At 50.7% G+C, this 112,999-nt stretch overlaps 8 protein-coding genes across 11 annotated transcripts; 4 read left to right on the top strand and 4 right to left on the bottom strand.

Moving 5' to 3' along the window:
* Window positions 1–13,159: 13,159 nt before the first annotated feature.
* NFATC4 (nuclear factor of activated T cells 4) lies at window positions 13,160–22,885 on the bottom strand (the record flags this gene model as incomplete). Of its 3 annotated transcripts, none has more annotated exons than XM_080707605.1 (10): window positions 13,160–13,227; window positions 13,964–14,545; window positions 14,721–14,847; window positions 15,163–15,218; window positions 16,798–16,938; window positions 17,717–17,889; window positions 18,179–18,378; window positions 18,968–19,130; window positions 20,631–21,728; window positions 22,782–22,885. In XM_080707605.1, the coding sequence occupies 10 exons, from the start codon at window positions 22,883–22,885 to the stop codon at window positions 13,160–13,162; spliced, it is 2,712 nt and encodes a 903-aa protein (XP_080563731.1). The 3 variants fall into 3 exon arrangements, with proteins under 3 accessions (XP_080563731.1, XP_080563732.1, XP_080563733.1); XM_080707606.1 differs by having other exon boundaries at window positions 20,631–21,726; window positions 22,786–22,885; XM_080707607.1 differs by having other exon boundaries at window positions 14,285–14,545; window positions 20,631–21,726; window positions 22,786–22,885.
* A 10,923-nt stretch (window positions 22,886–33,808) lies between these two features.
* RIPK3 (receptor interacting serine/threonine kinase 3) lies at window positions 33,809–40,113 on the top strand (the record flags this gene model as incomplete). The annotated part of the gene is given in 8 exon segments (XM_080707110.1): window positions 33,809–33,876; window positions 38,021–38,062; window positions 38,064–38,166; window positions 38,301–38,394; window positions 38,397–38,563; window positions 39,214–39,254; window positions 39,739–39,747; window positions 39,996–40,113. Coding segments are annotated over 8 exon segments (642 nt in total).
* Window positions 40,114–42,741: 2,628 nt separating this feature from the next.
* Window positions 42,742–60,852, top strand: ADCY4 (adenylate cyclase 4; the record flags this gene model as incomplete). Its single annotated transcript, XM_080707109.1, has 25 exons — window positions 42,742–42,900; window positions 44,137–44,334; window positions 44,444–44,605; window positions 45,166–45,315; window positions 45,974–46,122; window positions 46,198–46,309; window positions 47,660–47,787; window positions 47,937–48,095; window positions 48,319–48,451; window positions 48,644–48,817; window positions 52,333–52,376; window positions 52,524–52,610; window positions 52,772–52,841; window positions 53,136–53,233; window positions 55,010–55,094; window positions 55,205–55,342; window positions 56,254–56,367; window positions 56,572–56,756; window positions 56,954–57,038; window positions 57,482–57,640; window positions 59,410–59,556; window positions 59,856–59,963; window positions 60,080–60,194; window positions 60,503–60,627; window positions 60,700–60,852. 25 exons carry the CDS (start codon window positions 42,742–42,744, stop codon window positions 60,850–60,852), a joined length of 3,237 nt encoding a protein of 1,078 aa, XP_080563235.1.
* Window positions 60,853–63,489: 2,637 nt separating this feature from the next.
* LTB4R (leukotriene B4 receptor) lies at window positions 63,490–64,557 on the bottom strand (the record flags this gene model as incomplete). The annotated part of the gene is made up of 1 exon (XM_080707108.1): window positions 63,490–64,557. The coding sequence occupies one exon, from the start codon at window positions 64,555–64,557 to the stop codon at window positions 63,490–63,492; it is 1,068 nt and encodes a 355-aa protein (XP_080563234.1).
* A 4,374-nt stretch (window positions 64,558–68,931) lies between these two features.
* On the bottom strand, window positions 68,932–70,037 carry LTB4R2 (leukotriene B4 receptor 2; the record flags this gene model as incomplete). Its single annotated transcript, XM_080708234.1, has 1 exon — window positions 68,932–70,037. The coding sequence occupies exon 1, from the start codon at window positions 70,006–70,008 to the stop codon at window positions 68,932–68,934; it is 1,077 nt and encodes a 358-aa protein (XP_080564360.1). The 5' UTR covers window positions 70,009–70,037.
* Window positions 70,038–73,325: 3,288 nt separating this feature from the next.
* CIDEB (cell death inducing DFFA like effector b) lies at window positions 73,326–75,868 on the top strand (the record flags this gene model as incomplete). Of its 2 annotated transcripts, XM_080706747.1 has the most annotated exons (5): window positions 73,326–73,393; window positions 73,650–73,794; window positions 74,994–75,143; window positions 75,376–75,566; window positions 75,736–75,868. In XM_080706747.1, the coding sequence occupies 5 exons, from the start codon at window positions 73,353–73,355 to the stop codon at window positions 75,866–75,868; spliced, it is 660 nt and encodes a 219-aa protein (XP_080562873.1). The 2 variants fall into 2 exon arrangements, with proteins under 2 accessions (XP_080562873.1, XP_080562872.1); XM_080706746.1 differs by lacking the exon at window positions 74,994–75,143 and having other exon boundaries at window positions 73,353–73,393.
* Window positions 75,869–76,368: 500 nt separating this feature from the next.
* Window positions 76,369–83,387, bottom strand: NOP9 (NOP9 nucleolar protein; the record flags this gene model as incomplete). The annotated part of the gene is made up of 10 exons (XM_080708171.1): window positions 76,369–76,526; window positions 76,853–76,958; window positions 77,864–78,100; window positions 78,264–78,389; window positions 79,532–79,672; window positions 80,293–80,485; window positions 80,605–80,746; window positions 80,981–81,091; window positions 82,271–82,729; window positions 83,141–83,387. The coding sequence occupies 10 exons, from the start codon at window positions 83,385–83,387 to the stop codon at window positions 76,369–76,371; spliced, it is 1,920 nt and encodes a 639-aa protein (XP_080564297.1).
* A 759-nt stretch (window positions 83,388–84,146) lies between these two features.
* On the top strand, window positions 84,147–97,953 carry DHRS1 (dehydrogenase/reductase 1; the record flags this gene model as incomplete). Its single annotated transcript, XM_080707997.1, has 8 exons — window positions 84,147–84,296; window positions 88,642–88,785; window positions 88,931–89,007; window positions 96,053–96,185; window positions 96,477–96,620; window positions 97,216–97,285; window positions 97,595–97,675; window positions 97,817–97,953. The coding sequence occupies 8 exons, from the start codon at window positions 84,147–84,149 to the stop codon at window positions 97,951–97,953; spliced, it is 936 nt and encodes a 311-aa protein (XP_080564123.1).
* Window positions 97,954–112,999: the final 15,046 nt, after the last annotated feature.

The raw sequence follows: 112,999 nt of genomic DNA, 5'->3' as shown, positions 1-112,999 counted from the left end.
GGGTGCCTCTAAGTTGCTGAGTCTGGCCTTAAGCCTATAATCCTCCTATCTCAGCCTCTGGGATTACAGGCATGCACCACCACACCCAGCCAGGATCCATTAGACACATCCCTGCAGCTTTAGAATTACTATTTTTCTTGGCTTGCACTGACAAAGAGTCTCTGTCCCTGACATCACCCCAAATTCAATGGCTCCTGGCTTGCCTCAGTCCTGGCATGTCTCTAGCCCTTCCTAGGACAAGCTTAGAGTCACGCTCATGAGGATCTACTCCCTTGCTGCCCAGGAACACCAGAGGATCCTGCGGCCCCCGTGTTTGCTCCATATTTACTATCACAAGGCACTGGTGCACTACGGATAAGAGATGCAAAAAATATATACATATTAAGGCACCATCTGTCAGCATTCAATGAGTACTGGGCTGTGGCTTTGAGACTGGGTAGAGGGGGCTTTTAGAGTGAGAAGCTGTGAGGTCCTGAGGTCTGCAGGTGAAGGGCAGGGAGCCTGGTGCCGTGCAGGCCAAGGGCAGGAGCCACTGAGGGTAGGGAAGGGCAAAGCTCACCGGTGAGGTGAGGACGCCAGAGGTCAGAGGCCATCACAAGCCATGCAGAGTAGGATGGGAGTGGGGCGCTCTGGGGGCATCCCTAACAAAGATATGACTAATTAAAGTCACCCCGAAGCCAAGGCCCACCCCTCCCTGACTTCTCTCTTCCAACCAATCAAGTCCTGTAAGTTGATGTCTCTTTCCTTTGCAACTCATTGAGACCCTGTTTCAAAATAAAGAATAAAAGCCGGGTGTGGTGGCACACCCTTGTAATCCCCGCGCTTGGGAGGCTGAGACAGGAGGATTGCACAGATTCAAAGCCAGCCTCTGCTACTTAGTGAGGCTCTCAGCAACTTAGTGAGACCCTGTTTCCAAATAAAGTATAAAATAGGTCTGGGAGTATAGACCAGAGATAGAAAAGCTCCTGGGTTCCACCCCCCAGTACAAGAAAGAAAGAAAGAAAGAAAGAAAGAAAGAAAGAAAGAAAGAAAGAAAGAAAGAAAGAAGGAAGGAAGGAAGGAAGGAAGGAAGGAAGGAAAGAAAGAAAGAGGACTCAGGGTGTAGCTCAGAGGTAGATGCCCCTGGGTTCCATCCCTAGTACTGCAAGAAAGAAAGAAAAAAGCATTGAAACTGTAGTAAATATTAGGAAGAAAAAATAATGCTGTAAATCCTGCAGTTTAAAAGTTGGGTGGAAGCCAGGCATGGTGGCGCATGCTTGTAATCCCAGCGCTTGGGAGGCTGAGACAGGAGGATCGCACAGGTTCGAAGCCAGCCTCAGCTACTTAGTGAGGCTCTCAGAAACTTAGTGAGACCCTGTTTCCAAATAAAATATAAAAAAGGTCTGGGAATATACCCGGAGGTAGAAAGCCTCTGGATTCCACCCCAAGAACCACCAAAAAAAAATAAAAAATAAAAATAAAAATAAAATAAAAATAGATAAAAGTTGGGTGGAAAATAGAGTTCCCATATTCTTTCTACCCCCAGGGATAAATAGGTTCCCCACCATGATGACATCCTGCACCAATGTGGTACTTCTGTTACTATAGGTAAACCAACACCGACACACCATCACGAACCAAAGTCCATAGTTTACATAAGAGCCCTCTTGTTTCAAAACATAACAATGTGAGCTGGGTGTGGTGGCACACACCTGTAATCCCAGTACTTGGGAGGCATAAATTCAAAGACAGCCTCAGCAATAGTGAGGCTCAGTAGCCTAGCAAGATCCTGTTTCAAAATAAAAATAAAATAGGCTGAGGGTGTAGCTCAGAAGTAGAATGCCCCTAGACTCAATCCCCAGTACCACAAAAATAACAACACAAAAACACAAACAAAAACCAACATAGCAGTACAGAGACTCACAGGTCTTTAAAAGCCTCAACAGCCAGACATGGTGGCACATGCCTGTATTCCCAGTACTTGGGAGGCTGAGACAGGATGATTGTAGGTTTGAAGCCAGCTTCAGCAATTTAGCAAGACCCTCATCAATTTTGCAAGACCCTGTTTCATAATTTAAAAAAATTAAAAGGTCTGGGGGTATAACTGAGAGGTAGAATGCCTCTGGGTTCAATCCCCAGTATCACCTCCCCTCCTCCCTAAAAAGCCCCAAGAATGGAGTTGGGAAAAGCATTGGGGGGGGGGGGCTAAAAGCAAATCCACCCCTCATTCTCTGTATGTATACCTGCTGCATTCCTCCTCCTCACTCTAGCCTTCCAGGTGAGGCTGGGAGGTGGGACTGGGCTCCTGTATTATAGCTGGCAACCCTGAGAGGGAAAACCAACAGTAGCCAAATAGGAGCGTGGATGCCTGGACCTTTGATTCAAAGTCTGAAGTTCATCCTCGGGGCTGTCTGGCTGCCTCATTCGAAGGCCGCCCTGAATATTTACCTTTAATTGGATTTCCCTCATGTGATAAGGAATTGGCTGGCATGTCGAGGAAAAGATCACTAAAGCTGAGGTTAGGAGACAGGCCTTCAACACTCAGTCGTCCTTGGTGAACTGTGTCTCTAAACATTATGTAAAGCAGGGAGTGGTGGTGCCAGGGGCGCAGGCTCGTGGCCAGCTTCAGCAACTAAGCGAGGCCCTCTGCAATTTAGCAAGACCTTGTTTCAAAATAAAAAAAATAAATCAGGGCTACAGGTGTAGCTCATAGGTGATAAGTTGGGTCCTGCACTCATGTGACTTTGTGTCACATGACCTCTGCAGGGCAAGGGAGGGGCTGAAACCCCCACGAGAATTGGGCATTCCCGCTAGTAAACCCCCATCTCGCGAGATGCATACCTTGAAAAGGAGAGCCCGCGTCCTCAAGCTTCGGACAGGCGCGCGGGCCCCACGGTGCCTCGCCCTGATCCCCGGGAGAGCCGTGCCATTAAAACTTTACATGCCACGTGTACCGGACCTCTCGTGTTTTTCACACTCCGCCGTACTCACTTATTTTTATTTTACTTGCATTAATTTTTTATTTTACTTATCAATAGGTAGAATGCTCCTGGGTTCAATCCTTAGTGCCACAAAACAACCACCCAAATGTCACTTAAGTCCTTTGTGCCTCAGTTTCCTCGTCTGGGAAAATGAATTTCCCAGGATCACTGGGAGAAGAGTCAGTGAGTTATGGATGTAAAGGGCTTGTAGAGGTTCCTGGAGCAGAATGAGCCGTCTTTAAGTGTCATTTCCTTCTCCTGCTTTACTTTCTTGTTTATTTATTTATTTATTTATTTATTTATTATTTATTTATTTATTTATTGCAGTATTGGGGATTGAACACAGGGCACTCTACCACTGAGCTACAACACAACCCTTTTTATTTTTGTATTAGGGGACAGAATCTTGCTGAGTGCCCAGGCTCAAATTTATGATGCTCTTGCTTAAGCAGCTGGGATTACAGATGTGTGCCGCCACACCTGGCTGATGTCACCATTCTTTTGTTTTTTGGTACTGAGGATTGAACTCAGGGACATTCTACCTCCAGCCTTATTTATTTATTTATTTATTTATTTATTCATTCGTTCATTCATTCATTTATTTATAAAACAGGGTCTTGCTAAATTGCTGAAGCTGGACTCAAACCTCCTGTCTCAGCCTCTTAAATACTGAACTTACAAGTGTGCACCACCACGCTTGGCTGGCTGCCATTCTGTGTGTGAGTGTGTGTGTGTGTGGTGCTGGGAATTGAACCTAGAAGCATTCTACCTCCAAGCTCCTCCCAAACAGCCCGATTTTTTATTCTTTATTTTGAAAGAGGGTCTCACTAAGTAGCAAGGGCTGGCCGCAAACCTGGATCCTCCTGTCTCAGCCTCCCAAGTACCGGGATTACAAGCGTGCACCACCACGCCTGGTTTCTGCCATTCTTAATAAATCTCTCTGAGCCTTGGTTTAGAATTGCAGAAAACTCAGAGCTATAACATGTAAAACATTCTCCCATTATTCATCCTAACAGTGGCAGCTTTTATGATTTTCTGCACAAGAGTCATAAACCCTGTCTCTGGTCCTTACCATCTGGTAGGGGAGAGAAGGGAAGTTCCCTAAAAATACAATTACTGACGCAAATCTATGATTATTTTGGGCCCAATGACTGATGATTTTGAGAAGGAGGAAGCAGTCTGCGAGGGGTAGTCTGAAAAAACACTGAAGAGGACGAGGGTTAGGAAGTTCACACAGCACCCGGGAGCTTCCTTTCCTGGCCTCTGGATGCTCCTGGGCTCCTTGCAGCTCCTGCCGGCCGCCCCTCCTCCCCCTTGCTACTGCTGCCGCCTGGTGTCAGCCACCTTCCTAGCACTGGTGCTGATGACCTCGGGGCAGCCTAGGGAGAGGGTGTAGCACAGAGGTAGAATGCCCCTGGGTTCAAGCTCCATTTCCATAGAGAGAAAGGTGGAATGCCACAGCTACATGAATGCAGGGCCACATGTCTCCTAGCCTAGGTGTGTGGCACACACACATGCCAGTGCTGGGTCTCCAAAAGTCACAGGTCACAGGCTTTAGAATGGGTTGCCTCGAGCCGGGCGTGGTGGCGCACGCTTGTAATCCCAGCATTCGGGAGGCTGAGACCTGGAGGATCGCGGTTCGCGGACAGCCTCAGCTACTTAGTGAGGCCCTCTGCAACTCAGAGAGACCCGGTTTCAAAATAAAGAATAAAAAATAGGGCAGAGGGTGTAGCTCGGAGGTCAAATGCCCCTGGGTTCCATCCCCAGACCCGCAAAAAAAAAAAAAAAAAAAAGAATAGGTTGCCCCTCCTCCTGCCAGAGCTGCAGTTTCTCTCCCTTGCTGGCTACTTCCCATCAATATAGAAGTAAACTGATGTTTTTCCACATAACAACAACAGCAAAACTAAAATCTCAACACTTTCAAGATTCGTGGTTAAAGTATTTAGGAGAATGTCTCTGATTTGGGTTTCTCTGGTGTTTTCTCATGAATAGACTAAGGGTGTACACCGAAGGTGGGGAAGATAACATGAGAAGCAATGTGCCCTCCTTATGGCAGGACTTTTTTTTTTTTTTTTTTTTTTTTTTGCTGTACTGGGGATGGAACCCAAGGGCATTCTACCTCTGAGCTACACCCCCCAGCCCTATTTTTTTATTCTTTATTTTGAAACAGAGTCTCACTGAGTTGCAAAGGGCCTCATGAAGTAGCTGAGGCTGTCCACAAACCGCGATCCTCCAGTCTCAGCCTCCCGAATGCTGGCATTACAAGCGTGTGCTATCACGCCCAGCAGCAGGACCTCTTACTGGTAATGTCAGCCTTGCCCATTGGTTGAGGTGGTGTTTGTGAGGTTTCTGTACTGTAAAACCGCAGTTTTTGCCTTCCAATGCTCTCATTGCTAGAAGCAAGCCACTATGTCCAGACCACAATCAAAGAAAGAGAGTGGAGGAAAGAGTTATCACAGAGTTTGTGATCATGTGTTAAAACTGCCGCAGTAGTGGGGGGGAGGGCACTCGCCTATAATCCCAGTACTTGGGAGGCTGAGACAGGAGGAGTACAGATTTAGACCAGCCTCAGCAACTTAGCAAGACCTTCAGCAATTTAGGGAGACCCTATTGCAAAATTAGAAAAAAGAAATGGCTGGAGGTATAGTTTGGAGATAGACCTCCCCTGGGCCCAACCCCCAGTACCACACAAACACACAAAAAAGTAATGGGTAGATTAGGGGCAGAATCTTGAAGGTCTTGCAACTATCCTATTTTTCCTTAAAATTTTATCTACTGGTTTTAATGTTCACTAATGGATGTTGCCTATAGCAACTGCAACTGTGATGATCTGATGGTGACCTACTTCTCATTCCTTCCACATTTATTTATTTATTTATTTACTTATTTATTTATTGTGTGTATGTGTGTGTGTGTGTGTGTGTGTGTGTGTGTGTATGTGTTACTGGGCATTGAACCCAGGGACATGCTACCTCTGAGCTACACCACCAGACCAATTTTACTTTGTTATTTATTTATTTATTTATTTATTTATTTATTTATTTATTTATTTATTTTACTGTACTGGGGATGGAACCCAGGGGCATTCTACCTCTGAGATATACCTTCAGACCTATTTTATTCTTTTATTTTGAAACAGGATCTCACTAAGTTGCAGAGGGCCTCACTAAGTTGCTGAGGCTGGCCATAAACCTGTGATCCTCCTGTCTCAGCCTCCCAAGTACTAGGATTACAAGTGTACACCACCATATCCGACTCCAATTTTATTTTTTATTTGAAAACAAGGTCTCACTAAGTTGTGGAGGACTCACTAAGTTGCTGAGGCTGGCTGCGAACCTGTGATCCTCCCAAGGACTGGGATTACAGGCATATGCCACCATGTCCAGCCACATTTATTTATTAAAGTCCTTCTAGAGCCGGGCATGGTGGCACACGCTTGTAATCCCAGCATTTGGGAGGCTGAGACCAGAGGATTATGGTTTGCAGACAGCCTCAGCTACTTAATGAGGTCCTCTGCAGCTCAGTGAGACCCTGTTTCAAAATAAAGAATAAAATACAAGGCAGGAGGTATAGCTCGGAGGTCTAATGCCCTTGGGTTCCATCCCCAGAACCACAAAACAAAATAAAGTCCTTCTAGGAGGCAGATCATCGCTTCTCCCACACTTAATTTTTTTCATTTCTATATATCAATGTAGACTCATAAATTATTCATAGAGTTATAATTCACTATAATTCACACTGCTCTAATTGTTTCAGCTTTGGCTGTTGGGTCTCCTTGGGGTTGGTTGCTGGGGGTTGGCTCCTGCGTTCTATGTCCGGATGTGCTGGCCCCACCATACTTAACTACTTTCGGTGCCCCACTATATCAGGATTTGGGGCAGCCTCAGCAACTTAGCAAGACCCTGGCTGAGAGTGCAGAGAAAGCAGAGGCAGAATGCCCCTGCTTTCAATCCCCAACACCCCCATCCCCAGTGCAAAAGAGAGCCTCCATTTCCAGAAAAGTCTTCTGACGACTGCAGCCTCATGACAGACTCAAGCCAAACCTGCTCAGCCAAACGATACCCAAATTTCCAGTTCCCGGACACTGAGAGATAATTTCCCCTTGTTGATTTAAGCCGCTAAGCTTTGGAGTAGCACGTTATACAGAAGTAGATAATTAATATACTATTATCCTACAGAAAAGAGCTTAATTATAAACAAACTTTATAATTAAGTTTGGAAAGCACTGGATTAAATGGTAAAAGAATTTATTTAATGAAGGATTCATCTGTGTTTCTAATAGATGGTGGCGCATTAAGAATCACAATCTTCTTTAAAGGCTTGCTCCTTTTCATCTTGTTAACTCTTTATACCCTTTGGAAATGTGTAAAGGACCAACATCCCAAAGAAAATAACACCGAAATTGTCCAAAGACAGCAGACGTGTCTCCTTGCTCAACAGGAGAGGAAGAATCTCCTGATGACCTAGTCTGAAATTTTCTACACTTCCCTCCTTCAAAGTTGCCTTTCCCTTGGGACTCCCACAAGTCATAGTGCATCCACCACGCTGGGGTCAGAGGACGAAGCTGTCCCTCCACCACTTGGGCCCAAACATGAGCACTTTTACTTAACTTTTCATAGCGCAACTGGGATCCGAATAACTGATAAAACTTTGCAAGAAACTCAGAGTAGCCAGGTGCCGTGTTACACACCTGTAATCCCAGTAACTGGGAAGTTGAGACAGAAGGATTGCCAAGTTTGAGTTTCCGCAACTTAGGAAGACCCTTTGCAATTTAGTAAGACACGGTTTCAGAATATTAAAAAATTAGCTGGTTGTGGTGGTACATGTTTGTAATCCCAGGGAGGCTGGGATAGGAGGATTGCAGGTTCCTGGTCAGCCTCAGCTACTTTGTGAGGCCCTCTGCAATTTAGTGAGACCCTGTTTCAAAAATAAAGAATAAACTGGGCATGGCGGCTCATGCTTATAATCCCAGTACTTGGGAGGCTGAGACAGGAGGATCACAGTTTGTGGCCAAACTCAGCTACTTAGTGAGACTCTCTGCAACTTAGTGAGACCTTGTTCACTAAGAATAAAAGACCTTGTTCACTAAGAATAAAACTTAATAAAGAATAAAAAATAGGGCTGATGCCAGCCGTGGTGGCGCACGCTTGTCATCCCGCTGCTTGGGAGGCGGAGACAGGAGGATCGCGCAGGTTCGAAGCCAGCCGCGCTGGCTTAAGAGACCCTGTTTTCAAATAAAAAAGTATAAAAATAGGTCTGGGAGTGTAGCCTGGAGGTAGAAGGGTTTCCAGGAACCCCAGTACCACCACCACCACCAACAACAACAACAAAAAAAAATAGGGCTGAGGGTGTAGCTCAGAGAGAATGCCCCTGGGTTCCACTCCCAGTACTGCAAAAAAAAAAAAAAAAAAGAATAAAAAGTAGGGCTGAGAGTGCAGCTCAGAGGTAGAATGCCTCTGAGTTCAAGCCACAGTACTGCAAAATATATATATAATAATATGTATTATTTATATAAATATAAATAATATTTATAATATGTATAATATATATTCATAAATTAAAAGGGCTGAGGGTATAGCTCAGAGGTAAAATGTCCCTGGGTTCAATTGAAGAAAGAAAGAAAGAAAGAAAGAAAGAAAGAAAGAAAGAAAGAAAGAAAGAACGAACTCAGAATAGTGAACTGAATAAGATTACCAAAAAAGTTATGTTCAAGTTCTAACCTCCACTACCTGTAAAAGTGACCTTATATGGACACAGGCTATTTGCTGATGTATTCACATCAAGATGATGTCCTACTGGATTGGTGAGTCCTAAATCCAATGGCTGAGGTCTTTATAAGAAAAAGCAGAGGGAGATTCAGACACAGATGAGACACAGGGAAATGTGGTGTGTGAAATCAGAGGCAGAGATGGGAGTGATGCTTTTACGAGCTAAGGAACACTGAGGATTGCCAACAACCATCAGAAGCCAGTAGAGAGGCATGGGTCAGATTGTCCCTCAGAGCCTCCAGAAGAAACCCATCCTGCCAACAGCTTGATTTCTACTCTGGCCTCCTGAGCTATGAGACAATAAACTACTGTTGGCTTAAACCACCCAGTCTGTAGTGTTTTGTTAGAGGAGTCCTGGAATATAAAGATACTTGGGAAGGACTGAAAGAAATAACTCAAGCCGGGGCATAGTGACATATGCCTGTAATCCCAGTACTTGGGAAGCTGAGACTGTAGGATCACGGGTTCGAGGACACTCTCGGCAATTTAGAAGACCCTCAGCAAGTCAGTGAGACTTTATCGCAAAATTCAAAAGGGCAGGGGGCATAGTTTGGAAGTAGAATACCCTGGGTTCAATTTCTAGTACCAAGAGAAAAAAAAAAAGAATAACTCAAAGGAACATAAAAAACTCAAAGGAACATAAAAATGGAGTTTCTCCCAGCCACACAACGGAACTGTCACCTTGCCCAACCTTGTGCCTTGGCTTTCTGCCTAGCCAGGATTCTGCCTCACTGCGGTAGAGGCTGCCTGGATGCACTCAGGCCTGACCAGATCCTTCTGGCTCAGGCTCAAGAGGGAGAAGCGCAGGGAGATGCTCCTCCCAACCCTCCCTAAGGCCCAAGGAACGGGCCTACACGCCTGCCCCCGGGTGCTCTTGAGCTCAGGATGCTGACTTCAGAAATATCTGCTCCTGCCGGGCGAGGTGGCACACGCTTGTAATCCCAGCATTCAGGAGGCTGAGACCGGAGGATCGTGGTTTGTGGACAATGAGGCCCTCTGCAACTTAGTGAGACCCTGTTTCAGGATAAAGAATAAAAAAATAGGGCAGGGGGTATAGCTCAGAGGTCGAATGCTTCTGGGTTCCATCCCCAAACCAAAAAAAAAAAAACCTTCCCTTGCTGAAGAATAGGGTGCAATACTTGGGCATAGCCCCTCAAGAATATAACTGAGTACACCAGGTATGTTGGTGTGCACCTATAGTCCAAGTCCAAGTGCTGAGGAGGCTGAAACAGGAGGTTCTCAGGTCCTACCTAGGGAAGCCTCAGCAATTTAGTGGGACCTTCAGCAACTTAGCAAAAACCTGTTTCAAAATACAAAAATACAAAAGTTAAAAAGGGCTGGGGTGTGACTTGGAAGTAGAATGTCCCTAGGCATAATATCCAGTACCAAAAAGAAAAAAGGAAGAAAGGAAGAAAGACAGAAGACAGACAGAAAGTATGGGAAAGAAGGAAGGAAGTATTGACTGAGTGGATCAAGGTTGTCTAGGAGTCTGCATTAAAAAATAAAAATAAAAATCATCAGACCATACTTTTGAGAAAAGTCTTATCTGGCTCCAGCTGGAGACCCAGCCTCCTTCTCTTTTCCCAGCTACAACCTCAGAGAGCTGGATGTCTAGGGGAACTTAGGAAGAGACGATGGCCCTGGAGCCCCCAAATGGCAACTGGCAAAGGTCCCAGAGGGCCCATTCACATCAGAAGTCTAATGAACAGGGGTCAGACCTATACAGAGTGGGCCCGGAGGGCAGATGGAGCCCTGGGCAGGGCAGGCACAGGACAAAGATCTGAGCTCAGTGTGAGGAAGACTCTCATGGCAAGTTGATAGAGCGTCACTCCCAGCTCAATCAGGACTTGGGTCTTATAGGAGAGCTCCGGCTGTCCATGGGTAAGGAAATTTCTAGCTGGCTATGGGCCCTCCAGAATGCAAACCCTCCTTACAGCCCCCTTCCAGAACCTAACCTGCCAGTCCACCCCCAAGCCAGACCTGTCTTAGTTCTCCAAGCATCCCAGGCCCTCGGGGTGTGTTTATCTTTTTCGTTTGCCTCTTTCCTCTAGGATTTGGCCTATTTTAGTCACTCTGCCTAGCCTACCTTTCCTCTACTCATAGCCTGCTCAATTCCCAGGCATTCTCCTGATCAGTTTTGTTTTGTTTGTTTGTTATTGTGGTTTTTGTTTGATTTTGTTTTTTTAATGTTGGGGATTGAACCCAGGAGTACTCTACCTCCAAACTATACCCCCAGCCCTTTCTGTTTTTTATATTTTCACATAGTCTCGCGGTTGCTGAGGCTGGCCTCAAACCTGCAACCCTTCTGTCTCAGCCTCCCAAGAACTGGAATTCCAGGTATGCACCACTGTACCTGACTTCAGGTCACAGTTTTGAAGTCACCCCTAAAGTTCCACTTAGCCCTCACAACTGAACAGATTGTCTCTGTTCTCTGTTCCTGCTATGTCTCATTTGAAAATTGCTCACTCACCCATCCCCACACACTTCAAGGTCTGATATTCTATCCATATAAGACCAAGCATGGTGGCACACACGATCCCAGTACTTGGGAGGCTGAGACAGGAGGACCCAAGGTTCACGGCCAGCCTCAGCTACTTAGTGAGGCCCTCCACAGCTTAGGAGACCCTGTTTCAAAATGAAGAATAAAAAAAAATAGGGCAGGGGGCGTGTAGCTCAGAGGTAGAATGCCCCTGGGTTCAATCCCCAGAAAGAAATATTTACTGATTGAGCTGTTTTACTTAGAGTTATCCATGGAGCTAAGAAGTCCTCTAAGACCCCATAGGCTGGCATGTAACTGCTTACTACGTGTCTGGCAATGAGTGAACGGCAGTGTCTGGCAGAAGACAAAACACCTGGGAAGCAGGGAGCCCATCACGGCAGCTGTCATCCACATGGGGACCGCCCGCCCGCCTCAGAGCTCCTGGGGTGGAGCTGAGGAATGCCAGGTGTGACCCACCTGCCTCCTGGTCCCCTCTGACATGAAGATTGCCGGGTTGTGACTCTGGCTGGGGCCTGCAAGGGATTTTTGAAGAGCTGCCAAGGCCCCTTATGGAGATGGCTTGATGTAGTTTGCAGCAATTTGTGTTCAGGGGGACAGAGGAAATTCACTACAGAGCAGCAACAGGCCTGGGGGGTCACCTGCTTCTCTGGGCCTCCAAACCCAGGCCCAACTTCTGTCACACTCACCTCTGCACTCGCAGGACCCGCAGGATCGCCTAGACTCACTGGGCACAGAGGCCCCACCAGCCTTGAGGCGAGGCAACTTTCTCCAGGACACTTCCCTGAATGTCTCTTGGGTGCACCCCCCTGCCGCCAAACCTAGCCAATTGAGCTGGCTGTGCTCAGTGCCTACTGTGTGCCAGGCTCCAGGGGAGCAGAACAGGCTCAGTCTGACTTTCCCCAGCACTCACAGGCCATCAAGACAGGGAACAGTCCAGGTGTCCCACCTAGGCCTACCAATGTGATAGATGCACCAGCTCAGTAGAAGGGACGCGCTGTTGTGTCTGTGGGATAAGCCAGGAGCTCTTAGGATGCCCTGAGCCCCGGGGCAGGTGGCACTCAGAGCTGCTGGAGAGGTATCTGGCTTCTGTAGTCGACCTCTGACTCGACCTCTCAGTCGACCTGAGCCTCCTAGGTCAAGATGTCCCAGCCGAGGGTGAGCATTTGCAGCATTTGACAGGCTGTTGGTGAGCTATGTGATCTCAAGCAAGCCCCTTTCCCCCTCTGAGCCTCAGATTCCCCCTCTGCAAAAAAGCAAGTGACTGATTAATGTTTCCTCACCTTGGCTAGGAATCAGAACCATCTGGGTTCTGATGGTGGTAGCAAAACAAAGGAACTTGAAGAAAACAAAACAAAACAAAACAAAACAAAAACAGATTCCTGGGCCCCACCCCAAAGCTCCCAGAAGACTATGAATCCTCAGGAGGGAGAGCTTCCAGGGGCCTACTCAAGTCTTGGCCTCCCACCTCTGTCCCAGTCCGGGAGCCTCTAGAACCCTCCATTCCTCCCAGCCCCCCTTCCCTGGAGGCTCCTTGGCATGTAATGTTCCAGCCACACTTTCCAGCTTCTCAGCCTCCCTGGGCCAAGGCTGGAGTGAGCCGCACCATCCCTCCCTCCAAAGAGCCGTGGAGCCTGAAGCACAGGTCAGTGAGCAGTTTATTACCCATCAACCTCTCCCAGCACCATAGCCTGCACACATCTGGACTCTGGACATCGTCTTCATCCTGGTCTCACCCCTCCCCTATCCTCCAAACTCTTCCTCCCCCAGCCTTTCAAGGCAGCACCAGGCCTGGGGGCCACACCTCAGCAGGGGGAGGAGACACTGGGGAAAGGGAAGCCAGAGTTGGCCCCAAGTTTCTGGAGCCAGCACCCAGGAAGGAGGCAAAGTAGCAGGGCTGAGGCTGGCCCGGGCTGCCAGGCAGCGCTTCAGGCTCAGGCAGGAGGCTCTTCTCCGGGAGGCGCAGGGAAGCCACTCAGGTCTCGGCCGATGATCTCGCTCACTGTAAAGGCAATTGAGAGACTGGACTAAGGGGCAGGTTCCCTCCTTCCCCAGAGACCACTCAATCACTCGGGGCAGACCTCAGTCTAGGATCCCTTTAGGCTTCTCTTCCACTGGCTTCTCTTTCACAGGGCCTCAGTTTCCCCCAATATATCTTGACATCTACACTTAACCAAATCTTGCCCAACTCCATTTACGTGGGCTCCCCGGCCCCCAGCCCGGCCCATTCTTGCTGGCCTATCAGCGCAATGTCGGCGGGGCCAGGTGTAGGTGTAGCCAGTGGGAGAAAGAAGAGGCAAAACAGGGAGGCCCTGGTCATCAGTGCTGTTGTCTTACTGGGAGGAGGCGAGGCGAGGAGAAATATGCCTGGCCAGGGCCTCAGCGAGCCACTGCCCCTTTCTTAAGTCTCCATCTGCAAATTCAGGGAGCTAGACGGAATGACCCTGGAAGTGCTTTTCTCTAAGATTTTGTGATTTGGGGAGAGGTCAGCGGCGGGCGAAAGGCTGGGGCAGGCATTCCGTGCATCCTTCTGAATTAAATGAACTAAATTCAGGTGGCTACACACACACACACCACACACCACACACCACACACCACACCAGGAACTTGCCCCCAGGCCCTCTGACGGGTCCTGAGAGACCAAGGAGACCTGGGCTTTGAGAAGCCCAGCCCCACCCTCAGCAGATGCACAGAGGCTCACTCATCCCCACTCACTCACAGCCCAGTCCCACACCTACCTTCCTCCAGCGTGATGCCCTGGATCGGGACACTGTCTCGGAAGCCGCTGCTATAGCCACCCCTGGGTTTCTCCTGCTCCGGAGCCCCCTCCCCAGGGCCATAGCCTGGCCCCACCTCATTGTATCCCTCAGCAGGTAGGGGATGAACAGTATTCTGGGGAGGAAAGGGGCCTTCAAGTGGTGGAGATGAAGGCAGTGGAGGCCGGAAGGGGGCTGGAGGAGAGAACGGAAGCCCCAGGGGGAAAGCTGAGCCCCGTCCTCCATATGGGTCACTAGGGAAGGGGCGGGGAAGGAAGGAGACTGGAGGGGGGCGGGCACAACCGGTGGTTCCCCCAGTGTCAGGGAATATTCGAAGGCCTGGTCTGTAGGAGGGTGGGGGTCCCGTCTGGGGATACAGTGGGGGCGTGCCATAGCCGAAGCCTTCTGACAGGTAAGGAGTTTCGTATGCAGGGTCCTCATGGGGATAGGAGGGGTAGGGGGGTCTGGGAGGCGAAAAGTCCATGTCAGTGCCAAAAGGGGGGCCTGATGCCGAAGAGAAGCCCCGGAGAGATGAGTCTGGCAAGGGCTCCTCCTTGAAGACCACTGGGAAGACAGGAAGCAAGTGGATGGCATGCCGTGAATCTGTACACCTTCCAAGTACCCTCCCTTCCCAGGTGTCATGGTCCCTTTGCCCCTCGCCCTGGGCTCTGCCTCCCCCCGTCCCTGCCTCGGCTCCCCACACTCCCCCAGCCCCACCGCAGACTGCCCCAGAGCGCACCAGGCAGGAACTTGAAACTCTGGGTAGGACTGCGCTTCCTCCGCCCGTTGGAGACATAAAAGTAGACCTGGACCGGTCGGGACACTCTCTTGTTGCTGTACTCGGGGACAGTCAGGGTCAGTGTCACCTGGGCAAGAGCAGAGAATGAGGCAGGGATCCCAGCCCTTCAAGGGCTGACCTCCAAGTGTGTTGTTCTCTTTTGTTGGTGTGTGTGTGTGTGTGTGTGTGTGTGTGTGTGTGTGTGTGTGTTTTCATTTTTCCATTTGCTAAGGAGCAAAGTTCATTCTGTAAAACTGAACCTGCTCCCAGAATGGCCAGACTCCTCTGGGAAAGCCTAGGTAGCTCTGCGGTCCACTCCGTGGGCAAGGGGGCCCACCTGAGGACGTCCTGCCTTCTCCCACCTGTCTCCCTTGCCCCAGAGGCTCCCCAATGACTCTGGCACCTCGTTACTCTGCAGTCGGTTCACCGCGGCCTCCTCCTCCCATTGCAGCTTTCCATCTGTGTGGGGAGAACGAGAGCTTCAGCCCAACTCCAGGGCCCCTGCCCCCGCCCTAGGCCCTGCCGTTTCCCCTCTTGCTGGCACCAAGGCTGGATTGAGAAGGTCCTCAGGAGGTCTGGCACACACAGTCCACTGTGTGAACTGAAAATGAAAGAGGCAGGCTCTAAAACTGTCCCCAAGGTGCGGTGAAGTAAACCAAGACCAGAGGAAATGGCACCGCCAGCCGAGGGCCTAGAGGAAGTTACCGACAGAGACACTCTTGAACCCGCCCACCCAACTCCAAACACCCCTCCCATGAGAATGCTGGGAGGGAACATCGGGGTGAGAAAGGGTCCTGGCTTGAAGGAAGGCAGTGAGACCCCAAGTCCCACGACAGGACCTCAGGAGACTCCAGCAAGGTGCCAGGGCACTAAAGGTGGGTCTAGGGGCTGGGGTCTTGGTGAGCAGGACTGAGGCAGGGGCAAGGTCTCAGATTGGTGGCTGCACCATGAACCCTCAGTTTTCCCTTTCTGCACCCCTGAACTTGAGACCTCACAGACTCTCTTTAATCATGGCTGTGCTGTCCCAAAACTACGAGGAACCTGTGCAGGCATGAGTCACATTTTGGCTTCCCTATCTACATAGGGGTACATTATCTCAAAGCCTTTTGTGTGTGTATGTGGTACTGGGGATTGAATCCAGGGGCATTCTACCTCTGAGCTACACACCCAGCCCTATTTTTTTATTTTTTATTTTGAAACAGGGTCTCACTAAGTTGCTGAAGTCTTCACTAAGTAGCTGAGGCTGGCCATGAACCTGCGATCCTCTTGTCTCAGCCTCCCAAATACTGGGATTACATGCTCTTTAATAAGCAGGACATGTGTTTCTTACATCTGTTCAAAATCCTCAATATTTACTTACTTAATTTATTTTTGTGTGGTACTGAGGATTGAACCCAAGGGTGTTCTACCTCTGAGTTACACCCTCAGCCACACACACACATGCACATATGTGCATGTGTGTGTGTGTGTGTGTGTGTGTGTGTGTGTGTGTGATACTGGGGTGAAACCTTTCTACCTCCGGGCTATACTCCCAGACCAATTTTTATACTTTATTTGGAAACAGGGTCTCACTAAGTTGCTGAGAGCCTCACTAAGTAGCTGAGGCTGGCTCTGAACCTGTGCGATCCTCCTGTCTCAGCCTCCCAAGTACTGGGATGACAAGTGTGCGCCACCACGCCCGGCTCAGCCCTATTTTATTCTTTATTTTGAAACAGGGTCTCACTAAATTGCAGAGGCATGGTGTTGCTGAGGCTGGCTGCGATCCTGCAATCTTCCTATCTCAGCCTCCCAAGTACAGGGTTTACAAATGTGTGCCGCCACACTCGGCTCTCAATGCTCTAGATTGCTGTCGTACCCATCTCTCCATGGGAAACAGACAACACAACTGGGAGGTGGGGGAAGGTAGTCTGTCTGTTCCTTTTACATATAAGGAAACTGAGGCTCAACTAGCTAGTTTAATGACAGTGCCAGCGATCTTTCACCTGCCACTTCCAAGCCCTTCCTGCCTGCCCTCCCTCCCTTCGCCGTGGGTACTCACCAGGGCCCCTCTCAATGAACACGACCTTGGAGTCCGGCAGGAAGTTGGAGCCGGTCAGCACTAGTTCCTCGCCTCCTCTCACAGAGCAGGCACTGGGGCTGTAGGCCTCCACCTGGGGCAGCTCCTGGGCAGAGCGCTGGGCTGTGAAAGAGTGCAAGGAAGGGGTCTGGCTGGGCGGGGGTGGGGAGCAGCCTCCTCTGCCTCTACCCTCTTTGAAATAAATGCAGGGGTCTCCAAAGGCAGACACACAAGTAAATCAAGAGCATCCGCATGATCTCATGGACCACGAAAGGGACCACTCCTGGAGCAGATAGAGGCCAACAGGGTGGGCTAGGAAATTACCCAGACCAGTGCACAGGCCACCCCAGGGTAGGTGGGGTAGAGACAGAGTACACAGCCGGGGTAAACCAGAACACCACTGTTAGGTTCTGGACCCCCCCCCCCCAATACTGGGCAGGGGCGGGGCTGACCCGCCTCCTTACCCTGCAAGGTCCAGGATTTTCCCATGGAAAGCCACTCCCCTTTGATAAAAAGGGGGACGAGCGATCCAGAAGGAGAAGAAGCTTGCGAGCCAGAGAGATTCGGACACTCGTGGAAGGCTCTCTTCCACACATCTCCCCCACCCCCACCCCGCACCCGCGACACGGGGGTGGGGGAGGGAGCTGCCCGGGACAAGTGGGCTGGACTAATAAAAGACTTATGGCACCTGCATGGATGATCTCGCGTGTCTGTGGAACTCGCAAACCTTATAACCACCCCATCACTCCCACACCCGTGATAAAAATAAAGGCGGAGTCCTCTAAGGCCTAGCCAGTATGGACAGGGCACAGGACCCCATGCAGAGGACACAGGTGACAGACCAACACGCAGCCAGGAGAGTCACAAGAGACAGAGAGATGGCCAAGGCCTCTTTGCTCACAGCACTCGATGGGCACCGACGCTGCCTGGACCGAGACGACCTTCCCACCGCCCTGGGGCACGTGTACCCGGAACACCAGCCGCACTCGTGTGTTTTTGCGCCCGATGTCTGTCTCACCCTTCCGCAGCTCAATGTCTGAATTCCGAAGTTTGAGGATTCCAGCACAGTCAATGCTGAGGGTAAAGGATGATGGCAAGCCCTCCTAGCTGATGCCAGAGCGGTGCTCCATCCCCAGGGAGGGAAGCCTCCTGCCCTCCACAAAAGCCCCAACTCCATCTCAAGCTATCTACAGGGACTATTCTCTAACCCAGAGATGGTCCCCAGACCCAAAAGTCCTTGTGTGGGTAGATGGTGAGAAGGCCAGAAGCCAGCTCCCAAGGGTGATGTCTAGCTCTTCTGGGAAGCAGAAGTAGGTTCTACTCTAACGTCCTGAAGCCTGAGGGGAAGTCCATGGAGACTTACTTGGCAGCCATGTTGTTCTCAGGGAGCAGGGTCATCTCCAGCACTTTGGTACCGCTGACTACAGCTTCATAGCTGGCTGTGGCCACCATCTTGCCAGTTATACGGTGCACCTGATAGAAGGCATGAGGCCGCAGGTTCCTTTCATCTGCAGTGCCGATGAACAACTGTAAGGTCAGTGGCTTCTCACTGTAGCCTAGGAGCTGGCAGAGGGAGACAGAGGCAGAGGCCACCTAACTGACAGCCCCACTGTCTCATCCTTTATCCACCCCTGAATTTTCTGTCCACCAGGGGTTAGGGACTATGAAAGATAAAGGACATCCTGGAAGGGATTCCCTAGGGGAACTGGGCACCAGTTGTGGAGAAAACGTGGCCTGGAGTTCACAGTGTTATTGTTGGAGTAAGGCCCAAACTGGGCTGGGCAAAAGAGGAAGAGCTTCCAAGAGAGACCGGCTCCACTCAATATAGAGAAAACCTAACTCCCAGTGACCTCTGGCCTCAGCGGAACCCCTCCCCCACATCTGGCAAGCCACCATTTTCCAGAGTAGACACGAGGGAGGCGTCCCCTGGGAGGAGTCCAGTGAGGGTGAGAGGACAGAAGAGTAGAAAGTATATCCGGGTCCTTGAAGTGCACCCTTCCTCCCCCAACTGCAGCCCTCCCCCAGGCTGCCTGCAGGGTCAGGGCTGAGAGGGAGTGTGGGAAAGGGCAGTGCCATGGGTCTGGGCAGCTAGAGCCCATCTGCAGGGATCTGAGATGGGAGAGGAGAAAGGATGCCAGTCCTCTGCCCTTACCTTGACTACGGGGTGACCCCCAGGAGCAGCTTTGACAGCTCCTCGGCTGCCTTCAGTCTCATAGTGGGCCCGATGGTGGGCTCTAGGCTGCACCTCGATCCTCAGCTCCAGCTGCTCATACTGGCTGGGCAGAGGCCAGTCCAGGGGGGGAAGGGCCGAGGTCCTGGGGAGAAGACTAGTAATCAGTCATCTGTAGCCTCAGATCCTAGCCAGGGCCATGCTGAGTCTAGGAGGGAAGGAGGGATGGAGGGGTGGGAGAAAAGAAACCACAGCAGAAGCCCCAAAGCCCTGACGTAGGGGGAGATAAGGGACAGAGTCTCCTGGAGATGAAACTGTGGAGGGTAAAAACAGCCCCAAGTCTCCCTCCTCCCCAGCTGAGTGCAGGGTTAGACTTTGGAATGGGGAGACTTCACCTAGATGCAGAGGAACCCCAAACCCATCCCAATCCCTAGACCTAGACAAGCAGAGTAATATAAAGAAGTGCCATTCCAGACCAGAAAAGGGATCAAACATGAGTCCCCCCCATTTTACAAATAAAGAAATTGAGGCCAGCCACCACTGACAGACCCAGGCCTGACCACTTTCTCTTCTGGGGCCAGCTCATGCCTCATGAGTTGGAGCTGGGTAGGTAGAGTTCCGGAGAGCTAAGGGGTTTAAATCGAGTTATATTTCCTGTGTTGTATTCTAAGACAACTCTAGGCCAGCTTGTATTTGCCCCTCTCCAGGTAATATCTGGCAATAACTGGAGAGAGTTTGGGTTGTTACAACTCACGGAGCACCTGGGTGCAACTAGTGTCTGATGGGTAAAGGTCAGGGACCAGCATAGCCCATGTACAAATTACTCAGCTCAAAATGCCAATAGTGCTAAGGCTGAGAAGCCCTGTACTATGAGGATCCTAGAGGATCTCATGCTAAGGTCTTTTTCCTATAGAAATTTTTCTGGATGGAGCCAGCTCAGTCTGACATCTCAAGGATTAGGATTATTGAATTAGGCAAGGTTCCTTGGGAATGGAAGGGGTAGAACTGCAAGTTTCAATACTTATTCTTTGACTTTCAAATTTTTTTTTTTTTTTTTTTTTTTTGGCGGTACTGGGGATGGAACCCAGGGGCACTCTACCTCTGAGAATCACCCCCAGTCCTATTTTTATTTTTATTCTTTTATTTTTTGTTTTATTTATTTATTTATTTATTTATTTATTTATTTATTTTTGCGGGTCTGGGGATGGAACCCAGAGGCATTCTACCTCCAAGCGACACCCCCAGCCCTATTTTTATTCTTTATTTGGAAACAGGGTCTCACTGAGTTGCAAAGGGCCTCACTAAGTAGCTGAGATCCTCCTGTTTTAGCCCATAAACCGAGATCCCCCTGTTTTAGCCTCCCAAATGCTGGGATTACAAGCGTGCACCACCACGCCTGGCTTCATATGTTATTTTATTCAAACTAGCAGTGATGCTCTTAAGCCATTAAGGCAAGCCCTAGAAATTAAAGAAGGGCTAGCATGTCTCTGAAGGGCCAGGGGGAAGGCCAAAATCTATACCCAGCCACATTCCAGGGCAGAGCTGGGAGTATTAAGCATCCTGGTGGAACAATGCATCCTTTGCCCACCCCCCTCGCCCCCGGGGGATGGCTGAAGGGAGGAGTAGTGCCAGATGCAGCCCTCACCTGAAGATGGGGCTGTGTCCCCCAATTCGGGCCTTGGACCAAGCAAGGGGAGACGGCACTGCCAGGTAGTCCATGCCAGCCACCTCCTTCCGGGAGCCCCCAGGAGGAGCCACAGCTTCCTCTGCTCCAGAAGACAGCTTTCCATTGCATGGGGCAGGCTCCTCAGACCGAGGCAGGGCCACCGCCTGCTCATTTGAAGTCCGTCTGGTCTTCTGGGGGATGCTCTCCGCCGGTGGAGCCCCCACGTAGTCAAAGGGGCCAGGAGAGCCAGGGTCCCGGGCCAGAGGCAATGGAGGTGGTGGAGGTGGCTCAGGCCCCTCTTCCCCCAGGCTGCCACGGCGGGAAAGGGCCGGAGAAGCTGAAGATGGGGTTCCGGAGCTGGAATAGCGCCGCTTGCCACAGGGAGAGGCGGGCCTGGGGGAGGCTGGGGTGGGTCCCGGAGCGCTGAGGAGCAGCCAGCTCTCCTCCGGCCCCCGCCCTCCAGGGCTTGGACCATAGAGGCTCCAGGGATCCTCCGGGGTCCATGGCCTAGGGGAAGCCCGGGGCGAGGGCAGGGGCGAGCCCAGGCCAAAGCGGGAGGCTGCCTCATTCAGCTCAGACTCTACCTCATCGCAGGCTGCATACAGGGCAGCCTCGTCCGAGGCATCTGAGAAGAAGCTCCAGGAGGACAGGCTGCTGCTGCCAGGGCTCGGGCTGAAGAAGGCCCCCCCGCCCTGGCCCCCTGCCTCTCGGTAGCCACCGAAGCCTTCTGGTGGGGGATAATCTCTAGGAGAGCTGTCCCCCCAGGCATCAGGGTTGTCCTCTAGGGGGGCCGGTGGGTCAGGCGTGGGAGAGATGGAGGTGATGCGGATGCTGGGACACTCGAGAACACGGCCACCCCCAGCACCCCCAGCGCCCCCTCCTGGGCCCCCCAGCCTCACCGACCGGGCAGGCTGGCTCTCCCAGGTGCCAGGTGAGGGGGCCGGCCGAGGAGGTGGCGAGTGCATGCCAGGTCGAGGGGGTGGAGGTCGGGGAATGCCAATAGGGGCAGCGCCATAGGGAGGGGGCTCCCCCAGGGCCAAGCGGCAGCATGGTGGGGCGTCCTCTGAGTCCAGTTCTGTCAAAACGAGAGGGGTAGAGGGAGATGGGGAGAGAGAAGCCGGTGATGTCTAGCCAGGTTCCTCTAGTGGCAAGCCCCAGGTCCTGCTATTCTTCAGTTAGGAGGGGTCTCTGAACAGCCCTTCAGAGCCACAGACAAAAGCAGAGTTGGAAGGGAGATGGAAAAGTCAGATGCAAGCGTGCGGGGCCTTTTCCAACTGGCAGAACTTCACTCTCAGCCCCTGCCCCAGGAACCCAGGGTACCAGAGGGGGCGGGTCTCAAGGTGAAGGAGGTGGGTTGAGAGGGCTGGAGCCCGGCCTGGAGGCGTGTTTAGCGAGGCTCTGGGCTGGGCTGGGGGCGACTCACACATGAACCCAATTAGCAGCGGTTCCCAAACCCCCAAACGGAGCTGGCAGGAGCCCCAGTTGCCATCGCAACCATGGCCTGGGCAGGGGGGCATGGCTGTGGTGACGAGGGGAGGTGACTCCTCCCTCACTCCCCCCAACCTGGAGGCGGGGTGCAGCCGAGGGGGTGATGCGTGCCTGGTCCAGCCGGAGAAGGGGGGCAGTGGGCAGCGCGGGTTTCGTGCGAGAAGCGGCCGCCGCCCCCGGCTTGGTCCCTGCCATCTGCCTCTCATTGCGGCCAGACGGGGGAGGGGGAAGGGCGCCCTGGCGCGGCCCGAGGGCGCCCCCAGCCCCAAGCTTCCCTTCTGCTGGACCAGGGCTCGACCCACAAGGGGCAAATTCCAGAGCCAAACCTCCCCTTCCCCTGGCGGCGCCCCGGGTTCTTGGGGCCGCCATTCCCGCCCGCTCCCCCATCCCAGTGACAGTCGGCCCAGCCGGGAGGCGGCGCGCAGCCAACGGCACCCCCACCCCCACCCCAGCCACGACCTAAAAAGGAGAAAGTGTTGTCCCGGCCCCCAGCCTCACTTCCACAGATCAGCGAGCCTCCGGACTCCCCTCAACTCTGCCCCCTCGCCCCGCATCCCAGGCTCGCTGCCCCAAACTCTCCTGACTCAGACCCCCCCCCCGCCCTTCACTCACTGACCCCCAGGCCCCTTCCCAGCCCCGCACTGACCTTCCCCCGACCCCCCCGCGCCCAGCGGGGGGGCCTCCTTTTCCTCCCCGAACACCAGCTTAAACTCCAGCTCCTCATCCTCGCAGCTTGCAGCCCCCATGGATCCGGCCAGAGCCCCCAGGTCGCGGCCTGGGTGGGAGGGGGGAGCAGGAGGCTGCTGGATCTTCACGCGGGTGGCTCCCTCCCTCCCTTTCTCTGAGACGCCCCCTCCTCCGTCGCTGCCGCCTCCCTCCGGACGCCCCCTCGTTATTATAGAAACTTTTCCAAACTTTTTTCCCCCAAACTTCTTCAAAGCGGCCCCCCCAGCCTATCCCTGATTGGCTACTCGGGATGCTCCGGCCCCTCCTCCAGGGATGAGATGGGAAAACCACGCGCCCCTCGTCCTCCCCCACCCTCCCTCCCTCTGTCCTCTCTCCAGTCCCTCCCTCTGGGGGGAAAAAATAGCTGAATTGGGAAACGGTCCCTCCAAGCAAGATAGGACCCCAGTGAGGCCTATTGGCCCCTACTTGTGACAATCGTTTTCTGCAGGGAACCCAAACCGAACCGCTTGATCTCAGTTAGGGGGCTCCAGCCTGAGCGCCTTTAAAGGGGCCACAGCCTGAGGCCCCGTGTAGAGGGCCCACGTTCAGACTTGCTGGGCCAGCTTCTAGCAAGGAAAGCCCACCTTTCCTCCCCATTCCCTCCAAGCCAGGGACTCCAAGGCACAGAATGGTTTTAAGCAAGCACCTTCAAAGAGAAAAGGGCCTTTTCTTCCAAGTCTCTCAGCTGGGGCTGGGGCTGGGGCTGCTTAGCCTGGACCTTCTTGGAAGCCATAGCCCTCGCTGTTACTCCCGATCCCCTGAAGGCAAAGAACATTTAGCTGGCCTGGATGCCTCTCAGAGAAGTCTAAGCCCAAGATGCTTGAAGAACTATTCAAAGGCCCACAGATGGGCACAGATCCAGGCCGGGCTTTGCAGCTACCCTTGTCCCCGCCACCCAGAGGGGCCATTAATTAGCCTCCACGGGAAGTCGGCTCCCTCCTCCCTAGAACTATAGTCTGGAATGAATATGTGAATCGAAGGCATCCCGCTCCGGCTCCCTTAAAAACCCAAGCCAGGTTTATGAGGGGTCGGGGGGCCTCCAAACCTGGAGGGGCCCAGGGCTGGACACCTGTCACCTGAACAGAGGGAGGAAGGAAAACCCGGAGTGCTACACCAGGAAGGGCCGGCATAAAGGGTGGTGCGAGAGGGATGGGGGGTGGGGGGTTGGTCCTGGCTGGACTGGAGGTGCCGAGGGCGGAAATGCGGAGATGCGATGATCACTCCCCACTCCCCCGAGTATCACACGCTCCAAACTTTTCTGAGCCCACAGGATCATCAACCTCAAATCTCCTAGGCTCCAGCAGCGCCCCCAGCAGCGCGCCCGGCGGGCACCCGAAGGGTTAAGCGACAGCCCCCGAGTCAGACGTTTACAAACACTCGGGAGCCGGGCGGGGACCGCGCCCGCTCCTCTAATGAGAAACAGGCTCTGCGCGCCGGAGAGGGGGGCGGCCGAGCCCCACCGCGGCGGGGCGGCTCCCGCCCGCCCCCAGGCCTCCCTCGGGCCCGCCCAGGGGACCCCCCCAGCCCCCGGGGACCCCAGTGACGTGCGGAGCTGCCCCGGCTGCGAGCCCGGGCCGCTGCGAGGAGGGGCGGGCAGAAGAATGTTCCGCGGCCGCGCGGGGAGGCGGCCGGGTTTGATTTTCCTCCCCCCGCCTCTCTGGTTGGTCTTCTCAGGTTACATTTCCCTTCCAGCTTCATCACGGAAAAAGGAGAGACCTGCGGAGCGGGAGTGAGGGCACACCTCGAGACCTTGTGCCCGCCAGCACCTAAAACGGAGGGCAGGAAGCCGCAGCCAGGAGGGTGCGGGAGACCCAGACCCAGACCCCGACCCCGACCCGGACCCGACACCCCCGCCCCCACGCGCACCAGCAGACGCGCACATTCTTTTCAAATGTCATATTTCCTTTGATCCTGGGCAGCGTTTCTCCATGTGTCTGGCTCAGCTCCTGCCCAGCCAACCGCCTCCCCCTCACCCCCTTTGTTTTCCTGGAGAGCCCTCGCCCTCCCCTCGCATCTGGAAGCCCCGAGGGCTGGCGTCGACGCTCATCCCCTGGTGACTCGGGCCTCTCCTCCCAGTGACTCAATTTCCCCTCTGCGGTGTTGGGGGCTGGCGGGGGGGGGAGCGGGGGGGGGGAGCTGCTCAGCCCAAGTGTGGCACGAAAGAGCCCAGAGACTGCTCAGAGAGCCAGGCTTCTCCCCCAACTCTGAAAACCCTCCAGTCTGTCTGGGTTCCGGCAGGGGGATGGAACTTAGGACTCCTGAAATGTCCTGCTTGGCGCAGGAGCCTGAGGGACCGCGAGCTGGTACTTGTAGGTCTAGGTCGTCCCAGCCTCTGCCCCCTGGCGACCGTCGACAGGGTCCCAGACGCTCTTCTTGGGGATTGGTGGTTTCTCCCGCCGCCGTCTAGGTCTCGGCTGCCCTGCCCCCTAGCGCTCGTACCTGAGCACATCTTTTCTTAGTTTGGATTGTGCTTGGTACTGTAGCAAAAGCGTGAGTCAGCCGCCCTGGAGGTGAGCCTTGTCTTTTTTTTTTTTTTTTTTTTTTTTCGGGCCTGAGGATGGAACCCAGGGGCATTCGACCTCCGGGCTATACCCCTGCCCTATTTTTTATTCTTTATTTTGAAACAGGGTCTCACTAAGTTGCGGAGGGCCTTACTAAGTAGCTGGGGCTGTCTGCGAACCGCGATATTCTAGTCTCACCCCCCTCCCAGCACACACACAATGCTGGAATTACAAGCGTGCGCCACCACGCCCGGCTTAGCCTTGTCTTTTTTTAAGTACACAAGATGCATTCTCCTTGTGAACCACTCAAGCCATACAAAAATATATCGTAAACTGTGATAGTCCGATATATGTACACATTTACTAACATGTATGATGCACACATGCATTTTTAGGAGCGTGAAATCATGCTCAAAGCATTTTTCCTGACTTGGTTTTTCCCCTCAGATAATGAATGCAAGTACAGCTGCATCTGAAAATGATCAAAGTACTCATCTTTTTCATTGATTGGTAATAAAAAAAAAAGCTGCTTTCACAACTCAGGTTATTAATAGGTGGTGAAACCAAGCCTCCTGAGTCCTTTTCCAGTGCAATTCTTGGCACCACATTTTACATAGGAACCTGACTTGGGCTTGGCTTACCCAAAAAACAGATCCTGAGACAAGACTAAGATGGTTTAGTCTCGTCTATGCACATGGTTTATGGTAGAAAGCAACAAAAAGAATAGAAGTGGAGGACTAGAAGGAGTCAAACTGACAAGACAGAAAAGCCCACCAAGGCGTGGCACTGAACTCATCGCTGCTCTGAGCAACTGGAACACAGTCCCAGGATGGCTTCCTTGGGTCACAGAGGACTTGAAGAGTCAGAGAGGGGAATATTTATCCTCTGGATCCCATCCCCCTCGTGAAAAGCTGAGTGTTAATTCCTCACTCTCTGGGTTACCCAAGTGTCAATGTGATAGGTGTCTTATAAGAAAAAAAGCCCCTGGGCAAAAGACACAGGACAGGACCCGGAGCTGGGGCTAAGTACTGTCAGTACTTGCCATACTTGAAGCAAATGTCCTATACAAGATCATTCACTCAAATGAAAAATCTGTGTTAAAGAACCTCTATAGTCAGAGGCAGTTTGGGCACTGGGTACATGTATTTATCAGCCAAGCCCCCAAGAATTGCCAGTTTTTGTCAGGCTGGAAATATATTTCATCCTTGACATCTCCCTGTTCCTTGACCCCTACCAGTTTTACTGCTTCAGTACATTTATCTTTCCTTCCCACCAGTTTAGAACCTGAGTTTTTCTTATACACTCAATCACAATATCTAACTCCAGTGGAAGGCCTTACATAGTAGACAACGGGAACGTGTCATTTAATGCCTCTTTTATAAGACAAAAATATCAGATTAGTAACGCTATGAACCATAATAACAATGACTATAAAAGAAATGCAGGATGTTAAAGGCTTCTTTTACTGATCTCATATGTATAATAATGTCAGATCTATAAGTCTATATGTATGGATAGATATGGAAAAAGCAGTGGGTTGATCATGATAATTATATTAATATACTTTTGTTTTAGAAAAAAGAAAATGCATATCTCATAACAGTCTGCCACGGAAACGAGTAACAGCATTGCAGTTTCTATATCGAGTCTTTTCGTGGAAATTTGTCCTTCAATAGACAGAATAGATTCATTATTCCAGCTCCTAGTAGATCAAAGAAAACTTTTAAATAAGTTTAATTTTATTGCTATATCATTCACATTACTCCAACAAGGTTAATCCTTCTTCTACCTATGCCCTGAAAACCCAGTCTTACCCACTATTCCAGTCCTTACTCTGTCTTTTCTTTTTTTTCTTTCTTTCTTTTTTTTTTTTTTTTTAGTGGTACTGGGGTTCCTGAAAGCTCTTCTACCTCCAGGCTACACTCCCAGACTGAATATATATATATGTATATATGTATATTTTTTGAAACAGGATCTCTTAAGCCAGCACGGCTGACTTCCAACCTGCAGGATCCTCCTGATTCTGCCTCACAAGTGCGGGGATTACAAGCGTGCGCCACCACGCCCCGCTTACTCTGTCTTCTCCATAACCTCAAGTTATTCCTCCTAAGAAATTTTTTTTTAAAGGAAAGCTAATTCCCTTAATCCTTCTTTGTGCTTAATCAAGTAGCGTCTCCACTTTCTCTCCCTTCAGTACCAACCTTCTCAACCGTAGCGGTACTTCTGAATCTACTTCCTCAGACCTTCTCACTGGTTAACTCACTCAAAATGAAACATAAGCCGGGCATGATGGCACACGCTTGTAATCCCAGTACTTGGGAGTCTGAGCCAGGAGGATCACAGGTTTATGGCCAACCTCAGCAACTTAATGAGGCCTTCTACAACTTAGTGAAACCTGGTTCCAAAATAAAAAATAAAGCGGGGCATGGTGGTGCACGCTTGTAATCATTGCAGTACTTGGGAGGCTGAGACAGGAAAATCGCAGGTTTGAGGACAGCCTTAGCAAGTAGTGAGACTCATCAACCTAGCGAGACCCTATTTCAAAATAAAGATAAAAAATAGGGCTGGGGAATGTAGTTCAGAGGTAGAAGTCCCCTGGATTCAATCTCAGAGAGAGAGAGAGAGAGAGAGAGAGAGAGAGAGAGAGAGAGAGGAGAAACATAAAATTCCTCTTTCAATAGTCACCAAAAGTCTGTGCTACAAAGCTCTGCAGGCTGTATGAGTCCTCACCCTGTGTTTCGTCTCTAGCAGATATCCCTGTTCCACATGTCCATTTCTGAGTTCAGCCATGGCCCTGGTGGACAGGTCGATCTGAACTCAGATTCCCCTTGCCCTGCCAGCATGCGATCCCAAGTCTGCCCCTTGACTTTCACATTCTGCTCAAAGTGTATATTAGAATTATCAGAGAAACAGAGCCAATAGGAGGTGTATATAGATAGATATTTGCTGTAAGTAATTGGCCAACGTGGTGAAGGATGCTGGCAGGTGCAGAATCTGCAGTGTGGGCCCTCAGGCTCAAGACCCAAGGGCGCCGCAGGCGCAGGTGAGGTCCAAAGGCTGGCAGGTGGAGAATTCCCTCTTTGTAGGGAGGCCTGTCTTTTTTGTTCTACTTAAGCCTTTAACTGATTGGATAAGGTTCCCCACATTATGAAGGGCAATCTACTTAAAGTTCTTCAACGTCACTCATCCAAGAAAATATTCAATTATTAACAATCACAAGGTTCTTTCCCCACCCAGTGGGCGCTCGCTCACCTTCTCATCCACTCTGAAGCAAACACTGGATGCGCATGGCAGCTAGGGCCCAGGGTGATCCTCCACCAGCGAGTACATTTACTGGTGGGTAAATGTTCCAGCCTCCCATCTTTTGTGTGGACAGTTCAGCGAGGCATTCTCTAAACTGGAGTTTCTACTGGAATGGAGCTTCAAAGGCTACAACAGAAATATCAATAAGCACCTCTATATCTCCTTTTCCTCCTCCCTGCATCATGCTCTCTGTCCCCTCACTCTTGTTTCTTGGGATGCCTTTCTGGAAACATTATCACATTTAAATCCGTGCTCAGGCTCTTCTTTTGAAGAAACCCAAATTTAGATGCCTTCTCAGAAACAGTTAAGTGGGCCGATTATCCCTTGGCTAGCTGCTGTCTGCCCCTGCCTCTCTGTCCTCATTTCTCTCGCTAGTTTCTCTTCTGCTGGCCTGACCTTGAAGATGCAAAGCTCACTGTCCTTTACCTTCTTCCCTTCTCTTTAAGGCCCTCCTGGTTGATGCCATTCGTTTCAGCTTAGCTCTCACCACTCTCCTGCTCCGGACTCATGCTTTCTCCTTCCTGCTGGGGATCCCTTGAGACCACAGCGCATGGCTCTCGCTCAAGTATGTGGACATCCATATATAATCTATTCCCATGCAGTTTGTGTTCCTTCTGTGTTCCATAGCTCAGTTCATGCCACTGCCATTCTCTCGACTTCCCAAGATAGAAACATAAAATTCATTCTCTCTCTCTCCCCCTCCCCCAGATCCTTCTATTAATACTTCCGAATCTCTCTAGATGGGCTTCCTCCTCTCCATCCCCACTTGCACTAAGTTGCCGTGGTTTCTTATCATCTCTTGCTTGAATTGCTCTGTGGTCTCCGGATTCCCTTCCCTGCCTTTCAGTTCTCCCATCGCAATTCACCCTCCAAATAGCCACTGGCTTGGTCTTCCTAAATCATAGATCTGACCATATTGAAATATTACTCAGCCAGGTGTGGTGGCACACGCTTGCAATCCCAGCGCTTAGGAGGCTGAGACAGGAGGATCACACAGGTTCTAAGCCAACCTCGGCTACGTAGTGAAGCTCTCAGCAACTTAGTGAGACCCTGTTTCCAAATAAAATATAAAATAGATCTGGAATTATAGCCCGGAGATAGAAAGCCTCTGGGTTCCACCCCCAGTACCACCAAAAAAAAAAAAAAAGAAAGAAAGAAAGAAAGAAAGAAAGAAAGAAAGAAAGAAAGAAAACTCAAAACTGTTCTACAGTTTCCAGTGTTAAGCCAAAACCTTTTAAGCCTTTGTTAGAGAAGAACTCTGAAAGACATGTCTTCAGGTAAGAACAGTGTTCCTTTAAGCATCTCTGATGCTCATTTGTGTGGCTGTTCCACTCTGCTCCAAAGCTGCAGGTGTGAGGGGCACCCTCTCCCACCTAAAACCGGGCCCAAGCTACTAAGTTCCCTGTTGGCAGTTCTCCTAGAAAAAGTGAGCAAACCTAATACGTGTGTGTGTGTGTGTGTGTGTGTGTGTGTGTGTGTGTGTGTACTGGGAATTGAACCCAGAGGCATTCTTCCTCAGAGCTTCCAGCTCCTTTTTTTTTTTAAATTGAAACAGGATCTCATTAAGTTTATGAGTCTCATTACTTGCAGAAGCTGTTCTTGAACCTGTGATTAGCCCCTCTAGTACTGAGATTACAAGTGTGTGCCACCACATCTGGCTAAATCTAATGCTGTCAAACTGAAATTCTTTAAAGCTAAGAGAAAAAAGTTTAAAGAAAAATCCACAAAGTGTCTATACACACACACAGAGAGAGAGAGAGAGAGAGAGAGAGAGACTAAACAAAATATCTGAATCTTTAAAAATAAATAGATCTATTTTAAAATCTGATAGATATAAGTGTAAAGTGTAAACTCTAAAACTTGAAAGAAAGCATAAAAGGAAATCATTGTGACCTGGGATTGTGCAAAAAGTTCTTATAAATGATATCAGAAGCCGGGCGTGGTAGCAAATGCTTGTAATCCCCACGCTTAGGAGGCTAAGACAGGAGGATCCCACAGGTTAGAAGCCAGCCTCAGCTACTGAGTAAGGCTCTCAGCAACTTAGTGAGACCCTGTTTCCAAATAAAGTATAAAATAGTCGGGCATGGTGGCACACGCTTGTAATCCTCACGCTTGGGAGGCTGAGACAGGAGGATTGCACGGGTTCGAAGCCAGCCTCAGCTACTTAGTGAGGCTTTCAGCAACTTAGTGAGACCCTGTTTCCAAATAAAATATAAAAAAGGTCTGGGAGTATAGCCCGGAGGTAGAAAGCCTCTGGGTTCCACCCCCAGTACCACACACACACACACAAAATAAAACAAATAAAGTATATAATAGGTCTGGGAGTATATCCCAGAGATAGAAAAGCCCCTGGGTTACACCCCCAATACAAATAAATAAATAAATAAATAAATAACATCAGAAGCACAATCCATAAGAGAAAAAAAACTGAATTTTGTCAAAAGTAAAACATATACCTTTCAAAAATCACTATGGATAGGAATAATGTATTTTTAAGTGATATGGTTGAAAAGGAACTTCTATCCAGAATGTATAAAGAACTTTCAAAACTTGGTAGTTATATAACAAACAATCCAATACAATAAAGGAGAAAAATTTTTTTGCGGTACTGGGGATGAAACCCAGGGTCATTCTACCTCTGAGCTACACCCCCAGCCCTATTCTTTTTTTTTCTTTTTCTTTTTCTTTTTTTTTTTTTTTTTTTTGGTAGTGGTGGTACTGGGGTTCCTGGAAACCCTTCTACCTCCAGGCTACACTCCCAGACCTATTTTATATTATTTTTATTTGGAAACAGGGTCTCTTAAGCCAGCGTGGCTGGCTTTGAACCTGTGTGATCCTCCTGTCTCCACCTCCCAAGCGCGGGGATTATAAGCGTGTACCACCTGCCCGGCTTTATTCCTTATTGTGAAACAGGGTTTCACTGAGTTGCAAAGGGCAACTAAGTAGTAGCCGAGGCTGTCTGCGAACTGCGATCCTCCTGTCTCAACCTCCCAAAAGCTGGGATTACAAGCGTGTGCCACCATGCCCTGCTTTAAAGGAAAAAATTTTTGAATGAATACTTTACCTAAGAAGATAAAGGGATAGTAACTAAGCAATGAGAAAATATTCATATCATTAGTCATTACCGAAACAAATCAAAACTACAATAAGATACCTATCAGAATAGTTAACATTGAAAGAACTTGAACCTTACAAGTGTTGACAAAGGTATGGAAGAACTGGAGCACTCACATTCCTACAACACTCTGGAAAATCATTGCACACCTTTTCTCAGGGATAATGGGGATCGAATCAGCAGGTTTTCCCACTGAGCCACACCTCCAGCCCTTTTTTATGTTTTTATTTTGAAACAGGGTCTTGCCAGGCATGGTGGCGCACGCTTGTAATCCCCGCGCTTGGGAGGCTGAGGCAGGAGGATCACACAAGTTCGAAGCCAGCCTCAGCTGGCTTAAGAGACCCTGTTTCCAAATAAAATATAAAATAGGTCTGGGAGTGTAGCCCGGAGGTAGAAGGGTTCCATCCCCAGTACCTCCAAAAGAAAATGAAAGAAAGGAAAGAAGGGAGGAAGGAAGGAAGGAAGGAAGGAAGGAAGGAAGGAAGGAAGGAAGGAAGGGAAGGAAGAGGGTCTTGCTAAATTGCTGAGGCTGGCCTCAAAACTGTGATCCTCTTGTCTAAGCTGCTCAAGTACTGGGATTATTGGCCTGCACCACCATGCCTGGCTCTCTTTAGTTTTTTCATCCATAAAATCTGACTAATAATATTCAGCTTCGAAAGTCTGTTACTGGAGATTGAACCCAGGGTACTCTGCCTCTGAGTTACACCCTTGGCCCTTTTTATTTTTGAAACAGGGTCTCACAAGCTGCAGAAGGCATCACTAGCCAAAGCTGGCTGTGGACCTGCGAGCCTCCTGTCTCAGCCTCCCAAGTACTGGGTTACAAGCATGTGCCACCACGGCCGACATTATTTTTTGTCCTGAAACTGTTTTGCTGAGGCTGACTGCAAACCGTTGATCCTCCTGCCCCAGACTCCCGGTGTCGCTAAAGACTGAATGAGAGGACGGATGAGGGACTGCCTAGCACATCTCAGGCGCCAGCGTGCATCAGACCCCATCTGTGAGGTGGCTGGGTTGTTTCTGTTCCCTTCCCCTCCTTTCCTCTTCCCTTGCAGATGGGAGCCCTAGTCACAAAGACATTAAGGGAGAGACAATGAGAAGGAAACAACTGAGCTGGGTGTGTCTTGGATTGTGTTCCTTCAAAAACAGAGCCTGGACCTGGATTCGAGACTTCCTGGAGGTGGCCCCGGGATCCTGCACAGGGAGCAGAAAGTGGGAAGCAGGGAAGGAGAAATACCACTAAAAGTTTCACAACTGAGCTAGCTCAGTCCTGTGGAAGACCATCTGAAGAGCCGTAGAGCACACCTCAGAGGGGACAGGAGGCTGAGCCTGACCAGCGTTGAACCCAGGAGCATCCTACCTCTGAGTTATATCCCTAGACTTTTTAAATTGTTTTTTGTTTTGGTGTGTGTGTGTGTGTGTGTGTGTGTGTGTGTGTGTGTGTGTGTTGTGGTACTGGGGGTGGAACGCAGGGGCTTTTCTACCTCAGGGCTCTACTCCCAGACCTGTTTTTTATACTTTATTTGGAAACAGGGTCTCACTAAGTTGCTGAGAGCCTCACTCAGTACCTGAGGCTGGCTTCGAACCTGTGCGATCCTCCTGTCTCAGCCTCCCAAGCACTGGGATTACAAGCGTGCGCCACCACGCCCGACTCTAATTGTTTTGTTTTGAAACAAGGTCTCACTAAGTTGCTGAGAATCTCACTAGTTGCTGAGCCTGGTCTCAAAACTGTGACCCTCCTCCTGTGACAGCCTCTCAAGTACTGGGATTACAGGCGTGTGCCACCATGCTTGGTTTCTCCCCACATTTCTGTCATCTGAGGAAGAAAAACAGAAAAGCATGGGGCACCACTGTAGCTCAAATCCAGGACTACCCGAGGACATGGGGCACAAGGTACCCAAGCCGTTGCTCCGGGCTTGAAGCCCATCCCCGGCTCAGCAGGATGGCGTTCTGAACCTCCATGAGCACCTTTGAGCCAAGCAGGCACACAGCATCCACCCTGGGTCAAAGGTCTTTCTCCTAAGACCATGAGCAGTGACTTCCTCAGTAGCTCCTTCAGGACAGGCTTCTGGAAAGTTCAGGAGATGCCTAAGGGGTATGTCATGAAAGGGCCCCTGATCTGGAATGGTAGTGCATACCTGTAGTTTCAGAAACTCAGGAGGCCAAGGCAGGAGGATTGTAAGTTCAAGGCCAGCCTGGGCAACCTACTATCTTAATAATAATAATAATAATAATAATAATAATAATAATAAGTTTAGTACAATGGCACACACCTGTAATCAGTACTTCGGAGACTGAGACAGGAGGATCACAGGTTCAAGGCTAGTGCACAGTAACTTAGGCCCTGTTTAAAAAAAAAAAAAAAAAGATAAAAAGTACCCGGGCACAGTGAGTAGCCTGCCATTCTGACAGGGGCTGGGAGAGCCCAGAAACTAGGTCATGACGGTAACTAGACACAGGAAGCAGCGAGGACCCTGTGCCGATAAAAAGTACGTTATGGGTACATGTATGTGGACGCTTAGCACTTATGGCTGCTCAAAATCCTTGTAATCCCTCCATGCTAATGTATAATCTAGAGAAATACCCCTCCCAGCCACCCTTGCCTCGGGAGGGCACAGACAGGTGGCATAGGTTTAGCCGGTGAGACAGTGGGACACAACTCAAAGCTGTGAGGATACAGATGGGGTGCAGGGGTGCATTTTGCTGGGACAGTAGAACACAGATGAGCTGGTTACCTGGAGATGGCATGGTTCTTTGTGAAGGCTTCAGTCACTCCGCTCTGCTATAGAAACCTTGCAGGAGAAGAGCATGCCCTGGGTGATGAAAGCCACCGCAAAAAAAAAAAAAAAAAAGAAGAAAAAAGGTGGGGGAGGGAGCAGCAGCCATAGCGGGCAGGGCCTTTTCCAAATGGAAAGTTTCTCCATAATTTCTTTGCTTAAACCCCGGGGGTTTGTTTTGTGACTTTTCCAAGTTGAGTACAGCCCAGTCCCTAGCAGTGAAGGGCAGATTCATTTGGGCCCATTGGTACCCTTTCTTTCTGGTGAGGTTTGTTTTTTAATAGCTGGGGCAGAGACAAGGCTTTCCCCAAGAGCTGGAGCAGGCTCTGCCAGTGGGAGGCACCTGCACAGCAGGTGAGCCACAGCGGTCTGTTACTTTTCTCAATATGCATACATGTATGCTTTTATTTCCCAATAAAATATAACATTTACACATAGTTAAATGTTTGTTCAAATAAATTTCAAGCCAGGCGTGGTGGCACACGCTTGTAATCCCCGCACTTGGGAGGCAGAGACAGGAGGATCGCGCAGGTTTGAAGCCTGCCACGCTGGCTTAAGAGACCCTGTTTCCAAATAAAAACATATAATAGGTCTGGGAGTGTAGCCCGGAGATAGAAGGGTTCCCAGAAACCCAGTACCACCAAAATAAATAAATAAATTAATTAATTAATTTCAAGCTGAACATGGTGGTATACACTTGTAATCCCAGTACTTGGGAGGCTAAGACAGGAGGATTGCAGTTTCAATTACAGCCTCAGCAAGCAGTGAGATTCTCTGAACCTAATGAGATCGTGTTTCAAAATAAAAAATAAAATAGGGCTGGGGATATAGCTCAGAGGTAGAAGGCATGGTAGTGCATGCCTGTACTACCATGGCTATAGTTTCTGGCTATACTACCAGACCTATTTTATACTTTATTTGGAAACAGGGTCTCACTAAGTTGCCGAGAGCCTCACTCAGTAGCTGAGGCTGGCTTCGAACCCATGCGATCCTCCTGTCTCAGCCTCCCAAGCACGGGGATTACAAGCGTGCGCCACCACGCCCGGCCTCATTTGTTGTGATTTATATAGCATTTAAGTGCTCTACTATGGGAAGCTCTTGAGAATATCAGGTACAGTATCATGCTACTGGAATAAGATTTTTTTAAGCAAACAAAAATATGATATTATATGATTCATATTGTTTTATAACTTGCTTTTATTCACTGGTTATATGATAAATACCTTTCATACTAATAAATATAGGTCTACAGCATGCTTGTTTGTATATGTGTGGCACTGGGGATTAAACCTAGGGGCATTCTACCTCTGTGCTACACCCCCAGTCATTTTTCAGGGTGTTTTGTTTTGTTTTGTTTTGTTCTGAAACAGGGTCTCACTAGATTGCTGAGAGTCTCACAAAATTGTTGAGGCTAGTCTTGAGCCTGCGATCCTCCTGTCTCAGCCTCCCAAGTACTGGATTACACCATGCCTTTCTTTCATTGCATACTTTAATCACTTTATTTCCTGTCATTTGATATTTAAGGTCCCACTTTTCACCTTCATAGACAACGTTCTTCAGTGCCTGTCATTACAAATCTCTGCATGCATTATGGTCTTCTTTCCTGCTTTATTAAAGTAATATGTGCTCAATGTAAAAAAAATTTCAACACTAAGAAGAATGAACGTCTTCCACGATTCTTACCTCAAAAGTTTTGATTATTCATTTTTTCATTCAATTCAACAGATAATTATTGAGCATTTACTATGTAGTGGCTTTTTAGAAAACTGCAGTCTAATCTTACTAAACGACTCCAAAACAGCATGGCCAACCCTACCAGAATCCATGGATCCTGGATTTCCCAATTATTCTTTAAACCATGGTTAACCGCTGGTCACTTCTGTTACCATCAGCAGAACTCATGGACCTCGGGGCAGAAAAGCATTTATCAAAGTAAGCACCTTCCCCCGCCACCCCGTGGAACTGGGGATGGAACCCAAGGCCCTTCTACCTCCGGGATACACTCCCAACCTATTTTATATTTTATTTGGAATCAGGGTCTCACTAAGTAGCTGAGAACCTCACTGGGTAGCTGAGGCTGGCTTCGAACTTGCACAATCCTCCTGTCTCCGCCTCCCAAGTACTGGGACTACAAGCGTGCGCCACCACGCCTGGCAAGTGAGAACCTTTTAGCGAGAGCTGACATACAATCCATGGGGCTGTGTCTCCCCATGAAAAACTGAACAACTAAGTTTCAAAAACCCCCAGCTTTGCCCAGGCCTCGTCTACCCTCAGTCCTTAAAGCAGCCCATGCTCCTGAGTTCTCAAAAGCCCTTCAGTGCACATGTGAATTAATCAGGATATTTGCATGGAGGAGCTCCCATGTGAGGGAGAGGGCAGGTAGCACTGATGTGTCTACTGCAACATACAGCACAGCATCAGCCCCTCTGCCTGGGCCTACATACATCACCTGATCATGCTGTCCTGGGAGGGAGTCTGGGGCCTTCAAGCTCCAGGAGCTTCTTATGGACCACACAAGTCTCTACCAATGCCAGGGGCTTGCCTCAGCAAGAGCAGCTATCAGGGACCAGGCAGAAATACAGGGAGGAACCCATTGTTGGACCCTGATGGTTCAGGGATAAGGAGCCTGATGGTTCCGAGTCCTCTAAGTCTCTTATGGACTCAGGCAAGGCGCTTAAACCATCAGTGCCTCTGTTCTTCACCTATGAAAAGTTAAGTAAAAGTGGTACCTATCCCTTTCGGGTTGATATGAGATTAAATAAGTAAATATGTGGACCTGGTACATGGTAAGCTTTGTACAAGTGTTAGCCATGATCTTAGGGGCAGCTGTGGGAGAGTGAAGCCCTTGGACAATAAAACTTTGGCCAGCACCTCACCCCAATTTTGGTAGCTGGGGATCCCCGGGGGAAGGGAGAGGCATGGACTGGAGGAGAGGAGTGGCTTGATTGTGGGTTCCCAGGTGAGACTCCCTCCACTGGCACCTCCAATGCCCATCTACACCTAGGCCAGCTGGAACACTAGTAGAAGAGAAAGACACTAACATTCCTCTGTCCCACCCCAGGGAGTGCGACTGGAAATGCAAGGGTTCTGATTTGAGGAGGAATCCAGTCACTCCAAATAGGGGTAAGGACCTGGGAAGCAGAGTCGGTGCCCTGAGCTGGAGCTTTGACTCCATCCCTATCTCTGTGGAAAACCCCAGCTCCAGAATTCACTCCACCCGTGCGACTCTCGGCTTTCAGAAGTCCTCAGTCCCTGCAGCCTGATGTCTAGCGTCAATCACGGTGAGTGGGGCTTGGGATGTCGTCAGCATAACACCTCTACACAGAGGGTGCTCAGAGAGCGCCTTTGCACCCCATCAGGTGCAGAGTATAGACGCTGGGGATGGGAAAGGTGGGGTTAAAGACAAATTGGGGAATAGTACCGACGTGGAACACAGACAACTAACACACAAGACCCCTGAAGGCTTATCTGTGCCTTCGCCCCCCTGGTGTCACTCGAGGAATTGGAAAACCCCATTTGTCGGCGAAGGCGGGTTCAGTGTGGTGTTCCATATTCCCTTGTTCCAGGCACAGCACCAGGCATGGGGCTTTGATGTGGCGGTCAAGATCGTGAACTTGTGAGTGACCCTGGCAGCAAATCAGCAGGGATTTGGCTGGGGAGACCAGGACAGCGGTGCTACCAGGCCTGTATGAGGAAGGGAGGGATCTTCCCTACCTGGATGCAGCCGCAGCTCTCTCCCCAGTGCGGGAAGACAACGATATCCCTGGAGGTGAAAGCCATGGTGACTATATGGAACCACTGTGTGTTGCCCCTGCTGGGTGTCACTGAGAATCCGGAGTAGAATTAAGTGTCTGGCTGGCTCTGGTGACCTCATTCATGGAGAACGGCTCCTTGGCCTGCCTGTTGCAGGAAGTGATGCTGGGAGTGTATTACCTGCACAGCCCGAACCCGGGGCTCCTGCACTGGAACCTCTGTGTCTTACTGGACCCGGAGCTACATGCAAGGTCAGTCCCAAAGCTTGGAACAAGACCCTGCCCCAGAGCTGCAGCAGCCCCACCCATCAGACTCAAGACCTCCTACCCTCCACCTCTCCCTCTGGACCAGTCAGCTCTGGACCAGTCAGGACCTTTTCAATTTTTTTATATTTATTTATTTATTTATTTATTTATTTATTTATTTATTTATTTTTGGTGGTACTAGGGTTCCTGGAAGCCCTTCTACCTCTGGGCTACACTCCCAGACCTATTTTTACATTTTTTAATTTGGAAAGAGGGTCTCCTAAGCCAGAGTGCGCGGCTGGCTTCGAACCTGTGCGATCCTCCTGTCTCTGCCTCCCAAGCGCAGGGATTAGAAGCGTGTGCCAGGACCTTTTTAGCTTCTGCTATGCCGGGTGATACCTGAAGGGGGAGCAGTTCCATAGCCCCACCCCATCAGGCCCTCCAAAGAACCATGGCAGGGCCCAGGACACCCAGACCCAGACCCACCCACAGCAGACCTAGATCTTCTACTCAAAGCCCCGCTGGCGCTTTCTATCCTCTGACTTTCCATAACCTCTTTGCAAAGCAGGACCTGCACTTTCTGAAGGAAAGGGAGGGAGGATTCTGAAGTCGCCTGGCTCTCTCCACTCAATACCTCCTCCTTCCCTTTCTTTGCAGCTGGCAGATTTGGGCCTGTCCACACTTCAGGGAGGGACATGGTCAGAGGCAGGGTTCAGGGAGTCAAGGGGTTCCCTGGCCTACTTGGCTCCAGAACTGTTTTCAGAACTGTTTTCTTTTCTTTCTGTCTTTCTTTCTTTCTTTCTTTTTTTTTTTTTTTTTTTTTTTTTTTTTGGTGGTACTGGGGTTCCTAGAAACCCTTCTACCTCCGGGCTACACTCCCAGACCTATTTTTTTTATACTTTTTATTTGGAAACAGGGTCTCTTAAGCCAACGTGGCTGGCTTCAAACCTGCGCGATCCTCCTGTCTTCGCCTCCCAAGCGCACGGAGATTACAAGCATGCGCCACCACACCCGGCTTCCCAGAACTGTTTTCTAATGTAAACCAGTGGTGTCTACAGGTGAGGCACCCACTCCAAACACTCATCCTAGACTTCGATACCTCTCTGGGTCCTTCTAGCGGTACATATATGGGGAAGAAGTCTTGCCAGTGGTTAGCCAGGCTTATGACTCCTGCACCTTCAGGATCCTCATGTGGGCAATGCTAGCTGGAAGAGATGCTAAAGGTAAGACTCTAGGCAGACTCTGGGATCCTTAACCCCAGGTCCTCCCCCTGACAACCCCAAGCCCTTGGTTTCCTGCTCACCTACTCAGACTGCCCTCTTCTCTTCTCACCTCCCCCTTGGACAACACTCTCTGCCCCTTCCATGATAGAGCAGGAATCCCTCTCTTCCCCAAATGCCTTTTTAAATCACCCCTACCCCACCCCAGTGGTGAGCCAGAGTTCCCTGGTACATGGTACGTGAGTTGAGTACCCAGCCTCCATTAACCGAGGTGCTGATGCCCAGCCCTGAGACTCCTGGCATGGAGGCACTGAAAGAGTTAATGCAGCACTGCTGAAGCCAGGAGCCCAGGGACATTTCGATGACTGCTGGGATAGGCTTGGGTCTATCAGCAGGTTGCTTTTCCCATTTGGCTGCCTTTCAGAATGCTGAGCAAAAACCAATGATGCCTGCTCACTGGCACAGGCAAGATGGATGCTGCTGTATCCAAGGTGAGTTCCCAGCACCATCCCCCAGCCAGGAGCCCACCACATGCCCAGGCCCAACCTGACTGGGATGGCAGCTCCTGGACCCCAAAGGAACTGGGTGAGACATTGGCAAGAATAGGGATACACCAGGACTCCCGTGAATTCTGTCACCTTGCTAGAGAAAACTTGGGGCTCAAGGGGTGTGCAGTGGGGGAACCAGGCTCCAGGACAAGAGGCCTCAGAGCTTTGTTTTATTTGTAGGGGGATGAGCTACGTGGCACCAACTGATCCTCCAGGGACCCAGGGCTAAATCCAATAACAGGCACCCAGACTCCATCTCTTCCTTTTCCCTGCTCAAGTTGTCTACTACCTTGTTCCTCAGCACCGATGTATAGATCCAGGGTAGTTTGAGGCTGGGGAAAAAGAGCTAGAGATCATCTAACTCAATCTTCTCATTTCATAAATGAAGAAATTAACACTCACTGGGAGAGAATTCTGTTGAGGTCCCACGACAAAGCCAGATTTGTTCCTGGACCTTCTGACGTCCCTGGCATCGGCTCTGTAGTCCCCTAAGTGATGTCATTGCCATGACAGGCCAGTGGGCCTCCCAGAAAAGCACCCAATGCCAGTTGCTGCTTCTCCTGAGCATCAGCTCAATTCTAGAGAGGCAACCTCAAAGGAAGGCACAGGACACACCTGGCCCTAGCCACTAGTGGGCTCCGAGACCCCATATTTGCATTTCCCCAGGCTGAACACGAGGTGCCGCTGCCCCTCTGTCCCGGGAGCCCTCTAACCTCATCTTTCTGGCCACTAATCCCTCCCGCCACCTCTCTTCCTTTGGGGCTACTGGTTATCTTAAACAGCTGCTCCATGGTGCAGATTGGAAGCAACAACTCCTTGACTGTACAGCAGGGCCCGATGCCCTCCAGCATGGGTTACGGGCCCTCCACAAGTGGGCTCCTTAGAAGGCCTGACAGAACCAGAAGCCTGGCCTGGGCCACAGGGCCAGTATAATCACAAAGGGAGTTCAAGCGGCTTCTAAGCTGCCTACAAGAGTTGAGCATCCCCCCTCCCCCGTGGCCCTCAACTTTCTTCTTCTGTGCAACCTCCACCCAAACTGACTTTGTGATCTGCCCTCAGGAGCCAATAAACATAATGGAATGTTAGCCAAGCCGGATGAGGGAGTCTGAGGCGTGGGTCAAGGCAGGAGGGCTGGGGCTGCCAACCAGGGAGGAGGAGGCCGGAAGGGTGATGCTGGGGCTGGGGCTGGCGACCTGTGGCACACGAGGTCAGGGCACAGCCAGTGTGGCAGGAAGGAATCCAGGAGGCTCTAATCTCAGGGCGGAGCGCTTCCTCTAGAGCTCAGGACTGACGCTGCCCTAGGCCCATACTCAGGGGACAGAGGCTGAGTCCCACAGTCCCCTTTTTCTTCTGAACTTTGGAGACTTCTGAACTTTCCTTTGGGGCCCTGAGGAGTGGAGAGAGGGTCTCCCTGGGGGTTCACAGGTGCCAGCCCTTCTGCCCCTCAGGAGGTCCCCACTGCTCTCCAAGGTCAGCCAGCCCCAGCATGCAAGCGTGTGCGCACACACACACACACACACACACACACACACACACACACACACACACCTTGCTTCCTGAGCCTGGGGGGCTCTTTCGGTTCTCAATTGGTGTCCAGGAATGGACAGATAGTTCTAAGAAGCTCCACACAGAAGGCCCCTCCCCTAGTGCTGGAGATGGCTGGGAGCTTGGACATTTCAAACTCTGTCTCGACTGCTGCCAGTGGGCAGGGAGTGGAGGGGAATGTGCCCGGTTCTGACCTAGAGCCCAACCCCCATCTGGCACCAGGACCACCTCCTCCCTGCATGCTCCACGCTTCTCTCCAGCAATCCCTCAGCCGCCCCCTATCCAAACATCCGCCCCCATTTTGAAACGTCCCAGTAGGCACACCCGACCCCCTCGGGTCTCTCCCACGGTCCTGATTCCCTGTCCCTGAGAGGCGGAGGGGAGAAGCCAATGGTTGGGAGACACAATCCGACTGGGGGAGGAGGCCAGGGAGTCTGGCTACTACGGCACGGGAAGGGGCCGGGCTGTCCGTCGGGGAAGTGGGAGGGGGCCGTGGCGCCTGGAGGGAAGCGCCTGTCGCCCGGGGCTCAGAGCCACCGGGGTAGCACAGCGAGAACCAGCTCCACAGCTGCGGGAGCGTCGCGCTGTGAATTAGGGTCGAAAGGGGACCTGGAGCCCCTTCGCCTCAGCTCAAGTCCTGTTCGCCCTTCCACAGTCTGGGTTTGAGGAGCCGGTGGGAAGGATTCAGAGTCCAGTCGCCGCCCGCTGAAAGCGGCCGCAGAGAGTTTCTGGAAGGAGAAAGGGTCGCCGCCAGGTTGGGCACAGGGTGGGAGGGCTTTGGGGCAGGTGAGAAAGGCCCGGTGGGCCCCCTGGGCTGCTGGAAGTGACCTGGCGCCCGGCCCTGGCCGGCCTGGGGCTGGGCAGGGGACAGCATGGCGCGCCTCTTCAGCCCCCGGCCACCCCCCAGCGAAGACCTCTTCTACGAGACCTACTACAGCCTGAGCCAGCAGTACCCGCTGCTGCTGCTGCTGCTGCTGACCGTGCTCTCGGCGCTGCTGGCACTGCTCGTCGTGGCCTGGGCCAGCGGCAGGGTGAGAGGGCCCCGGGACGCTGCTGCTGCGGGTGGGGGAGGCTCGCCACCTCGGTGGTATTGGGGGTGGGTTTTATGGGGTCTTCTTTTCAGCGTTGCCTTCACTGGGATCCAGGAAGGAAGCGTTGAACCACGCGTGGAATTGCATTGAGCCTGGACAGGTCACTAAACCCTCTGGGTCTCCGCCTCTGGGTTTGCCCTGGAAAGTAGCTGGGTCCTGGATACTTATTTTCCTCTGGGTCCCAATAAACCTTATGAGCTTCTGTGGCCTACTAGTTCTAGAAACCGGATTTTCCGATTTTCCAGAAGGGAAATTCTACTCAAGCCCCTGGAGGAATTCATTTCCTGGATTTCTCTTTGGGAATGTGGGGCAATCGTACCCATACCTTCCGAAGGAATCGTCTATCCTGCTCTCATTATGTCCCAATATAAACCCGTTTCCAGTTTCTCTTTGGGGAAGAAGGGGGTCTTCAATTCCATATTGGGAAATATCCTTCTCCAAGTTTTCTTTTCACTCCTTGGAGGCAAGGTGGGAAAACTACTGGGCGCGGCCAATCCATGCTGATTCACCCCAAAGTCAGGAAAGAGGTGGGGACCAAGGGCGGGGCAGCATGGGACTTGGAGCCTGAGCTGAGGCAGGTGGCAAGATCTCAGCCCAGTGGGACAGGGAGGGGCAGGGCAGGGCGGACTGGGCGCCCCCTGCTGCTTAATCTCTGTTTGGCATCATCCTCAGAGCTTCCAGCCACAGGCTCCAGAGTTGGGGATTCTCTGGAGCAAATTAGCCCAATTTGGAGACCTTCGTTTCTTAGTGCCATCTGGGGAGCTAAGAGAGTTCACTTGCTTCTGGATGCCAGGAGTGTGCTATAATTCCCTTTGCCGGATAAGAAAATTGAGGTGCAGAGAGATGAGTGAACTTAACCACTAGCCGAGGGAGGCTGGAGCCCATTCTTCTGGATAGAACTCCCAGGCTTCCAGGCAGCCTGCAAGTGAGATTCAAGGTTGATCCCTATAAGGCTGCCTGCTCTGTCGATAAACAGCAGGATATCAGCAATTCCTTATAGCTCAACTTGCCATGAGAGAAAAGCAGCGGTGCCAGGCTTCCTTTTTTTTACTTGGCTTTGAGACACTTTACAGAACTGTTCTGCCGGGTGCCTCCTCTATCTAGTTCATTTCTCACCTTGGGCGAGCTCCCCGAGCTTCCCCTCCTAGCCCTGCCTCGTGTGCCCTTTCCCCACAGGAGCTGACCTCAGACCCAAGCTTCCTGACCACCGTGCTGTGCGCTTTGGGTGGCTTCTTGCTGCTGTTGGGCCTCGCTTCCCGTGAGCAGCGGCTGCAGCGCTGGACGCATCTCCTGTCGGGCCTCGTGTGGGCCGCGCTGCTGGCTACAGGCCATGGTTTCCTGTTCACTGGGGGCATAGTGAACGCCTGGGACCAGGTGAGAGGATGGCAGGCAAATCGGAATGGAGGTGCAACCTGGCCCGGAACCTGCACCCAGGCCTTGTGCGATGCACAGCAGGCCTTCAGCTTCCCTCATCCTGCCCCAGGTGTCCTTCTTCCTCTTCATCATCTTCACTGTGTATGCCATGCTGCCCTTGGGCATGCGGGAGGCTGCTGCTGCAGGCCTCACCTCCTCAGTCTCACACCTGCTGGTCCTCGGGCTGTACCTCGGGCCACAGCCAGACTCCCGGCCTCCCCTGCTGCCGCAGGTAAGCACGCAAGTAGCACGGGCAGTGCCCAGGTTCGGCTCTTTTGCACACTAGCAGGTCCCCTGAACTGTGACTTCAAGGTAGGGTGCAACAGTAGGTACAAGATACAAACCCAGATAGACCCTGACAGTGGAGCCGCACAGTGCAGTGCAGTGTCTACTGATACCAGAAGAGGGCTCCGGGCCCACAGGGAAAGGACTCATGGTTCCCCAGGAAGGAGGAGTGGGGACTGAAGTAGATGATGGAAATTTCACTTGGGTAGTTTTTTGCAACCAGAGTAGGGGCAGGGGATGAGGTGATGGGGTGGCATTGCATGCATGCAAAGGTGTTTAGACCTAAGAGGCCAGCTTGATCCAGCAGCCAAGAATCCAGAGCAGGGAGCCTATGAGAGGGGAACTACCCCCACAGACCTGAAAATATGGCACCACTTGTCCTGAGATACTTAGGACACTAACCATAGAGCCAGATCCTCGCTGTGCTTAGACCCACTCAAGCCCTACACATAGACACCCTATCCTCACCTGGGTCCTGCTCCCTCTGAGGCCAGCCTTCACCTATAGTTGGCAGCAAATGCAGTGTTGTTCCTGTGTGGGAACGTGGTAGGAGCGTACCACAAGGCGCTGATGGAGCGAGCGCTGCGAGCCACGTTCCGGGAGGCACTCAGCTCCCTGTATTCTCGCCGGAGGTTGGACACGGAGAAAAAACACCAGGTCAGCTGGGCCTAGAAGGTGGGGTGGGACTGGTCTGAGAGAGATGAGTTGCTTAGGTTATACAGGTGGGCTCCTTCACAAGCTGGGTAGCTTTGGACAGGTCATTTGACCTTCTATAATATTTCCTCCTTTGTGTAAAGTGTGCCTCCTATCCGCCTTGGAAGGACATTTCTAGGTTTAAACAAGTTGAGAATTATGAAAGCACTTAAGAATGCTTTGAGGCCAGGCGTGGTGGCGCATGCTTGTAATCCCAGCATTTGGGAGGCTGACATAGGAGGATTGCAGTTCGCGGACAACCTCAGCTACTTACTGAGGCCCTTTGCAACTCAGTGAGACCCTATTTCAAAATAAAGAATAAAAAATAGGACTGGGCCTGTACCTTGGAGGTAGAATGCCCGTGGGTTCCATCCCCAGTACCGCAAAAAAAAAAAAAAAAAAAGAAATGTTTTGATATGAAGTGAAGATGCTGGTGCTGAGAGTTTGGTCCCTAAAGGTGGTCATTCAGCATGGGATGCTGGAGCACAGCTGTGTGCACTGGCAGGACCTGGAGGAGTCGTGGCTGGGCTGGGGCTCTGTGTGGGCTCCTAGAGGACTCGGGGAACTGGGGCCCCTGGCTTTCGGGTCAAGAGGACTGGTGCTCAGAGTGACCCTCCTCCAGGAACACCTTCTCTTGTCCATCCTTCCTGCCTACCTGGCCCGAGAGATGAAGGCAGAGATCATGGCACGGCTGCAGGCTGTACAGGGGTCACGGCCAGAGAGCACCAACAACTTCCACAGCCTGTATGTCAAGAGGCACCAGGGAGTCAGGTATGAGGAAGGATGGCAGAGGGGAGGGGTCCATGGCTGAGACCCTCGCCCGCTGACCCAGTCTACCCTGAACAGTGTGCTGTACGCGGACATCGTGGGCTTCACGCGCCTGGCCAGTGAGTGCTCCCCTAAGGAGTTGGTGCTCATGCTCAACGAACTCTTCGGCAAGTTTGACCAGATTGCCAAGGTCAGAGGGGTCTCCCTCCCCACCCAGGGTTCTCAAACACCCCGTCCTGGGAAGCCCCTTGTAAGGGAAGCTCCTGCCTTCTGAGATCCGCAGTCCCAGCTCAGAGCCCAAGCAGGCTCCCAAATACTCCAGTGCAATTCAGAAACCCTTTCAAACATTTCCAAGCAGGGCGTGGTGGCGCACCCCTGAAATCCCAGTACTAGGGAGGCTGAGACAGGAGGATCGCAGCTACTTATCTCCACAATTTAGTGGGGGGAAAAAGAATAAAACATAGAGGTCGGGTTATAGATGGAAGGTAAAATACCCCTGGGTTCAATCCCAGTGCATAAAAAAAAGGAAGGAAAGAAAAAAGAAACAAACAAACAAAAAACCCACTTCCAGTCATGAAGCTACTTGCCATGCATCTCAAACCTCAAACCAGGAGCAGCCTCTCAACATCTCTACAGATGTCCTTACCTCAAAATCTCCAAATGTGCTCAGAGCTTCAGAGGAGGTGTTTCTGGACAGTATATGCAAAATCTAGATTTTTTCAGGTTCTCTAACTTGCAAGAATTTAGAAAAAGAGAAAGTTCTGTCCTCTCCAACTTCAGCTCAGAACGTGCTTAGACTCTCGGTATTCAATCTATTTGCCTTCCCCCTTCCCCACTCTCTCAATCCTGAGATTATTTCCATCCAAATCTGGGTACACCCTACACATGCCAAAATGGGGGAAAGCCTCCAGGCATGGTGGTGCACGCTTATAGTCCCCGTGCTTGGGAGGCTGAGATAGGAGGATCGCACAGGTTCGAAGCCAGCTTCAGCTACTTAGTGAGGCTCTCAGCAACTTCGTGAGACCCTGTTTCCAAAGAAAACATAAAATAGGTCTGGGGGTATAGCCCGGAGGTAGAAAAACCCCTGGGTTCCACCCCCAGTACCACCAATAAATAAATAAATAAATAAATAAATAAATAAATAAATAAATAAAATAGGGCTGAGGGTGTGGCCCAGAGGTAGAAAAGTCCCTGGGTTCCACCCCCAGTACCACAATAAATAAATAAATAAATAAATAAATAAATAAATAAATAGGGCCGGGGGTGTGGCCCAGAGGTAGAATGCCCCTGGGTTCAGTTCCCAGCACCAAAAAAAAAAGAGGGGGGGAGCACTGCAGACACTTTATCCCTTCTGAGAAAGACATTTGTAGGGTAGACCTCAGCCCCAAACCAAGTGAAAGGAGTCCCTAGCTAGGACCTGGATCCTCCCAACCTCAGAATTCTTAGGAAACCCCACACTCGCTCCCCACTTTTCCCAACTCCCTCTTGCCCCTCTGGCTTCTAACCAGGTTCCTCTGCACACCCCCACGCACACTCCCAGGAGCACGAATGCATGCGGATCAAGATTCTGGGGGACTGCTACTACTGCGTCTCTGGGCTGCCACTCTCGCTGCCGGACCACGCCATCAACTGCGTGCGCATGGGGCTGGACATGTGCCGGGCCATCAGGTCAGCCCCGAGGGCTGGGAGGAGGAATACCAAGGGGTGGGAATGAGCAGGGGCAGGCTGGGCGGTGGGGTTCTCCATGAGAGGAAGAGGAGTGTGGAGTGGGCAGGGCCGAAGGCAGGATTCAGACTGTCTCCTCGCACTGTGCTCAGGAAACTGCGGGCGGCCACTGGTGTGGATGTCAACATGCGTGTGGGTGTGCACTCGGGCAGCGTGCTCTGCGGAGTCATTGGGCTGCAGAAGTGGCAGTACGACGTCTGGTCCCATGATGTCACACTGGCCAACCACATGGAGGCAGGCGGAGTGCCCGGGTGAGACCAGGGCTCCCACCCCAGCAGCCACAGCAAGAGGCCACCTTTTCCTGAGAAGAGCACAACCTCATCTGGGGCTGGGGAGATTCCAGGGTGCGGGGAGGGGAACTGGGAGGCGCTTCCTGTAACACAGGACCCTGCTTGAAGACAGAGTTCCAGAATGATCTTTGGAAGAAATGAAGGGTTTGCAGACCCCGGTGACTCCCGCTGCCTCTCCCTCCAGGCGCGTGCACATCACTGGAGCCACCCTGGCCCTGTTGGCGGGGGCTTATGCCGTGGAGGTTGCAACCATGGAACCCCGGGACCCATATCTTCGGGAGCTGGGGGAGCCCACATACCTGGTCATTGATCCTCGGGTAAAAGCCCAGCCCGGACCCCATGAGCTGGACCATGCAAACCACCTGGCAGGCACCAGGCCTGCTCTCCCACACCACAGACCGAATTCCTGGGTTCTGGAGGGGCGTGCAGGAGGGGAGGCAAGCCTCTAAGGGGAGTGGGGAGGAAGGAGAAATGCCTGTGATTTTTTACTCTGTCTTCCCGTGCCCTAGGCTGAGGAGGAGGACGAGAAGGGCACGGCAGGAGGGTTACTGTCCTCCCTAGAGGGCCACAAGATGCGCCCATCACTTCTCATGACCCGCTACCTAGAGTCCTGGGGAGCAGCCAAGCCTTTTGCCCACCTGAGTCACGTGGACAGTCCCGTGTCCACCTCCACCCCTCTCCCGGTACGTACACCCCCATCTTGAGCTGAGCACTCAAGGTACACCAGCCCCTGCTGCCCTCGCCTTCAGACCCCACTCCCAGCCCCCTCCCCGTCCCCTGTCCAGTGAGTCACTGATGATTTGCGACATCCCAAGGTTCTGAACTGTCTGGTCACCCCCAGTCACTGGTTCGGTGACTTGCCCTTCCTTCTAGAGGAAGAGCAGAGATAGATCACTGCCGTCTAAGCCCACCTCAGAGAAGATGCAAGATGCCCATAGATGCCATTTCCATTGCCCTCGACCTCCCCTTCCCTGACACCCCAGAGATGGTGGACCCCATGTGCTTCTGACTCTGACTCCAGTGCTGCACACCCACAGCCCGGGGAAATGTCCTGTTTAACTCAGTTCCTACAACTACATGCCTTCAACCCCTAGTAGAATCAGGAAGGTGAGACCAGACTGGCTGATGCCTTCATTCATTCCTCAGCACGTGTGTGTGGATCGAATGAGGGGGAAGTGAAAGTCAAACATGATCTTGAAACCAGAAGCGTCCCCTGAGTAGGCAGGGTGGCGGGGCGGGGAGGGAGTGGGCCTACCTCTTCTCTAGGTGGAGCCAGGGCAGGGCCCACTACTGGCTGACTCCATGGGTAGCACCTTGCAGTAACCACTGACCCAGCAGCCAGAGAAGGAGAAGGCGCTGAATCTTGGGGTCAGTCGGTGCTCAGTTGCAAAACCCCCTCACGCAGGGAACCAGGTCATGTTCCTAAAGTTGAACACCAGGGATGAGGTCCCTGTCCCTTCCGACCACTCTCCTTCAGTCTTCCCCAAAGCTGTTCTGCATTCCTGTCACCTTCTGCTGACCTCTCTGGAATCATCTGTGCTGGATAGACCTGGTTGCATTTATGGGGTTTCTTTAGAGCACCCTTTCTGTGTTTCATCCCACCTCATCTCCCATCCAACAGGAAAGAAGGCCAAAGGTCAGTGGGCTCTGGGGAGTAAAGGGACATTGGCAGCAGTGATGGGGCATGGGGAGAGAGGTCAGGAAGGAAAGGATGCTGGCAGGAGGGAGGGCAAGGGAGAACCCTGAGTCCTGCTGGCTGTTGCAGTTAAGGCCTCCGGGGTGGGTGTGGAGTGCTGTGCGGGGTTTGCTGCAGGCACAGGAAATGTTTTGATGACCTTTGTGCAATTTCTGTGGTAGGAATGCCCACCGGAGCCCATAAACACCCTGCCATTCTTTGCTTGTGTGCAGCCTAGGAAGTGTTAGGGTGGAGGAGCAGGCAGCCCAGGTCAAGGGCAGGACCTCACTAGCCCAGAAATTCCACTTCTCAGCCCTGGAAGTTCCAGGGACTCCATCAAATGTTAGAAGTCCTGACAGTCACCACCAACTGTGTGTGTGTGTGTGTGTGTGTGTGTGTGTGTGTGTGTGTGTGTGTTACTAAACCCAAGGATATTCTACTTCCCAGTTGCACCCCCAGCCCCTTTTTCATTTTTTATTTTGAAGTAGTATCTCACTAAGTTTCTGAGGCTGGTGTCAAACCTGCAAACCTCCTGTCTCAGCCTTCCAAGTACTAGGATTACAGGTGTGCACCACCACTCCTGGCACCAGTTTACTCTTAAACAACATGAAACTTTGGAGTGGCAAGGAAATATTTGTGCTGCTGTGTGTCATTTATCCATCCATTCCGTGTGTGTGTGTGTGTGTGTGTGTGTGTGTGTGTGTGTGTAGTGCTAGGAATCAAACTCCGAGCCTCATGCATGCCAGGCAAGTACTCCACTACTGAACTATATCCTCAGGTCACATTTTTTTGAGATTTACTCTGTGGCAGGTACTATGCTACCTCTTGAGACCAACATTAAAAAGATGATTTTCCCTGCCTTCAAATAACTTACATGCATTGGGAGATACATAGGTGGTTTTTTTTAAAAAAGTTAGGCCCATGGTGGTGGCGTGTACTTGTAATCCCATTATTTGGGAGCTGAGACAGGAGGATCATAGGTTTGCAACCAGCGTTAGCTACTTAGTAAGGCCCTCCACAACTTGGTGAAACCTTGTCTAAAAATAAAGAATCAAAAAATAGGGCTGGGAAGCCGGGCATAATGGCACACGTTTGTAATCCCAGCATTTGGGAGGCTGAAACTGGAAGATTGTGGTTCGCAGACAGCCTCAGCTACTTAGTGAAGCCTTTTGCAACTCAGTGAGATTCTGTTCCAAAATAAAGAAGAAAAAAAATAGGGCTGGGGGTATAGGTTGGAGGTAGAATGCCCCTGGGTTCCATCCTCAGTACCAAAAAAAAAAAAAAAAAAAAAAGTTAGGCCTATTCATAGATGAGATGCAGAGATTGGCCTATAGCTAGAACCTACCATTCCCTCCAAATATCTCACTCCCTCTCCTCCCTCTCCTCCTTCTCCCATACACCAAGCTTTGGTTTGGGGGATGATGTAACCCTGTGACCCTTCTCCCTTCACGTGAACCAGTGGTCCCCACACTTACTGTGTGCACCATGACCCACAGACTTCACTTCCGTCCTCATCGGTTGATTCCTTTGCCAGCTCATTTTCATATCTCTGCATACACTGTGCATTTCTTTGATAAGACAGAACAGCTGTAGTCAGGTTAATTCCCCTTTCTCGTCTCCTTTCTTCTCCGTCCTTATTATCTATCCCCATCACCTCTTACTCAGCCTGACTGAGCTCACAAAATTTTGATCAGAGAGAAGTCAGAATATTCCTCACTGTCACTTGAACTTACACCAACAAAGAAGCTGAGTTTAGTACACACCTGTAATCCCAGTACTCGGGCGGCCGAGACGGGAGGACTACAGGTTCCAGGCCAGCTCAACAATTTAGCAAGGCCCTCAGCAACTTAGCAAGACCCTGCTTCAAAATAAATAATAGGATTGGAGCAGGTACATGCCTGAAATCCCAGTACATGGATGGATGGGGCAGGAGGATCGGATTGGAGGTTCAAGGCTAGCCTCAGTGACTTCGTGAGGCTCTCAGCAACTTAGGAGACCATGTTTCAAAATTACAAATAAATAAATAAATAAATAAATAAGGCTCGGAGTGCAGTCCAGAGGTAGAATGCCTGGGTTCAATCCTCAGTACCACTAAATAAATAAACAAATGAATAACCAACAATGATATTTTTGGCGTCCGAAGGTGGGAAAGTCTCTGCTCTTGGAATTTGTGTAGTTTTTAGGGAAAATGGAATGCAGAATGAACAGCCCCTCGAGCACAAGATAGTAAAGGGGTGCTGCCCGGGACCAAACAGATAAAAAAAGGAAAAGATCCTATTTTGTCCTTTATAGGACGAAATATTAAAGAGAAAATGGGGTTTGAACTGCCCCTTCAAGGGTAGATGTAACTTGAGAGAGAAAAAGAGAGAGGGAGAGGGGGAGAGAGAGAGAGATCATTAGAAACAGAAGAAACAGCCAGCCAGATGTAAGATGCGCTAGGTCGCTAATGTATGCAGATCATAAAGTGCAATTCGTGGCCCACACTCACCGTTTCTCCCCTGCCTCCATGTGTCCACCCAACAGGAGAAAGTCCTGACTTCCTTCACCCCGCAGTGGAGCCTGGACCGGTGAGGAAACTGAGCATCTTTGACAGTGGGGTTGCCTGGGTCACCTATCTCCATCCTCCCGGGAGGGGGAGGGGGAGTAGGGGGCTGCTCTGTTCCCTGATGTTTCTGAGAGTCGCCATGGTGACAGGCTCGTTTGTCACTGTGCAGGAGCCGGACCCTCCGGGGACTGGATGATGAGCTGGACACTGGGGATGCCAAGTTCTTCCAAGTCATCGAACAGCTCAACTCTCAGAAGTATGGAGAGCAAAGAGGATCGGGAGGGTGGGAGATGGCGTGGTGGAGGAAGGGCGACACCTCCCTGAGGGCCTGCAGGGAGGTGTCTACTTGTCTGCCTTCTCCTGTCCTCTCCCGGCCCTGCCTGGTCCTCTCTGGGATCCACCATCCCTACCTTCCAGACAGTGGAAGCAGTCGAAGGACTTCAACCTGCTGACACTGTATTTCCGAGAGAAGGAGATGGAGAAACAGGTGGGCTGGGATGTGTGTGTGTGGGGGGGGGGGTACCAAAAGACTTCCCTAGTTCCTTGGCCCTGGGGAGATGCCCTGCTTGGTTTTTGACTCTGGGTGAGGGGTGTATGTCTTTCTTGGGAAGAGGAAAGTTATTGGGTGGTGGAGGGAAGAAGTGGTAGGAGCTACATGGAACTGAACTGGAGGGCAGGGCAGGGTGGTGAGGCTGGGAACCCACAGCATGCTTGGGACCAATTGACACCTTCACAGAATTAGCAGCATCAATGCCTGTCCCCACCCACCCTTCCCTTCTAGTATCGGTTCTCTGCACTTCCCGCCTTCAAATACTATGTAGCCTGCACCTTCCTGGTTTTTCTGTCCAACTTCATCATTCAAATGCTGGTGACAAACAGGTGAGACAGCAAGGGAGATGCTGGCTGCCATACATCGATCCCTGTCCGCCCTCACCCCCAGCCCACAGGTTCTTCCTTTATGCCCTTCTCCTTAGCTTCACGCAGGTTCTGGAAAATCAGGGGTAAACACAGCTCTGGCACCTCTGTGAGGTTTTTTGGGGTTTTTTTTTTGTGTGTGTGTGTGTGATACTGGGGGTGGAACCCAGAGGCTTTCTACCTCCGGGCTATACTCCCAGACCTTTTTTATATTTTATTTGGAAACAGGGTCTCACTAAGTTGCTGAGAGCCTCACTAAGTAGCTGAGGCTGTGCGATCCTCCTGTCTCAGCCTCCCAAGCGCTGGGATTACAAGCGTGCGCCACCACGCCCGGCCTAACCTCTGTGGGTTCTAACAACATCCCCATCATAGAGGTTGTGCTGCCTTGGAGAAGCCCAATTCCCCCAGCAAAGGAATGACCTTAGAAAGCAGGTCCCCAAGTGCCAGATATGGTGGCATATGCCTGAATCTCAGTACTTGGGAGGCTGAGATAGGAGTATCATAAGTTTGAGGCCAGCCTCGGCAACTTAGTGAAATTCTCAGCAACCTAACAAGACCCTGTTTCAAAATAAAAAATTAGCCGGGCATGGTGGCACACACTTGTAATCCCCATGCTTGGGAGGCGGAGACAGGAGGATGGCACAGGTTCGAAGTCAGCCTCGCTGGCTTAAGAGACCCTGTTTCCAAATAAAAATAATATAAAAAATGGGTCTGGGAGTGTAGCCCGGAGGTAGAAGGGTTTCCAGGAACCCCAATACCACCAAAATATAAAAAAATTTAAAATTAAATAATTAAAAGGGGTATAGCTTGGAGGTAGATTGCCTCTAGATTTAATCCCCAATACTGCACACACACATAAATAAATAAATAAATAAATAAATAAATAAATAAATAAAGTGAGTGAGAGAGAAAGAGGAGGGGAGGAGGTCCTCAGCCTGATGTATTGGTGCAAGCCTATAATCCCAGTACTTGGGAGGATGAGACGAGAGGATCACAGATTCAAGACCAGCCTCAGCAACTTAGTAAGATCCTATTCAAAATAAAAATAAAAGCACTGGGGGTGTAGCTTGGAGGTAGAACATCCCTGAGTTTAATCCCCCGTACCCCCCAAAAAAAAGAAATTAAAAAAGCAAATTAAAAAAAGAAATTTAAAAAAAGAAATTTAAAAATTTTAAAAAAGAAATTAAAAAAAAGCAAATTAAAAATTTCTAGTCTACTGCTAGGAGAGGTAAGGTCTTATTCAAAATTCAGCCAGAGCCAGGTATGGTGGCACATGCCTGTAAATCCTCGCTACTTGGGAGAATGAAACAAGAGGATCCCAAGCTGGAGGCCAGCCTGGACAGCATAGACTCTATCTCAAAATTTAAAAAAAAAATTTTTTTTTAAAGGGCTGGCTCAGTGGCAGAGCGCTTGCCCAACATGTCCAAGGCCCTGGGTTTGTCCCAGGAAAATGAACACAAAAGCCCTCAGCCAGGTTAAAGAGCATTGGCCCAGAGGTGGGTCTGATAACAGCCTCAGCCATCCCCCTGCCCCCTGCTCCATCCAACACTGTCCCAGGCCTTCAGCTTTCCCAAGACATCAGGACATGATGTCTGGACCCCATCAGTAGCTAATCTGGATCCCCAGTACCACCAGCCACCCGCCTCCACCGCTCCCCACCCACCAGACGGATGGCACAGCACCCTCAGAGCACAGAGGACTATGCTGGCACTTTACAGCCTCCCTCTTGTTTTCCCATAGACCCCCAGCTCTGGCCATCACCTACAGCATCACCTTCCTCGTCTTCCTTCTCCTCCTCTTCATCTGTTTCTCAGAGCACCTAACGGTAAGGCAGGCTGGGGCCTGGGGGTGTCAAGGGGAGCTGTGGCCATGACTGGACCCAAAGAAGGTAGGTGCCCCAGCCCCATGGCTAAGATACCCGCGCTCCCTCCACAGCGGTGTGTCCGGAAAGGCCCCAAGATGCTGCACTGGCTGCCGGCACTCTCTAATTTGGTGGCCACACAGCCCGGACTGCGAGTGGCCCTGAGCACTGCCTCCATCTTCCTGGTCTTCACCATGGCCGTTGCCAGCCTGGTGAGGACAAAGGGGGCCCCATCAGGACCCGCTGGACCTGCGGGGGACTGAAAGACGATCCCTGGCCGGGTGTGGTGGCACATGCTTGTAATCCCAGCATTTGAGAGGCTGAGACAAGAGGATCACGGTTCGCAGCCAGCCTCAAGCTACTTAGTGAGGCCCTCTGTAACCTAGTGAGACCCTGTTTCAAGATAAAGAATAAAAAAAAAAAAATAGGGCTGAGGGTGTAGCCCAGAGGTAGAATGCCCCTGTACTGAAAAAAAAAAAAAAAAAAAAAAAAAAAAGATTCCTGGGTCTGGGCATGATCACCGCTAAGGATTTTTTTTTTTCTTGGCAGTACTGGAGATGGAAGCCAGGAGCATTCTACCTCCAAGCTACAACCTCAGCCCTATTTATTATTCTTTATTTTTTGAAACAGAGTCTCACTGAGTTGCAGAGGGCCTCCCTAAGTAGCTGAGGCTGTCCGCAAACCATGATCCTCCTGTCTCAGCCTCCCAAATGCTGGATTACAATCATGCACCACCATGCCCAGCCACTAAGGTCATTCTGACCCATATCCTTCCTATCTTTTTCTGATGTCGTCAGATATTTACTACTTAGCTTACTTGGCTAATTGTTACAGAGTTTACAATGCTGTTCCTGCCAGGCACCTAGGAATCGTTCTCCCAACTCAGTTATAGAAGAGGAAGCTAAGGCCCACAGAGGCTGCATTGTTGGCAAAAGCTGACAAAGTACGTCCACACAAGACGCATCCTCTCAGTGAGGACCCCAGGCCGAGGTTCCCTTACCTGTCAGAAACAGCAGGATCCACCCTTCTGAAGGAGTCTGGCCCCAACTCATCCCTAGGTCAGCTGAAGCCACCCTGGAGCCTGAGGAGCTGCCCGCCCTCAGCTTCTCATCTCCTTCCGCAGTTCTGCATACCGGCCTCGTCCGACTGCCCTTTCCAGGCTCAAAACGTGTCATCCTCCATGGCCCTCAACCTCTCCTGGGAGCTGCCCGGGTCCCTACCTCTCATCAGCGTCCCAGTGAGTGCCCCTTCCCCGCGGCCAGGGTCTCCCTCCCCAGACCCTCCATGGCACCCCAACCCCTAAATTGAGGGGTTCCATGGTTTGGAATAGACCTAAGTCACACCCAGTGTCCTTGTGTGGATGACAGCCCTGACCCCAGATAAGACCCGCCCCGCCTCCGGGGTACACGCCCTCCTGACCACCTGGCCACCGGTTCCGCAGTACTCCATGCATTGCTGCGTGCTGGGCTTCCTCTCCTGCTCCCTCTTTCTGCACATGAGCTTTGAGTTGAAGCTGCTGATGCTCCTGCTGTGCCTGGCGGCCTCCTGCTCCATCTTCCTGCACTCCCATGCCTGGCTGGCCGACTGCCTCATCGCCCGCCTGTATCTCGGCCCCACGGACTCCAGGTGTGCACGGCCGCTGGACAGAGGTGCTCGTGGCCTCGGGGACGGGGTGAGAAGGGACACGGCATAGCCGTCCTGGCTCACTGAACTACCCATGGAGCGAAGGCGGAGGGGGCGGAGGGCTACAGGGGCGCAGGGGCAGGGAGGACGCCACCAGGAAGGGGCAGCGTGAGGGACGACCCTGATCTTGGCCTCCTCAGGCCAGGAGTGCTGAAGGAGCCCAAGCTGACCGGAGCCATCTCCTTCTTCATCTTCTTCTTTACCCTCCTCGTCCTGGCTCGGCAGGTGAGTGCCTCAGCTCAGCCCACAGGCTTCCCCCCCCCACCATGGATGGTGAACAGTGGTCCCCAGAGTGGTGACTTGGCCTCTCATACCTCCCGGTTGAGCCCAAGTGGTGTTACCATTGTTACTAAGTGAGCCTGCCCACCTCCTTGCTTGCTCTCCAAGGGGAGTGACCTCAAGCCCCCCCCCTTCTTCCTTCTACCCTCCAAACCTGGGAAAGGCTCTTCTTTCCCAGAGGGAACATCTGCCGCCAATTCCAAACACCCTAGTTGGAATCTAGTACCCAGGGCGGACTCCGTCCAAGGATAGCTGCACCGTAAGCCGCATCTCCAAGCCGGGGGAGGGGTGCGTCCAGGCATTCATATGGAGTGGGGCATGAACAGTCAGGAGCTGGGGCTTCCCGTGCACGGGGTCCCCTCACGTCCCCCTCTGGCCCCCACCCCCAGAACGAGTATTACTGCCGCCTGGACTTCCTGTGGAAGAAGAAGCTAAGGAAGGAGCGGGAGGAGACGGAGACCATGGAGAACCTGACCCGGCTGCTCCTGGAGAACGTGCTCCCGGCGCACGTGGCCCCCCAGTTCATTGGCCAGAACCGACGTAACGAGGTGCCTCCCGCCCCCTGGCTCCTGAGCCCCAGATGCCCTAGGGACTGAGTTTGGATGAGACTCTTGGCCCTTGGCCCGTCTTCTCTGGGCTCCCACAGTGGATCAGGCTGTCACCCAAGCTCTTGTCCCTGCCAGATGCCTCTGTTTTCATGAGATCTGAGACTCTGGTGAGAGACTTCCAGAAGGCACAGTCCACCCGTCCCTCCAGCCTTGCAATATCCAATATGGGAGCCGTTCGCCACATGTGGCCATTCACATTAAAATTAATAACAATGAAAAAAGTTTCTTGGTTGAACTCACTGTATTTTAAGTGTTCAACAACCACAATTAGCAGCCACCATATTTTTTTTTTTTTTTTTTTTTTTTTTTTTTTTTTTTTTTGTGGTGGTGGTGCTGGGGATTGAACCCGGGACATTCTACCTCTGAGCTACACCCCTAGCCTGATTTTTTTATTCTTTATTTTGAAACAGGGTCTCACTAAGTTGTGGAGGGCCTAAGTAGATGAGGCTGTCCACGAACCTGTATTCTCCTGTCTCAGTCTCCCAAGTACTAGGATTACAGGCACGCACCACCACGCCCGGCTCAGTGACCACCATTTTGACAGCACATCTACCGAATGTTTCATCCAAGGAGAAATTCCTGTTGGACGATGCTGTCCTAGACACTTAGAAATCTTGCTATAGCCAAACCATCAGAAAACTGCCCACATATTTGCACCATCTTTTCTACCACCACTGCCAAGCCTTTTTAAAAGCTGTGGAAATGCTCTTGCCTTCTACTGGGGGATGAGGAGCTATTTCACAGCATTATGTCTCCACCACCTGCTCTCTCCTCTCAAAATCAGAAGTAGCTCTACTTCTGGTTTCTTATGGATAGAGCCCATTTCTCTCTTCACATCGGCTGTTAAAAAGCTCAGAGCCATAGCCGGGCGTGGTGGCGCACGCTTGTAATCCCCACGCTTGGGAGGCGGAGACAGGAGGATCTCGCAGGTTCGAAGCCAGCCGCACGCGCTCTGGCTTAGGAGACCCTGTTTCCAAATAAAAATGTAAAAATAGGTCTGGGAGTGTAGCCCGGAGGTAGACGGGCTTCCAGGAACCCCAGTATCACAAAAAAAAAAAAAAAAAAAAAAAAGCTCAGAGCCAGGTACTTGGGAGGCTGAGACAGGAGGATCACATGTTCAAGGACAGCCTCAGCAAGTAGTGACTCCCATCAACCCAGCAAGACCTTGTTTCAAAATAAGAATGAATTAGGGCTGAGGGTGTCGCTCAGAGATAGAATACCCCTGGGTTCAATCCCCAGTTACCACAAAAAAAAAAAAGAGAGCCAAAATCTAGGATTAATAAGGACTTCATAGCATCCATTTTGTGAATCAACCTCCAATCTGATTCTCTGTTTATAGTTTTCCCTTGGTCCCACTCTCCCTATTGCTTTATGTTCTCTTCCAGATTGTAGCTATCTTTGTAAGCTGACTTAACACCATTCAGCAAAAAACTAGGATAAAAAAAATAATTCCGACTGACATGATTCCAATTCTAAGAGTGAGTCCCCTCACAGACATAGCTATGAGGGAGGGATCCTAACCCCAAACCTCTGTCTCCCGGAATCACAGTGACACCAGGTCTTTGAGCCTGGCCCTTCTCTACCTCCTTCCCAACACTTCTTAAGTAGACGGGCTAGGAGTGCGGCTCCAGGCAGGAGGACCCCATGCATACCCAGCAAGGGAAGGACTCCACATACGCCCCTCACACATCCTCCTGCCCCCACCCCAGGACCTCTACCACCAGTCCTACGAGTGTGTCTGCGTCCTCTTCGCCTCGGTCCCGGACTTTAAGGAGTTTTACTCTGAATCCAACATCAACCACGAGGGACTAGAGTGTCTGCGGCTCCTCAATGAAATAATCGCTGATTTTGATGAGGTGACAACTCCCGCTATGTCCTGGATTCTAGAATTTTCCACCATCCCTTTTCCTCTTTGCTCTCCTGGCCATAAGGCCAGTCCTGCCTGCATCCCCCTCCCCCCAGCATGCCCTCCTTCCTCTGGTGCCCCAGATCTGCCCTTTCCACCAACACTGCCCATTACCCACTCTCTCCTTCCGGTGGCCATCCCCAACTCCACAGCCTGGTCCTTCAGCCTCCAAGGGCCACTGGCTGAGCTTTGGGAGAGGGGAGGGAATGCGCGAGAGAGACTGGGGGACAAGGCCTCCTCTCCACCCAGCTGCTCTCCAAGCCCAAGTTCAGTGGAGTGGAGAAAATCAAAACTATTTGCAGCACCTACATGGCAGCCACAGGCTTGAACGCCACCTCTGGACAAGATGCACAACAGGTACAGCCCTCCCTCGCCCTTACTAACAACCCTCCCCCGGGCTCTCCGGAGGGCCCACGAGTGGGACTTACCCTGTGCCCTCACTGGCTCATCCCGGTGGGCGGGTCCATTGCCAGGACGCTGAGCGAAGCTGCAGCCACCTCGGCACCATGGTGGAATTTGCAGTGGCCATGGGGTCTAAGCTGGACGTCATCAACAAGCACTCATTCAACAACTTCCGCCTGCGTGTGGGTGAGGGCCCCCGCTGGCCGGGGCAGGGTGGCACCTCCTCGCCGTCCTAAGCTCTCCGCACTCTGGGTCCTTTGTGAGCTGCTCCACAGCTCATCCCTGGACCCTCCCCGCCCAGACTTACATAGGACAGGAAGCTGCTGGGCCAGATGCTAAGAGGCTCAGCCCCTCCTTTCCCTAAGACACGGTCCTCTAGCCCCAGAGACCCCTCCTCTCCTTTAAGGCCCCAGGCCCTTCCTCTCCCAGTTCCTTGTGCTTCCTCTTCAAAGTTCCTCCCATCAGAGCCCCTCTTTACCACATTCCTTGTTCAGGACTGAACCACGGCCCAGTCGTAGCTGGAGTGATTGGGGCCCAGAAGCCACAATATGACATCTGGGGCAACACAGTGAACGTGGCCAGTCGCATGGAGAGTACAGGAGTCCTTGGCAAGATCCAGGTGAGTGAGCCGTATTGGAGGCATGGGGTGGGGGGATAAGCCAGCCCCTCCCTTACTGCCCTCCAATTACAGGTGACTGAGGAGACGGCCCGGGCACTACAGTCCCTGGGCTACACATGCTACATCCGGGGCGTCATCAAGGTTAAAGGCAAAGGGCAGCTCTGTACCTACTTTCTGAACACAGACTTGGCACGAACTGGACCTCCCTCGGCCTCCCTAGCCTGAGACCCCCAATCTGCTCGAAGATGCTCAATAAAGACTTTGAAGCTATCTGGAGCCAATTGCTATCAGAAGATGCTGATATAGCTATGAGTCACCTTCCCCTTGCCCCTCAGCAGAACGGTTTCTTCCCAGGCCAGAGGATGTGCATGTGTGTGCACACGCAGCTAAGTGTGTCGGGAGTCATTCTTTGCACAAGCTCAGGAGAGGACTGCCTTCGCCTCTTTGCCTACATCCTACCCTGATTCCGGTATTTTATATGCTTTGGAAGCATAAGGAATTTTAACCATATAACTCAAAACAACAATGTGTCCTTTCCTGCCCTCCAGTCACAAATATTGGAAGGAATCTCCAGGGAAATGTAATTTGACTTTTATTTGACTTTTATTGTATTTAACTTTTTTATTGTATTTTACTTTTATTCAGACAGTGACACTAAATAAGCACTTATTATGTGCTTACTACATAAAATGAGCAAGAGGCCTGGGAAATAATCTATTAGGTCCTCCCTGTTTCAGCTACCATTCTCAGATTGGCCCGCCATGCTTTCTAGCAAAGACCTGTACACTGCTTGGGGGTGCCCAGATCCATCGGATGCCCACCTTGCTTGTGTCTGCATCCTTATGTGCAGATGTTGATTTATGTCTTGAAACATCAATGCTTAATTCTTACCTGCTCCTATTTTGGAGTTCACGGGATATTTGTTTGCTTGTTTTTGTGCTAGAGATTGAACCCACGGACATTCTACCTCTGAGCTACAACCACAGCCCTATTTTCTTTTTTATTGGGAAACAGAGTCTCACTAAGTTGCTGAGATCTTTGCTAAGTCACTGATGCTGGCTTTGAACCCGTAATCCTCCTGGCTCAGCCTCCAAGCGATCGGGTCACAGGCATACACCACCACGCAGAGCCACAAGAGATTGTCTTGATACCCTGTGTTTGTTGCAAATGTTGCATGTGGACTTTGGTTTTGCTCTCCTTGGTACTTTCTTTTTTATGAGAAAGATCTATAAAGTACACTGCTGCCTCTGCTCCTGTCATCTTCCTAAAATGTTGTCAAAATAAACCTGAGCCAAGGCCCTCTAAGACAACAGTCACCCTTAGGAAATAATGGCTCATCCCTCTCACGCTGGGGAGTCTTTGCTTAGTGGGGGTGACGATGGCCATGGAGGGCCCTCAGCCCCACCCGGTGCCAGGGTGTATTGTGGGAGCTGGCAGGCACAATATGCAGACTTCTGGGGCCAATATCTGATGACCTGGGTCTCAAGTGAGACCTCCTAAGGCCTCCTTGGGAGATGGAGGGAAGATGGAGGGATGGAGACTTTCTAAGTCTCCCTTAGAAAGTTCCTGGCAGGAAGATGGAGTCAAAATAACAAGCAGAGGTGTCTGGGGAGACGTTTCACAGGGTGCTGTTGAGTCTGGAGTGATGAGCCCACATGGGTGGTCTTTTCCATTTATTTATTTATTTATTTATTTACTACCAGGAATTGAATCCAGGGGCATACTACCTCCAAGCTACACCCCCGACCCTATTTTTAACTCCTTTTTTGGGGGGGGCAGAACTAGGGATGGAACCCAGGGACACTGTACCTACAAACGACACCCCAAGCCCTATTATTTAGTCTTTTTATTTTTGAAACAGGGTCTCACTGAGTTGCAAAAGGCCTCGCTAAGTAGTTGAGGCTGTCTGAGAACCACAACCCTCCGGTCTCAGCCTCCTGAATTTTGTGATTACAAGTGTGTGCCACCACACCCAGCTTAACTCTTTATTTTGAAACAGGGTCTCACTAGGTTTCGAGAGTCTCACTAACCCACAATCGTCCTGTCTCAGCCTCCCAAGTAGTGGGATTACAAGCATGCACCACCACACCCAACTAAGTGGTCTTTCCTTTTTTTAATTTATATTTATTTATTTATTTATTATTTATTTATTTATTTTTGCGGTACTGGGGTTGGAACCCAGGGGCATTCTACCTCCATCCGGGTCCTTTTTTTTTTTTTTTTTTTTTTTTTTTTTTTTTTTTTTGGTGGTACTGGGGTTTCTGGAAGCCCTTCTACCTCTGGGCTACACTCCCAGACCTATTTTATTTTTTGAAACAGGGTCTCCCTGAGTTGCAAAGGCCCTCAATAAGTAGCTGAGGCGGTTGGAGAACCCTTATGCTCCTGTCTCTGCCTCTCAAATGCTGGGATTACAAGTGTGCGCCACCATGCCTGGCCTAGGTAGTCTTCCTTGGCGACCTCTCTGCTTCTGTAAGTGGGATGCGCAGATCAACTACCCCAGAATCACCTGGGATGGGGTATCTCCCTCCCAAAATGTAAACCATAGAAACTAGAGGTTGTGATTCTTGACTATGGAGAAGGAGCCCATCAGGGCTCCCACGAACATCCCAATTCCCCATAACCACACACCCACTCACAGGGTCGGCCCAATTTCAAATTTCAGTTTTAATTCAAAAGCTGCCAGCAGGATCACGCACCCCTGCTCTGCCCTGACTTGTCCCACCCCTCCCTCTCTCCGCCTCACTGGGGCCCCCACGCCTGTTCTCCCTCCCGGGTACAGAATTGGGTCAGGCTAGCATGGGACAATCCTGGGGGGGGGGGGGGGGTGGGGAGCAGGTGCCATTCCACCACCACCAGGCCTGTTTAGTCTGCTTCACTGGAGAGGGTCGGCGGAGGGCTGAGGGCCTCGGCGGGGCCGGGCTCCGGAGGGGCGGCGGCGCCCTTCACCGTGTGGCCGACGCTGAGCCCGCGGCGGGTGCTGGACACGTCGGAGCCCGTGCCCTCCAGCAGCTTGGCCACGAAGCCCACGCCGGCCGAGCGCAGCAGCCCGCCGCCGGCGCACGCGTACAGCACGGGGTTCACGCTGCTGCTCAGGAAGGCGAGCGCGATGAGCACGTAGCGGGCCAGCAGCAGACGCTGCCCGGCCGGGCCGGCGCCCGAGGCCAGGCCGGCCAGCGCGCGGCCGGCCTCGGCCAGGTTCACCACGTGGTAGGGCAGCCAGAAAGCCGCGAAGGCCAGGACGATGAGCGCCACCAGGCGGCCCGTGCGGCGGCTCCGGCGGAAGCGCCGCGCCCGCAGCCTGCGCCCGATGTCGGAGTAGCTGGCCACCACGGCCAGGAAGGGCAGCAGGAAGCCCGTGATGGCCTCGAAGAGCAGGTGGAAGGCCCTGTGCCCTGGGCTGGGGTACTTCGGGAAGCAGACCAGGCTCCCGTTGACCGATCCCGAGCTCACCGTGCGGTACACGAGGACCGGCGTGGCCAGCACGAAGGACAGCACCCAGATGCCCGCCAGCACCCACCGCGCAATGGCCTTGGTGCGCACCTTCTGGGACACAAAGGGCCGGGCCACCGCCAGCGAGCGGTCCAGGCTCATGGCTGTGATAAGCAGGACGCTGGCGTACATGCTGACTCCACAGACGTAGTGGCACAGGCGGCAGCCGGTCAGTTTAAAACTCCAGGTTTTGCGGGACAGGGAGTGTAGGAAAAAGGGCGCAGTGAGCAACACGGCCAGGTCCGCCAGGGCCAGGTTCAGCACCATCAGGGCGGTGACCGAGCGCTTCTGCATCCTCGTCAGGATGCTCCACACCACGAAGCTGTTTCCAGGAAGCCCCACAGCCAGTGCCACCGACAGGAGGATGATAGCCAGCGTAGATATGAACAACATGACGCCTCCCGAGGAGGCCGCGGCGGGAGAGGTAGTGTTCATGGCCATCACAGGGACCTGGAGAGTGAGGGTAGACAAACGGGTGAGAGTAGGGAGCCAAGGGGTTCCTGCCACCTGGGCATGCCGGGCCTGAGTACTCTGATCTACCTGCAGCATCAGAGGCATCTCCTATAGCTGTCCATCGCTGCCAGCCGGCCTGCTTACAGGGATCTGGTTGAGTAGAGAGACTGTTTTCCTAACGGGGCTACAGGGCCTCTTCCTGCCCATAGTCTCAATTGCAAAACAAACAGCAATCGCAGCAGCAACATTTCCAGACCTTTGCAGCCTCCTTCCCTTAGGAGACACAGAAACCCAGAACCAAGCCTGACTCTCCTCGCCCTGCTGCACCCTTTGAAAACCTGGCACCTTTTGTCCCCAGCTGAGCCCCTGACCCCTCAGTCCCGTGGACTTCCTCCCATCACCTACCCACTCTCCCTGGAGATGGCGAGGGGTCTGCCAGGAACAAAGAGGATGGGGGAGGAGCCAGTGGCAGGCTGTGAGGACAAATCCTCCCAACTCCTTGTACCCTGAGCAGGCTTTCTTTGGAGATTCCTTTGCACGTTTTCTCATGGCTGCACCTGGTCCTCCCTCCCCACCGTACCATCCCCATTCCTAGGCTACTTACCTATTGACAGGTACTGGTGTCAATCCCAGGGCCAGGGCACAGTGATGTAGCTGATTTCTGGATCTGTCCCAGTGCCGGGGGCCTGGCCCCAGGTCTGGGTGCTGTCTGCTAAGTAGGCCAGAGAGGAAGTACCACAGAACAGAGGAGGGGGAAGGTGCATCTTCCTGAGGGTGGGGCTGAACCCCTCCCCGCCCCACCCTCCACTACTAGGAGGGGGGATAGTCTTGGTTCCAGCAGGGAGGAGGAGTCCTCAGGGGTGGGGCTACAGAAGAGCCCCGGGAGGGGCAAAGGGCAGTGAGAGTGGAAAGAAGGGGTGCAGGGAATGAGCTGGCTGGGGCGTGGTCTCAGGATGCAGGTCTAGACTGGAGAGCCGAACAAAATAATGGATTGTACCATAGGAGAAGGAGGAAAGGAAGCTGGAAATGGCTCAGATTGGGAGGCTAACATGCTGGTATCCAAATATCTTTTTCTTTATATTTCACATAAATTTTTTTGTGTGTGTACAATGTAGCTTTTTAGATTAATGGAAAATGTAGGTGAAGCCAGTGACTAGGTTCTGGGTCTGGGTGTGGTCTAAGTAACCATCATGATTTAAAGGGAGCATGCTGGTAAACCAAAGGGGGTAGCACCCTTTGCTTGGCTTCAGTTCAAGCGTGATCCAGGTTTCGGGAAGAAGGCCACCTTCCAGCAACTCCCTTCCCTCCCTTCACATAAAAGGATTGGTTCTATTCCATGTCAACCAATTCCCTATGCTCCATGGTAGAAACCGAAGGCTAAGTGGTCTTCTTGATACCACACAGAATGCCAATTCCTTCCCCTTGTCTCAACTACTTGCCCTGCGCTTGCCCATGAGGTTACCCTGCCAAGTCTGGATTTAAAAACTGGGTGCTAGGCCGGGAGTGGTGGCGCACATTTGTAATCCTAATACTTGGGAGGCTGAGACAGAAGGATCACAGGTTCAAAGCCAGCCTCGGCAACTTAGTGAGGCTCTCAACAACCTTGTGAGACCCTGTTTCCAAATAAAGAAATAAAATCAGGCTGGAGACGTAGCTTAGAGGTAGAATGCCTCTAGGTTCAAACCCTAGTATGAAAGAAAGAAAGAAAAGAAAGAAAGAAAGAAAGAAAGAAAGAAAGAAAGAAAGAAAGAAAGAAAGAACCGGGTGCTGATTAAAGACATTGGCCGCACCACTTCTGTCCTATGGTCCTTCAGCTTTAGGTGGTCCAGTTCCACCTGTGACAGAGAAAGTAAAGGCCGCAGGCTGGGGTGAGCACGAGGAAAAGAAGTGAGGGACACAGGGGCGGTGATGACAGCCCTGCCCGAGAGGAATCCAGGAATGTGGAAAGAGAAACCGCCCTCAACATGTCCCCTCTCCCCTTCCGTGGATAGAATAGTGTCTTCTCTCCTTGAGGTCTCCTGCAGAGGATAAGCACTAGGCATGCTTTCCTTCCATCCGCCATGAGCGCTCCTGCTTCCCTTTCAACCTGTCACTTCCCAGGAAGGTTGCCATGGGTGACGGTGGCCACCGAGGTCCCTCGCTTTTGCCAGCACCCTTGCTGGCTCTGCGTTGAGAAAAGCCAGAGCAGAGTTGACCCAGAAACTTTCAGGCAGAGGATATGATGAAAACAAATGGGGCTGAAACCACAGAAAGAACTGAAGGCAGCATTGAGGAAGGACTTTCTGACCACATTGGGTGTGTGAGATGGGGAATACGTAACAGAGGAAGTTAGGGAACCTCTGCCCCAGAGCACCAGGGCAAGAAGGAGCCTGTGTTTGGAGATAGGCACTTCCTATTTAGAGCTCCAGAGTCAACCAGAAGTCTCCTTAGACAGAACTGGGCTGTCCTTGACCCCTCTCTCAAGCTGGCCCCTCTCTGTCTCCCACAGGGTCTTTCTTACACCCATCATGGACTAGACATTCAACTCATGCTCCCTGTTGCCCTAGTTCAGAGCTCACTCCAACCTCAGTTTGGTGGCCCTGGTGTGACTGGATTTCCTTTGCTGACTTGGTTCCTGCCTGGAGGGTGTGAACAGACACTAAAGCAGAGCCTGGGATGCTGGGGTAATCACTCAGGTGACCAACCGACTCTGTTTGCTGGGTAACTGTGGGACAAGGGATTTTTCTTCTTTCTTTCTTTTTTTTTATTCTTTATTCTTTATTTTTATTTTTGGTGGTACTGGGGTTACTGGAAACCCTTCTACCTCCAGGCTACATTCCATGACCCATTTTTATATTTTTATTTGGAAACAGGGTCTCTTAAAGCCAGCGAGGCTGGCTTTGAACCTGAGTGATCCTCCTGTCTCCGCCTCCCAAGCGTGGGGATTACAAGTGTGTGCCACCTAGCCGGGCTATTCTTTATTTTGAAACAGGGTCTCACTAAGTTGCAGAGGGCCTCACTAAGTAGCTGAGGCTGTCTGCCAACAGCGATCCTCCAGTCTCGCCTCCCTAATATCGGGATTACAAGCGTGCACCACTGCGCCCGGCCTGGGACAAGGGATTTTTTTTTTAATTTATTTTTTTGGTGGTACTGAGGATGGAACCCTTCTACCTCGGGATACACTCCCAGACCTATTTTATATTTTATTTGGAAACAGGGTCTCTTAAGCCAGCAAGGCTGGCTTCGAACCTGCATGATCCTCCTGTCTCTGCCCTCCAAGCATGGTGATTACAAGCGTGCGCCACCACACCTGATGGGACAAGAGATTTATACTGCTAAAATTGAGAAAGTTCTGAGTCAAATGGGATGAACTGGCCACATGTGCCTGTGGATGTCCTCTGAAACGAATTCCATTCCACATCCCCCAAATTAAAAGTGTCAAGCTCTAGAACAGTTTTTAGGTCTAGCAATAGAGACATTACAAAAGGCGGGGGCTGAGAGGTATTGAGGGAGGGGTCAACAACACTTTGCAGAGAAAGGTGAGGTGCCCCCTCCTCAAAAATTCTTTGTTTTCCATACACGCTTGTCATGCCCCACACCCTTTCAACCCCAACCCCCAAATTTCCCCTGGTCAAGCAAGTACTGGCTCCTGGGCTCCTTTTTGGGCTCCTTTTTATGTGGGGTGGCTTTGGGGGAGGGGCGAGATGGTCAGAAAGGAAGGTCTCAGATTCCCAGGCCCAAACCACTGTCCACTCTTTATGCACCTTTCTTGCATTGCACTAACCACATGACAGGCAGGGGAACACCTTCCTTTTAGCCCCTACAGATTTACTCTCCCCTACCAGAGCCAATTACTACCCTAGGAATCCCTTTATAGATCCCCCAAATGGATCTCATCTCCAGTTCTTATCCAAACTCCCATGTTTCTTCTTCTTTTTCTCCCTTTATTTCCAGAGCAGTTCTACAGGCATGTCGAGGGGAACCGGGCCACATGAGCTGAGGTCAGGACAGGATGCCCCTGAAGGCTCGGGCTGTCCAGCCCTGGCCTCGCCCGCCCAGGAATTAAACGGCTTCAGTAGGACTCACGCATGATGAACCAGTAAAGGGAGCAGACTTCACCCATCCTCTAATGGCTTCCCGGTGTATTTTGCAATAATAGCTGCTGGCAACAAGTAAGCAATGCTGGGACATGGGTCCGTGCCAGCTGCAAGCAGGCAGAACTTATAACATGAGCCACTGCCGCCCTCACAATCCCTCGGCTTGGAGAATAATCCTGTCCAGCCAGATCCAAACTGTGGTCAAAGAAGGGTCCCCCAAGTGCTCTGAAGTGGCGAGTTTCAGGAGGGATGGAAAGCGGTGAGGACCCGGCTGTGAGGTTTGGTGTCAAGGCCCCCAGTCCCCACTGCCCCTGTTCATCCCGCCCCCTGGGTCTCCATCCCCCCCGCCATGTCCCACTACTTTTAGGCGAGGAGTAGTCCTGAGCTCCATGGTGCCCTCTCTGGAGCGGCTGCCCGCTCGGGCCTCCCCGGAGCCCTCGAAGAGTCGGGTGAGGAAACGGGGACCCGCCCTGGGCAGCAGATCCCCGGCGGTGAAGACGTAGAGCAGCGGGTTGACGCTGGAGCTGAAGAAGGCCAAGGCTGTGGTCCCCGCCCGCGCGGCCTGGCCCGCGCCCCCCAGCCTCGCCAGCGTCCCCTCGGGCGGCGCGAGTACGGCCAGCGCCTGCAGAAGGTTGACGGCGTGGTAGGGGGCCCAGAGCAAGCCGAAGGCGAGCACGATGGCGCTCACCAGCCTGCCCACGCGCGTGCCCCGCCGCCCGGAGCCGCAGCGGGCCGCCCGCAGCCGCGCCAGCGTCGCGCTGTAGCAGCCGAGCACCAGCCCGAAAGGGAGCACGAAGGCCGTCAGGGTCTCCAGGATCAGGTGGGCGGCCGCGTGGGCCGGCGACGGGTGGCACAGCTGGCACACGCGGTCCCCCCAGAGGTGGCGGTAGACGGCGGCCGGGACGGCGAGCAGCAGGGCGGCCAGCCAGACCGCCAGCAGCAGGCGGCGGGCCAGCGCGGGGCTGCGCAGCCGGGGCGCCAGGAAGGGCCGGGTGACGGCCAGGCAGCGCTGCAGGCTGAGCAGGCCGGTGAGCAGCACGCTGGCGTACATGCTGAGCGCGCACACGTAGTACACCGCCTTGCAGCCCGCCGGCCCCAGCGGCCAGGCCTGACGGGTCAGGAAGGCCACGAAGAGCGGCGTGAGCAGCAGCACCGCGCCGTCCGCCAGCGCCAGGTGCAGCACGAGCGTGGCCGCCAGCGGGCGCCCCCGTGCGGGCCGCCAGCCGGCCAAGCTCCACACCACGAAGCAGTTGCCGGGTAGCCCCAGCAGTGCGGCCAGCAGGAGAAAGGCCGTGCCGGTGGCCCGAGAGGCCTTCGAGCTCAGCAGCGTCTCGTTTCCCGGGGGACGGTAGCAGACCGGCATCCTTCTTCTCCTCCAGGGGGCTGGAAGGGGCCACAGTGGGATTTCAGGGCGGGCCAAAAGCCTGCTTTCCTGCAGATGCTAGGTGAGAAGGGGCCCTGCCTCCCTCCACTTACCTGCCTCTGCTCTGGGAGCTTTGACTTCCCACAAGACCCACAACTCAAATTTGGCTCCTTCTAGAACCCAGGTCCCCTGCTCCCAGTCCGGCGCCCACCCCGACTCCTGACACCTTCCCTAGACCCAGCGGTACCCAGGCCCCGTCCTCTGCAGATTGGCACTATCCTCCCCCCTCCTCCCCTCTAACCTGGCCCCTTTTTCCTTGTCCAACCCCATTCCTTGTACCTCAGGGCAAAGGTGGGTGGTGTGGAGGAAGAGGGCCTGGGCGGACCACTTACCCAGCCGGACGCAGGCAGGTGGGTGAGGTGCCAACGGCTGGCCTATGCCTGCCACACTTGCACAGGCTGGGGTGAGAATGGAGCGGGACAAGATGGGGCTCATCCTGGCCCTTCCTGGGGCCCCTCCCTCACCCTACTCCTTCCCATCACTAACAGGTCCAGGCTTGTGGGAGCCTGCCTCCCTAGGAAACAGGATAAAGCTGAAGGGGTGCAGATAAGGTGCCCTGGCCATGGAGGGGAGAGGGAACGCTGCTCCGCCTCACCCTGCACCCTGCTTTGTCCTCATCCCTCCCCATCTCCAGCCCCGATCCTTCCAGCCCACCTTCTGCAGTGCTTACGTCCCCGGCCTCCCGGCCTGCACTCAGCAGAGGTGACCCAAATAACTCAGTCCCCTGGCTGCTGCTCCTTCTTTGCCTATTGTCAGCCTCGCAGCCCCGCTGAGCCCCCTTTCCCTCAGCCCCCAGCCAGCTCTTGCTCTGGGGCTGGGCCCGGACCCTCTGGGGCTGCCCCTGGGTTGTCAATGACCTTTCAGTGTAAAGTGTGGTGCTAGGTCTGGGGGCGACGGGGGGGGGGGGGTACATGGAGGCATATGGTGGTTGGGGAGTCATAACACACAACCATGAGATCACTCTCTGTTTTCACCAGAATATGAGAAAAAGAAAAAGGTGCCCTGGTAGTGAGGTGGCGTGGGGGAAGTTCTTTCTGTTTTCTATCTTTCCTTGGCTTACAAATAAACTTTCGTGTGTGTGTGTGTGTGTTTGCGGGTCTGGTGATGGAACCCAGGGGCATTCGACCTTTGAGCTATACCCCCTGCCCTATTTTTTATTCTTTATTTTGAAACAGGGTCTCACTAAGTTGTGGAGGGCCTAAGTAGCTGAAGCTGTCCATGAACCACAATCCTCTGGTCTCAACCTCCTTAATGCTGGGATTGCAAGCGTGTGCCACCACACCTGGCTTATTTTTTTATTTTGAAACAAGGTCTCACTAAGTTGCAGAGAGCCTCACTAAACTGTTGAAGCTGACTATGAACCTGTGATCCTTCTGTCTCAGCCTCCCAAGTACTGGGATTACAAGCATGCACCACCATGCCTGGCTTACAAATAAACTTTCATAATTCTATACCTTCATTAATCCTTGGACTTTATTCACCTCGTATCAATAGAGATGTACTGAAAAGAAGTCGTCTCTCCTTGGAGAGGTCAGGCAAAGACTGGAAATGAAGAAATTTGAGAGGGACCTGGCAAAAAGATTGAGTGGAGGGAAGGGAAAAGAAAGGCCTCTGCCCAATCAACATGCAGAAACTCAGGTTCTCTGGAAGCAAGGACACAGGAGCATTGTCTTAATTTGGGTTCCTCCAAAGAAGAGCTTGAGATAAGAGCATGGATACGGGTAATCCTGTATTTGAGGGGTCAGTTCAGGAAGTGGGAGTGAGGGAACAGGATAAAATAGGAGAAAGGAAAGCCATCAGAGCATGTCACTGTGTTCCCGTGGCAGGCCCTGGGGCACCTCTGAGAAGGGCACAGGATGCCCAAGACAGAAGACGAGCCCATTGCTTAAGGATTGTCCTGGATGCATTAGCGCCCCACAATTGCCCTTGTACTTATAAGGGGCCAGAGTTTCTGACAAGGCTCCTTCTACCTAGGCCAGACTCACAGCTGGAGTCACCCTAAAAGTGGTGGCAGGAGAGTTCCCACACGGACCTGGCCCAAGCATCCCAAGATGGAACAAGATGGGAATTCAGAGAAAGAAGCACTAAATGCCAGGGCAACCAGTCCAGCATTCAGAGTGAGCTTGGAGAGCGGGCTCAGTGTATCCTCATGACAGGGAGAGGAAGACAAGTTCTACCTCCCCCTGCCACAGGGCATCAGGGTACAGAGTTTAAGTGAGGGTTTAAGAAAATTGATTCAGAGCTGGGGCTATATCCTTTCAGTGTCTTGAGCAACCATTTAAACATGTTTATCGTTGCCAGGGAATGTTCAAAACCCTAGTGTGGGCTCCAGCCTGCATGAGAAGTACAGCTGGCTGGGTGGGAGGTGGTCACGACACTCTGGGCTTCTCAGTCAGGACACAGAAAGGCAGCTGGGGGTCTGGAGGACCCTAGCGGGCTCTGGGACAGGAAAGCAGGGATTGTGCTCATTGGATGGGTTTACTGTCAGTGTGTCTGAGCTTCCAGGCAACTGTCCATCTCACTGCAACTGAATTCAGAGCTGGAACACAGAGCACCAAGAGCTAATGTCCTGACGCCATCGGAGGGCACTCCCTGCGCCATTCCCATCTCCTCGTGCCAACTACTTAGCAAAAGGGGAAATGTGACCACTGTAGAGTAAGCTACAGAAACATTGGACAGCCAGGTCCCAACCCTGGAGCAAGGAGCAGGTGGGCAGGAAGGCGAGGGTCCTAACAGGACACTAGTGATCCAGGGCCCATTCTCTCCTCACACCACAGACACACTGCCTTGCCTCCTTTTCTCCAAGCCTTGCCCAAGCGTCCACCACTTTTCCACCCTCAGCCCAACCTTTTTGGGAAGCTACAGCTCATGGCTTTCTCCAATGGGTGGTAGCACCAACAGTGCAGATCATAATGAATGCAGCTTCTTGGAGGCTGAGACTCAGAGACTGTTCCTAGAAGTTTGCTCTGCAGAAATGAAAACACTAGAGCTCACATTCCCTTCGTTTTACCCTTCCCAGACAGACATGCGCACACACTTGTGTGGCTTTTGCTGGGCAATCTTACTTCTCACGCCCCATCCAGGCCCCTCCTCCTTCACTCCCCTTGGACTTTGTCCTTCTTACTGGCCAGCCGGGGGGCCAGAGTCCAGGCTTGACTCATCTCCCACCTCACCAGGGTTAAGAGCCCAACTTTCTAACAGAAAACATTTCAGTCTCAGCTCAGCAGAGAACCAACAGGCCCAGAAGCCCCTGGGAGGCAACCCTCCTGCTCCTTCCCTCTACCATGGAGTACCTCTCAGCCCTGAACCCCAACGGCCTAATCAGGTGATTCCTAACCCTCCACCTCTGGGAATATGGGCAGCCGGGAGCAACACCCCACTCAGCCCCTGGGAGGCTCATTCCCCGCCTGCCTCCTACTCCACTGGGTCTTCCATTTCTTGAACCATGGGTCCTACTCCCACTCCATTCTCTTCAGCTAGTCTGCAAACCTAGGAACGTCCAGCCAGCCTACCCTCGCCATCCTCACTACCCTCACAGGGTCCCTCCTCACCCCTTCTTGACCTTTCTTTCCTACTACTAGGTCAGTATCCAACATAAGCTCCGAGTTTGGCAGAAGGGTCTGGACCTCAGCGCCACCACCTCAGCGACCTTTCCGTGTCTGTGATCACAAGCGCACAGTCCGGAAAGGCCTGACAGCTGCCACCCGCCAGGAACTGCTAGATAAGGTGAGCGAGGCAAGTTTCTGGGCTCCTACGGCAGGGGCAGCCAAGGCTCTCAGAAATAGTCACAACTTGAGACTATAGAGCAGAGAAAGCCGAGGTCACATAGCAGCCCTCCCTCTGAGAGCTAAGAGTAGAGGGTGGGGTAAGCCAACTGCCTGTCACTTTGGGTAAATTTATTTTCCAAGTAGTGGGCTTTCTTGGGGAGTAGGGGAAGCAGGAGATAGAAAGGGCTGGTGGGATGGAATTCAGAAGTCAGTATGAAATGGTGATTTATATGAAAAACCCAATTCAAATTCTGATTTTGCTACTTCCTAGTTGTCAAACCTTGGGAAGTTAATTTGTTTCTTCATTTATACAAAGGGAATAATAAACAACCACCTCCTAGGATTGTTAAAAGGAGTGAAAAAAGATAAGCATGTAGTTTGCCATACATAGTGTGGCCTCAAAAACGGAAAACATTACTACTAAAAGTGGTTGTGAAGAACACTGGGTTGGGGACGGACAAAAGAGAGACATTGTAGACAACAAAAAAGGATGATTTCAAGAGAATCTGGCTAGGGTTTCTGTTTTGTTTTGCGCCGAGTTCTTACTGTTGCCCCAACTCCTGGGCTCAAGAAATCTTAGCACCTCAGTTTCCCCAGTATAGCTGGGACTGTAGACATGAGCTACTGCGCCCGGCTCCTGAATATTTGTCTTTTATGTGCTTCTGGGGATTGAATCTAGAGGCGTTAAACAGTCTCACTATGTTACCATGAACTGGCCTGGAACCGGTGCTCCTCTGGGCTCAAGCCTCCCAAGTACTGGGATTACAGGCATGTGGCACTGTGCCAGGCCTGGCTGTAGTTTGTAATTCCAGGCCAGTAGGAGTGACCTACAGGTAGGAGAGCAGACGTGACAATGACACAAAAGGAGCACAAAGGAAAAAAGGGGGCTTGCCTAGCACGTATCAGGTTGTAGGTTTAATCCCCTTGCCACCAAAAGTGAACAAATAATAAGAAAAAAAGGTAAGCCCCTAGTGAGGGCACCCCAGCGACTAAAGAACACTGAGAGCTGCCACCTTTAGGAGGTGGAAGAAAGCACCAGGAAGTAGAGCTGGGATATCAACCAGTGTCCAGGGCCTACGGCGAGACTCCGGGCAGCGAAGAGGGGAGGGGTGTGGCATAAAAACCTGCCCCTTCCCTCCTGCTCCTGCCACTGGGCAGGCACTGGAGACCTTGCTGCTGCAAGGAGCACTAACACTGGTGCTAGAAGAGGATGGAACCGCCGTGGAGAGTGAGGACTTCTTCCAGATGCTGGAGGATGACACGTGCCTGATGGTGCTGGAGTTGGGACAGAGCTGGAGCCCCATCAGGGTGAGCGACCCACGCTGGACTGCTTAGGCCCAATCCTTTACAGCTCTCCCAAGCTTCTCCTCTAGCCCAGCCCTAATCTTAGGGGCGGAGATACTGGGAAAGCTGTGGAGCTGTCAATGACACCACAGTGGAACCAAGTTCAGGAGGGGTGGGTCTCCCCAGTGTGGAGGGGATTAGCTCGGGTGTCGGTCGGGGTGTGAGGGTCTACTCTACTAATGGGGATGCCTTACAGAATGGGATGCTGTCGTATGGCCTGGGCCGGGAGAAACCAAAGCACAGCAAGGACATTGCCCGCATCACCTTTGACGTATACAAGCAAAATCCTCGAGACCTCTTTGGCAGCCTGAACGTCAAAGCCACGTTCTACGGGCTCTACTCCATGAGTTGTGATTTCCAAGGAGTTGGCCCCAAGAGAGTGCTCAGGTCAGAGATCAACATGTCATACTACCCCATCCCGACAGCCTCCATAATTCCATATCCTATACCAAACTATCCCAGTCAGCTCTCCCTCATGAAAACCCCAGCCCCCAGCTTGACAGCCTCTTCTCAGATTCCCTTAAATGTCTGATTCCCTCTTGTCCCTGCCCTTCAGGGAGCTCCTTCGTTGGACCTCCTCGCTGCTCCAAGGCCTGGGCCATATGTTGATGGGAATTTCCTCCACCCTTCGCCACATAGTGGAAGGGGCTGATCACTGGCAGCGGCAGGATCGCCTCCACTCCTACTGAGAACGGGCTCTGTGCTTCTGCCCCCAAGCTGTTCCATGAAACATGCTGTGAGGACTGTAACAGCACCAGATTTTGAGACCTGTGGACAATGAAAGCTAGAAAACTCACCTGATTTCCTCAATATCCTCTGACTAAACCCATCAGCACAATGCTTTCCCAAAAGCTCTCCCGTTCCGCCCAATTTCCAGCCTCCCACTAACCCAGAAAGGCCACAAGCGTGTCCCCAGACATCTGAATCCCACTCTGACTCTGCCACATCTAGATCCATACCAACTCCTCCTTGCCCTAGCTCCAGCACACCGATGGCAGACGTCTCTGATTTTACCTTGAGTCTCTATTTCTTCATACCTTTCCCTTAAAGTATAACAAAAACATTTTCAATAAAAATATAAAAATGTTTACCAATAAGACTTCTGACTCCAATTTACACCAAGAGAGGAATGGGATAGGTACTCCCTTCCCCCGCCCCCCAAATCAACATCCAGTCCCAAACGCTGGGCTCAGTCCTCAAGTATGGAGTTGAATGCCCGCCTCCGCTTGGCCACCGCACTCTGCTGCTGTTCCCACGCCTCTCGCCGCTTCAGGAAGGTAGTCAGGGCCACGTTTCGAGCCACATGGTGGCCAAACGGGTCTCTTATCAGCTCCTGGTTCTGCTCCCCTGCAAAGGGAATCACTCATGCTCAAAGACAGATTCTTCTTGGAGTAAAGGCCCCTCCATTTCCCCCCCTGACCCTGGACCTGTCCCTGGGATAGTGAATCCCTCACTGCCCAAAGAACAGTAACCAGGAGGAGGGGTGTGAACAGGAGACTCCACAGCCAGTCAGCAGAGGGGAAGGTGAGAGCAGACTGCTGACAACCCACAACCAAGCCAACCCTTGGGAACTGAGGTCTCTGCTGAGTTTAAGCCCACTCCCCAGGCACCCAGCAATCCACCACAAGAGAAGGGAATATCTGGAAACACTGAAGAAAGGCACTGATACTCACCCAGCTCAGCAGCAATCTCCTTCCGGGCCCCCAGAGCTGCTCCACTCCAGATGGCGTCCAGGACACGGCTGCCATGACGACTACAGGCCAGGGCCACATACTGTCCCTGCATGAGACAAGCAAGGTAAGTTCTTCCTGGGAAGCACACAAAAGCATATCTGGGGGCAGGGTAAACAGGAGCTTTAGAAGTGCTGAGAGGCTGGGTCAAGACAGTCTAAGAAAGCTAGGTTTGGTGGCACAGGCTTGTAATACCAGCATTTGGGAGGCTGAGACAAGAGGATCACAGGTTTGACACCAGCTACTTAGTGAAGCCATCCACATCTTAGTGAGACCCTATTTCCAAATAAAATATAAAATAGGTCTGGGGGTATAGCCCAGACATAGAAGGTCCCTGGGCTCCATCCCCAGTACAACATTAAAAAAAAAAAATAGCCGGCCATGGTGGCGCACGCTTGTAATCCCAGCATTCAGAAGGCTGAGACCGGAGGATTGTGGTTCGCGGGCAGCCTCAGCTACTTAGTGAGGCCCTTCGCAACTCAGTGAGACCTGTTTCAAAAATAAAAACAGATTAGCCAGGCGTGGTGGCGCACGCTTGTAATCCCCGCGCTTGAGAGGCTGAGACAGGAGGATCACACAGGTTCAAAGCCAGCCTCAGCTACTTAGTGAGGCTCTCAGCAACTTAGTGAGACCCTGTTTCCAAATAAAATATAAAAAAGGTCTGGGATATAGCCCGGAGGTAGAAAGCCTCTGGATTTTACCCCCAGTACCACCAAAAAAATAAAAATAAAATAAAATAAAAACAGATTTTTAAAAAAAATAGGGCTGGAGGTGTAGCTCAGAGGTATGATGCCCTTGGGTTCCATCCCCAGTACTGGAAAAAAAAAAAAAAAAAAAAAAGATAATCTAGGAATAGTGTATCCTGTCTTTGACTCTGAAGATACAGTTCTCCAGGAAACTCATTTTCTCTCAATGAATAACAGAAGGGAACGAAGCAAAAGCCAGAGGTCTTACCTTTAGTGTCTTCAGCACACGGCGGCGCTGCTTGCGTGTCACAGAGGGGCTGGTCAGGATGGCATCGAGTATGTGAGAGCCAGTGGGGCTTTGGGCCAGAGCCAGAAGCTGTGGTCCTGTCAAGGAACCCAGACTTCGAAGTACAAGACTAGGGTTGGAGAAGTGCAGCAGATGCTGGAGCAGTAAAGAACCAAGTACTGTCACTTCCCCCAGGGCCCTGGCTGTTGCTATTTCCACCTGGAGCACAGAGACAGGAAATTAGGAGGCAGCCACCAAACTAGGTGGATGAGCCACCTTCACTTGGATAAGACCAGAAATCTCACCTCCTACCCAAGGAGCTTGCTAAGCCCTGGGAGCCTGGCCCCCGGGCAGTCACTGGCTTGGCCTTTCCCTACCTCACCTGGTGCTCTGCAGGCACGGCCCCCTCCTCCTCCATTAGTTCATAGTACACCTCATAGGCCATCAAAGCTGCAAAGAGAGGCACACAGGCCACCTGCCGGGACGAGGGCTCTGCACAGTGGAATGCCTAAAGAAGAAGATAAAACATGGTGACTCACAACTACCCCATCCTTAACCTTGACTTTCTAGACAGGGAAGACATTCAGAAAAGGTGTGATGCCCGGGTGTGGTGATGCACGCTTGTCAGTACTTGGGAGGCTTGAGACAAGAGGATCTCGGTTTGTGGACAGCCTTAGATACTTAGTGAGGCCCTCTACAACTTAGTGAGACCTTGTTTCAATATTAAAAAAAAAGAATTAAAAAATAGGGTCACTGAGCCGGGCGTGGTGGCGCACGCTTGTAATCTCTGCGCTTGGGAGGCTGAGACAGGAGGATCGCACGGGTTTGAAGCCAGCCTCAGCTACTTAGTGAGGCTCTCAGCAACTTAGTGAGACCCTGTTTCCAAATAAAATATTAAAAAAAAAAAAAGGTCTGGGAGTATAGCCCGGAGGTAGAAAGCCTCTGGGTTCCACCCCCAGTACCACAAACAATAAAAAATAGGGTCACTGGGTGTGGTGGTGCACCCTTGTAATCCAGCATTTGGGAAGCTGAGACAGGAGGATCACGGTTTGCAGAAAGCATCAGCTACTTAGTGAGATCCCTTTCCAACTGAGACCCTGTTTCAAAATACAGAATAAAAATAGGGCTGGGGGAGTGTAGTGCAGTGGTAGAAAGTGGTAGAATACCCCTGGGTTCCATCCCCAGCACTGGAAAAAGAAAAAGAAAAAAAAAAAGGCGTAGCTCAGAGGTAGAATGCCCCTGGGTTCCACCTTCTATAGTACCAGAAAGGAAGGAAGGAAGGGAGGGAGGGAGGCAGGGAGGAGAGAGACAGAGAGAGAGAGAGACAGAGAGGGAAGGAGAAAGAAAGAAAAGGTGTGATGGCCTAAGTGTAAAAAAGTAGATCTCACTGCCCTGCTATCTCCCCAGCCTCCATACATATAACAGGGGTTGAATAAACATTTATCCCTTAAATAAACTTCTCTTTCAGTTCAGATAGTTTTCGTTCCAAGGCTGAAATGACTCTTGGACTCAGTTTTTTTTTCTATATCTGTGATTTCCTCTGGCATTAGATCTCTTGGGTTCAAAGGTACAATGACTAAAGATTAGTAAGTCCTGACTGACAGAATTTAGATCGAGGCCATTAATGGGTTGCACATAATACCCACTCACCTCCAACAACAGCTGCAAGACCTGGGCTTGGTAAGCTCCAACTCTGCGGCAGGCCCCCACCAGCGCAATGACTACCCCTGGGTGGCCCTGGGCCAGGATAGCTTCAAGGGCAGGGCTCAGCTCCTCAAACACGGGGGACAGCTGAAGGAAAATATGGGATGAAGAATCTTTGACAGTCTAGTAATGAAGGCTAAGCTATGCAGAGAACTCTTCCTGCCGAAAACAACTAAAAGTGCTAAATAAAACATAAAAAGTATTGCTAATGTCAAGACTTTGGTTTGGCTGGTAAGACCCAAGACACAAAAGAGCCAATCTTAGAGGTGCCACCTTATACAGGGAGGAGACTTCAAATGACCCCTCCCTGTATGTAAGGGAGAACTAGTATTAAACTGCCCGTCCACTCCAACTTCTAACCCATGAGACCACCTCAGTGTTAAGCAGCAAGGGAAAAGAGAAGCTATGGCAATAGCCCCAATGCTCCCTGGATCTGTAGCCAAGTACCAGAGTCCAGGTGGGCTGCAAACTTCAAGCTGCAAGCTCAAATTAAGCCAATCTCCTGCTGGTACTAACACCTGAGAAGCTAAAATAAATCTTCTGTGGGAGGAGCGCACCTTCATCCTAAGCTCTAGAAAACTCAAGAATAACTTTACAAAGACAATGGGCAGAACACTACCAGAGATATACAGAGGCAGGCACACAATAAAATAAGGGCCAGTGAACAAGATTAACACAAAGAAATCCAGCCTAGGTTTCCAACTCACCAGCTCAGGAGTAGTAATTGCATCCAGTAAGCGCTGCAAAGGGAAGTTAGCAATGGGATGTGCAGCCAAGGTCTGCAGCTGACCCTGAAAGTGATCCTCAAAGAGGCTCTGGAGTCTCGGGGGCTCCAACACCAACAGCACCCGCTCTAGGAGTCTGGAGCTTGTCTGATCCCGCAGGAACAGCAATAGGGGGCTGGGGACAATAAGAAAGGAACCAGACAATCTTAACTCCACTTCATCCAACAGTGTCAGTTTCCTCACTCACTTCACACAGTCTCACCAACTGTGGTCCACCCCAAGGCCTGACCGTACCTGCCATCTGCTGAGGAATTTCGAGTACTCAGGTAGCCAATCACAGCATTACAGAGATGGGCACACAGCTGGGGCAGTTTGCAGTGTAAGATCTGTAGGGCCACTTGCAGGCAGAAGCTGGAGATCTTATCAGTGATAAACACTATGGGGAGAGGGTAGAAACAAACTGTACAAAACCCAAACCACCCATACAATCTCAAACCTTAAGCAACAAGGTAGGGAGACTATGAACATAAAACACCATACAAAATGCTTTGCAACATCAAACCAGACCAGGTTGGAAAAAAGGTAGAATGACCTGACCAAAGGGCCCTGACTGGTGGTAATCATCTTCAGAAGAACAGATCTAAGACCCTTCTCCTATGCCTCTCCTTACCAGCAATGTCCTTCAGAAAACAGGAGCTCAGGTCCTGAAGACGATTCAAGAAGGTTTCAGGGACCTCAAAGTCAGTTGGCTTACATTCCCGAGTTAGGGCCTTCTGTGCTTCTAAAGGAAGATCAAGAAAGTGCAGTGGTGAGATTACAGACTGCTAATCCAAAAGAAAAATCCCACAGATGAACAAGGATTCAGCTTGGAGAGGCAGAACAGACATAATACAACTGAATGTCTCATCTGGGTGACTGAACTGAGATGACATTTTGTCTTAATTCTTCTAAGAAACTTCAACCGGCTCCTCTATGGCCCACTGAAGACAGTTCAAACTCTAAGCTAGTATTTAGTACCTTTTTTTATTTTATTTTTTGCAGGTCTGGGGATGGAACCCAGGGGCATTCGACCTCCAAGCTACACCCCCTGCCCTATTTTTTACTCTTTATTTTGAAACCGGGTCTCACTGAGTTGTAGAGGGCCTAAGTAGCTGAGGCTGTCCGCAAACCGTGATCCTCCAATCTCAGCCTCCCAAATGCAGGGATTACAAGCGTGTGCCACCAGCCCGGCTTAGTACATTTTAAAATCAGGCTTTTATTTAAATCCTCTAACATTAGTTCCCAGAGATTTTCCAAAATATAAGTCACAGGTTATGAGCGTATCATAAAGTCAGTGGTCTCACTGTTTTAGTGAAAGAGAACAGAATGAAACTTATTAAGAAATAAAATCTCAGATTGGCTGCATATAGTAAGAGTACTGTTTCCTGAGCTTTTGAGTCTAATAAGTGTACACACACACACAAAGACACACTAGTTATGTTTAAAAACAAGTACTTTCCATGTTGTGGTAGAGTTTGAAATCTTCTGCTCTATAGGAATCACCTCCTCTGCCTGCCCCCATGCTAAGAGCTGTCCCATAAAAACATGTACATCCTTATCTCTGGACCCCAGTCCACACTAACCTTTGGCATTCTATAATTTGGGCCTTTTGCCCTAATTTTTCTTTTAACTCTTCCAGGTCAAGCTCCCCTATGAAGACTTAATCTTCTGCTCTCTCTTTTTTTGTTTGTTTGTTTGTTTGCGGTACTGAGGATGGAACCCAGAGGCATCCTACCTCGAAGCTATACTCCCAGCCCTATTTTTTTATTCTTTATTTTGGAATAGTCTTACTAAGCTGCTGAGGCTGATCGCCAATCTGTAATCCTCCTGTCTCCACCATACCCAGCTTTGATTACTCTCTCTTCGGAACATCCTAAACTCCCCTTCCCATCAGGTCCATTTCTCTTTCTTAGATACGTACCAGATGATTGGGAGCCACGGGACCTGGCCCTCTCAGACTCCAAAAGGGTCCCTCCTAATACCTGCAGCAGAGTTCTGACCACGAAGCTGCCATGTGTGTCTCCGCAGTAGAAAAGAAAATCATTGCACACCTCAGAGGCCAGTCCCAGGACCAGCTCTTCTAGGGTCTCCAAGGGACCATCCTTCTCTTCCTCCTCCTCCTCCTCCTCATCCTCCTTCTTCTCTGTGGGACTCCCAAGCAATCGAGGCAACTGCAGCAAAGCACTTTGCAATACGTGGACCCCGCACCGATGACAGGCCACAAGGCGCAAGTTGGAGCGCAAGGCAGCCCATATTCGACACAATGGTTTCAAAGGGCTGAATCCCAAGAGTTCTTGCAGCATCTCACTGCCAGTCCTGTTCGTGGCCAAGGCTAGAGCTTGAGCCTCCACTTCCTTCAAAATGTTATGCACCATCAGGTCTGGAAAAAAAGATGAAAAAAATTCTTAAAGAGGCTAAAAAAAAGCTAGGATTATATTCCATTACTTAACCAAGGGGCAGAAGGCGAACTTGAAAGATAAAGTTAGCCGGGCGTGGTGGTGCACGCTTGCAATCCCAGCATTCGGAAGGCTGAGACCGGAGGATCGCGGTTTGCAGACAGCCTCAGCTACTTACTGAGGCCCTCTGCAACTCAGTGAGACCCTGTTTCAAAATAAAAATATAAAATAGAGCAGGGAGTGTAGCTCGGAGGTCAAATGTCCCTGGGTTCCATCCCCAGACCCACCCACACACACACACACAAGGGAAAGGTAAAGTTACATGCCCACACCCTGAGGATCCTCGCCTATCCTGGATTTTATGCCTTTGGTCATACCCTTTACTTGCTCCCTACCTCGTTCTTCCCCGGCCTCGGGGGCCTCTTTCAGCGCTGACAGCGCCCGTCGAAAGTACCCGAGAGCTTCTGGGCTCAGATGTGGATGAGCTTCCCGGGCTGGCTCTGACGGCCCGCTGGCTGGAGGCTGGGGACGCCGTGCGCGGCCTGGTGGGCGTCGCCCTGGGCCCTGGGCCCCGCGCCCCCGCTTGCCGCCAGCTGGGGCCTGGCGCCCCGCCTTGTGGGGGGAACGCGGACCCAGCCCCATGCGTGCTTCGAGGCCTCGCAGCCTGCGAAAGCTTCCCTAGCTGACTCTCACGCCGCCAGATGCCGGCCAGGTGCCCACATAGTTGAGAACGCCGGCGCGCTCCGGGCGCAGCTGCTACGTCACAGCTCCGCGACGGCCCAGCCGGGGAGGCGGGTGTGTCCTTCGAGCCACGCCCATTGGCCACGCCTTCTGCCACGCCCCCGGGATCTCCCGGGACCTCGATCCTCGCCACTAAGTAGCCTGCGGAACCCCACCTCGCACCCGGACTTCCACCCCAGATATATACTCTAACTTCTGCTTACTCATCTCGTCCCGCCGTGTTCGTCCGAATCTATGTTCTCGGACTCTGTATAGGTCTGGAGAGCCAGACGCAGTGAGGTCGCCAGAGCCGCAGGTAAGGCGCGCGAGCTCGCTCCACTTGGGGCTCAGGGTGTTCTGGCTCCACCAGACGCGCACTGAGGATTACCTCTGCAGATTCCCCCACCTAGTCAGCCCCCATCAGGGGTACCCAGAGGTGCCTAGCCCTGGAGAGTCCCACCCAGCCCCTTCACTCCTGAGTCCCTCACCCCCAAAAGGGACACTTAGCCTGGCCAGGGGAGCACAATTACTTGCCCTGCTCGGAACGTACTCTCTGGGAGAAGAATTCCAACTTTGGCTCCTTCTCTCATCCCTAGTGGGATCTTTCCACCACATGCAATCTGCAGGCTTCGCTCTAAGTGACTCTTTGCTTCCACAGATAGCCCCCTTTGCCTGTGAGTCATGGCAGCTCCCATGAAGGGCCAAGTGTGTGTGGTGACTGGTGCCTCCAGGGGCATTGGCCGTGGCATTGCCTTGCAGCTCTGCCAAGCAGGTGCTACGGTTTACATCACCGGCCGCCATCTGGACACTCTTCAGGCCACTGCTCGGGAGGTGAGTGACCCCCTGACAGAGTTTTTTAATTTACCACACCTCTGAACCTCTTATCCTCTTCCTCAGAAAACATGAATTCCAGGTTGAATAGATAAGCCCCATAAACAACTTCAAGTAAGATTGAGTTTGCCACTAAGTGAGTTTTATAAAAAAAAAATTTGTTTTTGCGGGTCTGGGGATAGAACCCAAGGGCATTCGACCTCCAAGCTACACCCCCTGCCCAATTTTTTTATTCTTTATTTTGAAACCGGGTCTCACTGAGTTGCAGAGGGCCTCACTCAGTAGCTGAAGCTGTCCACGAACCATGATCCTCCTATCTCAGCCTCCCGAATGCTGGGATTACAAGCATGCACCACCATGCCCGGCATGAGAAAATTGTATTAGAAAGCTGTAGGGGTTTTTGAATTGCAACTGGTGTTTTGGACCTTTGCCTTCCTCTTTTTTTCTTTTTCTTTTGTGGAACTGGGGATTGGCCCCAGGTTCAAGCTACAACCTCAGCCCAATTTTTTATTCTTTACTTTGAAACAGGGTCTTACTAAATTGCAGAGGGCCTCACTAAGTTGCTGAGACCAGCCAAAAACCTGTGATCTTACTGTCCCAGCCTCCCAAGTAATAGGAGGATTACAAGCATGCACCACCACACCTGGCCTGTCTTCCTCTATTTTAAGCAAGATTTTTTTCCCAGTACTAGAAATTGAACCCAGGGGCATTCCTACTTCTGAGCTACATCCCCAGCCATAATTTTTATTCTTTTATTTTGAAACAGGGGCTCACTAAGTTGCAGAGGGCCTCACTGAGTAGCTGAGGCTAGCCATGAACCTATGGTCCTCCTGTCTCAGCAAGACATTTTTGAACTGTAGATTTTCACCTGATTTCTCTACTGCATATCAGAAAAACAAATGTTGGGTCATGTATGACTTGCTAGGATCTGAGCCAACCACTGGAGTTACCAAGATTCTTAAAATATAACTTCTTATCTTAAAAGACAGAGTCCAATAGGAAGTCAGGTATGGAAACTAGCCATTTCAACATAATGTGAAGCCAGGCATGGTGGAGCCCACCTGCAATCCCAGTTCTTGGGGAGCTGAGATCCTTGGGAGGATCATAGGTTTGAGGACAGCCTCAGCAAGGAGTGAGGCTCTCATCAATCTTTATTTATTTATTTTTGGGTGGTACTGGGGGTGGAACCCAGAGGCTTTCTACCTCTGGGATATACTCCCAGACCTATTTTATATTTTATTTGGAAACAGGGTCTCACTAAGTTGCCGAGAGCCTCACTCAGTAGCTGAGGCTGGCTTCGAACCTGTGTGATCCTCCTGTCTCAGCCTCCCAAGTGCAGGGATTACAAGCGTGCGCCACCACACCCAATTTTTATTTTGAAACAGGGTCTCACTAGGTTGAGTTTCACTACTTGCTTAGACTGATCTTGAACCTGTTATCCTCCTGTCTCTGCCTCCCATGTACTGAGATTACAAGCATTCACCACCATACCCAGTTAAAAATAAAAAAATGTAAAAATAAAATACTGCTGGGGGTATAGCTCAGAGGTAGAGTGCCCCTGGATTCAATCCTTGGTAAAAATAATAATAATAATAATAATAATAATAATAATAATAATAATAAATTAATAAAATTAAGACCCGGGAATATAGCTCAGTGGTAGAGCACTTGCATAGCATATTTGAGGTCAGTACCACCAAAACAAATTTTGAGCTGAATCTTGAATCTTAAAAGGGAAGAATTAGATAAAGGAAGCTAGGAAAACATTCCAACAGACAGAGCTACATGAGCAGAGAAGAAAATGGTGAAAGAATGTGGACGTTCAGAGGTGATGCAGGGAGGAGTGGCAGGTGAGAAGCCAGAGAGGACAGTGGATCTTAGAAGACCCTGGTAGAGGGCTGCAGGTATAGCCCAGTGGTAGAGCGCTTGCCTAATTTGTGCAAGGCCCTGGATTTGATCCCCCAAAATGTAACAACAACAGAAAGACCCTGGAAAACTTAAGGCTTTGTTCCCTAAGAGATGATGACCCAGTTAGATTCCAAACAGACTTTTGTTTCAGAGAATTCCTCGTGACTGGATTCTTTTTTATTTTTATTTTTTTTTTTCAGGTTTGGGGATTTGACCTCCGAGCTACATCCCCTGCCCTATTTTTCATTCTTTATTTTGAAACAGGGTCTCACTAAGTTGCAGAGGCCCTCACTAAGTAGCTGAGGCTGTCTGCGAACCGCGATCCTCCGGTCTCAGCCTCCTGAATGCTGAGATTACAAGTGTGCGCCACCACACCAGCCCTAGTGACTGGATTCTGAAGCATTTTAAGGCCAAAGATTGGAAGTCAGGTGAGCAGTTAGAAGGCATCGCAGTAGTTCAGGCTTGGGAGTGACTGGGTGGGACCCAGTGCCAGGATCTGGAGCATAGGGAACCTGTAAAGTTGCGACGCAGGAAATGAGGCAAGCGGGCCAAGTGAAAAGCAAGAGGTGCTTTATTCTGCACTCCTGGGGTCAGTGAAGCGCGTGCCTAGGGTTGGCAGGTTGAAGCTTTTTATGGGGCTGTTTCTTGAGGGCAGGAGAGAGCCGGGAGTTGGGGGCTTTCTGGGCAGGTAGGTTGTTGTTTCTTTTCTTTTCTTTTTTCTTCCTTCTTTCTTTCTTTCTTTCTTCTTCTTCTTCTTTTTTTTTATTTTTTATTTTTTTGGTGGTACTGGGGTTCCTGGAAACCCTTCTACCTCTGGACTATACTCCCAGACCTATTTTATATTTTTATTTGGAAACAGGGTCTCCTAAGCCAGCGAGGCCGGCTTCAAACCTGCGCTATCCTCCTGTCTCCGCCTCCCAAGCCTGGGGATGACAAGCGTGCGCCACCACGCCCGGCTTGGTTGTTGTTTCTTAAGCAGTGGTCCATTTCAAAGTTCTTGGAACTCAGCGACACCTCTGCCAGGAATTGGGTGACATATGTGTTTGCGGTTGTCCGTATCGGCCAGGGCAGTTATAGGTCATTGTTGTTTAACTGCAGTTACAGGCATCAGCCAGCTGGAACTTTGAGGGATGGGGGGCTCCCAGTGTCCCTGCTCCGACCTAAAGGAACCGTTGTTGAATAAGGTACTCTTCTTCCTCTCAAGTTGAAGTATGGGGGCACATTTATAGAGGGTGAGGCAGGACAGGAAGTAGAAATAGTTCCTGCCTGATAGCTTTGATTTTTCAGTTACCAAGCAGGTACCTTGGTGGAGTGAGGGAAAGAGGGCTGGAATGGAGTAAGAGCGCCCAGTGAGTGGTAAAGGGTGAAGCGAAGGGCATGCGAGTTGGAAGTGACCAAGGATGAGGAGAAGGTTAGTCTGTTGTTTCTAGAAGTAGGCACCATGCCTTTCCTTCAACCCTCACCTTGCGGAGAGTGTAATAGCAAAAGTAAAAAGGAGGCAAACTGGAAAGAAAGGAGAAAAAAATATATAGTTTTAAAATTTAGAAGCCTGGTGTGGTGGCTCACGCTTGCAGGAGGCTGAGATGGGAGGATTGCGCTTCGCAGACAGCCTCAGCTACTTAGTGAAGTCCCTTGCAACTCATGAGACCCTGTTTCAAAATAAAGAATAAAAAAAAAAAATAGGGCCGGGGGTATAGCTCAGAGGTAGAATGCCCCCGGGTTCCATCCCCAGTACCGCAAAAAAAAAAGAAAGAAAGAAAGAAAAACTTTATTAGCTATACCCTGAAAGGTCTTGTAATCACAATGGCCCATCTGGCTTGTCCTTTTTTAGGCAATAGTGCTCAGTTGGCCCATACTTTTAAAATCATAATGGCCTATCTCCCTACCTGTGGCTTGTGGTAAACACAGGATCCTTCCCAAGTCTGACTTGGGTGGAGCCACGACCAGATAAGCTAACTGCAAGTTTCTGCTTCTGTAAACCTGCTTGCTTATTTTAGCATAATAGATGGATCACCACTTCGTGGTTTTTTTTTTCCCCCTTATAAACCCTAACCCCTGCGAGTCGGCATGCCTGCCCCTCCAGGCAGATTTCTAAACTGAGGGTACCACCGCTGGCCAACTAATAAAGCCTTCAATTGGCACATTCCCTTGGACTCTGGAGTATCTCATTTCTCCCTAAACCTTCTTACAAGAGTCCTTAGTAAATGTTTATAGAAAGCTGATAGCCCTGGAAGGCGGACTTGGCTATTCCTGAATCTCGGACGGTAGAGGGCAGTATTGCCCGCCACGTCGCCTCAGCGGCTGGCTTTGATTCCTCTCCTCACCTTGCTTCCTGTCTGCTTTTAGTGGTGTTATACTCAGAATGTTCAGCTCTCACTAATGTTCACTAATGTCTCACTAATGTGCAGCTAAGAATTCTCGTGGCCTCTTCCTCCAGGCGCAATCCCTCGGGGGCCAGTGTGTGCCTGTGGTGTGCGATTCAAGCCAGGAAAGCGAAGTGCGAAGCCTGTTTGAGCAGGTAGATCGGGAACAGCACGGGCGCCTGGATGTGCTGGTCAACAATGCCTACAGTGGAGTCCAGGTACCCTTTGAACTTGAGCTTCCTGCTCCTGACCTGCCCTCTGACCCGGAGGCCTTATCCCCATTCCCAGTCCCTTCTATGACCCAGTCCTTCATACTTTCCTACCTTCAACCATCTAATCAGTCACTCTCCCCGTGCCTTCTAGGCAATCCTGGACACCAGTAAGGCATTCTGGGAGGTCCGTGCCTCCATTTGGGATGATATCAACAATGTCGGACTCAGGTGTGTGCTCCCCTGCCCTGCTGCAGTGGCCTGGGTTCCCCTCCCTCAGTCAGGCTGCCTGAAGGCCCAGGCTTTTCCCTGTTGCCCTCTCCTTTTTCCTTTGACCGCGGCATCTCTTTCTTCTTGTCCCAGTTGTCCCTGGAGGCATTTCATGTAGGTGGGCCTGTATCTGAGATGGTCAGATTTTACCTTGTTTATATCTGTCATTTTCATCTGAACCATTCAAATGCAATTCTGCCCATTCAAATGCAAGGCCCAGAAGGGAGCCTCCTCCTCAGTGATGCATGTAGCACTCAGTCTATACATATATTTTTAAAGTGTATGAAAAGCCACGCATGACACACACCTGTAATCCTTGTACTTGGGAGACTGAAACAGGAGGATTACAGGTTCGAGAACAGTCTCAGCAAGTAGTGAGACTCTTATCAATGTTGCAAGACCCTGTTTTAAAATAATAAGCCGGGCGTGGTGACACACACGTTTGTAATCCCAGCATTCGGGAGGCTGAGGACCGGAGGTTCGCAGACAGCCTCAGCTACTTACTGAGGCCCTCTGCAACTCAGTGAGACCCGGATTCAAAATAAAGAATTTTTAAAAAATAGGGCAGAAGGTGTAGCTCGGAGGTCGAATGCCCCTGGGTTCCATCCCCAAACCCGCAAAAATTAAAATAAAATAAAAAATAAAATAGTGCCAGGGTATAGCTCGGAAGTAGAATGCCTCTGGGTTCAAACCCCAATGCCACAATAAATAAATAAATAAATAAATAAATAAATAAATAAATAAAGGAGAAATTATTCTATTTTAGATCAAAAGATTATTAGTAAAAAAAAAAAGAGTGGAGCTGGGCTTGATAAAGCACGCCTATAATTTCAGTACTTGGGAGGCTGAGACAGGAGGATCGCAGATTTGAGGAGAGCCTTAGCAAGTAGTGAGATTCTCATAAACTATTGAGACCGTGTTTCAAAATAAAAATTAAAAAATAAATAAGATTGCGGATGTAGCTCAGAGGTAGAATTCCCTGGGCTTAATCCCCAGTACTACACACACAAAAATAAATAAATAAATAAATAAATAAATAAATAAATAAATAAAAGAGTGAGCACCAGCCTTGCTCAGCCTCCACGACCTCCCACAAGCAAGTGCAGCCCAGGTCTGAGTTGGGACGGAGTCACAATAAAGATCTAGCACAGGAATCACCTGATGAAACAGCATTTAGAGCGTACCCAGTATCGCATGTACAGTTGTATCTCTGATGGACTGTTGGAAGAGTGTTACCTTCCCGGATAACTAAATTGCACTTGATATATATGACCTGTGAGGTTAATCAAATGATTACCTAGAAATTTGTGACTGGAGCATGTAATGATATTCATTCCTTCAGTTCTGGCACTCTGGTGGCACTCCCAAGGAAGCAGGATTAGAATGTAATCATGATTTCCAAAGTGAAGGAAAGTTTACGAGGATAGTGGGAGATGGTCAGCCCAGAGGCAAGAAAGCAAACTCAGAGCCAGGAACTGGCCAGTGCCCACATCCTCCAAGAGTGGTGCCTTCCACACCCTCATCTCTTGCTGGCCCGGGCTGTAAGCCAAGGCAGAGGTTCAAGGTAGAGACACAGACCCAGACCCTGGACACTGAGGAATTTCCAAGTAAAGGCCAGTAATGAGACTGTTGTTGACACGCTGGCCCCTCCTCTCTTCACCCCTCCACCTGTAAACTTAGTGCCTTTCTTCTTCATTACTTTGGGCTTGAAACTACAATTCTATGGGTTACCATTTGCAGGGCCCTGATTATTCCCCATGCAAAAGAAAATTTGTTCCGGTTACCAAGTATATGTGTATTACTAAAAATATTATGAGAAAAATGTAAAAGCCAGTATAAGTTTATTCCCCTTACTATTCTCCCTCCCCCTTGCCTGATAAATATTTATCATTAAGAGCCTGGCGTATGTTCTCTTTCAGACTTTTTACATAAATATCTCATTTATTTATATTCATATTCTCTCTCCCTCTTTCTCTCTCTTTCATCAGTACTAGGGATTGAACCAAGAACTGCACACATGCTAGGTAAGCACTCTTCCACTCAGCTACATCCCCAGGTTTTTTATTTTATGTTTTGCTACACAGTCTTGCCCAGGCTGGCCTCAAACTTCCCAATATTCCATTGGGAAGAGGTATGATAACTTATCTAATCCCATATTTATTGCAGCAGCAGAATTCTTGGATTAGAGAATATTTCATTGCCAGGTACAATGGTGCACACCTATAATCCTAGCTACTGGGGATAGAGGGCTAGGGCAGGAGGATCACAAGTTCAAAGCCATCCGAGTCGTCGTAATAAGACCCTGCCTCAAAATAAAAAATAAAAAGGGCCAGGAACATAGCTCAATGGTAGAGTACTTGCCTAGCATACTCAAGGGCCTGAGTTTAATCTAAAGTGCAGAAAGAAAAGGAAAAAAAGGGGGGGGGGGAGAACAAAAGAAAGAAAGAAAGAAAGAAAGAAAGAAAGAAAGAAAGAAAGAAAGAAAGAAAGATTATGTTAACTTTCCATCACTGTGACAAAATACCTTTAAAAAATCAACTTAGAAGAAGATGTATTTAGGCTCCCAGTTTCAGAGGTTCCAGCTCATGGCCAGCTGGCTCCCTTGTTTCCGGGCCTGTGGTAAGGCAGTATGCCAGGGCAGAAGGGTGTGGTGGGACAGAGCTACTCATTTCATGGCAACCAGGAAGCAGAGCAGGAATAAGGAAGCGCCTGGGACAAGATAAACCCTTCAAGGATACTCCCCCATGATCCACTTCCCCCAGCACCGCCCTCCCTCCCAACAGCGCCACCAGCTGGGGACCAAGAAAGCAATACCTGAGCCTTTGGGAGACATTCCAGATCTCAGCAAATAAGTACTTTATAAGGTTTAATAAGCATTAGAAAACTGTCCTCCAGAAAGACTGAAAGTACTAGGGATTAGGTCTAGGACCATTCTACCTCTGAGCTACACTCCCAGTCTTGTTTGTTTATTTTTTATTTTTTAGTACTGGGGGTTGAACTCAGGGGCAGTCTACCTCCAAGCTACACCCCTCAGCCCTTATATATTTTTGTTTTGAAACAGGGTCTCTCTAGGTTGCCGAGAGTCTTAAGTTGTCAAGACTGTCCTCAGACCCGTGGCCCTCCTGTCTCAGCCTCCTGAGTACTGGGATTACAGGTATATGCCACTGTGGCCAATGACTCCACCAGTTTTTAATTTCAAGATAAGGAAGTAGAATATTTGTTTCCCCACATCCTCAGCTATACTGTACAATAACAGGCTACTCAAGTAAGCTAGCTGTGCTACTCTGATAGGTAACGGTCTATAAGCGTGGTTGTTTTGGCAAGTTATAGGATCAAACCCACGGCCTTGCACATGCTGGGCAACTCTGCACCACTGTGCTGCATTCCCAACCCTTTCTTATTTTATTTTGAGACAGGTCTCACTGAGTTGCCCAGGCTAACCTCAAACTTGGGATTGTCCTATCTCAGCCTCCCAAGGACTAGAATGACAGACATGCACCACCATGTCTGAATTAACTCATCCTTCTTTAACTATTTACAATATTGGTCTTTTCTCCCTTTCTTTATTGTCTCTCTCTCTCTTTTTTTTTTTTTTTTTTTGGTACTGGGGATTGAACCTAGAGGCATTCTACCTCCAAGCTTCGCTCCCAGCCCAATTTTAATTCTTATTTGGTAACAGGGATTCATTAGGTTTCTGGAAACCTCCCTACGTAGCCAAGGCTGGCTTTGAACCTGCGATCCTCCTGTCTCAGCCTCCCAAGTACTGGGATTACAAGGGTGCACCACCACGCCCAGCTTGGCTCTTTATTCTTTTTTTTTTTTTTTCCCATTACTGGGGATTGACCCCGGAGGCATTCTACTTCTGAGATATCCAAGTCCCATTTTTTTATCCTTTATTTTGAAACAGGGTCTCACTAAGTTGTGGAGGGCCTCACAAAGTAGCGAGGCTGGCCACGAACCTGCAATCCTCCTGTCTCAGGCTCCCAAGTACTGGGATTACAAGCACGCACCACCATGCCCAGCTTGACTCTATTATTTTGTGAATTATCATTCATTATTTTTACATTAATTTTTTTTTTGGTACTAAGGATTGAACCTAAAGACTATTTTACCTCCAAGCTATGCCACCTCCTCCACCCCTGATTTTATTTCTTTATTTGGAAACAGGATCTCACTAGGTTTCTGAGCCTTGCTCCATTGCCGAGGCTCGCTTTATTTTTGTTTTAGTTTTTTGTGGTACTGGAGATGGAACCCAGGGGAGTTCTACCTCCCCCAATTTTTATTTATTTAGTTAGTTAGTTGTTTTGCAGTACTGGGGGTGGAACCCAGGGGCATTGGACCTTCAAGCTACAACCCCTGCCCTATATTTTATTCTTTGTTTTGAAACAAGGTCTCAATAAGTTGCAGAGGGCCTCACTAAGTAGCTGAGGCTGTGAACCCATCCTCCAGTCTCAGCCTCCTGAATGCTGGGATTACAAGCTTGTGCCACCATGCCCAGTTTATTCTTTATTTTGAAACAAATTCTCACTGAGTTGCAGAGGGCCTCACCAAGTAGCTGTGGCTGTCCTTAAACCTTGATTCTCTTGCACTGGGATTACAACATGGAATGTAAGAACACCCGGCCACATTGATCTACAAGAGATCTTTGTGGAACCTTTACATGCTTGTCAAATACTTTTCCTAATTTATCACTCAGTTTTTGCACTCAAACCTTTTTCTGTTCTCTGTATACAGAAATATAGATATATAGAGATTTGTAAGTGAGCACCTGTGTATATGTCTTACTGGCAAAAAGTCAAATCTATTGATTTTGCTTTTTAGTTTCTATCTTGTTGTGATGCTAAGAAAAACCTTCTCCACTTCAAGTTTACAAACATGTTTGGTTATATTTTCTTTTAGTATTTCTGTGTTATTATAGTGTGTGTGTGTGTTTGTGTGTGTTGCTGGAGATTGAACCCAGGGGCATTCTACCTCCAAGCTATACCCTCAGCCCAGGTTTTTATTCTTTATTTTGAAACAGGGTCTCACTAAATTGCAGAGGGCCTCACTAAGTAGCTGAGGCTGACCTCAAACCAGATCCTCCTGTCTCAGCCTCCAAAGTACTGGTATTACAAGCATGTGCCACCACACCTGCCTTATTCTTTTGTTGTTGTTGTTTTTACTGTGTATGTATGTGTGTGTGCTACTGGGGATGGAGCCCAGGGCCATTCAACCTCCAAGCTACACCCCAGGCCCTATTTTATTTTTATTTTGAAACAAGTTTTTGCTAGGTTGATGAGAGTCTCAATATTTGCTGAGGTTGTCCTTGAACCTGTGATCCTCCTCATAGCCTCCCAAGTACTGGGATTACAGCTTATGCCACCACACCCAACTACTATTTTTATTTATATTTAAATATTTGATTCTTTGGGGATTCCTTGGGTTTTTTTTTGTTTTGTTTTGTTTTGTTTTTATTTCGTCTTGTTTTTGTGGTACTGGGGGTGGAACCTGGGGGCATTCTACCTCTGAACTACACCTCCAACCCTATTTATTCTTTTATTTTGAAACAGGGTCTCACTAAGTTGCTGAGACTGGCAGTGAACCTGCAGTGCTCCTGTCTCAGACTCCCAAGTACTGGGATTACACGTGTGTGCCACCATACCTGGCTTTAGAATTAATTTTTTAATTTACTTTTTTTCCTCTGTTTGTGGTACTAAGGCCTGAACTCTGGGCCTCATCCACAGTAGGCAAGTGCTTTGCCACTGAGTTACACTCTCAGCCCCTTGGAATTCATTTTGAAATAAATAAGGTAGAGGATGGCACCTCCCCAACCCAAATAACTGGTCATTGGTCCCAAGTCCATTTACTGAATGATCCATCTTTCCCCATTGATTTGAAATATTCCCTTTATACTATGTTGCATTTTCATGTACACTTTGACCTAATTATTGACTGTTTCATTGACTTGTCTACTGTCATACTAGTATTGCATCATTTTTTAAAGATGCTTTTATTATATTGCAATTACCCATCATAGTGAGGCTCAATGTGATATATATATATTTATATATTTTTTTTTCAGTACTGGGGATGGAACCCGGGGGCATTCTACCTCCTATCTCCACCCCCAGCACTAGGATCTCACTGAGGTGCAAAGGGCCTCATTAAGTAGCTGAGACTGGCTGCGAACCACGATCCTCCTGTCTCAGCTTCTCGAATGCCGGGATGACACACGTGCGCCACCACTCCTAGCGTTGGTACACAGTATACGCACACGGTTCTTGGCGTATTTCCTTCCGCATCCCATCTCACCTCCCTTCTTCCTCCCTGTACATCTTAAATTGACAGTAATACCTTCATATATTGCCATAGTATTATTTGAACTGTTTCCTACTAGAGAGAAAGAGAGATACTGGGTATTGAATCCAGGGGCATCTACCTCTGAGCTGCACCTCCTGCCCTACTTTATTGTTATTTGGAAACAGGGTCTTGCTGAGTTGCTAAGGATCCTCAGTACTGGGACTGCAAGCACGTGCCACTGTGCTCGGCTGGCTGTACATTTTAACATGGGTGGTGGGAACAGGGAGAGCAAACCTACAAGACATTCTTTTTTGTAATGTTCCTAGCTGTCTTCTCATTGATCTTTCTTTTGTTAATTCCTCCAAAAAGTCTTATGAGATATAACTCAAATTGGCTAAATCTATGAAATATGTAGAGTAGATGTTTAATTCTTTGGACAATTTTATCTATACTTGTTCTTTTATAGTGTCAGTTTTCCCATATAGACGCCATAGAGTTCTTTAGTTTTTCCCTCTGAACCATTTTACATTTGTGGTTACCATTGTGACAGAACACTTTTCTTCTATTACAACTTCTAAAGATCACAATTTTTCATCTTACAGTGGTTAATTTGACCAGTTCTCTTCTCAGCAGCCACCCCTAGAGGGCACAGGAAGCAGCCAGGACCTGCGGCGCCCAGGCCAGCATTAACCCAGCAATTCATTCCCTTCCTTGCTCCACCTTCTAGAGGCCACTACTTGTGCTCAGTGTATGGGGCACGGATGATGGTACCAGCTGGCCGGGGACTCATCGTGGTCATCTCCTCCCCCGGGGGGCTGCGCTATATGTTCAACGTCCCCTATGGCGTAGGCAAAGCTGCGGTAAGGACCCAGTGTTGTAGGGGTTGGGGAGGTATAAGACGGAGATGGTACTTATATAGCTTGTGAGGTAAGTCTGGCTCCCACTGCCCCATCCATGGAGGGTCTCGTTCCTTGGGCTTCCCTCAGTCTAACAGAGTAGGCATCACACAGAGGAAGATGGGCAGCAGAGACCGCAGGGCTCCCGGGAAGGACAAGGGCCTGGGGCATCCCTATTGAAAGCAAAGGGAGCAGGGGAGGAAGGTGACTTGGCCAGGTACCCTGACTCTCATTCTGCCTTGCATCTCTCCACAGTGTGATAGACTGGCCGCTGACTGTGCCCACGAGCTGCGGAGCCATGGGGTCAGCTATGTGTCTCTGTGGCCAGGGATAGTACAGACAGAAACATTGAAGAACTTTATGGAAAAGGACTACCTTAAAAACCCCCAGTTTAAGCAGGTTGGTCAGGGGAGGGGTAGGGAAGTAGAGAATGCGGGGGAAACAGCCTCTCCATCCTCAGTTACAAAAACACCACTAATCACGTGTTTACTGGGGCAGGCACAGGGCTGAGTACTGTATATACAGATGTCTTTTAATCTTGTAAGGGAGATACAATATCCATTTTACAGACTAAACTGAAGCCCAGGAAGGTTAAGAAACTTGTTCTGGGGCTAGGAGTGTACCTCCACGATAGAGCATGTATTTAGTATGTGCAGGTCCTGGGTTCAATTCCCAGCACCAAAAAAGAAAGGAAAGGAAAGGGAGAAGAAAACTTGTTCTAGGTCACACACACAGCATAAGTGAGACACCTGGCTAGCTCCAAAACCCAAGCACTTGCCCTGGCACTCAGCTAAGGCAGTGTACCCTGGTGCTGGGGCACAGGGCTTGCCTGAACACAGGAGGATGTGGCTCTTGGTGCCTTTTAAGACACTGGCTCCTGCAGCTCCTACACAAGGTCTTTGGCCTCTCTTCCTCCTGGAAGAGAAGCTTAAAGGGGGGAAGATTTGGGCAGTGCTTTGGTTATTAACTCTCTTCTTCTTAACCCATTTTTCAGTACAAAGCAAATTTCTCATCGTCAGAAAGCCCAGAAATGAGTGGCAAATGTGTGGTGGCTTTGGCAACAGGTAAAGACATGAGGGGCAGCTGAAATTAAAAAGAGCATAGAGGACCTGCAGGGCAGTGGCAGCCTGTCTGGGTTGGGGAGGTGGTGAGAAATGGGCCCATCTTTTCTCTGGCTTCTGGAAGCTTAAGGGGTCAGGATCTCTGATTCGAGGTTTGCAGGTCTTAGGATCTGGCACCTGGGAGGATGGCCAAGAGCCCTCTTAGGAACGGAGAGAAACCATTCTCCAGGGTCTGCGCTGTCTTTCCGGGCTCAAACCTTGTCCCTCTCTACCACACCCGGGCCCCCCATCTCCACCTGTGTGTGCCCGTAGACCCCAACATCCTGAGCCTGAGTGGGAAGGTGCTGCCGTCCTGTGACCTTGCTCGACGCTATGGCCTTGTGGATGTGGACGGTAAGAGCTCCGTGCCAGCAGCCTGTCTCAACTGCCATTCCTTCTGTTTCCTGTTCACTGTTTCCCTCGGTTTCTTTAGAATTAGGGTGTTTGAGAGGTAGGAAATGAGGGTAAATTCTTCTTTCTCCATTTTGTCCTCAGGTCGCCACATCCCAGACTACTTTTCTATGGGCTCTGTTCTCTCGCGTGTCTCCAGCCTGGGCTGGCTGGCCTCCTACTTGCCTGGCTTCCTCCGCATGCCCAAGTGGATTATCACTCTCTACAGCAGCAAGTTTTAACCCTCCTGGCCTGACATCACAGCTCTGCCCCTCGCCCCCTTGGGCTGAGGTGTTTGGGCCGATCTCAGAGGAAGATAAAGGCCTTTCTGGCCTTTCTTGCCTGTGAGGTAAAGAGAGGCCTCTTTCGGGTGATGGTGATCAATTCTCTGTGCCCTGATAGGTCCTTCTCTGCGCCTTTGTTTTCCTTGTTTCTCCATTTTACTTTTTGCCTCAGTATCAATGAATGTTCTGAACTAATAAATGTCTTATTTCCCCTTCTGCGTGTTTGTGAGTGCCGACATTGTGCTTAACAAAGTAGTAAGTACTTGGGAGGAAGAGTCAAAGATGTCTAAGCATGTAGTTCTTGAGAGGCTCTGACTGTCTTAGGATAAGGACCCATTCCTGCTCTTCCCTGTAAGGCCTGTTCCCGTGCTCAGCTGTGGGCAGGGTCCCTCCACGACCAGAAGCATCCCGTCCACAGGAGTGGGGGCAGGCTCCACTTCAGCCAGCCACGCAAGTGTCCCACTAGGGCTAACCTTGGGCAATCTGGCTTCGCTGCTCAAACACATTCTTTCTTTGTACCTGGTCTCATGCCAGGGTAACATGGCAGCAGTTTCATACTGGCTCGGGTTCCTGGCCAGTGGATGTCGCCTCCTAGAATCTCTTCTTGGCCTGTACCTCCATGGCTCTCGCATGCTGGCAGCACTGAGACCAGGCGGCCTCACACGGCTGCTCCTCTCAGGCTTGCCTCTCTTCCTCCTCTGCATCTGCCATAGCCTCGGCCCCTGAGAGCACCCTCTAATCCAAGTCTGATCAGGTCTGTATTCTGCTTGAATCCTACTGCAGCAGACAGTGTTAGTGTCTGCCCAGCTCCCCCAGCTCCTTTTTTCCAGTTTTGTGCCTGATGGCCCTTCAGTGTGCTGTCATGGCTGACACCTGTGGCTCCTGGAGAAATGCCCTCAGCCTGCTGGGGCCTCTTTGTGCTGGTGGCAGCATAACTGAGCAGGCAGGGTGGCCCTGAAGGGCTCATGCAATCATTTCTGCAGAAAGCAATTCAGGTGGTACCATTTCAAAAGGAAGCTGAGAGTGGTCAGCACCGTCCGCTATTCCTCCGCCCCTCACCTGGATTCAGGCAGCGCCTTCTCCTCCAATTTCAGGAAATCAGAGATGCCAAGGAATCTGCCCTTGTTGAACTGGATCCAGAGATAAGGCCAGACAGGAGGGCACAGGCATCTCTCTCTTTTTTTTTTTTTTTTTTTTTTTTTTTTGTGGTACTGGGGTTTCTGGAAACCCTTCTACCTCCTGGCTACACTCCCTGATCTATTTTTATACTTTTTTTATTTGGAAACAGGGTCTCTTAAGCCAAGCCAGCACGACTGGCTTCGAACCTGCGCGATCCTCCTGTCTCCGTCTCCCAAGCACGGGGATTACAAGCGTTTGTCACGATGCCCGGCTTGGGTGCAGGCATCTCTGAACAAAGTGGAGGGGTGGGGAGGTGGGGGTGTCAAAATGAGGCCAACTGTGGAGCCTGTGCCCCAGGGTACCCCGTGAATATGCGCTCTGACCAACTGTCCTGTGCTCAGCAGGAAGGTGATGGACACAGGGCTGGACCGAGGGGCCTGGGGCTCCAGTTGAGGGGACAGGTCTCAGAGGAGGAGTTTCCTTGCACTGTTGAAGGCCTCTTTGGGCCTGTGGTGGGAGGGGAGGTCCCCATCAGGCAAGGGAAGTGGTGGGGTGAGGGGAGTGAGGGTGGGCAGGGACCCAGGAGCCCAGTTGACGAATCAAGGCAGGTGGCTGAGCCTAGAGCTGTCCTTTTTCCTCTTCCTTGTCCTGCTCCTCCCTATCCTCAGCTCCTAGAAGGCCTGATGTCCCTGAGGAGAACTCTCACTGTGACCCAGAGGTCACTGCCACACCCCTCCCTGCCCCCTCTGGGCCCTGGTCCTCCCCACCAGGCTGGTCCATCCCACACACCCTCCCTGGGCCCTCAGACTCGACTCTCCCCTGCCCTTCCCACTGGCCCTCCACTGGGATCCTCTAACCTTCCAGCTCTTCAGCCGGTGTCCTCTCCAGTGTCCCGCCCTCACAGGGAGGGGTGGGCACACACAGGCAAGCCTGTGAGACGGAGGTCCAGCTCCCCAAGTGCTCAGTCCTCATCCTGAAACAATTAGACAACCAACCGTGGTGAGACCCAGAGGCCAGCGGGAGGGGCCACTGCCGCCAGGCTCCTCCCTAGACCAAGGAAGGCAGCCTGTCCCTGTCAGGTCTCACAACACTCCTCCCTGCCTTTCTTCACCAAGCCTACCTCTGCCTCAGTTTCTGCCTCCAGACAGCGAAGGCATTCTTGCCTGTCTCAGTGTCTTCTGATTCCCTGCCTCACTTAGCCCCCCAACACACACCCGTGGGCACCCCCACCCGGGGGTCATCACCGGAGCATTGTGTTGAGCTGCAGAGGAGGCAGGATTCGCTCAGGACCGAGCAGGAGCTAAGGAGGGGCTCGGCTGGATCTTCTGCCAGGTGGTATCAAAGATGAACACAGCAGGATATTAGTTTTGAAGCAATGAAAACAGATTTTGTTTAGTAACAACTGATAGTAGGGGGAAGAGTTGAGTTGAGCCCCATTCTAATTTGTGCAGAGGTGGCTTGGGTGTTTCAAAAGAAAAATAGAGTGAGAGTGATAAGACCAGCCATGTTTGTTAGGTGGTGGTTATCTAAGGATGCTCTTTCCACAGAGCCTGGGAGGCAGGCCCTTTCCTTCTTTTTTGGGGGGGAGGGTGAACTCAACTCTTTTTATTTTTTTATTTTGAAACAGTTCTCCCTAAGTTACTGCAGTTTATTCTGAAACAGGTCTCGCTCAGTTGCTGAAGCTGGTCCTGAAACTGTGATCCTCTTGTCTCAGCCTCCCAAGTACTGAGATTACCAGCATATACTATGACACCTGGCTTGTGTTAGTCAGCTTCAGGTCTCTGTGATTAAACAACAACTGACAAGAACAACTTAAGCTTGGTGTGATGGCACATGCTTGTAATCCCAGTACTTGGGAGGCTGAGACAGGAGGTCACAGGTTCGCAGCCAGCCTCAACTACTTAGTGAGGCCCTCAGCAACTTTATGAGACTGGGTTTCAAAATAAAGAATAAACCGGGCGTAGTGGCACACGCTTGTAATCCCACGCTTGGGAGGCAGAGACAGGAGGATCAAGTAGATTCGAAGCCAGCCTCGCTGGCTTAGGAGACCCTGTTTCCAAATTTTAAAAATATATAAAAAAAAATAGGTCTGGGAGTGTACCCCGGAGGTAGGAGGGTTTCCAGGAACCCCAGTACCACCAAAAAATTAATTAATTAATTAAAGAATAAAAAGAACATCTTAGAGGAGGAAAGATGTATCTTGGGTCACAGTTCCAGAGGATCAGTCCATGGTCATCTGCCTCTAAGGCAGAAACATGGTGGAAGGGCAGGCAGAGGAAAGCTGCTCAGCTCACAGAGCCAGGGAACAGTGTGGGGAAGGGGCCAGGGATAAGTTATAATCCCCAAGAGGACCCCCTCCCAGTGCATCCAGCCACCGATGGCCCAGTCCACTGATGAGGGCAGAGCCCTCGTGGTCCAGTCACTTCCCAAAAGCCCACATCCAGACACAGGAGGCTTGAGGACAGTCCAGACCCAAACTAGAACTATAAGCTCTGCAGGGTAAATGGTGTAAGAAGAGGGGTGAGGGGTCTATGATCAGGTGCAGCCGGTACACAAAGAGAACTTTCCTAGAAGCACTGAGCTTCATTCCTTTGTACACGGGGGTCAGACCTAGAGCTTCATGTGTGCTAGGCAAGCACTCTACCACAGAGCTGCATCTCCAGCCCAGCACTTAGGTTTCTCAAGCAGGCACTTGGGATGAGGATGGGGGCTGGTCTTCCTAGGGACATGGTCGTATGCTGCTAGAAGCCATGCTGGAGTTAGGTGAAGTCTTAATGCAGGGATTTGGACAGAGCTGTCTTGTGCTGAGAGGTCTGCCGTTCTCAGTGGGATGCTGCTATGCACCACCCGCTGCCCCAAAGTGCCAGAGGACTCTGCAGGGGTCAGCTGTGGCGGGTGAAGAGTCTTCCCAAGCCAGGACCCAGGTACAGGCTCAGCTTGCAGCTGGGTCTAGGGATCACAGGCCAGCCTGAACTAGAATGCCAGGGCTGGAGAGGCACTGGTATTGGAGAGTCAGGAGAAGACCATTCCTCAGGCCCTTGGATACCGCGGAGCCTGTGAGGATGCTGAAGGGGGCAGATGGAGAAAGTGAAGGGTGGCTTTGTGCAATCTCTGTTAGCAAGTAACGACACATATACTCCTATCTGGTGAGGAGGTCTTGGCTCCCCGCCTCTCCACTTGGTGAGACAGTTCCAGAAGAAACAAAGCCAGAACAAACATCCTGCCAGGCGCAGTGGTGCATGCTTGTAATCCCAGTACTGGGGAGGCTGAGACAGGAGGATTGCAGGTTCTCGGCCAGCCTCAGCTACCTAGTGAGGTCTCTGCAATTCAGTTAGACCCTGTTTCAAAATGAAAAATCCCCAGTAACACACACACACACACACACACACACACACACACACACACACACACACGGATTCCTAGAGGAGCTTGTGCAAGAGGCGCTCAGTTGCCTTGGCCGTGGCCTTTCACTCTCTCCCTTTAACAGAGCAGAGCGGTCAGACTCAAGGTACTGTAGGAGCTGAGAGAATTTCTTGAGTACCTGCAGTGACTAAAACACCCTGCCTAGATCTTCCTTCATCTTTCCATCTGACCCAGGAAGTAAATATCCTCTTACAGCTGAGGAAACTGAGGCTCAGAAAAGCCGGTAACTCATCCAAGACTGCACGTCTTTACAGCAAGGGTGTGGACTCAACCAGACCTGTAGAACTCTGGAGGACTCACTCTCTCCCCTGCATCAGGCTGGCTCTGCTGCTTTTTTTTTTTTCCATTGAACTCAGAATCATTCTATCTCTGAGCTACACTCCCAACTATACCCCCAGCCCTATATTTTTATTTTTTGATATTTATTTATTTATTTATTTATTTATTTTTTATTTTGTGGTACTGGGGATGGAATCCAGGGACATTCTACCTCCGAGCTACACCCTCAACCCTATTTTTTATTCTTTATTTTGAAACAGGGTCTCACTGAGTTGCAAAGGGCCTCACTAAGTAGCTGAGGCTGTTCGTAAACCACGATCCTCCTGTCTCAGCCTCCCAAATGCTGTGATTACAAATGTATACCACCACACCCGGCTTTATTCTTTATTTATTTATTATTATTTATTTTTTGTGGTACTGGGGTTCCTGGAAGCCCTTCTACCTCCGGGCTACACTCCCAGACCTATTTTTACATTTTTATTTGGAAACAGGGTCTCCTAAGCCAGCACGCGTGGCTGGCTTCAAACTTGCGCGATCCTCCTGTCTCTGCCTCCCAAGTGCGGGGATTACAAGCGTGCGACACCACGCCCGGCTCTATTCTTTATTTTAAACAGGGCCTTACTAAGTAGCTGTGGCTGGCTGCGAACCTGAGACCCTCTTGTTTTAGTCTCCCAAGTACTGGGATTGTAAACGTGCGCCACCACGCCTGCCTCTTTTATTTTTTATTTTAAATCAGCATCTCACTAAATTGCTGAGATGGCCTCAAGCCTGCAATCCTCCTGTCTCCGACTCCCAAGTATTAGGATTACAGGTTTGCACCATCACATCTGGTTCAGGCTTTGATTCGTGTTTGGTTGTAGCTTTGGAGGGCCATTTATTTATTTATTTATTTATTTTGCAGAATAGGTTTTGGGGATGGGCAGAACAGTGAAAACATTTCAAAGTTTACTCAGCCTGAGGATTTCCTGGCCAAAGTCAGTCTTGCTCATCCCTGCATTCAGCCATACTTTCTTTCCTCTGCTTCTTTGCGTGAGCTATTCCCATCTCTGCAGTACCACTCATTCCCCCTCCCCAGACCCTGCCCACTTCTGCCTGCCAGAATTCATCTCACCAGGTCCAGACAAAACTTCCAGAAGCTTCTTCCTCCGGGCGTCTTCTTCCCTCTTGAAGCCCTTTGGGAAATTTCTTCCCATGACATTCCCTTGGACCTTAGCTAGTGTTGGAGTTCTTCTTTTCCTAGCTAAGGGTAAGAACCCCCACCTGGACCAGAGCCTGGTCTTGGATCCTTTTCCTTCTCCACTGTTGCCATGTTCCCTCACACAGAACTTTTGACCCCTGTGGCACAGGACTGAATGGTGCCAGGCCACCCAGAGAGTGGCTAAGCGTGCGGGCCCAGGGCCCCCCCTGGTGAGGGTCTACCCTTCCCTCCTTGGGGAGGGGGTGGCAGCCTGTGGCAGTGTCTGTGCCCGGGACTGACCCTCTGAGGAGCCACTGCCTCCTATTATCCATCGTTCCTTGGTCTGGACCCTGCACACCACACTGGGCCTTAGTGTCCTACTCAGGGGCATGGGGTTTAGGACAGAATTTCCTAATGGGAGTCAGGTATGGTAGCGCACGCTTGTAATCCCAATACTTGGGAGGCTCAAACAGGAAGCAGGTTCACTAAGTCCATAACTTAGTGAGATCCTCTTTCTTCCTTTCTTTCTTTCTTTCTTTCTTTCTTTTTTCTTTCTTTCTTTCTCTGTGTGTTTAATACTAGGGAATGAAAATAAGGGGCTTTCTACCTCCAGGTAACACTCCCAATCCTATTTTATATTTTATTTGGAAACAGGGTCTCACTAAGTTGCTGAGAACCTCACTAAATACCTGAGGCTCACTCCGAACCTGCGTGATCCTCCTGTCTCAGCCTCCTAAGTACTGGGATTACAAGTGTGAACAGCTGAGACGCTGTTTCAAAATAGAAGAATAAAGAGCTGGGCATGGTGGCGCACACTTGTAATCCCAGCATTCAGGAGGCTGAGACAGGAAGATCGCGGTTCACAGACAGCCTCAACTACTTAGTGAGGGCCTCTGCAACTTAGTGAGACTCTGTTTCAAAATAAAAAATAAGCCGGGCGTGGTGGCGCACGCTTGTAATCTTCGCGCTTGGGAGGCAGAGACAGGAGAATCACACAGGTTCTAAGCCAGCCTCGCTGGCTTAAGAGACCCTGTTTCCAAATAAAAATATAAAATAGGTCCAGGAACCCCAGTACCACCAATAATTAATTAATTAATTAATTAATAAAAAAACAGGGCAGGGGGTATAGCTTGGAAGTTGAATGCCCCTGGTTCCATCCCCAGACCCACAAGAAGAAGAAGGAGGAGGAGGAGGAGGAGGAGGAGGAGGAGGAGGAGGAGGAGACGAAGAAGAAGAAGAAGAAGAAGAAGAAGAAGAAGAAGAAGAAGAAGAAGAAGAAGAAGAAGAAGAAGAAGAAGAAGAAGTAGAAGAAGAAGAAGAAAATAGGGTTGGGGGTGTAGCTCAGAGGTAGAATACCCCTGGGTTCCATCCTCAGTACCACAAAAAAAAAAAAAAAAGAATCTCCCAATGGAGCTGTTAGCTGTAGGAACCATGGGTGCCCTTGAGCAAGTCCAGACCCTTCCTGTCCTCCACCCCAGCATCAGGAGCGGAGCTCAAGCCTGAATCACGACTGGGTCCACAGGGACGCAGCGTGACTCCTGTCAGCAATTCCAGGCATTCTCTTTCTTTACATGAATACTGAGCTTCTGCACCACTCCCTGTCCACTCCCTCCCGGTGCCCCAAGGCCTGGCAGTGAGGACCGGCGCGTGCCCACCCCTGACTGACTCACCTGGCCTGCTCCCTGCCCCACCTCCTACTCATAATCCCTCATCCCAGCCCAGTGGGGCTCAGCCTGGCCGGCACTTGCTGTGACCTCCGTGTCTCATCATTCATTCTTTCTTTCCCAGCCCCCACCCCCCAGGGCTGTCTCAATACACAGTTTACATCTCCTCAGGGCGCTTATGATTCCCTGAAATCACCTGTCTGCGTATTTGCTCCTATGGGGTCTGCCTCCCAGCTAGAATATAAACTCTGTGAGAGCAGGGCTTGTCTGTCTTGGTTGCTGCTGTCTACCAAGCTGCACTGGTGCCTAGCCTTGGCCAGTTGATGATTAACTGTCTGAATTACATAAATGTTTGGGGAGCGGCCACCATGGTGCAGGCACCTTGCCAGATGAAGGGAAACCCAGTCAAATGAGTCTCCTTGGGTAGTCCACAGCAGAAATGAAAGTGGAGTTGCTGCACCCCACGTGATGAGCACCATAGGACCCTGGTGGGCTAACAGGCCAGAGGAGGTGTGTGACGAGCCCCAGCTCCGGACTCTCCCCCAGATAGGGCTGCTCCCCCGTTAAATACTCACCCAGCACCACACACCTCTCTGTGATCATATTTGCTAACATGATTATTTCCACCATTCAGAAATTTCTATTGCTGTAGGGGGTAAGCTCCATGAGCAGGGGCATTGCCTAGCATGGGTCCGGCACAGGAGCGCTCAGCCACCACTGTAGCAGTGAATGGAACGAGGAAGGGAGAAAGGCTGCGTCCTCCCCCATGGAGGCAGCTCCTCTGTCCTGGGGCAGGTCCTCATACTCTGTGCTCGTCTGCCAGCCAGAGCACCTCATTCTTCCCCGAGGCCCCCAGAGTCCCACCTTGTTCAATGGCTTCTGTTTCTCTGCTGGCATAGAACTTCAGAGCTTCTGCCTCCTGGCGCTAACGTTGTGTACACCCTACACTGAATGTGCTCGTGCCCCTGAACTTGTGCGGTGGCCCTGCTACGCCTCTCCCAGGCGGCAGGCTTTGTGGCCACATTCCCAGCTCCACCAGTGTCCCGGGCCAATGCGTCTTCACCAACCACGATGCAGAGCTGGCTCCCATAACAGAGGCCTCCGTTCTGGCCTGAGAAGTTTTTCCAGCTTTTCAGCCCCGTTTCTTCATTGCTTTTCCTTCATTTCTTTCTCCAGAGATGCCAACCTGAGTCAGTACCCACCACACCCTGGGGAAAACAGAGTGCCCCACTGAGGGGACTTTCCTTTTGGGGCCCTCCTGGTTTTGGGCCCAGCCCTGGGGCCCTTCCCTCCCCTCTCACTGGGTCAGCCTGTTTCTTCCCTTTCCCGGTCAGGAAGTACGCTACAGACACATTACTATAGCACCACTGGCCAGTGACAAGTTTTCTCAGCCTGACTCAGCAGGAACTAGAATGCAGGGAATACTCAGACCGAGGGCCAGAGGAACCCCAGGCCTCTCGGGGTGCAGTCAGTATGGAGGATCTTCTTGGGCTCTAAGTCACTCAAGTCCCCTGGTCCATCCCAGGGGTCAGAACCTGCAGAACATCTAGGTAGGGAGGCTCTGAATGTCCTCTTCGCCATTCTCACAAAGTGGTCGCCTGACTCTCGCCATGGTGAGTTCACCATCACTTATTAAGAACCATTCTATCATTGGGCAGATTTAATTATTAGAAAGTCCTTCATATGAGTATACATCCACTTCCTGGTCCTTGTTCTTTTCTCTCAAGATATAAAGAACCAGTGTAGTTTCTGACTGAGGAGTTTGAAGACCATTAACGCCTGACCCTTGAGTCATTTCTCCCCGTGCAGCACCTCCCTGTGGTCATGGGCTCTCCTCACCATCCTGATTTCCCTCTGTGCTCTATAATTTATACCTCTCAGAATGGTCCATACACTCCCAATGAATCTATCACAGTGTCTGCAGCCTATGAGCCCCATCGTCCTGGTAGCCAGGTGTGGTGGTACATGTCTGTAATTCTAGTACTTGGGGGGCTGAGACAGGAGGATCACAGGTTCATGACTAGCCTCAGCAACATTTGCAATTTTTTTTTTTGTGGGTCTGGGGGTGGAACCCAGGGGCATTTGACCTCCGAGCTACACCCCCTGCCCTATTTTTTATTCTTTATTTTGAAACCGGGTCTCACTGAGTTGCGGAGGGCCTCACTAAGTAGCTGAGGCTGTCCCCGAACCGCGATCCTCTGGTCTCAGCCTCCCGAATGCTGGGATTACAAGCGTGCGCCACCACGCCCGGCTTAACATTTGCAATTTAGAAAGACCTGTTTCTGAGGGTGTAGCTCAGAGGTAGAATGTCCCTGGGTTCTATTCCCAGTACCACCAAAAAAAAAAAAAAAAAAAAAAAAAAAAAAAAAAAAAAACTAGTGCAGCTCCAAGTAATGTTAGTGCTTTGGGCAAACAAAGTACAGAGCCAGCACCCCCCCCCCTCTCTCTCCCTCCCTCCCTCTCTTTGCAGTACTGGAGATGGAACTCAGGGGCATTGTACCTCTGAGCTACACCCCCCCCGCCCTATTTTTTATTCTTTATTTCAAAAACAGGGCCTCACTGAGCTGGGCGTGGTGGCACACACTTGTAATCCCCGCGCTTGGGAGGCTGAGACAGGAGGATCGCACAGGTTCGAAGCCAGCCTCAGCTACTTAGTGAGGCTCTCAGCAACTTAGTGAGACCCTGTTTCCAAATAAAATAGAAAATAGGTCTGGGAGTATAGCCAGAAGGTAGAAAGCCTCTGGGTTCCACCCCCAGTACCACCAAAAAAAAAAAAAAAAAAAAAAAAAACCACAGGGCCTCACTGAGTTGCAAAGGGCCTCACTAAGTAGCTGGGGCTGGCCGTGAACCTGGATCCTCCTGTCTCAGCCTCCCGAATGCTGGGATTCAGGGTCTACTCTGACCAACCCTGTGGAACCAGAATCTCTTTCTCTTTACACACTGGTGTTATTCTACCTCTTACACACTTGCTCTTGCACATACGATCTTTTAAGATCCAAAGAACCCGAGTCTATCCCCATCCAATACCTTCTAGTCAAATCTGTCCAGATTCCATCATCCTATTTTCCTCCCAACTATCTATTGACCATCTTCAATTATGAGAATGGCACCTATGTCCTCATCCAACATGTCACTGAAAAAAATATGCCACCACTAGGGAGCTCCCTCCAGGTGGCAGAGACACATTAATTCATATTGCTTCGGGATGAACATCCTGCCAGCTATAAATATGCTATCACCCACCCACAGTTCATCTTGTTGCTAAACACATCCCAATAAAAACGATGGGTACCAGAGCACTGAGATCATCATCCACGCGGCGTGACTTGACATCGGGGAGCACCTTTGGGCTGCCGAGGATTCCTCCAGCCCTCCCTCTGACGTTCTGTTCTGTGGTGCTCAATGTTACAGCGCAAGAATCAGGAAGCTAGGGGGCAGAGGAGGACCTCTGGTGCAAGAGATAAGAGCTGGGCACTTCCCTCCCCTGTGTCACCGGGACTCTTCAACTCCGCCCTCATCGCTGTGTGCCAAGTGCCCTGCTCAGATTCTCTCCCCTCCCAATGTACTCTCCTCCCCTCCTCCCCCCACCTTTTTTTTTTTTTTTTTTTTGCAGTGGTGGGGCTTTTTACCACTGATCTACAGTCCTCTTTATTTTTTATTCTGAGACAGGGTCTCACTAAATTACCCAGGCTGACCTTAAATTTGTAATCCGAACTGGGCGTGGTGGCTCATGCTTGTAATCCCAGCACTTGGGAGGCTGAGACAGGAGGATCCGGGTTTGCGGACAGTCTGAGCTATTTAGTAAGGCCCTTTGAAAACTCAGTGAGATCCTGTTTAAAAATAAAAAATAAAAAATAGGGCTGGAGGTGTAGCTTGGAGGTAGAATGCCCCTGAGTAATATCCCCAGTACTGCAAAAAAAAAAAAAAAAAAAACAAAACTTGCAATCCTCCTGCCTCAGCCTCCTGAGTAAGACTGGAATTACAGGTGTGCACTACCACACCCAGCAGATAGTCCCCTTTCTCGTCTCCTTTAGTGTGACTTGCACTGCGCCTCAGACTTCCCAACACTTGATTTCCCCTAAGTCCCCAGGGCGCCCCTCACCCACTCGTCTAAACATCATCACCTAAGCCGGGCGTGGTGGCGCACGCTTGTAATCCCAGCATTCAGGAGGCTGAGACCTGGAGGATCGCGGTTCGCAGACGGCCCCAGCTACTTAGTGAGGCCCTCTGCAACTCAGTGAGACCCGGTTTCAAAATAAAGAATAAAAAAATAGGGCAGGGGTGTAGCTTGGAGGTCAAATGCCCCTGGAGTCCATCCCCAGACCCGCAAAACAAACAAACAAACATCATCACCTGAAACCAGCTGAGCAGCATCCGGGAGTGAGTTCCCTTCCTTTGCTGGCTCCTGCCCCGGGTGGGTGGCCAGGGAGTGGAGTGGGGGCCCCCACATATCCACCCCATCTTCCCTGAAGCCTCCAGCGCTTCTTCCCACACCCGCTGCATGACCAGCAGTGTGCGTGCTGGGCTGGAAAGAATGTGAGTGAGGACTGGGATGTAGCTCAGCGGAAAAGCGCTGGCCTGGGGTAGACCCCCAGTACAAAAAAGAAAATGTGAGCGAGACTGTCTCTGGACTTGGACAGCCTGGGCTCCATCACCTCTGAGCACATGGCCTTGGCAGAGTCTCAGTTTCTTGTCATAATGGCTGTGCAGCAGCTGGTCATTATTAGTTCGCTTTAATAATGGCTTTGAGAACACAGAAACTTCATTGTTCATTTCTCCCTTTGCCCCCGTCCCCGCTCCCCACCCCACACCCTGCGGCCTGCCCTGGCCACGATTCTGCCAAAGCCTGTTCGTGTGCCTCTTCTCAGAGTCCCCATCCCTCGCGGGGGTAATCACTACCTGCGCACCCTGACACCACGCTGACCTCCACACCCACGCTCGCCTCTTCCCTCTCACTCTGACCTCTCAGCCTCTCTCAGGCAAGTATTTCTTGCTGCCGCAGGACATCTCCACATCAAGCCAAACATAATCAAGGAATGCCTTTCTCTTCTTACACACCCCTCCCTCCCCTACCACATTCTACCTCTGAGCTATACCCCAGCCCCTTTAATTTTTATTTTTTGAGGTATTGGGGATTGAACCCAGGGGCATTCTATTTCTGAGCTACACCTGCAGCCCTATATTTTTCTTTTTCTTTTTTGAAACAGAGTCTCACTAAATTGCAGAGGGGCTTGCTGAGGCTGGCTGTAGAAACTGCAATTCTCTTGTCTCAGCCTCCCAAGTACTGAAATTAGTGTGCGCTGCCACACCTAGCTTTTTTTAACTTTAATTTTTTTATTTTTTTTATTTTTATTGGTGCATTATATTCATACATCATATTGTGGTAAAAAATTAATTTTAATTTTGAAACAGGGTCTCACTAAGTTGCTGAGGCTGGTCTCCAACCTGCAATTATCCTGCGTCAGCCACCCAAGTACTGGAATTACAGGTGTGCCCCACCATGCTCCACCCCCCCACACACACACCACATTCTAAGACCTCTGTGGAAACCGCAAATTCTCCAATCTCTGCTTTACAACCTGCCAGTCAAACTCAGAATTGCCTTCAGCCCTGAATTTCAGTCCCGCCTGCTGCCCAGTCCTGCCTGTTATTCTTTAAAATTAGTCCTTTTTGCAGCCAGGCGTGGTGGCACACACTTGTAATCCCAGTACTTGGGAGGCTGAGACAGGAGGATCACAGGTTTGCAGCCAGCCTCAGCTACTTAGTGAGGCTCTCCACAACTTAGTGAAACCCTGTTTCAAAAGTAAAGAATAAATTTACTTTTTTTTTTTTTTTTTTTTGGTGGTACTGGGGTTCCTGGAAGCCCTTCTACGGGCTACACTCCCAGACCTATTTTATATATTTTTTAAATTTGGAAACAGGGTCTCTTAAGCCAGCGCGGCTGGCTCCGAACCAGCGTGATCCTCCTATCTCCGCCTCCCAAGCACAGGTATTACAAGTGTGCGCCACCACGCCCGGCAATAAATTTAAAAAATAGACTTAGGGTGTAAGTTGGCGTTAGAATGTCCTTGGGTTCAAGCTCAGTACCACAAAAAAAATAACTAGAATAGTCCTTCCTCCCCACCCTCAATGCATGCTCTCCTCTCAAGGCCACAGAACAAGGACCCAGATTTCAGGTTCTGTCTAAATATCCCTGAGAAGACATTTACAACCCCTTCCACTCTTGTACGTCCAGTTCCCCACTGACCCCTACCCACCCTGTGGTTGGGAGAATTTTTAAAAGGGAATATCAGAGGTATATGCCTATGATTTGGACATGTTTTGTGTATACAAATGTTATTCTTTTTAAAAATTTTATTGGTACGTTGTAGCCATACATCTTAATGCAGTGCAAAATGGTAGAGCACACATGCACACATCACTCATTCAGCCCTTCCCCAGTTCCCACCCCACTCCCCCCCCTCCGCCCTCCTTCCCATGTTGGGCTTAGTGAATAACTTTGATATGTTTGTTAATGTACACCATGTACATGAGGGAATATTCCTTCCTCCCACCCCCTCAGTTGGTCGCCTTATTTGCTCATCTAGAGTTTCTCCTTCTTCGTCCAGAGTTCCTCCTATGACCCATTTTCTACCTTGCTTCTCCAAAATAGGAAGAGCATCCAATTTCTTTCTTCTTGTGACTAATCTCACTTAGCATACTGTTTTCCAGTTCCATACATTTCCTTGTAAATGACATAACTTTCTTCTTCTTTATGGCTGGGTAAAATTCCATTGTGTACAAATCTCATAGTTTTGTAATCTGCTCATCTGTTGATGGACATCTTGGCTGGTTCCATAGTTTGGGAATGATGTATTGTGCAGCTACGAACATAGATCCTCATGCATTAGTTTGGTAGCTTGGTTTCCATTCTTTTGGGTAGAAACCCAGAAGTGGTATCGCTGGATCATATGGTAAGTTCCTATTCATTCTTCTGAGGATCCTCCATACTGTTTTCCAAAGTGGTTGCACTAATTTGCAATCCCGCCAACAATGTATTAGAGTTTCTTTTTTGGGGGGTGTGTGTGCTGGGAGTGGAACCCAGAAGCTTTCTACCTCCGGGCTATACTCCCAGACCTATTTATATTTTATTTGGAAACAGTCTCACTAAGTAGCTGAGGCTGGCTTCGAACCCATGCGATCCTCCTGTCTCAGCCTCCCAAGCAGGGATTACAAGCGTGCGCCACCACGCCCGGCTTGTATTAGAGTTTCTAATTCTCCAAATCCAATCACTTACAATCTCTTTCTGCCTTAGAAGTCCTTCGTTTATTTTCAGCACTGATTCCCACTTTACTGTAATCCT

This window comes from Muscardinus avellanarius (assembly GCF_963383645.1).
Source record: "Muscardinus avellanarius genome assembly, chromosome: 12".
Classification (NCBI taxonomy): Eukaryota; Metazoa; Chordata; class Mammalia; order Rodentia; family Gliridae; genus Muscardinus; species Muscardinus avellanarius.
Note: the sequence above shows the minus strand (reverse complement) of the source record. Positions and strands in the feature narration are given on the sequence as shown.